The sequence below is a fragment of the Diplotaxodon limnothrissa genome, linkage group LG2, assembly GCF_057381915.1.
Source record: "Diplotaxodon limnothrissa isolate DT_005_m linkage group LG2, D_limnothrissa_male_GT1.1, whole genome shotgun sequence".
Classification (NCBI taxonomy): domain Eukaryota; kingdom Metazoa; phylum Chordata; class Actinopteri; order Cichliformes; family Cichlidae; genus Diplotaxodon; species Diplotaxodon limnothrissa.
In genome coordinates this window covers 3,052,412-3,171,519 of record NC_140597.1, presented here as the reverse complement: position 1 = coordinate 3,171,519, position 119,108 = coordinate 3,052,412, and the positions used below count along the sequence as shown (strand labels likewise).

Genomic DNA, 119,108 nt, shown 5'->3' with positions numbered 1-119,108 from the left:
CCGAAGGCATCTCTGCGGGGACATCCTCTGAGTCAATAACCCCGCAAGACACAAGTGCCTACATAAGGGGTAAATTCAAAATAATACATGATGTGCATACATCCTTTCTTCACAGTCACCTTTGCAGTGCTACTCATTCATTTGATAAACTCTTTACCATAATGGATTATTTTGTAGTGAAGTTATTTTCCTACTGATTTTGCCTTCCCTCAGTCTTGGTTGTCTTTGAGAGCATAATGACAATGAAGTGTAAGGTGCTTGGTATGTTTGTTAATTGCCATTTGGTCCCTTGTAAGTTATAAGTGACCTGTATAAACCTCATATTCTATCAGTTGATGGTGATGGTGTACTGCATCTGGTGCAGCCTCCTGTTGAGCCAGACCAACATGCAGTTGTGAGTAATACTCCACAGATTATATGAGTTTACAGTAGAACAGCAATGTTGTTTATTTCTTTACTGCAGGAAAATAATGAAGAAACATTGACAGCTGTTACAGAGGAGGAAGCAACAGAGACACTTTATGAGGTTTACATCTTTTAATACTTTGTGTACAGGAAATACAGGCGACCAATAAAGCCAGTTGAACAAAAAATCTATTTATTCCTCTTTCAACATGTTGAGGTGATGGGTCAAAAGAAATGATTGTGACATATGGTGTCTCTGACTGCGCTTCCATCTTGTATGTCCGTGGGAGGGTCAGGATGTTCATGGTTTGGATCACTGCTGATGTTTGGTTCAGAAGGACAGTGTTCTCCTCTAATTGTGGCAATGTTGTGAAGAATCACACGTGCCACAATAATGTCACATGCCCTTTCTGGGGTGACCCTGAGTCTTTGCAGGCACTGGAACCGGGCCTTAAGCATTCCGATAGTCATTTCAATTCTGGCTCTTGTCCTGCAATTAGCCAGATTATATCGCTGCTGTGGGCCCGGTTCAGGGTCAGGGTAAGGGGTAAGCAAATAGGGTAAACATGGATACCCCCTATCACCAAGCAAGTAGCCAGTGAACTCTCCTAAGACAGAAGGATACACTTCAGTTCAAATGTCCCTGAAGCAATTGGTCTTTATATATTTTACAGTATTCTCAACTCACCATGTCCAAATTTTGTGCTCAGTGTACATTCACGGAATATTTGTGAGTCATGGACAGAGCCTGGCCACTTGGCTTCCACATTTGTGATAATGTTGGCAGCATCACATATGATCTTCACAGTGCAGAGAACACAAATTAGCATCCATTACTATAATGAAATAATTTGTTAGTTTGACATGCTACAGGGAACTATGTACCTGTACATTAATGCTGTGGAAAGACTTCCTGTTCACATAGTCTCCTTCATTTACTGAAGGAGCAATGATTGGAATGTGAGTGCCATCTGTACAGCCAATCACGCCTGGGAACCGTGAAAATAAATGTAAAATTTATGTAGTAGTCCAAGCATCACCACATCATAAATTAAGTTTTGGTCATCCTGCTACCTGCAATTTTGTGGCATCCCTCTTTGATAAATCTTGTGGGTCTGTGACCGGGGAACACCACAGACGAGTACAGGAGACGTTTCAGTGCAACTGTAACATTCCTGACTGCCCGACAGACGGTAGCCTTGGAAACGTGCTCAGCGTCACCAATATTGTACAGAAAGCTCCCGTTTGCAAAGAAACGGAGTGCAATACAAATAATATGCAATGAACTGAGAGCATGTCCGCGATGTGTCACATGCGCAATATATGGCCTGAGGATGTTATCCAAATAAATTATAGATTGTGCTGAGAAACGGTAACGTTCACACAGAAAATCATCAGGTAATGATAAAATGTCCATACGCGCTCTGATCACTCTCTCCCGGCGGAGAGCTCTGCGGAGTATTTGGGCTTCAAGATCTACCGGCTCTTCAAGGAAGTGGCACGCCATGTCTGACACTTCCTACTGTCAGGTTTCCGACAAAGAGGCGGGGACAGTCAGGGTTAGTTGTAGTAAACCTGTTAGGGGGCAGGTTAGCTTCACGGAGTGTGTCGTCATAGTGACTCACTCAGGCTTCAGCTGAACTCGCTTTGTGAAACCGAAAAACCAGAGTTTTCGTTAACTCAGGGTATACTTAGTCAGACTTGGCACTAAACCGGCTTCCTGAAACAGGGCCCAGAGCACAGTTTGCTGATCCTCCATGGAGCCGCACATATGCTACCTTCAAGTGGTTTGGGTTCTGGGTATCACTCAAATCCAAAGCTGTTTAGAGAACTCAAAAAGAGGTCAAGTAAACCAAAACCCAACCACGGCTAACTTAACATAACTAACCTGTTTACTTGTTAACACACAAGGCTACCCTACCAGACACAAAAAGAGGATGCTTTCACAAACAACATATACATCTAGAAACTGTAAAAAACAAATGATTTTACAAAAGTTGAACTCTTCTGTTTTCTGCTTGTTTGTATAAAAGGTCCTCTCACTCAGTTAACTAGCTCTTTGGAGCTCGGGAGAAACACAGCAGGTAAGTATTATTAGCATAAGACAGAACTGTTAGCTAAGAGCGTGCACCAATATCATAATATATATATCAAATCATGATTGTGTATCATCTTATTTAAATGAAAACTAACTAGATAAAGTAATAAGTAAAAATACTAACACTCACACTCTGACCTACAAATGATCATTGATTAACATGTTATGTATCCTTATGCAGATAGGTTTATTTAAACCATGCTACAGTATGGTACAGTAGTGAAAATATTTGTTTTCTTTTGTTTCGTTGTTTTAGGTATTATTGTGGGGTCTTTGCTAAGAAATATCGAGCTCCTTGAGGCAACTGTTGTTGTGATTTGGCACAACTTGAATAGAGCACTGAGCTCTCTGTCTTTTGTGCTAGTCATCAAATTGGGTCTCAAAGCATTAACTAGAACAACAGAATAATTACATAAAATTATTACATCGTTTTTTCATTTGGCATTATTACTGGATCAGAAACAGAACCTGCGTTGGTAAGCACATGCTAGCTGAGTGTTTCCAGACTTTGGATCACATGGGGGGGGGGGGGGGGGGGGGGGTTGTTTTTTGTTTGGTGTTTTTGTTGCTTTTCTTAATTAAAGTGACGACTAGAAACTACTGCTCAGTTAGCATTTTATTCTCCTTTAACATTCAGAGTTGTTACCACATAATAAAAAGAGGATTTCAAAATGCGTATGGAGTTTATATCACTTGGTGTTATAATTGTCAGAGAATCTGACTTAATTATCCAAGCTGCAGCTTGTCAGATTGGAACATCTTGTCCTAATAATGAGAATAATGAGTAGTGGAAGTGTTTCTCACACTGTGATTGGATGTGACAGGAACAGGACAGCTGATGACAATGGAGGCAGTAAGTGGGCAGACACGAAATAGAAATTAGGAATGTTTTTTGTGAAGAGCACTTTTGGTTCTACATTTCAAAGTACTAATCAGTATTGAAAAAGCACGCATCTCAAAGCAGAATGCATGTTTTCAGAAGGAAATGTGAGGAAATATTACATTCAGAGGAACATTGTGAGTTTTATCACATACATAAAGTAAAACTGGTCGTTTTAACTTCCGTGTTCTTACCTGGACATGACTACAAGATTAACAGAATCTGCTCGTGCTCACAGAAGAAACTTCAACTTTGTAAATCACCACCAACAACGTTTAAAATTTCCAAAAAGACCTGGCAGAAAAAGACTATCTAGGTTTACATCTAGATTTTTAAAAAAACTATATTGGTTCCTATATACAGACAAACTAAACCAAAAGGGGCAGAATCACCTTTTTTGTTGAGAAAGCTAAGATCTCTTGACATCTGCAGTAAGTTGTTGAACATGTTCTGTTAGTCTGTGGTGGCAAGTGTGCTGTTCTGTGCTGCAGTCTGCTCGGGAGGCAGCATCAGAAACAAGGATGCAAGGAGACTGGACAAGCTAGTGAGGAATTCTGGCTTTGTAATTGGAGCCAGACTGCTGGTGAAGAGATGCACATTAAACCAAACCCTGGAACCAGATTCACTCTGTGCTAAATTTTATTGCTATGAAACAAAAGTGATGAAATGAAAGTCTTGAACATGAAAAATGGTCACTGTGATGTAAGTTTCGCAGCCCATAGATGATGTGTGGGTGCATCAGACAGACACAGATGGCTGCTGATATGTGCTGAATAAAATAAATAGAGCCTGTTCCACTTTGCAAGCAAAAACCTAAATGGACGGGTTCTTATATAGTGCTTTTCTACTCAAAGGAAAGTCATATATGCATTAACAGTCTAGAGGTCCAATTTAGAGAGACAGACTGTGTTGGTACCCACCACTGATGTCCCAAAAAGACTTCAAATTTTCCTCTTAGAAGAAGCCTCAAATAAGTGGTGACTTTGACAACCTAGAAAGGATCCCATCATTGCTGCAATGAGCACAAGCTGCTTTGGAGAGCTTCCATTATTCAGTGAGCTGCTCTTTCCTCGTTTAACTTCCAGTGAATGGTACCATTGTCATTAGTGAATGGTACCATTGTCATTAGCCCTTTGTCTTCTTTTTCCCATAGTTCCTACTCTTCTATATCTCCTCTCTGTTTAACTTTCCGTAGCTATCTGGTCCAAGTTAACAGCTTGCAAAGGCAGTCTTGTACAAAGACCAGTTTTGGTGTCTATCGATGATTTCCCTTAATAAAAGTTTTGAATGTTGCATAGCTGTGTGGCCCCTTTGATTGACAAATGTGCTGACATAGGGAGCTGAAGCTGGATCCCGTCTGCTATCTGCTACTCAACTGGACTTTTTAACTATGTTTGTGCTGTTGGTGCCTTTGGAGCATTTTAATGGGACTGTCTGACAAATATTACCTTGAGGTACAGACTATCCAAGAGCTTTGGAGTTTCACTTTTCATTTGTCATTTTATTTTATTTTTGCTTGATTTTATTGATCTGCCACTCAGCACTAATAGCAGACTATTGTCATGAAATCAATATCCTTAGTATCCTTATTTTCCTATTATATTGTTTTATGTACTTTTATAATAAAGGCTTGTAGAGCAAGGCCACTTTTAACTCCCAAACTAAGTGCTCAGCCAGACTGAAAAACAGGAAGTTTTAGTGCACAGCCATATTACAGTTTTTCTCGATTGCTTAAACACTATAACCAGGCCTCTAAACTAAAATTTCAAAACCGTAACGCTATTGTTCAAAAAGCTCACCCATTTCCCTGAACTATAAACACTATTCCCTGCTTTGACACATGACTCAAATTTGGTGAACTGTTACTGCAAAACTCTACACACAAATCCCTACATTTTACAGTGCTTACACCATGTAGTCATTTAGAAAGCACTAGCATGCAATAATGTTAACTTACAGTTTTTTCTGATTGCTTAAGCACATTTTTTGTAACTATTGGCTAATTTAGCAAAACTCTACACACAAATAAAACAACCTGTCACCCAATAATCAAAACATTGTAGTTCTCTTGCAAAAGCAAACACAGCTAGATTAACTCCTCACACCTTTGTAAAAATGGTGTTTCCATATCAAACAGTACACACAAGCCATCATCTACTAAGCACACAATGCGCCAACTGCACACTGATGGTATGAATTCAAAACACATCTGGCGTTTGCCTTCCCTGTGCACAAGGTAGGCTATGTCAGTTTGAGCTCATACTTCTGTCATAGATCCATAAGCATAGAGGGATCCAAACTTCAAGTACTGGTGTTTATTCAAACACATCAAAACAAACACAAGTGTTTATTTCCAAGTATAGGATTATTTGCAACCGCCATAATGACTATATGGGTTACGTGGTCTGCAGTGAACATGCTTCCTCTGCCCCCTCCTCGTCTTCCTCTTGCTCCTCCTTGTCCTTGTCGTCCTCTTCATCCTACTTCTTCACCTCCACGTCCTCTTCCTCGGCCTCCTCTACTTCTCACTCTTTCTGCTCCCTCCATTGTACTCCGCACACACAGCTTACCTGTATTATAGTGCTTAGGCTGATTGCAAAGTGAACTAATTATCTAAGAAAGTTTTCACATGTGAAAGTGTGCCAGACAGTTGGCAGATTAGTGTTAATGATAGCCATACATGTGTATACTTTTGCTAGGAGTGTGTTGGAAATTTGGTAATTGAGTGTTGTGCAGTGAATTGTGCCTACAGTTTTGCAAAGTGTGTGTTACAAAATTGCAAACTGAGTGCAAAGCAGTTTTTGTGCTTTTAGTTTTGCAAACTCAGTGAGTGGTTTTGCTATAAGTCTGAATAGTTTTAGAGATTGTGCTACAGGAATCACAGTTAGGGTTTAAGCATTCGGTAAAAACTGTAAGTCAGCATAGCTTGAGCTCAATTAGCACACAATTAACCAGGTGGAAACACTAGGAGTCAAAATTTAGCAAACACCAATCAGAACCTGCGATGGATAGATAAAAGGGCCAAAGTCAGCTCATTCAGGTTTGAAACAATGGATCCAAAGAGATGCAAAGGAAGAGGACGTGGTGGAGAAAGAGGACATGGTGAAAGAGGAGGACGTGGTGGAAGAGGAGGAGGAGGTGGTGAAGGAGGAGGACGTGGTGGAGGAAGAGGACATGGTGAAAGAGGAGGACGTGGTGAAAGAGGAGGACGTGGTGGAAGAGGAGGAGGAGGTGGTCTAGGACAACAGGGAGGAGGGAGAGGTGGAGGAGGACGTGGTGAAGGAGGTGGAGAACGACGGCGACAAGGAAGGGGAAGAGCAAGGGCAACAAGACAGTCAGTCTCGGATGAAATTCGAGCCACTTTAGTTGACCATGTCCTTGTCCATGGGATGACTATGAGGGAGGCTGGGCAACGAGTACAACCAAATTTGAGTCGCTTCACTGTTGCCTCCATCATCAGAACCTTCAGGGAGGAAAACAGGTAGGTGTACTTGCAGTAAGACTGCTTTGTACAGTAACGTTTAAGTTACTGAACTTATGTGTCTTGAGTTTCAGTATGTTTCCATTATTTGCCTGTGAAATGAATGTGTGACAGTTACAGTAATGAGTGCTTCTATTTTTGTAGGACACAGAGACGACCACCTGGTGGAGGCAGGTTAAGGCTTTTGTCGGAGGAGCAAGAGAGGGAACTTGTAAACATGGTAATTGCAAATAATGTAATCCGCCTGCAAGAGATTCAAAGGAGAGTGATTGAGGATGATCATCTTTTTCGAGGCATAAATGCCATCAGCCTCTCCACAATTGACCGCATCCTCCGAAAGAATCAATTCCGGATGAAACAGGCATACCGAGTCCCTTTCGAACGAAACTCTGACAGAGTGAAAAACCAACGTGTGGAATATGTTCAGGTATGAGTTTTGATACTGTATAAAGTATTGTGTACCATCACAGCATGGCAGTTTATGCTGCCATTTCAGCACTCTTGAACTGTGGTTCAGGGTACCGATTGACTCTACTGTGTTATGTGTTTTGCAGAGAATCTTTGAGATTGAAGGACGGCCTGTTCCCCATGAAATAATCTTTGTGGATGAGGCAGGTTTTAACCTGACCAAAAGAAGGAAAAGGGGGAGGAACATAATTGGCCATCGGGCTATTGTAAATGTCCCTGGTCAGCGTGGGGGGAATGTCACTATGTGCGCAGCCATCAGCCAACGAGGGGTACTCCACCGCCATGCCGTACTAGGACCCTATAACACTATGCTTCTCCTTGCTTTTCTTGATGGTTTAAGACAACATATGTTCCAGCTGGACTACAGGGAACCAGCACAGCCAGAGCAGCCTCACTACGTTGTTGTGTGGGATAACGTCAGCTTCCATCGCGCTGCTCTGGTTCGTGACTGGTTTACCAATAACCCAAGGTTTTCTAATATCTTTCTGCCTGCATACTCTCCCTTTCTAAACTCGATAGAGGAGTTATTTTCGGCATGGCGGTGGAAAGTGACCGAGAACCTTATGTCCATGTTCACCTCCTTCAGGCCATGGAAGAGGCCTGCCTAGACATATCAGTAGATGCATGCCAGGGGTGGATCAGGCATGCAAGAGGATTTTACCCCCGCTGCCTGGCTGGGGCCAATATAGCCTGTGATGTGGATGAGATTCTCTGGCCTGACCCAGACCAAAGACAAGATGCTGAGGTGGGATAATGTTTCTGGTGTGTGTTGTACTGTATAGTACATGAATGACAATGTGCCACTGTACATACATTGGTTGCGTCTTTTGTGTTTATCATGTGACAAGGGTTTTGAAGGGGAGAACCATAAGCAACCTATTTGTTTTGGAACTATTGTTTTGAATTAATTGTACCAGTGTGCAAAACTCTGTTGTAGTGTGTGTGTTTTTGAGGGCTTGTGTTTGATGTCTGAGGGCAAAGTTTGGTTTTTCAGCAAGAGTGAATAGTTTTGGGTGTAGAGCTTCATTTTGACCTGGAAATAGGATGTTTGGGAAATTGAGTGAGATGTTATGGATTTGTGTTTACTGTTGTGAGGATATGAGGCGTAGTTTCAGGAAATGTGTTTTAGCAATCGAGAAAAACTGTAATAGATAAGACACTGAAATGAGGAACTTGCCATATAAGCAATGTTTGAGAATGTGTGACGTGTAAAGTACCAAAATAAAACCTATATGAGGCACAGTTTATGATTCTAATGTTAGAGCTCTTGCAACTGGCGTTTGAGCTGTGCAGGAGTCTCTCTCTTCTGGAAGATGATTGAATAAAAGAAATATCAATATTTTAACACACTATGAGTCGGTTTTCTCTGTTCTGTCATGGGGACAAAAGAATCGGGATTTAATACTATGCAGCCGATGTGTCTGAAGTCCTTGATGTGTTTCTGGACAACTTAAAACTCTCCTTTACTGACAAAATGGTTTGTCATTACTAGAGACATCTCAGTGCAGAAAGGTTGAGATAAGATATTTCAATAACTGGTAATTCCATATCTCCACAGTTTGGTTCTGAACTCGGTTCTGCGAGATGACAACACATACCCCCATAGTGTGGGTTTATCAGAGACTACCTAAGAAATTTGGGAGAGGAGGTTAGAATGGCCTGCCTGCAGTCCTGACCAGCAGTTTGTGACCAAGCAGACCAGCACGAGTATGAGGTGCCAGGCTGTTATGGTTCAATTCAATTTGATCTTATTTATATAGCACCAAATCACAACAACAGTCACCTCAAGGCTCTTTATATTGTAAGGTAGACCCTACAATAATACATACAGAGAAAAACCTCAAAATCATATGACCCCCTATGAGCAAGCACTTTGGCGACAGTGGGAAGGAAAAACTCCCTTTTAACAGGAAGAAACCTCCAGCAGAACCAGGCTCAAGAAGGGGCGGGGCCATCTGCCGCTACTGGTTGAGGGTTGTGGTTGTGTATGCTACTGACGCCTGTCTGTTCAATGAATAACTTGCTGAGCTGCAAACATGCCTTTTTAATTCAGACTTCAGTCATCCAATCTAATGACAATAAAAGAGTCAACAGCAGAATAAGCTGTTTGTCATTATCAGAGGAGATTTGGCAAGTTTTTCATGGGCACAACCCACCTGCTGCTCAACTCTGCTGCTCAACCCCTTAATGCCTTTTCTTTAGAAATGTTGGACCATTTGAGGGCAAATAAACAACCATTCCAATGGTATAAAACCAAAACCTTACATTTTGTACTGTGTGTAGTATATAATGCTTAAATATAACAAAATAAAGAAATAACAAATAATATTCATGCAGAGTCCTGAAAAAAAACGCTAGACTTACAAGTGCATTTAAATACTTCTCACAGTGATCCTGCAACAATGTGCCCTTCATTAGCTGAAGGACTGTGAAGGGACTCTGGTGAAGAGAAGGTTTCCCTCTGTGTCCTTATAAATGTTGTCAAGTGGCCAGCTATGACCTGATTAGCTGGCCAAGGTGTGTGTGTGTGTGTGTGTGTGTGTGTGTGTGTGTGTGTGTGTGTGTGTGTGTGTGTGTGTGTGTGTGTGTGTGTGCGCGCGCATGTCCTCCCTGCAGTAAAGCGCATTTTATTGGAGTTAACACTAAGGTCAAATAAAGCAGATTTATTTCTATGGATTACTAGCACTCTGCTAGCCAGTCCATAAAACAGAAACCAATCACTGACACACACACACTCACTCACACGAAGGACTGTGCGGCAGAGATATCATTGCTACTGTGTGAAAGAGCCACTATGAGAATAAAGTGTTATGTTTAGCCATTTTAGCCCTGAAGACCCACAAAGACCTTAAAGTGATTCCAGCTTTTTAAAGTAGGACAGCCTCTCTCATCACCTCACAACCTTTTCATTTTTACTCTTCTGCTGGTACACACTGTCAGTGTTTTGTGCAGAAATCCATTTGCAAGTCCTTTTCATGGCTTTTTTATGTGTTACTTCAATACAGTGCAACACTGTGGACACTGGAGTTGGATGTTTGCTGAAATATGATGATTAGGGTAGAATCATATTTTTAATATCCACTTATTGCTAAAGACTTTCAGATTTTCTGAGTTTCTGAAGGATATGAAAAAAACAAGTGAATAAGATTATTATTATTATTATTATTAGGTTGAATCAAACACAGAGGTAGGTTGCAACAAACCAAGTGACACAAAATGAATATGGCACATGTCCATTTTCAGGTCAGGAGCTAAGTAGGATTGTTGTATAGCAGCTGTGCAGCTGTGATGAATGATTAATTGATTTTCAATTAAGAGCCGCAAAAATGGTGCTTCTAAACTTTGAGTTGCATCAGCTTCTAGATTTTTCTTTCTTTGTCAAGAGCACGATAGCTCATAAAAATTGATCTGCTGGTCATCTATGCATGTGCATGTGTGGTCAGCAGTTTGAATGTCTTTGTTATACCAAGCACAACTACAAAAAGCCTCATACCCAGAGACTAGAAATATTATTGAGACGAGGAATAAAAGCCTTAGAGACAACCTTTTTTAGTGATCTTGTAAAAGAAAAGCTGTCTCGGACATCGTGGACATCTGGCATGCTATTTAGGGAACTGATGGACTATTCGGACCACGACTGGGATCTTATTAATCTGATTTAGTAAGCACGCTTTCTGACAATATGGAGACTCCATGGTTAAGAGAATGTGAAGGCGTAGTATCGATACTTTTAAAACGTCTTGATCATTGAGCCAGAGTTACTTATGCCATGTTCATGCTATATGAAATATGTGATAGAAATCCAAGAGAAGCTCAATAGGTTTTATTTTCAGTCATCCTACCACCTTCCACAGTATTTATTTCAAAGGCAGACAGTGTCTTTGGCTAAACTAACTGCTTGAGAACACACAGAGAGAGAGAGAGAGAGAGAGATCACTGAGCTGTGACTTCCACCAATAAAAACTCATCTGGCTCCACAGCTTCACTCCAGCCGTGGGGTTTCCACAGGGATCACTAAAATGACCTTCAGTCAGGTGGGGAAGCAAAGGTGAAGTCTCCCTTCTGTCAATCTGAATCTGCCCGTCAGTCCATTCATCCATACTTTGAAACAATTTAATTTAAAACAAAAGTTTCCAAAATTCAGAAATGACAACATGACAAACCTACAGAATAATGAGCAATATAATACGAATAAGAGTCGCTGACTTCAGTCTTTGTTACGCTTGTTCAGCATGAATATGTCACAAATAATGCTGAATTTCACAACTGAGGCAGTTTGAAAAAATAACATCCACTGTGTTATTTTCCATCCGTCATGACTTTTTTAGATTTTTGATAGAATAAGCCAGCCAGAGGAGTCAGAGTTTACACTGTGAGCACAGCAAACATCCAAACCTGCCCATAAGGCCTCCGGACGAAAATAAAGATCACTAGAAGAGTGCTTTTACTGTGAAGGGACAAATACAATTAAACCTCTAACAGTTGATTCCTGCAGGTTTATAGATAGTTTTATACCATCAGGGATAAGAAGATTCCCCAAGAGTTTCACTGCAAACATGCATGATTATAGGCAAATATATGTTTGTTTGCTTGGATTTCTTTGTTCTGTTTTGTTTTTTGATTGTCTGTTTATTTAAAAGCTAAACGTATCTTTCTTTCTGCTAAAAACTCCCAGTTTGAAGTCTCAGACCAAAGCCAAGACAACCAGGTAGATATGATCACGGTTGTTTTCTCGGTTTCCTTACAGTTTTTTCTGATTGCTTAAGCACATTTATTGTAACTATTGGCTAATTTTGCAAAACTCTTCACACAAATAAGAAAACCTGTCACCCAATCATCAAAACATTGTAGTTCTCTTGCAAAAGCAAACACAGCTAGATTAACTCTTCACACCTTTGTAAAAATGGTGTTTCCGTATCAAACAGTACACACAAGCCATCATCTACTAAGCACACAATGCGCCAACTGCACACTGATGGTATGAATACAAAACACATCTGGCGTTTGCCTTCCCTGTGCACAAGGTAGGCTATGTCAGTTTGAGCTCATACTTCTGTCATAGATCCATAAGCATAGAGGGATCCAAACTTCAAGTACTGGTGTTTATTCAAACACATCAAAACAAACACAAGTGTTTATTTCCAAGTATAGGATTATTTGCAATCGCCATAATGACTCTATGGGTTACTTGGTCTGCAGTGAACATGCTTCCTCTGCCCCCAGCATCTGGTCATCTAGCAATTCTGTAAAGTAACAATTTCAGTATTTTTACATCAATGGTATTGGTGTGTTTCTCATTGGCATACGGCAGTGCTACAAATCTTTGTGCGGAGTGACTGTACTAACCGATTCTCATTTCAAGATGTCCTTATGATGTTTGCTACAGTGTAGCGGCTCGAGTTAGGCTGGACCCGTTGGCCAGCTTCCCTCAGGGTCATTCCACGGTTGATTACATGGTCCACTATTGTAGCTCTGATGTCATCAGCAATTCTATTTCTTCAAATTCAAATTTTTTATTTGTCACGTACACAGTCATACACAGTACGATATGTAGTGAAATGCTTGGACAACTGCTCGTGACCTAAAGAAAACAAAAAAGGAAAAGGCTATGAATAAGATAGGAAATAAATATGAAAAATTAAAAAGGGTAAATTTAACTAGGAAGGAATAAAATATAAATTAAGGTTAAAAATGAAATAACTGTACAACACAAATTAGAATGAAGGGTAAATTTAACTGGGAAGAATAAGATAAAATATATAAATTAAAGTTGAAAATAAAATAACTGTACAACAAAATACACAATATAGAACTATATAAGAATGTATGAAGAAATCTAAATATAAATAAATATATACACAATAACAGCAGCTGTACAAGTATTAACCGGAAATGAAGAATATAGTGACCAGTGTTGTGCAAAACCAAAGTCCAGAAAGTCCAGTGTGTGTGTAAGAACCATATGTGTGGGTCAGTACTGTGTGGTGGTGTGATTGAGAGACCGTATCGCCTGCGGGAAGAAGCTCCTCCTCAGTCTCTCTGTGTTGGTCTTCAGGGAGCAGAATCGCTTTCCTGACCTCAGCAGAGAGAACAGTCTGTTGTTGGGATGGCTGAGGTCCTTCACCATCTTCCTGGCCTTGGTCCAGCACCGCCTGCTGTAGATTGAGTGCAGGTCAGGGAGCTCGGAGCGGATGGTGCGCTCAGCTGACCGCACAACCCTCTCTAGAACTCTTCTTACCCTTCCTCTCCCCCCTCCTCATCTTCCTCTCCCCCCTCCTCGTCTTCCTCTTGCTCCTCCTTGTCCTTGTCGTCCTCTTCATCCTACTTCTTCACCTCCACGTCCTCTTCCTCGGCCTCCTCTACTTCTCACTCTTTCTGCTCCCTCCATTGTACTCCGCACACACAGCTTACCTGTATTATAGTGCTTAGGCTGACTGCAAAGTCAACTAATTATCTAAAGAAGTTTTCACATGTGAAAGTGTGCCAGACAGTTGGCAGATTAGTGTTAATGATAGCCATACATGTGTATACTTTTGCTAGGAGTGTGTTGGAAATTTGGTAATTGAGTGTTGTGCAGTGAATTGTGCCTACAGTCTTGCAAAGTGTGTGTTACAAAATTGCAAACTGAGTGCAAAGCAGTTTTTGTGCTTTTAGTTTTGCAAACTCAGTGAGTGGTTTTGCCATAAGTCTGAATGGTTTTAGGAATTGTGCTACAGGAATCACAGTTAGGGTTTAAGCATTCAGAAAAAACTGTAATATACTAGGACTCTGTCATCACTCTTTTCACTCTCTTCTCTTTTTTCTACACACACACACACACATATATATATATATATATATACATATTTCGTGTTATAACTTTATTTTACCAATTACAATATTGCCTTTGTAGATTGTTGCTACACTGATTCAATCCTGTCATTAGAAAAGAGTGGTGGAATTGAAATAAATTAAATATAAATGGATAAAGGTGAGAAAATAGGGTAAGAGACAGGCAGAGAGACACAGAGGGAGACAGCGAGTTTAATGATTCCAGATGAGCTGAGTGGTCTGCCTGACAACTGAAATGAACAGGAATCAATAGTGAGAGCGTCTGTCGGCAGCAGATAAGACACACACTCACAATGTTGACTATTAAAGACGACAGCTTGAGATATTACACTATTAGTTATGCTATTTTTAATCAGCTATCATATTTAATTAATTCTTCAGGTCAGATTCTATCTGAGTGTCTAACTGCGAGGTGTGTATGGTGCGAGGGTTCTGCCTCTGTGTGTGAGTGGAGGATGGGGGGCTTTTACCCCTGTAATGGGGAAGAGGAGGAGGGCTAATCTAAAACACAGAACCTTGAAAAGACACAAAATAAAAAAAATGGGAGGAATAGAGGAAGCGAAGAGATGGATAGGAGAAGTATAGCAGCAGAAATAAAGAGAAGATGGGGAAAAAATTCACTGAAGCTATATCTATAACACTAATAAATAAAGCTGTACTGCTCAAGGTTTTGAAATCCAGTGGATTTGGACAGGTGTCCGGTTTGTTGATAGTAGCAGTCCTTATTCTTACATTGTTGAAACCTGTTTTAAAGTATTACTGTTTTCTGTCAGGCCCTTCAAACTTTGAGAGGCCTCATTTAGATAGTGATAATGTAAACTCACAAGTGTGACTACACGGCGTATAGCAGCTCTGATCACTGGCACTAATGTACACAATTATTCTGACTGATATTACGATCAGCAATAATCAAATTAGTGCAGCAAATCTCAGATCCAGTCTGGAGGCTCTACGCTGAAAGACCAGCTCCATGAACATTATGTTTATGCAGAGCCAAAGCCAGTGGACACAGTGGAAGGAGGGAGAGATGAAAGTTGTGGGTGTGATGAAAGCCTCCGTGTCACACCACACCTTGCTCTGACCAGCCACCGGCATGAGATCAGGCAGCTCAAGCTGCTAATTATAGTAATTATGATTCATTACCGGCTGAGATTAATTTAATAAAGAGGAGGCTGAGCAGAGCTCATTAACCTTCATTAGAATAATTATAGACACAAGACACACACATGCTCACATACACGTGCGTGCTGACTGTTAATCGGGAAGGGGAGTTCTCCCATAGCATCTGTTGGCCCACACTGTGGAAAGTGGGACTACCACTGCATGTGTGTGTGTTTTCTGTTCGTTCTGTCATAGTGAGAAGCAAATTAGCATCATAGCAATAATAAACAGAAAGGACACATATTTTGCAAATTGTGCAAATACTACTATACACAACTCCAGTTGATATGGTTATTCTTTTTTGCTGTTTCTCGGGCTTCTTCCTCTCTGAATATAATGGAGCTGCACTACAAATTGCATTAAAGAGATATTAGGGTCAAAGGCCAGAACGCTAGGCACACAGCTCATTACACTCACTGATGTGTGGAACCGGGGTTGGACTGCTCTTAAAACTCATTCTTTTAAGACTTTAGCGGTTAATATTCTTCTAATTTGACATATATGCACCTGAGGTCACATGCAGTGAGGCTGTTTGGCTGGATTTCAAATGCAGAATAAATAATAATAATAATAATAATAATAATAATAATACTGTTCCATATTCACTTGGCTGCATCGCTTCCTCTCTGTAGCACTGTGCAGTGCAGTGGTGCTGCTTTATGCAAATATTTTCCAAGGTAAATAAGCTGCAGTGATGTTTAATATAGTTAATATATTGACCATTTTAAAATAAAGCTATAAAGCCTCAGGGTGGAAGCAGGAAGTAGATCAAATGGGTTCAGCTCTCTGATTGGTTAATCATGTCCCATTGTTTCAGTCATTATTTTACTCAACTTTTAATTTCTTCCTCCCAAGGATCATTGAGCAAGGCAATTACATGGAGCTGACCTTGTGTATTAGGACCGGGGAGGAGGACAGGAAAGATGTCCCGTCACCTCGCTTTCTTCCTTCTTTTTTTTAAATATTTTCCACAACAATATTTTTTTTAAAGTGTGGCGTTAGAGCTTCCATCACCATTGCCCTCTCCTCTGTGGCTGAAAATGAGAGTCAACGGAATATTAAGTCCCTAGTATTAGAATAAACACGTCGTGTGTTAAATCAAAATCCAATTCTGTGGTCTATTATTTTCTGGCATAGTAATGACTGCCAAGGATTAGGAATCAATATTTCACTGCAGCGGGGACATTACCGGCTTTATTCAGGCCGTAATTGAGTTTTGAGAGAGGCCCTGCCCTGGAATCTGCATTAAAGATAAGCGCCCCCTTTCATGTGGATGCACGAGTAAAGTGCGAGCGAGGCGGCGTATTACACATTAGCTATAAATTAGAGCACACGGCTGTTAACCTCCGAACGCTAATGTAACTCGCTGGTTAAGGCTAATTCTAGAACTAATAACTGAGCACTGTGACTGTGTTCCAACTATCTGTACACCTGCTACACCTTTACGTCACCTGTTGGCGAACAAAGCAACATTTCACGAAGCGTCGACCTAAACAATTTAGCGTCGTGAGATCCGCGAGGCGACACCGCGCGCTGTGAAGTGGGGACAGCCAGCGCTCTTCCCGCTCTGTCTCTATTTCTCCGCGTGCTCTGATAGCGAATTGGCCCGGGCCACACAGCACCACCCGCGCGCTTGCAGCCTCGAGATAATAGCCTATTAGTGCAAGTGGGATTAATTTGTAGCCAATTACAACCCGTAGAGTTGAATAAGAATGCATAAATAAGGAGGGAGATGGCGACACACAGGCCTACACACACACACACACGGGGACAAATGTATGGTAGAGGCTCCTCGAGTGGCCTGCTAAAAGCCAAAAACGGAGACAAGAACTGAGAGAGAGAGGGGGGAGAGAGAGGGTTCTTCACTTAACTAATGGGGGAGAGAGAGCAAGCGAGGGGGGAGCAGGCTAGTTTTAACTATTAGAGAGATAGATCAGTCTGTCCCGCCTTCAACTCCTGTCAGGCTTCCAGAGCGCGCAAGGCTGGAGGTCGGAACATCGCGCGCTGTTTATGTGTGCGTGCCAGTACGGGATAACGGCACGGTACGAGACGGACAGACAAAAGATCGCCGGAGACGCTGAGTTGCAGCGGCCGATGTAGAGGATGAAGGCCGGAGAGAACAAGTTTAAAGTTTGACGGAAGCGAGAGTCCAGCTAAAGCTCGTATTCTGCCCAGACTGTCCGGATGCCAATGGAAAACTTTACCTGGGTGAACACACCGCTTGAGACAGAATGCTGACGGGACACATGAACCGGCCTGTGGTGTGAACTTGTTATTTGACATGAGTATCATCCAAGCTCTTTAAAACGACTTGGTGTTGATTTGTTTCTTTAAATTTTCATCTCTAACGGATTGTTATTATATGGGAAAGGGAGAGTAAAGTGATGAACCGGGACAGAGCGGATGGGGTCCAGACCGTGATAAGCCGGGAGAGAGCTGCGGCGGGGCCAGTGACGGACGCCGTGCCACCCGTCATGAGTCGGGACAGAGCGCTACCGGCGCCCAGCGGCGGGGACGGCGTCCAAACTGTGGTGAGCCCGGACAGCGGTGACTTGTTAGACGGAGCCGCCGCAGGGGAGAAGCGGCTCTTCTCCAGCGCGACCGCCGGCGGCAGAGATGCTCAGGCCACGGAGAACCACTCGGAAGCTCCACCGACGAATCCGGTGTTGGCCCCGCCACAGCAGGTAGGCTAATACGGGCACGAGCAAACTTTGTGAAGCGCTACCGGAGCGGTGCGTGACGGTAGCAGCAGACAGTAACGGCAGACTCTCAGGTAGCCTATATAGACCAGCGGACAGGACACAACCGGGACACTGCAGCATAAATAAAGAAGCATCGAGACAGACAGATATTACATTACAGGAAAGAAGGATGGCACGAAAAGTAGCTGGGCGAGCAGAAAAGTAAGAATTCTTAGCACAGGGAGCAGCCGAAGCACCGAAAACGGAAGACGGTTTTTAAAATAAAATTATTTGGTTACTTGGTCCTGTTGTGTAACTGCTATGATTCTTTGTTTTTAAAATGTGGCCCGTGTTGTCAGGTTATGGGTCATATTATGGAGATGAGGCCTTTAATAAAATGCAGCTGGAAAGTGTGATCGGAAAGAGACAAAATAAAAAGTTCTAAATTAAAAGCATTCAAATTCGCTCCCGTAAAGGACACCGACTTTTATTTTGTTATAATTATTATTGCTCTAATTAAAGCTATTAGATTTTTTTCGTTCGTTTCTGAACGAAATTAATTGAATTCAAAATAATTCAAAGTAGGCCTGTTTGTAAAGACGGGCGTTTCTCTATATTTTTTCCATAGACGCGAATTTGTTTATTCTTAAATAAAACGTGATTGTGTTTATTCGCAGCTCTGATTGTGGCATTTTTCGATTAGACTATTCTTATCACCAGTTGTTAATACGCCCCTGGGTCTTTCTCCAGAGGCTCCCTGGGATTATTTAAAGAGAGAATATTAATGTAGGATTATTCATGTCGACATGCTCAAGACTGGCCTCATTAATAAATGGATGATCCTAATCAGGATGTAATGCAGGGAGGGGTGGAAACAGAGTCACTGCACCACCTTTTATCTGTCTTTTACACTTGGCTACCTTTTTGGCTCCACATAAATTATGATATAAAAAGTCTGAACATTTCTACATCACACTGTAAACCTTATGCCCACATGCAGGTTCAAACAATCTGGTAAAGCAGTATTTTACCTTAAGTGTAAGCCTTCCCCTGAACTCACATATTTTCCAACCAATTACGTGTGGAAATGTAAAACTGAAGTTTTAGAAATCTATAGACTGCACTACTTAAAATGGGATTGATTCGTTTTTCTTCTGATAGCCTATTGACCGCTACACAGCCTGCGCAGGAAATGCAGCTGATCTGTGTTCATGTTTGCTTTATGAACACACTTTACCGTCTGTTTTATTGGATGTGATGTGTGCTACCAACACCTAACACTGGGATTTGTCTTTGACTTTAACACTGCTTACTACTAATAGTAATAATAGTAATAATAAAAATAATAATATTTAAAGTGATCATTATTAATATTACAATTAAATATATAGCAGTTAAAATGCGTGGCAAAACGTAATTGTGGGGGGACAAGAAAAAAAAGCAAGTTCAAATAAATTCAGCTATACGGGATAAAAGGCGATGATGTCTTGTTTTTTAACTAAATAAATCGTTCCCATTTGTTACTCTCCAGGGCCCCATCGGGCACCGGACAACTTCTTTCTCCGTGCTGGACATCCTGGACCCCAACAAGTTCACGAGCAACCGGCGACACCAGCTGCAACAACAGCACGTGAGCCACCGCGGCGAGCTCGAGCAGAGCGTGTACGGAGCGGAGAACCGGCGAGGAGGAGCCGGGGAGCGCGAGCCCAGCCTCGAGGCCAGCAAGGGCTACGGTGCAGACGAATACCAGAGCAGTAAGTCTCCGTGGACTTCAAACCAAGTCCATTATCGAATCATTTATTTTTAATTTCCTTTAATTTCCCGCCATTGCGTCAGTAACGTCTTTTCCTTCGGGCAGCTGAATTCAGTCGAACTGCTCCTGTTACGGTTCAAAGTCCCGTTTCCTTAGAAACCACTCTGAATGATTCTGCAACATCCTTTAACGTTTTCAGAAATTTGACCTGTTTTTTTATATGATTAAAATAGGTGTGCGCGCGAGCGTGTGTGCTCGCGCGTTTGTAGTTAGTAATTAGGTTGTTTATTTTCTGTGTCATTCAAATCATATTTATTCTTACCGGTGAATTAACTGATTTATTCATGTATAGTTAAACATACCAACATTAGCCTGAGTGAAACCTAACCAATGTAACCGTTTTACCCCAAATCGAATATAGAGCTTTTCCATTTCTACTTGAATATAGCCCGTTTACGCTATTTATCAATAATACATGTGTTGTGAACACCGCTAGGCTTTTCCGACGGAAGAAAAATGATCCGGAAGAAGGCCTTTCTAATTGTGATCATATTTTAAGGGCACTGCATTGTTGTGTGTGGTTTCACTGTGACCTAAGGATTCTGGTTTTAATTACCCACCAGTTGTTGTTGGGCTTTTGCTTCGTCCGTAAATATTTTCTCACTAAACCCTGATGTCACACAGAAATCTGTGTTCCAGGCCACTTATTCGGTGAAATCTTGTGATGATGTAAGAGATGAGAAAACTACCGAGTACGGACCATTAAAACATGGAAGAATGGGGAGAACGAGCTCTCTGGTTTTAAGTTTAAAACAGCATCTGTTTTTATCTAGAATTAAAAGGAGCAAAAAAGTTAATTGGCTGCAGTTCCTGTGTGTGATCGGTATTATTGGACAGGTGTGCACTAAGTTCATGGACCCCACGTAAACGCAGTAGCTCCAATCAGCTCCGTCTCCTCGATTTCATATTATTATAATATTGGACGTTTTCCTCCTTTTGTCCTCTTTTCTTTGTTTTTTCCGTCACATTTTTATTTTCCTTATTTATTTATTTATTTTTAAATCTCTCATTTGTTTTAATTAAATTTTCCGTACATTTTACAGATTTCAAATCAACAAAATTCTGACTTTATTTTTCAGAAGCAGACACAGGCATATACCCTACATCATAAATAATTATAACTTCGTGATATAGTCGAGCTGGGTTAAAAACAAAAGCTCAAAACAAAAGAAAAAGAAAGAAAACAGTAAAAACATCACAGGAACGCATGCACTGCTGTTGTAGTTTGTATACTATTATTCTGTTTTATTATACTGACTGCCAAAAAGTATCCCAGCACAGTGAAACTAGCGAAATACATATCACGTACAGACTATAATAAATATAGTGGTAACATAAGGCTTTATTTTTAACGACTGTAAAATCAGGCCTTTTTAAAAATAAAAATTTAAATTAGAATCAGTATATGATTAAATGGCTGGCGTGTTTTTGCAAAAACAAACCAAATTATTATTAATTTCTGTTTGTTATAAAATGGACAAGAAACCATCTCACCAAGCATCATGGTTCCTTTATTCTTAATTATTTTTATTAATATAATAATAATAATATTATTATTATTACATATGAGAAAAATGAAAAAGTGGACATTTTATGAGTAAATTACATGTAAAACATAATCTTATTGAGCTATCTTTTCTGCACACCTGTAAACCTGCTTGTTTTTTAAATTTCTCTCAGGTTCTTCTGTCTACATCATCACAGCTAAACTAACCCTTCTGTGTTAGCTTTCATACATATTTTGTCTCTGATTTAATCTGTAAAACTACACAGTCTTACTCCAGATGATCTAACACATGCTCAGTCATTTTTCAGTGGAAATCATGCAGGTGGATTTGTCACTGGTTAATAAATGCTTTTATTTTCTCACTTTTTTTGGGGGGGGGGCGGGCGGTTATAACAATATAATGTCTTACATTATACATTTTTAAAAATATATAATTTAGTATTATTCAAGGTGCAGTTTACTTTTTCTTGCCATTTAAAACTGTTGATGTTGTCGAGATTAAGGACAAAAGGAACAGCATAATTGGGACATAAATATTCAAACCAATAACGTGAAAAAAGCACACACAGTATCTCTCTAACATTAGCAATAAGAGCATTTGCAGGGATGTAAGCACATGTGTGCTGTACATGTTGAGGTGGACTGTGCTCGGTGTTTTCATGACATGTACGTGCACAATGCACAAACTGTATGAAAGCTTAGCGTGAACGTCCAGATCGTTTTTGTCCCTAACGTATAATTGCAGAAAGAGTTACAGTTTCATTAAAGACTAAAGCACCATGTGCTCCTCTGAAGGGCTGACGTAAAAGCAGTCGATTTGCAGCTAAAATATTTAATTGGACATTTAAGAGGTCCAACAATGTCTATTAATGTTTTTCTGCTGATCTGTGGTACCTTAAAATCCACCATATTCCAATGCTCCATTGTTATTTTAGCACACTATTAGTATTCAAACACAATTTCTTTTGCCTGATAATCATCTAGTATATTTTACAGTGCACAGTAATGTACAGTGATCAGTTTATGGTCATTTCATACCTTTTCGTTTCGTCTGAAGATACTGTTTTCAGAACCTTCTTGATCTAATTGCCTTCTTATTTCTGTTGATTTTATCGTTTTATTTCCAAATATTGCCCTCACTCATTTAGCCACAAATGAAGTAAGACACCACAGACTTATGATGCAGTAATCGTGTGATGAGTAAACTCCAGAAAGTGGAGCACATAGCAAAAAATGATGATGGATACCGGATGACACAGTGATTAATACTAATGGAGAGTTGGCAGCTCAGTATCAGCAGCTCATTCTTGCCCTCTGGCTCTTTAGCATTTTACTCAGGTTAGGCTCATGGCTGCTCTGTCTTTGGAAACTTGACGTGTTTATTCATTCAAGATATTTTTAAATTCAACTGCAAGTTTCTGAAGGAAGCGTACAGTGGCCATAATTGGGACCGCAGTTCAACACTCACTGATTATGCTGGGAAGAGACTGTTTTTCCATATAGCAGATAATTAAGATAATTACAATCCTCAGCTACATTTTTAGATTAATTGGCCTACCGTGGCAACGGTAATTATGAGGAGATAGGGGTAAATAGATGGGCCAGTAAACTTAGTACTTAGAAGACCACTGTTTGCTTTATGGCCAGCATTGTTTCTTCTAGCTCTAACCATTTCATAATCCATACCACCAATTTATTACTGCAACCAAGAAGCTGAACCTTAAAGTATTTATTTGAAGCCAAACCTTCTTTGCAGTGAAGAAATAAAAATGTTTCTGATTGTAACTGATGAAATAAGACTTCAGTTTGATATTACAGAAAAGATCAATTAAAAAGCTCTAGTCATTTTATGAAGTCTCCATATTGTGAGCTAACTTGTTCATATGCATATTTGTCAGATGCTAATAATTTGAATTACACAATATTTTGGTATCTTTGTTTCTGTAGCTGTGACATTTGGTACCAAATCTAGTTTAACTGGCTTAACTTGCTAGTGCAGGACCTTGGTTAAACCATGGGTTTTATTTAGCCTGCCTAAATATCTTAAGGTATTGGTAGTGATCCAGGTAGTGAACTACTTACGTAAGCCTAAACATGAGCTTGGTATGCCTTAATCTGAATAAACCACTTCATTAAGCTACTGTGGGCTGTAGAGACAAACCACCTGTACAACCATATAGGATGGAGAATCTGTTGGATGTTACATGTGGCTGAACTCTTTGTTGTGTGCGTTCTTCTAGAGGAGGGCTTTATATACAGAAGTCCGGATGAGGAAGACTTCCACAGATCTGGGACCCCGGACTCAGAGGCTGCAGACGGGCCCTACAGCAGTGAGGAGAGCAGCTCGGCTCTTCCCAGTAATGGAGACAGAGAACTAGGCCAGCACAGCCACCAGGATCCCAGCAGAGACACAAAGACCCCTAACGGAGGCCCCACAAGCCAGATCACCAGTCCCCAAACCAATGGGGGCCAAGGGGCCAAGCCCAAGAGGAAACGCTCTGGCTCAGACTCCAAGTCGGGGAAGCCCCGCAGAGCCCGGACTGCCTTCACCTACGAGCAACTGGTGGCGCTGGAGAACAAGTTCAAGTCCACACGCTACCTGTCAGTGTGTGAGCGCCTCAACCTGGCCCTGTCCCTCTCCCTCACTGAGACCCAAGTTAAGATCTGGTTCCAGAACCGGCGAACCAAATGGAAGAAGCAGAACCCTGGAGCCGACACCTCGGCCCCCACGGGAGGAGCAGGAGGCACGGGAGGCACAGGGGGAGGAGCGGGAGGAGGCTTGGGAAGCCTCAGCCCTCTGAGCCAATCCCCTCCAGTCAGTGGGCATCTGGCCATGCACACAGGCTATGCCGGCCACCATCACCCCCCTGCTGGGAGCCTTGTCCAGCTGCCTTTCCTCACCGCCAGCCACGTCCTGTCTCCCTTCATGCTGGGGACACAGAGTTATGCTGCACCTGCGTTCTACAGCACACACCTGTAGATACACACAAACACACACAGAAGCCCTGACTGAAATGTCCCAGTATGAACTGCAGCACAGCGTTCAGCTCCTCCCCCTTTTTTACTACCGTTTAAAGGCTTTAATTTTATTTTGATAGAATGTTAATATCTTGCAGAACTGTACATAAATCTATGTTCTAGCTCTGAATGCTGTTTTAAACACTGTAATAGACAAATAGTTGATCTCATTGTTTTCTTTTCTAAAGTCTGTAAAAATATTGAATGTTTATTTAAGACTTGAGAATGGCTTGATCTATTGTCAGTACCATGTAACTCCAGCTGTGATCGTTTTCATTTCTTTTATTTATTGAGGTGGTTAACAGTTTCCATAAAATCCTTGGATGTACTGAGTCCTCAGCTCAACATGGTATTGTCCTTTGATATTAAAATGATGACAATTAAACAGAAAAGTATCCCAGTAATGTTTTTTTTTAATAACAGTGAGCTGAAGCGTTGGGTGCTGCAGTGCCTCAGAGGTAAGTAACTTCCATGCAGGGTTTGGGTGTGAAGCTAATCCTGGGCCTGTTGGTTGGTTTGGATATCTGTGAGGTTTCCTGTTTGTCAAAAACAAACCAATAAAAAAATCCAAATGGGAACTGGAAAATATTTATGCGAGGAAGGGGTTTGCAAACAATACAAATCTCAAAAACGATAAAGATAATTACAGTGAAATGACTTTTCTGTCATAGAAATATGAGACGTGACGAATATAACGTCGATTACAATCTTTCGTTAATGTTTTGACAGACAGCACAATAGGCCAATGACAATAAGAATAGCACTGAGCCGAGCCAATCATGTGCCTGGAAAACAGACTGAGCCGCGTGATACGGATAAGTTGAAGTAGTGCGCACGGACCGCAGCGGGAGCCGCACAGCACGTGCAAAGTCCACTAAGAGTGCGCGAGATTTTCTTTTAATAAAAGGAAATTTGAAAATTGAACATTTTAACGAAAACTGGAGCGACAGCGTCACAATGTCACCATTTTTGTTTGTCTCAAAAGACCAGAAAACTGTTGAAAAGAAGCGAGAGTGCAGTGAGAGTTTGCAGTTTTTGCTTCTTTGTCGGACTTTAAATACTGTGCTTGAAGCATGTGCCCAAAGAGCCAGTAACAGGAGCATCTGGAGCAAATCCCTGCTGAACAGAGTGTCGAGCGGCCTTTCTTTAAACATTTCATTATTCCAGATGATTTAGTTTCAGTTCAGCTGAGTGTATGTCCGTTTGTTTATGTTCTCCTTTATTTACATTTGAGCGCCTTTAATTTATAACAATTTTTTTTTTTTTAAATTTTATCTTGTAATGATGTCTACAATATTTATCCGGAAGTGACAAAAATGTTGTATTTGTCTGTTTTTGTAATACTTGAAGCTTTTGATTGGTCAGGATTAAATAGAGCTGTATCATGTTCCACAGGACATTTATGGTCTGACACAAAATGAAAAACATTTAATCAAAATGAATCTTTTATCTTCAGTTAAAAAAATAACAATAAAAAAAATAAATCCAACTTATTTTAGCTCACGAGCCTCAGGAGTGAAAGTCTTCACAGGACTCTGCAGTGTTGGCAAATCGAAGAACATATTTAAGAGGAAACGGCATCAAATCTAGTTGGTTTATCAGTCATCGTTAAGTGTAAGCATCTCTCTGAGTGGGATTCTTTTGTTTCGTGTTATTATCAGAGAAAAGCGCCAGTGTTAGTCTCTGTTGCTTAAAAGGGGAAAGTGCTGTGACAACCAGCCTGCTTTCAAAGTGTTTGTGCTGCTGTTAAATATGAAGAACATGATTCACACACTGCGTATAAAACACGGATCTATAGCCACCCTTACTGTAGGCATGTGTACATTTTTTTCCTCAAATGGCTATTTGCAAAATAGTTTTAGGCATTTCTGCATTGGATGTATTTTTCAGCCCTCCGATCAAAATAGGAACAACAGATGAAGTAGAGTCTGCAGCATGATGTCAAGACATCGACAGGACGCTGACAGTCAACACAGAAGGAGGTCAAATGCTCCAGAAAGACACGCCTCCCGGATATTAATGATAGAAAGCTTCTTAAAAAAAAGCAGCGGCCACCCTTCAGTAGTAGCATTTTTTCATTTAACAAAAAGTGATATAGAGTAGTATTTTTTTAGTTTCACATGAACTTTGCATATTCATGCAGCGTCTGTCAGCTAGCATGCCTCCATCACTTTCTGCAGTCACTCCACTGCAAGAGGCCACACGTGTTTCAAAGGTGCGTTGATATAATCCCTGAATAATTTGTGCAGCGTGTCCGGGTGCAGTGCATATCACTTTGACTCCCACAACATCCCATCCTGAACTTAAATTGCTTCATATAGAATACCAAGTTAGAAGACGGTACTCTGTGCACTCATCCAGTAGCTTAACAATCTACAGCCAATCATATGAAACTGCTTAGAGCAACTGAAGTTCTAGTTTGGTTAATAGTTTAACTTGAAAAAGCTGTGTTGAGGTTTGGGTTCAGATCTCAGCACAGCTTAAACAAAAGTGTTGATACACATTTGGCAGCACAATTAATGCTTGAAGCTATATTATCACAGTTTTTCCCCACAAACTGGTATAAATGAAACAAGCCCAAAACAGATAAATTAGTGTGTGTGGGCGTCGTGTGGGAGTGACTGACTTTTAGAGCTACAGCTCCTTGTTTCAGCACACCTGTCAATCACGGCAGCCACACCCCTGATTTAAGCTTTCCAACTGTCACGAAGGAGGAACCCGCTGTTATGCAGCAGGCTGTAAACATGTTCCGTAGTTTTTGCTGTAAACTGGACGTTTTAACATGACGGTCATTGAGGACTCACAAATTTTTTTTAACCAGGATCAAGTGGCCACTAGAGGAGCTGCAGGTTTTAGCATTTCTTATTAATAATGGTAATAATAATAATAATAATAATAATAATAATAATAATAATAATAATAATAACCAGCAATAAAATGATAGCTGATGTTTGGACAGGTGTGGATCCCAGAATCATTAGATTTGTTATGTCATCATTGCAAAAGTACCGACTGAATAACACGTTCCACGTGCCTGTTAGACAGCACAAAGGAACAACCATGTTCTGCATAGACAAAATTGCCGCCTTTATGGATAATATAGAAGTCCAAGGGATTTAATGACGCTGAAACAGTCCGGAGTGAGGTGGTAGGACAGGCTAAGGAAGTCTGTGTGAGTGTTTCAGGAACGGCATGTCTGCTGGGGAGGAGTGCTGGTGGATCCTCGTGGCATCAGATCAAGGCAGCAGCAGCAAGCAGTGAAGCCTGGAGAGGCAGAGCAAATCATGGATGAGATGAGGCTTTAAGGTGTCCCATGGGAGGCCAGGACCAACCCTACAAAATCCACAATCAGAAGTCAGCGGAGTACAAGTTCCAACCATTCATCCATCCTCTCCTGCTTATCCAGTACAGGTTTAATGGGGGCTGCAGCCTATCCCAGCTGTCATAGGGCCAGAGGCAAACACAGAACACTCACACTCACACTTACAGCCTATTAAACTGACCCCATGTAAGTCTTTGGACTGTGGGAGGAAGCCAGAGAGAACCCATGCAGACATGGGGTTCTCCACACAGACACGCTGACGATGTGACCCCAGAACCTTCTGTGACACAACAGTGCCAACAACGCCACGTTGCCCCTACCAGGCATCATTAGTTGTGCTATGAGAAATGTAGGATCTTGTGTTACTGAAGCTAAATTATTTAGTTTCAACCATTTGTGAAAAAACATTCTCTGTAAGACGTGTAATTTGATGGAAATGCATAACTGAGCTGTGAGCTCTTCATTAAGTGCAGAGAATCACAGATCACAGAGAAAAGATGCAAATCATTTTTCTTAAGCTGCAGGATGTCTGCTGTTCTCGTGATGTCACTGCAATGTAAACCAAATATCACCTGTCTTTTCAATATAGTGTTGCAAATATATATTTATTTACTCCCCTTAGTTGCCACTTATTCCTAAAATAGCTTCACAGGAGAACTTTCCCACAGTCAGTGTTGTTGTGTTCAATGAATCTCGTTTGAAAGGACAGAAAAAAGGCAAAAATGTAACAAGATGCAGGTTTACAATTTTATTCTCACTAAAACACATTTGAAACCTGTCAGTCGCACAAAACACCGACGTAATAAGAAAGCGTAAAAGTCAGCTGATCACTAGCTTTAGCTTCAGCTGCCACAGAAGTGATATCATATGAAACAACTTTCATGTCCTGTATCGAGCATCAGCTTTGAGGTAGAACACACAGAATCCTTTATCATCATATTTCCCAGCAATTATTGAAACACTTCTTCTTTCATTACAAAGAAACAACAACTCTGGACCCTTAACATTTCACCTTTATTGTACAAAACTGTGGATCAGGTTTGGCGATTCAGTCTTCCAGCTTCCGCCTCCTTCACTGTTCCTACAGAGTCCGCCTCATAAGCTCAACTACAAATACAAAAAGTTCCAATTTGAAATGTGACAATGCATTCTTTAGCTCCTTGTTTCCCTGAATCTCTACAAGAGGTGGAGACATAAAAGAGACATATAAATAACAAACGATAAACGCAGGAGCGGTCGGGGGCTGAAAGGTTACTGAGAGCAACGCTCCACCCGTCTGACTTCAGTTAAAGGCACACGAGCTTAGTTGAGAGCATAGTTGAACTGGTTGGAGAACTTGTCGTGTTTCCTCTTGTCGGCCTTATTCATCACCTGAGCCACTCGTCTCAGGGAACTCCTGAAGGGAGGGAGAACAGAGCAGGGAGGAAATGAGAAGGATTGATGGGAAAAATCCAAAGAAACAACAACTTTAAGCCCAGGAGCTAAAACCCATTCTGCTCATCTCTAGCTCCATATTTCTACTCTTAGACTGTGATACTTGCCTCCACAGTTTAAAAAATAATGAATCATTGGTTATTTTATGGACTTGGTCTAGGCCTTGGACTAAGAGCACTTTGAGAATCAACTCGATGGTGCAAAAATAGAATTTCATTTCCATCACAGTGTCATCTGTGGATTTGTTTTGTAGATTTGGTGAAAGAAAACAAATGATGTGTTTCTTGTGATATGATGCTAGTAAGTGCCTAAAATACACTGATTAATTGGGTCTTAGCTAGCCTACCCATAGATGACACTTTAGCAGTGAGGTGCCTTTTTGAGGCCTGTGTTCAGTGGCTTAACTTTATTTAACTCGATGTACGCCACACTGTTTTGTCTATGACAAAGTTTCCATCTTTTAGTTAGTTGGTTGTTTCCAGTTTCACCAAGCACTTAGCTCCTACACTCAGAGAATCATCTAGAAGCTGAAGTTAGCATCCGTACTTGTTAAAGACTTTCTTCTCTAGTCTGCAGCGGGACGTGTTGCTGCTCTGCTTCAGGTCGCTGAGGTGGGGGTATTTCTTCTTCTTTCCTTTCCCTTTTTTACCGCCCAGCCGCTCAGAACCCAGGTCCTCTCCTGTTGCTGCCTCAATGTCTCGCATCAACTCTGCATCTCGCCAATCTGCAACAGAGAGACCAATGTTACTCTGCTCCTGGAGGACGTTTAGGATTCTCCCGCTCTTCATCGCACCTCATTCAGAGAGATGAAGAGGCGTGGCACTTTTGTCTATATAATCCAGCAGTGCGGTGCAAAGATCTGCCAGGTGGAACAGAGAGAGCTGCCGCAACAGTGGGACAAGATCAGAGGTCCTGAGAAAACTATGAAAACTTTTTTCATTTCAGCTGAGATTTGTTCTGTGCAGCAACACCTGTGGCTTTGACAGCAGTGGGCGTCCTGTAGCAGCACGGCCACGGGATTAAAAGAAATACCCGTTCACCATCGGACCACTTCACGTCAGCCTGGACTGACGTCCTGCCCCAGGATCCCTGCCAGGATTTACAAACAGGACTTTATGTTGTTTAATCCAATATGGCCATTAGGAAAATGTTCTCTGAGATCATAGACCAAGGCAGCTGAGGGGAATTTTCTCAGACTTCTACACACTATTAATGATTTAAAAGAATCCAGGTTTCACTTATTGTCCAGCTTTTCTATACAGCCTATGGACTAAGGTTAAGACTGGGACTGAAGCCTCAAACTGGACTAAAACAAACAAACATTTAAAAATGAGGATATTAAACTTCTCTCTGCACGCGTACTTTGTGTGTTTCAGCCACAAAGGCCTGGTGCGTGTGAGGTTACTCCCTGTATGAGCTGCTATGAAAGCCTAAAACTTGAACAAAAACCAATTTGACTGAGAAGTGTAATGAAGTAATTAGAAGTGATAATGTAAATGAGCTCACAGCGGCGGGCCTTACAGAGCACGGGTCGTAAACCGTGTGTCCTGCGGCTCATTCGGATGCAATTTTGGTGTTAATGAAAACTGTAACGTCATAATTCTGGCTGATAAAGTAAAAGCAGCAGTAATGCAGAGCAATGACGATCTAAACGAAGAGACGTTTCTAGTTAATGATGTACTGCGAAGGAATTCCAGATAAACCTGCGGTAATGCAAAGTAATTACACCGTGATTGTGATGGGCCTGAAGCCACACACTCCGTCAAAACACTGACCCCAGCTCAGAGCGAGCGTGTATGCAGGGTTATTAATCAGCTGCTCTGACCCGGGTCTGACTGGACCTTCAACTATCCCTCATCACACTCTCACACACGCTGGAGCAGTAATTGAAAAGCAGCTGGTGTATTTAGGGGACTCAATATTGCTATAAGAGGAGCAGCTGCATTTACATTCATGCGTGTTCAGAGTGTGTGTCACTTTGTTGTTGAAAGTTTCAGAGAAAATAAAAAGAGAAGAGATGAAAGAAGAATCGAAAGAAAAGCACGAGAGGAGAAAAAAGACAGGCAAGCGCGAATAACAGTGGGAATTTAATCAGTGTTGCAGCAGGGCTCTTTTCTCCGTCAACACCTCTTAGTCTGTCCAGCTGGGGTCTCTGTGTGTGTGTGTGTGTGTGTGTGTGTGTGTGTGTGTGTGTGTGTGTGTGTGTGTGTGTGTGTGTGTGTGTGTTAGGGCAGGGGGCAGAGGTGTGTGTGCGCCTGGGGTCTTTGGTTGGTTCAAATGTAACTCGGTTACGCATCACTTAACACAAGGAGCCTGCATATATGTGACAGAGTAGCACAGCATCCATTTCCCTCCTCCTGTCAATCACCTGAATGGACTTCTTATTTTTTGGTAAGAGTGTGTGTGTGTGTGTGTGTGTGTGTGTGTGTGTGTGTGTGGGTCTGAGTCAGACGCATAACGCAACATACAATTCTTATTATAAGACAAGAGCAGAGCTTTAAAAAAAAAAGAGTAACACAGTCATGAGAAAAAGGACATTTGCACAGACCTCTGTGTCTCTGTGCAGGTAAAAATCAAAGCACACCCCATTGGTCAGTAAATTGTAGAACCACCTTCAGCAGCATTACCTTGAAATGTCTGTCTTCTGTGTGACTTTACCTGCCTCTGTTCTGAGCTCTGCGCCAACAGAACTTGTGCCCCGCCCACAGTTCTCTATGTTATCCAGGTGATGTTGTAAGAGAGAAGCCTGCACCTTGAATGTGAGAAACTAAAAAACATTTGAGGTCAAGGAAGGAAGCTGGGAGAGGTGCAGCTTCCCACACCGTTTCCATGGCAACGATGACTGTTGTTTTGTTTGTCCCATGAATGCTGGAAGATCTGGATTTTGGCAGATGTATTCTACTTTTTCTTGTGTCCCTTTTTATTCATTCGTTTATTTTTAAAGGGTCACCACTCCTGAGTGCGCCTCTGCAGGCTCCCGCCTTACACCTCAGACATTATTTAACTTTCTAGTTGGGGTGGCTGTAGCTCAGGCGGTACAGCAGGCCATCTACTGATCGGAAGGTTAGTGGTTCGATTCCTGGCTCCTCCAGTTTATCCTTAGGCAATATACTAACCCCAAGTTGCGCTTCGATGGATGAATGTTCGTGAGGAAGCACTGAAAACGTAGAAGAAAAGTGACTGAGTGAATGTGTTGTATAGAGTGCTTTGAGTACTCTGGGAGAGAAGAAAAGCACAATATCTATAGTATATATATATATATATATATATATATATATAGTCAGACTTCCTCCTTATTTCTTGCCTAGAGGTGCAGGCTCCTCTAAAGACACATCGCCACCTCCGCTTCACCTGGAGAGAAACATGTTTCCTTAGATTGAAAAACGGGGGCAGGGCAGTATGCAGATCGTAGTAGAGATCGCACAAGGCTGTTGTTTCCGAACGAGTCCGACTTGCTAATAAGAACAAAATAGGCTGGCACGCACTTTTCATAAACGTTGCGTGGGAACCAACTTTCTGCGCAGAATAAGAATGATTCCATACAAACATTAGTGAATGAAGCTCGTCTTGTGCGGCTGTCTTCTGGTGACCCTTCCAAACCCTGGCTGTTAGTTCCTCTACTGTCATAAACTCGAACATCTGACATTCTGAGTCGTGCAGAGACTAAGATGTAACTGGCTTTTGTTGTTTTGTTTCTCTGAGCATGGGAGCAGCATATTCACCCATGGCAGGGCGAATATGCTGGGATGTGTCCTCCTGGAAAGATGGCGACTGTCTTGACTGTTTGCACTTGTGAATAATCTTAATAAACTTCATATCATCTGGTAATGACTTCGTAACCTCTCTAATACTGATGGGCAGCAACAGCTGCTGATGTCTTTCGCCCTGGATGCTCCACTAATTCTGCTTTTTTCCACATGCTGATGAACAGTTAATCAAGTGCACTTGATTAAGAGCATCGGGTTGCTACTAAACTCCTATGGAAGCAGTAAAGTAGTACTTACTTCAAAGGGCTGCACAGAGTCCTATGAAAACATTTGTGGCTAGATAGTAGCAGTAAATTTCACTAACAGTTGTAAATAGAACTGAGTCACCATAGCAACAGATGCCTGCAGTATTCACCAGAAGACTGAAAAATAATCTTCACTATGATTTACAGGCTGTAGCTTATAGGAATCTGTGTTCAGTTTAGCTTTTAATCCGGAAACTTGACAGCAAATGGATTCAATTAAAACACGAATATTTATAATCTTTGATTTCCTCCATTTCCTAATTGCCTTTTGTGTTGTGGGTGTGTCTGTCTATAGTTTTCAATTTCTAGTTCACACCCTAAATAATAATATGGATAATAAATTGCTTCTACTTTCTGATAAGTTAGACATCGTTTCTTTAGGCCGGCTGTGTGCTTCCTCACCACCTGCTGCTTCTCATCTGTCAGTCACCGGCTTCATCAAACTCCATTAAGAAATCCTTCGCTGCCCTACTGACTTCAGTATAAGGAAGCCGACCAGGAAGACTGACGCTAATCTCGACCGGGTTCACATCAGCCAGCTCACCCTGTTGTACTTTGTTGACTTGTGGTCATCTGGAAGCAATTAAGCAGGAAGGTTCAGCTATTGCTTTGTGGACACTGCAGGATTAATATAGCTGTAAAACAAAGGCACTGCTGCTACATGACTGACAGTAACTCAAAGAAGACTTCCATGATGACAGTGCTCTTGGACGGCAAATGACACTAACAGCTAAAGTACTTCTTATCCTCTAAAAGCATTCAGAGAGGATCCAGACTGCTGACAGATTGTACTGATGGAATTTTATGGTTACATCAAGTGAAGCTTTTGATTTTTATTCTCTGGCTGACAGAACTTTTTGGTAACACAACTGTACTGTTACAAATACACTTACAGTCAGAGTCTGATATTAGCTTCCTTGGAGCGGTCTACAGGGGTGGTTACTACGGGCAACCCTTGGCATGGATATAAGGCAATAATTCAGCAAAAACAATTATGTTTGAGCGTAGCTGCTACTGTAGGAAGTGTGTGTGTTACTGGCTGTTTAGGCTCACTGTATGTGCCTGTGGATGTTTGAAGAGGTAAAAGCAGCTGAGGCCAACAGTTCATCAAGTTATTCAGGCCAGCGCCCCCCTACTGTGAAGCTGATGTGTGTGTATGTGCGTCTAAGACTCTTGGATCGATACTGTAGTTGGTAACAAAAGATGCTATTTCACAACTCACTGGACTGCAAGCTACAGCTACACACACACACACACACACACACACACACACACACAGAGCAGCTGGTTAAGACACTGCAGGCAGCTGCTGGACATCCTGCAGACTGGAGACGCAGCCACATGACCTGAGCCGTCCCTCACATACACTCATTTCTAATTCTGTCACTCTTGGTTACTCTCAAAGAAAAGCTGAGCATTTTTAACTCTTCCACCTCCAACTCCAGGTCCTGTCTTTGTGGCAGTGCCACAGCCTGCATACATCATAGAGCTCTCACTGCCACCTCGGTCACACATCACCCTTGACACCTGCCTCCGTCTCATTCGTGCATGTTTCTCATTTCTACAGACTTTCCATCCTCTCTACTCCAGAACATGCCTCCCCCTCAAGGCTTGACTCCCTACACTCACTTCGAGCATCTCCATAGCCTCTGTCACCCTGTCCACAACCACAGGCTCAGAGGTCAGCCCTGATGTAATCCCAGATCCACCCAGAACCGCTCGCATATTTCTCTGCCACTCCTGACTTCCTCCTCCTTCCTCTAGAGTCACAAAGACTCTGTGTGCCCTTCCCTTACAAACCTTTGATGCTATTGTTAAAAGTTATCCCTCTGATGACATTTCTTCTGTGTGATTCAAATGTGTTTGTATTTTTCACTTCTCACCAGGCTGCTGCTCTCTCTTCCTCCTTTCTTCCTGCTCCTCCCTCTCTCGGTCCTCCTGCCGGCAGGGTCGACCCTCCTGGTCTCGTGGAACGATGGGGCCATGGAAAGGACACTGAGGAGACACAGGCCTCGCTCAGTTTGGTGAGCCAGAGGGAGACCAACAGCTTCTCACTTTATGACAGACTCCAAGTTTATCCTGTTACCTTGAAGCGGTCCTGCCGCTGACAGAGCTTGCCATCACCCAGTGGAGCTCTGCAGAAATGGCTGACAGGAACGAAGCTCCCAGGGAAGGAGATGTATCTGCTCCTGCTCTCTGCCAGCAGCTCTTCATTCTCCACCTCCTCCTCCACCTCTGCTGGAACCCAGAACTGGTGCTGAGAGGCTGACCTGCAGCGGAAAGAATGTGACACATGTTAAATGAATGTTAAAGAAGAGTAAACGCTCTGTAGCTTTAATATCACATTAAAATGATCCTTTTTACTTTATCATCTGTGACACAACACACAGATCAGTAAACTAGGGACGGTGCTTGTCTGGTGCATACTTAATGATCCTGCCAGCGCTGGGCTGCTCCTGACCCCAGTAGAACAGGTCCAAACCAAATGGAACCACTGGAGCGTTGACACTGGTCTGCTTTGAACTGGACTGAGATGAACTGGGCTCCGAGGAGCTGCTGCTAAATGGAACACGTTTGGAGAACCATTAAAAACCTTTCCAAGTTCCTCAGACTTCACACTGTTCTAGTCTCTCCTTTATATTTACAACAGTTGGCGTCACTGAGACATAACACGGCAGTGTTACTATATGACTATAATGTAGTGAGAAGAGGAGGGGGTGGGAGATGGTTGCTGGGGGTTTACAGAAAGCAGACCTGCAGAGGCAGCGGTCAGACTTCACCTGGATTCTATGGGCGGCGGCATCTTCTCTCTAAGGAGGTGCAGTGTGGCGACAACAGAGGTTGGATCCTGAACCTCTTCTGCAAGCTGCTTCAGCCGCCTCATTGAAGAATAAGAGGAGGAAGAAAGAGGAGGAGCTGCAGGTTTTTTAGTGGAAGGTTTCTTTTCTGCGACTGATCCTGTTGAGGTGGAAGGAGAGGGATCCAAACCTGCAGAGAGAGGCGGATATCAATGTGTAAGGACCGGTTCGTCTGACATCTGGGTTTATTTTCGCTCCAGCTCCCAAGAACTAATAGTGAAAACAGGCTGCTCACTCTTCCTTCCTCTGATTAAAATGGCCAACATCAGTGGTGATCGCTAACATCACCTGCTCATTAATGTCACCTGAGAACATGGCCACTGAAACTTTAGCATGCTTTCTGTGCTCTCTCCAAGCTGCTGAACTCTTGAGCCGCTCCCTCTTACATGTTTGGCTTCTTAGGAGCCAGACTTGAATTTTTGAAAGTGGTATTGAGCGATAGTTCTTGAAACCTTCACAGAACCTTCTGAACCCCGAGTTGTGTTCATTGGAGTGTGAGCATGTGCGCACATTAGACAGAAAGTAAGTGCAGAAAAATAGTGCTGAAAATGTGTGTGAATGGGTCAATGAGGCATGTTATGTAAAGAGTTTTGAGCACTTGAGTATATAAAGAAGTCCCCTTTTATTTTCTGCCCACATTGGTACATCTGGGATTACTGCCTGATCTGGAGTGCCGACAGGAATGAAGACAGACCTCCAGCAGTGTGGGGTTATATCTCCAGGATAAGTGAAGTCAGACGCTGGCTGTTGTGTGTGTGTGTGTGTGTGTGTGTGTGTGTGTGTGTGTGGTCAAGCACAATATCATCTGGAGTCTCCGGGGATTGAACAAGACTTAAACACACACACACAGCAGGTGAGATCAGAGGGATGCAGTAAGCCGAGAGCTGCCAACATGCTGATCCCAAACATTATTAGGACTGACCCGAGTGCTTCAGGGATTCAATCACTGGCACAAGAGACTAACACAAGTCATTCACACGGTGCACGGCCTGTTCAAACAATAAGACAGGTTCATATTTTCCGACTCTTTCTTCTTCTTTAATTAAACGGTACATGGACTGTTTCTTATAAAGAGCTTTTCTTTTCTGTCTGAGCACTCAAAGCACTTTGCAGCACACTCACTGAGTCATTCATACAAGCACTACTTCCTATGGGTAAGTGCTTTCTATCTAACATTCACACATATTCATACTCCAAAGCAGCGGTCCCCAACCCCCGGGCCTCGGACCGGTACCGGTCCGTGAGAGTTGAGGCCTCAGGTGTGAAATGTCTGGTTTTCAGGGTTTTTCTCGGTTTTCAGCGTTATTTTGTTATCGTTTTTATCGTTAACTCTGTTTCCCTGGGTCTTTTCACGTGTGTTATGAATAAATTTTCTTTTTTCGGTACTGGTACTAGTTTTATTTTGTTGTATTTATCCGCGACACCTTAAAGGCCGGTCCGTGAAAATATTGTCAGGCATAAACCGGTCCATGGCACAAAAAAGGTTGGAGACCGCTGCTCCAAAGGATGCACTGGAGAGGAACTTGATGTTGGTATCTTGCCCAAGGATGTGTGGCATGTAGACTGGAGCAGGCAGGAAACAAACCAGCAACCGCCTGATAAGAAAACCAGTCAACTTAATAATATAAAAGATGGCTAAAGCTACTGTGACATCGCCATTCGATTAGTAAAGTTCTGTCTTAAAGCCTCATTGTTACAGTCACCTTCTTACAATAATCAGAAAATGACAAGCAAGGGATGAATCTGAAGGACATTGTATGCTCAATGTAGCGCTGCCGTAAAGCATAACCAGCTTTATCATCCTTCTGGACATCATTTACTAAATGGACATGCTATTTTCAATAACACTCAAAGGTAGTAGCTGAGGCCATAAACCTGTCAGAAAAGCTGTGTTTCTGAGGCCACAGAGCAAAGAAGCTGAAGGTCATCTTCCCCCTGAGCTGCTGGCTCACAGAAGCATCTGGTCATCAGGAGGAATGCAGATAAAACACCTGGAAGACCTTAGAAGTCTATCGTTTACACACAGTCCACTGGAGAGCATGCATTAACTGAAATGACTCAGTGATGTTTTAATCACTCTGTATTCTTTGCACTGTTTAAGCTTCAACCAGCACTCTTCGTGTACTCTTCTCCTGCACTGGGTTCTTTTGGGCACGAACTGCAGAATCAGTTCATGCTAACAACAAACTGCTAATATAACAGCAGCAGATGGAAATGGGGAATAAAGTCAGGGACAGGGAAAAACAGCACAGTAACTGTGATCACGATTTCCGTAATTTACTGCGTTGCAAATGGAGTTAGTGAATCCGGAGAAGATACAGGCGGTCACCGGAAACGAGATTCGAGAAGCATCTAAAATGACAGAAAGCAATCGCATGGAGTTTACAAGCCATCCTGAAGACTAAGTGTGCAATAACCGAGACAGGCTCGTTGAAACAAAATACATCTACTTCCAGAGACTGCACAAACAAAACCCCAACAATTCAATCAACCTGACTTTCGGCTGTGCAGTGGCAGGCATAGATCGAGATCTAGGTAAGCATACATTTCCTATATCAGAAATATGACAACGAGACTTGAAACTCAAAGTGAAACTCAGCTGAAATCTATGGGATGATTCTGTAAGAGCACAGCTCATGACAGCTGTATCCGGTCGTTCAGTCTGACGTCACTAGCCGTGTCTGGGTCTAAACTCCGCTGCAGGTCCATATATCAAACGATCCCTATGGCATTACTGAGAGTTGAAAAACTGTCTAAAGTCTTTCATCTTTAATAAAATGATCAGCGTTCTGCTCTACCAGGTGTAACAACTGAGTTTAACATCCAGGCATCCATGAAAACGGAATTTATGACATTTAACGGAGTTAGAAGCTAGCGAGCTAACTCCCTGCTAGCTTCTATCTAAATACAATATAGCATGTCCTGACTGCGGGGTTTTGGAAACAAATTCAAACGTACAGCTCTGTTATCACTTCCAGCATAAATGAAGACAGAAAACTAAACAGCAGTGACGTTTGTAGGGTTACTGAAGTTGGGCTAGCTGGTATATAATGATGTGCTACGTGACCGCTAGCGACACAGCTATGTTAGCATAATATAAACAAGCTAACTTTTTTTCCACTCGATAAAAGTTAGCGTGAGTGTTCTCGGTGGTCAGGAACAAATGTAATCGCATGGCAGGATGCTGTAAAAGGACCAAACTTCAGCCAGGAGAACTACTGAGATAATCCATCCACAATACGAGGTTAGTCATTCATATACAGCTGCATGGGCTGGGCTGTAGCTACATCCTAAGGTTTTAAAAACTGAGCTTAAATAAATGATTAGCGGTAATAAAAGCCGAGGGAGGTCAACAGTGATCACTGACTGTTTTAGGAGCTTTTTGAGATTAAATAGAAGAAAATACAAAACATTAAACATGTTAACAACACAAAAGCCATATTAAACGCAGACTACTTTAGACCCGGAAGTAGGATTCGTCACGTCATCACTTAACGACCGGATAACCTCCAATAAACGACATTTGTTGCTGATAATTTTGTTTTTTGTTAAAATCAGATTTGACTGGTGAGTGTAGTTTTACATGACAGTGATTTTTTAAATAATTCATGGCGCTTTTCCCAGTTCATGGAGATTGGGAATTAAAATACCTCCCCAAACACACACAGACACACACACACCTGCTCATTTCAGAGCACCAAATGGAAGAGGTTAGTCTGCTTGTTGTGGATGTTAAGACACACAGATCAATGGGAGGAAATGTGTATAGTAGTGTGTGTGTGTGTGTGTGTGTGTGTGTGTGTTTGTGCGCGCGTGTGTGTGTGTGTGTGTGTGTGTGTGTGTGTGTGTGCCTGGGTTGTTAGAGAAAGACACAAATGCGGGGGGTTAACAGGGTGCAAGAAAAAAAGAGTGAAAGAGAAAGAGAGGAAAGGCAGGAAGAGGTATTGATTTTCCCAGGTTAAGCAGGGCCTGTAATTAAAATGTTAATTTGAGAAAGAGAGCGATAGTGTACTGACAGCAGGGAGAGGGATAAGAGGACTGATAATCAGGATGACAGAACAAGACAGAGAGGTGGAATGAGAAAGTGGAAAGAAGGGGACACGGGAAGACGAGAAACAGAAGGAGTGGACGAAGTCAGGAAGAATTGAAAAGAAAGAAGAGGAAATGCTAAAAAAATGATAAATGTGATCCACTGGCAGAGATGAAAAGAGTGAGAGGAACTGAAATGCTATTGTGATCAAGGAAATTAGGAGAGAGAGGAAAATGGATATGATAGGGGAGGAACAAAGACGAACTCTCACCCATCCATACATCGGATTCTACTTTTGATCTTGCAGGACCATTAATTCACCAGGTCAAACCCCTCACCTCTCGACCCAACAGGAACATTCATTCATTTAGTGAAGACAAAAATTAAAGCAGAAAAAGAAATGAAGCTGCCCGTCTGAGTAAATGCAACATTCGGTGTTAACATTTACATTTCAGCTGAGTACTCACTACAACCTGTTACCAAGGCTTCAACGATCCATCCTTACATTTATAATTATGCAAGAGCAATGTGTCCAATCACATTTGGGTTTCTGAAAAGTCCTGGACTTCATCTAAAAACCAGCAAAAACTCGTAAACATTTGGATTAAAGATGAAAGCCTGTACCTGATTGTTTGATTGAACACCCACTACAGTGATGTGTGCAGGCAAAGCAGAAACACTGAGTCAAAGTCCAAATACTTCTTATTTCTTTACAATTTAAAGAAGATGGCATTGGGACTCTCTGTGTGTGTGTGTACACGTGTGTGCGTGTGTGTGTGTCCATTTGACGATGGGTGGTCAAATCTGAGTGCAGGGCTAATAGGGGCTCATTAAAGAGGTTGCATTGTTAATTTGGTGTGGCCCCTCTAGATCATTACCTAGGCCACTAATCACCCTGACAAACACACACCCTAGAAACATTTTGCTGACGGGCAGAGCACTTAAAATATGGCTTCTATTCCCCCACATGGCTGCACGGGGGGCTGCTTTGCATTTTAACAGAGCTTTGGTTTATTCCCTGGGACACACACACACACACACACACACACACACACACACACACACACACAAGTGCACACACACACACGCACGCACAAGTGCACACACACACACACGCACGCACAAGTGCACACACACACACACGCACGCACAAGTGCACACACACACACGCACGCACAGCTGTTTTGGGCCCATCAGATATAATCTAATTACTCTAACGTCTAACTGATTAGTAATGGAGGGAGGCGGGAGTGGATGGGTTCACAGGTAAAACAGGCTCAGTGTGAATGTAATGACTCAGGAAGGTGGTGCCAAGCACTCGCTGGGGGTCAAAGGTCACAGTGCAGCCAAACTACATAGCTGAGCCAGCAATAAGTGCCTGGGCAACAACATCCTGTGTTATGATGTCATTAACACTAACACATAAATATGGTCGGCCTCTCTCTTACACGCACACACAGTACATAACTTCACATATGAAATCGTATGAGTGATGGAGGGGTGGAGGCAGCGCTGCTCGTGGCAGAACACACTAAAATCCTGAGAGAGGTTTTAGTATTTACTGTTGCCTGGAGCTTGTACGTATTAAAAACAGTCAAACTGCAACTTAGATTTGCAAAAAATGTTATCATGTAGCTGACATAGCAATAAAATGCACAGGCGGCTGGTTACTGACCTGAAAATTTGACCTTTAACCCAGTTTGCTGCCTGGAGGCTAGACATGATCCATACATGTCCAATGCAGCCGTGGTATACGAGGGACTCTCACAGCCATTCATATGTAAGCAGCAGAAAAAGGCTTGCAGAAACAAGAGTGTCTCTATTACAAACCTACGCTGCCTTCAGGAGAGATCAGCGCACATCATGCAATTTGTCTCATTTCAGCCACCAAACATCTTTGGCAAACTCCCCATAAGAAACTGGCTTTCTGTGTTTTTTATTTTGTGGGAAATCACAACACAACTTTTGTTTCTTTTATTTTTAAAGTGACTCCTATTTTTATTGTGCATGTCCAAGAGAATGCAGCTTCACTGTAACAGACGTCTGAGATGGATGCCAGCACACGCTAACGTTTGAATTTTTACCAAGACATGGACTAAGTATTAATTTATTAAAGTCGGATGAGTGTGTGATCAGTTAGGGAAGAGCACACAGAAATGCAAGAGCTTGCCGAATGCAGAGCAGGAACGGTTGTACCAAGCTTTACACATCCTGGGAGCCGTCACAGTCAGCTTTGTGATTCCCCACAGAATCACAGAAAGCATCACACCATTCTCTGATGAGGAGTTTATCAAAGAGTGTCTGAAAAAACAAAGAATGAGAATGTGGCCCTCGCCAGGCGAACGGTAACAAAACACACTGAGGACACTGCAGGACACCTGGAGCTTCAGATGAAAAACAAATGCGATCATTTTGGTTCTAGACAAGACCTCTGATGTCTACAACACAGCCCAGTTACTCATCTTTAAATATTGGATAATGACAGAGCTTTAGATTAGGACTGGATTAGGACTAGGCAGGACTGCTTTGTTCACCGAGGTGATGTCCAGATAAAAGTGATTGAAATCAACCCAGAACTGAAATTGGTATGTGCTAAAAATCAACCATATTGTTGATGTTTTAACTAAAATAGTTAACTTGACAAGACGTTTGCTGCACTTTCAGAGGAGACTGAAGATGGTGACATAGGCTACCAGTCAGCTGTCAGGTGTTTACTGGGCTTTTTGATGTTGCTGAGCTGGTAGTGCATTGATTTAAAAAAATATACTAGACTGTTGCTTTGGCCGTGTTCATCATCTCTGGGATTACTGTTGTCTTCGGCCTTCTTTAGCATTAAAATCTGTTTGGACGAGAGACAAGCTATAAAAACCAATTCAACACTTTGAGTCAAGTTCAGACATTATGTCTCCTTCATTTATAACGTCATGACAAGGGAAGGCCATTAATCTGACAACCTACTGTCCAGGAGACAGTCTACCGTCCAAGAGACAGCCTACTGTCCAAGAGACAGCCTATTGTCCAAGAGACATTACTGTCCAAGAGACAGCCTACTGTCCAAGAGACATTACTGTCCAAGAGACAGCCTACTGTCCAGGAGACATTACTGTCCAAGAGACATTACTGTCCAAGAGACAGCCTACTGTCCAAGAGACATTACTGTCCAGGAGACAGCCTACTGTCCAGGAGACATTACTGTCCAGGAGACAGCCTACTGTCCAGGAGACAGCCTACTGTCCAAGAGACATTACTGTCCAGGAGACAGCCTACTGTCCAGGAGACAGCCTACTGTCCAAGAGACAGCCTACTGTCCAGGAGAAATTACTGTCCAAGAGACATTACTGTCCAGGAGACAGCCTACTGTCCAGGAGACAGCCTACTGTCCAAGAGACATTACTGTCCAAGAGACAGCCTACTGTCCAAGAGACATTACTGTCCAAGAGACAGCCTACTGTCCAAGAGACAGCCTACTGTCCAAGAGACATTACTGTCCAAGAGACATTACTGTCCAGGAGACATTACTGTCCAGGAGACATTACTGTCCAGGAGACAGCCTACTGTCCAGGAGACATTACTGTCCAGGAGACATTACTGTCCAGGAGACAGCCTACTGTCCAAGAGACATTACTGTCCAGGAGACAGCCTACTGTCCAAGAGACAGCCTACTGTCCAAGAGACATTACTGTCCAGGAGACAGCCTACTGTCCAGGAGACATTACTGTCCAGGAGACAGCCTACTGTCTGAGAATCAGTAGAAAATAGTCAAGGCAAAAGTTTTATTAAACACACTTAAATGAAAACTGAAAGCAGACGTCCTCTGAAGCTTTTGAATATTTTTTTAAAGGAAGTCAAACAAAGTAAAAACAAAACGACCAGTTTTGGGACAATATTAATGATGAATTAAATTTCAGAATAAGGGCTTGTTATGGACAAACTATCATGAATGTTTCCTCATTAAAGATACAATCTGGACTAATGATATCGAAATACTTCATCATGTTGGCTGCTTTTCCTTTGTATTGTGCAGAAACGTTTGTGGGCACACGCACATAAATCCACTTAAGAAGCACATTACCTGCGTTTTACCAGCTGCTGAAGGCCAGTACTTTAAAGTGCGATCGTTTATTTGTAGAGTACGTGTGTGGATCTCAGGAGATCAGGACAGCAGCTTTGTAGCTTAACCTCACTGTTTGTGCACGTGTCTGTAGATTTGAAGTGCACATGCATGTGTGTTTGTGTACATAAACTCACCGTACTCGGCTCGCAGATGCTCTGGAATGTGTGGCTCATAACCTTCTTTCTCTGGAACTTCATCAAAATCATCATCGTCGTCATCCTCCTCTCCGTCTGAAGAGACCTTCATCTGAGGAAGGGGAGAATCGTTAGCTTTTTCATAGTTTTGAGTGTGAAATAACAGCTGCTTCATTTCATTAAAAGTATGTCCTTTTATGTTTAAGCATCCAGTTAAAGCAGCTGCAGGAAACTCCACACATCTAATCTAATGTTGTAGATGCAGTCATGTAAAAGAAGATGTCCTGTGGAAAAACATGAATCAAGAAGGCAAGTAGAAGCCAGACGCTGCTAATCCACAACAACAAATGCACGCAAACCTCAACAAACAGAAACAGCGCTGTAAAGAAGATTGAGCTAACATTGTCCTGGGAAAGACTAAATGTCATGCAGAAATTAATCATTTCAAGTTACTTAAGGTGGTTTGATGAACTATTGAACCATGGGGTGCAAGCTGCCTTCTATCAGCCTTAACTTGAATCTTTATTTTAATTGTTTAATGACAAAAATGGGCCATGAATTTTTTCACATACTGCATAACCACAATCAATCTAACAGCGCACACTACTCTGTCGCTGCACCCGAATACCGCTGTAATGGCTGCACCACTAGATGGCAGCATATACAATTCGTGCGACTCTCCTGCGGATCACTCTGGTTTTCTTATTAGCTAAGGGGAGAGGGATGGCAATGTGTGTGTGTCTGTGATGAGCTTCTATCAGTAGTAAGCAAAATTTATGGTTTTTAATTTCCTGGTGAGCTTGTTAGCCATTGGCTGGGCTACAATGCAGAACACAACACACACACAGGCTCATTTCCATAACACAAATCCGTGTGCGTGCATGCATTTGTGTGCGGTGGCCCTATGCTTTTAACAGCTGAGGAGCCACACACACAGAGTCGCACATCTGGCAGTATAATAATCACAATGATTAGTGTTATGAGGAGCAGTAAAAGCTAACGTTAAACTAACCTCTAATTCCCAAACGCCTCTTTTTCATTAGAGTGTAATACCCGATTGTGTGTGTGAGAGCGATAGAAGGCTGCTGCGTTACTGCTGATAAAGCCCATTAAAATGTTAGAATTGGTTTACCAATAATGAGTCCCTGAATAATTACCCACATGTCCCTCCCCCCAACATATATACACGCACACATTTACAGCTCAACCACAGGACAGACTCAGTTAACCGTGTCACAAAGCTGGATACACACCTCTGATCCACTACGCAGAGACCAATTAAAACACTTCATATTACAATACTCAACATTCAGTTAACAAGCAACTAAACAATTAAAGCCTAATTACCTCTCATTAATGCAGCTACAAAGGCTGACGTATTGTGGAAGAAGGTTTGAATCAGAGAGAAATTAGACCTCGTTTATGACATGTGAACAAATACGGTACAAGTGGATTAAAACCTCTAGAATAAATATGCATTAAATTACTTCAATTTCAATTCAATTTTATTCATACAGTCACCTCGAGGCGCTTTATATTGTAAGGTAGACTCTACAATTGGGTACTCAAAGGAGCTTGCAAAGAAAAGCGTCTGGACTTTTTTAAGTTGCTTGAAGACGTTTCACCTCTCACCCGAGAAGCTTCTTCAGGACACTCTTTAAGGTCACTCTTTAAGGACACTCTTTAAGGTCACTCTTTAAAGACACTCTTTAAGGTCACTCTTTCGAGGATGCCAATGTTCACATTTTGGACAGAGAGGACAGATGGTTTGAAAGAGGAGTGAAAGAAGCATCTATGTCCACTGTGAGCGACCATCTTTGAACAGAGGCGGGGTTTACGACACCAACTCTCTGCCATCTATAATCCAGTTTTGAGATCCCTTCCCAGATGCCTTAACGCCCACTCACATCCTGGGCCATCTGACCTCAGGAATTCACATGATAAGGTGGGGCCAGGTTTCACAATGAACTCACCCGAAACTCTGGCTGATTGGGACCCACACCCAGTTTCACACCTTGGCTCAGGCGATTAGAGGATCATCAGGGGTCCTTTTGTCCCTCTGTGGGGGGAAACTCCCACTAGGTTTATATCTGGGACTCTCCACCATTTGACCTTAGAACTGAAGAAGCTTCTCGGATGAGAGGTGAAACGTCTTCAAGCAACTTAAAGAAGTCCAGACGCTTTTCTTTGCAAGCTCCTTTGACTACGATGACCTGGATGGCTGAGAACCTTCACAGACATACAGTTGGGTGCATTTCAATAAGACTTAATAGAGAAAGGCTCGAGTTTTGCAGCAGTTAAATACTTTTAAAATTAGAAACACTGACATGAAGTCATCTGAGTGAAATGACTAACTCGCTAACCTTGAACCAAAATAACTAGCTGCTGTGTTTATTGTAGCCACAGTGCAAACCGTCGATTCATTCATTGTATTTTCTTTGTTTACTGACTGTTACTGATATTTACAGGATCCTGAGGCACTGTGACAGCAACCCTTACTGCTGGCGTTTTAACCACGCCGTGCTGCATCAGTATGTGTTGTTGGTGGATCACACAGATACCTGCTAATAAGTGCTAATTAACATATAAATACAAACTACAGTTCAGTCATTTAAGTTGCCAAAGTGAGGTCCGCACACCGTGTGTGTGTCAGCGTACCTGTCGATCAAAGCGTCATGCTCTGATTGACAGGCTCGTTGTAAAATAATTCATTCACTCACCTTTTGTTATTTATCATGTCATAAATCCAATTGCAGCAGGCTCTAAACATTTTCAGATAAAACCAGCCATGATAAGATGGGAGTCTGTGGGAACCAACTCACTCTTGGAGCCAGCTGATTAGAGGAACTGCAGGGTTTGGGGTTTTTTGTGGGGTTTTCTTCTATTAGTCAATTTTCACTTCATTTTTATTTATATATCACCAAATCACAACAACAAAGTGCCTTATATTGTAAGATAAAGACAATAATACGAGCCTTTTCTGGACAGGAAACGAGGAAGAAGCAAACCCAGGCCCAAACCCCGCAGACGCTGCAGTTCATGTACATTTCCCAGCTTAGGTGTTATTAATACAAATATTCGTTTCTTCAAAGGAAAGATTTTGCACAGAGTGAACATAAAGTCTGAGATCCTGATACTTGACTGAAGTTTTTATTATTTGAAAAAGCTGAAAGAATACTGCTAAACACAAGAGTACAAACCCCAAACTTTCTCTGTTATCCACTCTGCTGCTATCCTTATTCATCCTCGGAGGACGACGGCTCCGCACACAGCAAATGCACACACACATATACACACAGATATAGTCTCTATAGGTTTTTTGCTTGTCTACTTTAATCCCGGCTGGTTTATTCTGTTCTGATCAATGACCTAAGACTAAGAAGTGATCACCCAGCTGGACGAAAATCCTGCCCTAACATCATCCTTTTTCCCCCTCTTTCTGCCTCTTTGTCTCTAATTCACCTTAATTTAATCCTGATAGCATCGAGTCCTGTCGGCTGGCCTGGCAGAGCTGTAAGTCTCACAGTAGAATTAGCTTTCCCCTAGAAACATTTTGCTGACGGGCAGAGCACTTAAAATATGGCTTCTATTCCCCCACATGGCTGCACGGGGGGCTGCTTTGCATTTTAACAGAGCTTTGGTTTATTCCCTGGGACACACACACACACACACACACACACACACACACACACACACACACACACACACACACACACACACACACACACACACACACACACACACACACACACACACACACACACAGAGGGAGAAAACCACACGGTAACACTGAGTTCCCCACGGGAGATAAAAACTGCTTCTTTAACTGAAACTCTAGATCTAGCAGACAAATTAGAAGTGATAGTTTAAGTAAAGCGGAACCATGCGTCACTGTAATAGGAAAAGGACAAAACAAATATTGGTAACTTTCACATTAAAAACAGGCCCAGATAGAAATAAAAATAGCTCCGGAACAGAGCAGAATAAATAAAAAGTTGTTTAAGTAAAGCAGGGCTATGTGTTACTGTAATGGCAATGTTTACTGGCAAATAAAATAAAGCAGAGAAATGGGCGAGGATGAAAAATAAGCATTCCTTTAACAAGCAAATAAAAAGAGATCTGTTGAAATTGGCTGCTAAAGTTGAGACCATACATTATTTGGGCAATAAAACAACTGTGGGTTTGCAATGGCGACTACCTACTGAACTCATCCCCAAAAACTCTGTTCTTTCTACCAAACTGTCATTTTTTTCCTAAAAAAAATAAAATCTATAACACAATCTATCAAAACGCCACAAAATAATAGCACGTCAAAGTAAGAGAATTTAGGATTTTCTCTCTAACGTATTCGAGTAACAGCAGAGACAGATGCAATGCTGCGAGGCAGCACTGGACACTACTCTGACACCAGGATGAGGAGGACGTGTGGTGTCACTGGCATCACAGCTGATACGACACCATCAGCACCTCCAGTTAAAAGTCAAACTGACCAATGAGGTCAGCGTATGGAGCTCTATGAAGTTTTCTACCATTGGATCTATGCAATGTCATAAGGGACACCCCTGACACGGGCACTTCTAGCTGGGAGGGGCTGCACCAAGACGCTGTATAAAATAAACAACAAGTAATTTGAACTGCAAACCAGTGCAAACACAGAGATGGAGACAAAGTCCTGAGCTAAACTCCATCCGGGGTTCAAGTAACCGATAACTGGACAGTGACTGTGAGTCAGGTCACCTAACATCAGCTCTCTCATGTCTGGCAGGAAATCCCGACACACTTTAGAGTGAAGCTTGTTACAGCAAATGCATTTTGATGTTAAGATGTGCACACAGTACCTGCCTCAGACCCACAGCTGTGGGGGGAAAGGTGCAACTAGAAACTAAAGTATGTCCCTGCATCCACAGGTGTGCTGCTTATTCAGCTTCTACAGCGTCTCACCCTCTGCCCTCCCCCTCCTCTCTCTTAAGTAAGACTCTTATCCTTTATAAAAATGATGTGAGGGCGCCGCCTCGGACAACTGCTCCCCTGACTTCATTTGTCTCTTGGCAAGTTTGATGGCGCTGTGTTTAAAAACCCATTCAATCTTATAAACCAAAAATTAAATGTAGTCGAGTGTGATGGGCACTCAGTGCATCTGCTATTTATATGCTAATGTACACTCAGCCTGCCAAGGCCTGGCAAATTATTACTGCACAGCCATAAGTCAGGTGTATGGCAGAGAGGGGAGGGGCAGGTTAACCAGCACACAGACACACATGGAGGGCGAGAACAAGAGTGAGCAGGAGGAAGCGAAGGGGAGAAGGAAGGAGGAGAGGAGACGAGAAATGAGGAGGCGAGAAAGCCCTAAAACGCTGCCCGTGCAGACACGTTATATATAGCTCTCCGGCAGGCTATGCACACACTCGCTGACGAGATAATTTCATTGTACATTTGAGGCCGAAATGGAAAATGTCTGTCGGGAATACCGACTGGCTCTAATGCCGCCATTATCACAAGGCATTTGCTTTAAGAGAGGGCAAGTGAGAAACAGTTAGCTTAATGAACACATCATACACAAATGCTTTTCTAAACATACAGTCATCTTCTTCGCAATATCACGCATAAATTACGTGCGCACATCTGTGCAGATATTAGAAGCTGAGGCGTGCGCGTGGGGACGGCTGCTGCTCTGTAACTCGGCGCTTCTACTTTTCAGCCCAAAACTGACACAGAGCCATTTTATCACCTTTGCCTTCTGGAGTTTGTGGACTACATCATACGTTTCCCACCTGGCCTGGAGGCAGGGGTCGTCAGCCGCCATCTTTGCTATTTTAATCATCGATTACGTTTACTTATAAACCTGTAAGTAACCCATCTGTGAGACCCTGCTTCAATTATTACCACTGTTACAAGACATTCCTTTTTCCATCTTTGCTTTGTTGAGGAGACCCAAGGTCTGCTGCCTCTGATTGATTTCAACATATTTACAAACTAATTAGGCCTAAAGCTCGCAGTGGAGCCTGACCTATTCAGGGCTTGATTTGCCACAACATCCCACATCTCTATTACCATCTTGCACTTCTATTCATTACTACCTAGAAGGATCCCATGGGATCCACTCTAATGACAAAAAGCTTTGCACTCCCCTCTCTCTGTAGTCTCTTCTCTGCTGCTTTACCCCCATTACCCTCACACACACACACACACACACACACACACACACACACACACACACACACACACACACACACACACACACACACACACACACACACACACACACACACACACGCGCAGCCTTTGTCTCTGGAGAGCAGTCAGCTTATATGATGTATAAGGTGACATCTTTATTTCACTAACCTAGCCTGGCAGGTCTATTAGCCAGCCTGGAGCTTCTCAAACCTTCCCCTGTCAGCGAGCTTATTTTCAGCTGTCTAGTTCATTTCCCCCTCCCAGCCCGTCTCAATCTGTGATCAAAACAGTCATTATTATCCACTGTCACCTACTACCATAGTGAAATTACCCTGCTATTCTATTTTACTAGTAAAACTACTGAAAGCTTTGGCGAGACAATTAAAATGTCCAGAAAAACCTTTCAAAGAAGGACCGGGCTACGGAGCCTGGTTTGGTCCTTTGGTCAGTGGTGGACCGTGACTATCCCAGTGCATCCATCATTTCCAATTTGGAAACCCTTCCTCTTTCATACTATCAGAGATCCTTGATGAAACCAGACTGTGCCCACTGATTCACAGCATTATACTCCAGTAGCAGAACCATCCATTTCCATCCACTCATATTTAGAGAATTGTTCGCTTTGAGCTGGTATACCAACTTTCAATGGGCTTCTTAGGAGTTTGTGCAATGTACCCTATACACCTGCAACTGCAGTCATTTTGCATTAAATGATTCTAATAAGCACTGAAGTACCGCGTACTTCACCCCTTTGTCCGTTTGGCTCCACGTAAAAGAACGAGACTTCGCAAACTTGCTACGTCCATTTTTTAAATGCATGTTATGTGCACAAGATGATCCAATCAACCGAGCCGACAGTTTTCTGACTGGCCACAAATGAATGAACAACAATGAAGGCTGGATGCGAAGTTCTAAGGATTTATATGAAACCTTTTTGGCCAAATCGAGCAGGCAAATTCCCAAAGGTACTGAGACAAGTATATTTGGTGTCTATGTTATGTATAGAACTGAGAGAAGCCGGTCCATTCAGAGAATGGATGTACGCATGAGAAAGAGGGAGGGCTGGAAGAGAAATAGAGAGATAGTCTTTCTTTGTTTATCTCCAGTGAGAAACAGGCGGCCATATCCATTGTGCTGTGATAAGATGGGTTATCAGCAGTAAACAAGGCCCTGGCCTGTATGAATGGAGCCCGGAATGACTGAATATAGTCTTAAAAACAGATATGTTTAAATAAGTCCGCGTGTCTTATCCTTTCCTAAACATTAGCCCACGTTTTCAGTTTGCGGGGTTCGACAGATGCATATAGGATTCACATCTCATAGCTCTTACTGAAAATGCATTTCAAGCAGCCGCTGTTCTAAAAAGTATGCAGGGTCCTGTAGAAGACGCTGCAGGAGACAGCGCTAAAATGCTTAAAGTCCCTCCACACGAAACACAAAAAAGCTTTTACTAGCTGAACAGCACCAGCCTCATACCTGCAATGTAACAATATTAAACCAAAGAGTGTCGTCTGCTGTTGATCACAGCATCAAATAAATGGGATTTTCTTTGTTTTTTTCATGTCACAGCCTTCATCAGCAGACAGGAAGCACGTGCAACTGACACAACAAAGAAAAATTCCATCAATGGATAAAGGACAAATTTAAAAAAGGTCGAAATGATCATTCAAAAAGAAAGAATATAGCATATATTTAGAGATGCACGCGTTTCCATTTGACTCACTATCCTGATGTTATTTATTCAGCCTAAAGTGGCCATTCAAGGAACTGCAGTTTTCATTGTTCAGCCCCAGACACCAACAAATCCTGCAGCGCTGCATCACCAACGTAGTTACATTATATTATATAATAGTTACAGAGTCCGCCGTCACCGTGGAAATCTATAGAAAAAGGTTCAGATTGTCTGGACGCACAAATCTATTGTGATAACATTGCTCGCAGAGGTAGCAGCATTCTGAACAAAGCTAACAGGAAGCTCTTGGATGCTACAAACGAATTAAGTAATAGCAGGAGTCTCGGTGTAAGGTGCAACAGCAGAGCAACGTGGTGCAACGTGAGTGCGCCCAACTGCATCTGTGGGATTATTGGCATGAAAGCCTACAGCTTCACAGGGCCGTTTCCCCCCACACCCTTTACTTTTACTTCCCATCCACTCGACACTGTTTACACTAATTCGATTGGATGCGTGGTCATCACTTAAATCATTTTAAGCATATTTGCACTGCACAAGACACTTACACATGTGGATTGCACAACACTGGACATTATATTTCTTCATTTCCATTTAATACTTGTACAGCTGCTGTTATTGTATATATGTATATATATATATATATATATATATATATATATATATATATATATATATATATATATATATATATATATATATATATATATATATATATATATATTTCTTCATACATCTTATTAGGGCTGAACGATATATCGCATTTGCGATAATATCGCGACATGATCAAGTGCAATTTTCTAACCGCAAAGGCTGCGATTATACTCTGGACATGTCCAAATTCATGGGCTGCATCCTCCTGAGGCCGCATTTGTAGACCGATTACGTCACAGCGACGCGCCGAAGGCTGTCCAAATTACTACCATATCCCAGAATTCATAGCGCGGCCCAGCCAAACTCCAGTTTCCAACAATGGCGGCCGCTACTAAGTTTTAAAATTACTCATACTAATCTTTCTGGGTCACAAAATAAACTTTTAACATATTTTCAGGCGAGAAAGTAGTTGTGTAAACATCAAATATCTGCTCGGTTTATCAAGATATCCCATATTTGCAAAAGTGCTTCGACGTTTTCAGAGGCGTCTGCTACCCACCAGCTCGACAGCTAGCCGGGAGCTCGAGGGTTACTGATGCGGCCGAGAACGGCACAACTCCCGGCACATCATTTTCAGATCACCGCGGAGTTTCGCTGCTCGGGTTAAACGTAATATATAAGTCACTTAGACAACCTAAAAATGTTATTGTTGGGCTTTTTCAGTGTTTTGTTTGTTCGTGAGTAAATCGGTTTGGCTGAGATTAAAGTTATTAGATTAGATAAAATAAAACTTTATTAATCCCCCGGGTGGGTTCCTCCTTGGTTTTCACACAGCTGACTAAACGTCAAACAGAAAACTTATTAAACAGAAGTATGAGACAGTCGAGAATTTACACCAGTGTCTGGTTATATTTTAGATAGCAAGAAGCAGACGGCCGAGTTTATTAAACTCCACCGAGACAGCGGTGACGCTAATCAGAACTAGACCGTCCAATTTCACGCCTTTAAATTTTAAAGGCGTGTTTGTGTGTGTGTTTATACAATTGCTATTATGTTTGCACTTTATGTGTAATGTTACTGACTGCAGAGATCAGTAAGATGTGTGTATTTTTTATTTATTAGTTTTATTTATTTAATATTATTTTTTAATTGAATGACTGTCTAGTAGTTCACAGATGTCGAAAAACTGAGTGTGGTAAAGCCACTGATTTTGTTTATGTATATTTCTGCAATCTGCACATTGTACTGACTTTCATTTTAATGTTTACACCAGGGTTCCTTGTCAGCACTTTATGCTCAGATGTTTGTAAGCTAAAAATAAACTATTGTGTATGTTCAAATATACTGTTGTGATTGAAGAAGTTAAATAAAAATGTCAGTCATCAATTCATGCATCACCTCATGTCATCATAACAGAGGTCTGTCTTCCAGGAAAGAACAGTTTAAAATTAATGTAATATAGTATTGGCCATACTATATGATGTATTGCTTGTCTTTGTTTAATAATACAGAAGACAAATACCTTAAAAAATAATCGCATATCGCATCGCAATCGCAATATTGGGGCAAAAAATCGCAATTAGATTATTTTCCATAATCGTTCAGCCCTACATCTTATTCATAGTCTTTTTCTCTTTAGGTCACGAGCAGTTGTCTAAGCATATCGTACCGTGTATGACTGTGCATGTGACAAATAAAATTTGAATTTGAATTGACTCCACCCTCCTAGATTCTCTTTTCTCATTATTTAAACCAGCAGCTCTATCTGCCTCCATAAAGCTGCTCTTCCTTCTCTGCAGTTCACCCGTTATGGGAGACTATATTGAGAGGCCCGCTGTGAGAGAAACCAATCGCGTGGTGTGTCAGCCACCCGACAGAGAAGGACCCAGTAATGGAAGGCCTTTTAAGGTTAAAAAGGAAAAGCTAATTATGATAAAGGGGCTGTAAGTTGTGTGGTTATCACAGTGCTGGGCCTGCTGGTGCAGCAGACTGGTCCCTGACAGTGATAACCAGGCAGAGTAAGACGCCCGGCGCTCTGTCACTGTCACTGTGCCACTCTGTTCAGCTAAAGATGGATTCAGACTCTACAAATTTTATGCCTTTTTTCCCCAAACATGTAATGTACTTTGCATTTGTCGGTCCTTTGATAATGATTCTCTAGGATTTGCCTCTTTTTCCCCTTTTAGAAATTATCTGCACTTCAAGCATGTTGTAAGCATCTCTAAAACAGCAACTGTTCATCATTAAACCGCTTCAAATAATATGAAGCAGAGCTCTCGTGAAATGACATTTCCGCTGGTCGGAGGGGCCGCTTCTCCTGCCCCTCCTGCTCAAACAGCAGCAGAGTGGCGATCCCAAGTCAGATACAGAGGCAGCGAGATAGACCTATCAGCTATCAAGCCACGGGGCACATTAGCGGTGGTGAAGTGAATGAATGGGTACATCCTCCCCCTTGCTCCCCAATTTCTCCTCTCTCCTCTAATGCATTATGCATTATGGCTGTACCTCACTACTATCTCACCTCTCCCAAATGTCTCTACTATTAATATTTCCATCCTTGCTATCTCGATCTCTCATGAGACTTGGAAGCCCACGCAGGAAAAGACGTTCAAAGAAGAAAAAGGAGGAGGATATTTTATAGCCTTGCACATCAAAACAAAAAACAATGATGATGCGCTCGCTTGGTGACACGGACGCAGACACAACAAGGCTTGTCCTCATAGTACGCTGCGTGCTAGCAATGTTGCAGATGTGCAGCTGCGAGAAGTTAGTGGCAGCCCCACAGCATCAGCACTCTGCACTGACCACATTTATATGATTGGACCCAAAGGGACCCTTGCACAGTGCAAAAAGATTACAATAAATCCCTGAAGAGCATCTACATGACAGAAGGGCAGCGATGGGTCTCGTTCAAAGTGTGCGCACTAATCTGTGGTTAACTGTGCATATAAACTCCACACGTACACGATTAAAGTCACACTTTCACACAATGTGTGCGCGCACGTTTTCACTCTTACCTGCTCTGTACCTAGCTAACCTTTTAGAGATAGTTGCACGTTAGCTACAAGCCCTGGAGGTACAATGTGAGACTAGACTAGACTACGTAAGACACCACTTACTAACATTTTCCAAAATAGTCCTGACTGACTGAGTCAGAGAGTATCACGGCTCGTGGTGAAGCATGTGAAGCTGTGTTGATGGAAGCTAGAGCCCTTCTGGGACTAATGCACAGCTTTCATTGATATCAGCCATCAGCTGTTAAAAGTGAACAGAGTCAGGAATGTATGTCTCATGTTGTTGTACGTTCTACAAAAAGAAAACAGCATGTTGTTCAATTTGTCTTTTGTAAAATTGATGCATAAAATTCAATAAAAATGTCTGAGGGAAAGGAAGTGAACCGAGTCTGGGCTAGATCCGTTTTCTTCTCCAATCCAGGGTCATAATGGAGCTAGAGTCTGTCATAGGAACGGGGAAGGGCAGGGAGACCCTGCACAGGTCGCACAGTTTACAATCACTATTTAATCTAACCTTACTAACTGCATGTCTCTGGATTATGGGAGGAAGCCAGAGTACCCAGAAGGAACACATGAAGATGTGGGCGACCGTGGCTCAAGAGTTGGCAGTTCGTCCTGTGATCGGAAGGTTGCCGGTTCGAGCCCCGGCTCGGACAGTCTCGGTCGTTGTGTCCTTGGGCAAGACACTTCACCTACTGCCTACTGGTGATGGCCAGAGGGGCCGGTGGCGCAATATGGCAGCCTTGCTTCTGTCAGTGCGCCCCAGGGCAGCTGTGGCTACAACTGTAGCTGCCTCCACCAGTGTGTGAGAGTGAATGAATCGTAAAGCGCTTTGAGGGTCTCAAAAAGCGCTATACAAATGCAATCTATTATTATTAAGACACGAGAAGAACAAACTCCGATCAGATGGTGGATTTGCACCCAGCACAGATCTTCTTCCGACGTTGGCCAACTTTTGATCTGCTGTCTATGAAGATGGATCCCACGCGATCCAGGCTGTGGGGAGGCCAATCCATGACTGATAGTGAGCTTTTCTATCCCAGTATGCTTCTACTGCACCGGCAGTGTGTTTGGGATCATGAAGCCAACGCAAACGCTTCCCAGATGGCGTTGCATGGTGGATCCAAATCTGACAGTATGTTGTACTTTAAATAGTTTTGACAACATCAGAATCAGAATACTTTATTAATCCCGAAGGAAATTCTGCAGCACCACTGAAAGAAATGCAGACAGAAACCATGACAGAGCCTCCAGCATGTTTTACAGATGACTTCAGACACTCAGTCTTCTACCTTTCTCCTTATTTTGGGTCTGGATTCATCGCTCCATAAGCCTGTTGCTACTGGCTCTCCCAGGTCAGATCTTTGATGAACGTTTCTGTTAAAACATGCCTTTCACATACTGTTTTCAGGTTGCCACAGTCAGGACACTCTGCAGACTACGACAAGAACTCCAAGTTTTCTACCAATAGCACTTCAGGGATTACCTTGTTAAAGCCTCTTTAAAGTAAAGAAACACTGCTGTGTGTCTATCGAAATGTGTCATCTTCATAGATTCAACTAAAGAAACAAATTATGATGATGGATGAGAACCTCCTCCCCTCAGTCAGAACTGTGATAGATGGATGACCCAGAACATATTGCCAAGACAACAAAGAAGTGGCTAAAGTAAACATCACCTTCAAAGCCTTTACGTACAACATATTTCTCTGTCACGTACTGCTGACATAGCACAGAGTGAGGCTTCAGTCAGCTTTACTACATATACAGCTGTAGCCAGCTGTAGCAAAACCAAACAAACACAAGGACCCAATTTAGTCCAAATGCACCTTCCTGGATGTAAAAGGGAAACTTTTTAAAAGGGAGTTGATGACATATTGAGTGTCCTCGGAGAAGCAGAGATGACAGCGCTGACTCCAGAAAATTCTTCTATGGACTCCATTAAACTTCTCTCTCCAAATACAAAGAACCTTTAAAAAGCAATTTATTTTAATGGGAGTTCTGGTTGAGGAATCAATGTCCTTCTATAAACACACTCAGGTTGCTGCCGCAGGAGAACGCAACAGAATTTAGAGAAACATGAAGCTTTTCTCCGTCGGTCACTGCAGAGAGGCAGCCAGGTATCAGCTGCAGCTGCTCTATCAGAGTCCTCACTCCTGTACTGTCACCTATGTAATGGAAGGCTCCCCTATTTGATTTACAATAGAATGCTGCCATCTACTGGTTATCTTCTATACGAGCACCAAATAAATCTGCTCACACATGTTAAATGTAAGCAAACAACTTTTTTTATTATTTAACAATAAGAGAGCCCCGTGCCTAATCTTAACTACGAGCTGTATCGTTAGCTATAACTCACCACTTTGCGGACCCTGGCCTTGTAGTCGATGTGAAGCTCTTTGTGTTTCTGCAGCGTGGCTTCCAAAGACCTCTTCAGGTCAAGTGCTCGTCTCAACAGCTGCTCCTCAGCACCTGATTTGGTGAACACCTGCACACACAGGGAAACCAGAAGTATAGCTAAGATGGCATCCATCCATCCATCCATCCATCCATCCATCCACTCATCCATCCATCCATCCTCAGACAGCTGCTCAGGCTGCCCTCAGTAATGTGACCAATAGAAATCATGCTGTGAGCCAGCAGGAGCGGGTTTGAAATAATCTAAATAATCGTGGATTCCAAAACCATGGTTAAGCATTGATGTAGGAACATTGATGTATGATAGCAGAGCCACTGCAGGTATTTACACCAGTATTTGTTCTCTCTAAAACAGTAACACAGTTAACGCACAGAGACAGAGGCAGACTGTCTCCAAACTCTCAGAACGCTGACTACGTTCTCTCTGTCCGCAATCTTATATATGCTGCTTATATATTCTTACATACACGCAGAAGATACAAATATACGCACATCAAAAGAAGCAATGTTCTCAAAGTACTAAATGTCTAAAATAATATCTCACCCTCTGTTTACATGGAAACAAGTGCTCAGAAGCTTATTTTCATGTTTAATGCAGCGCTAGCAGAGAGGCACTCGAGAGTCTTAAAAGAATGTAACACCATAACAAACACACAAGGGGTGTGTGTGTGTGTGTGTGTGTGTGTGTGTGTGTGTTCTCTTACCTGAACCCAGCCCTGCACAGCTGGCAGATGTTTGGTTGTTATGAGTTTATGGAGGTCTATCACAGTGGAAACCACCGGCTCGTTATCCTCCGTCTCCTTCACATGAAGACCTGGAAGAAAAACTGCACTCACTCGTCTGACTGTGCGAACACATTAACAGGAAGGACTATCAGAGGCCTGTTTTGAGAAGGATTCTCATTAAACAGCATGATCCATTTACCTGGACACCGCTGCTCTACTCAGAAGAGCCCCGTGATATTATTTAGACATTTGTATATGAAATGCCACAAGTGCAACATCCTTCATGAGTTCTATTAGAGTCAAACTTATCTGTGGTGCAGTCACATGTTTACAGGCTTTAATAAAACAAGTGTGGAAAGTGAAACAGGCACTGTGTTATGTCTGAATGTTAACGACTGAACTGTAATCACACGTAACACATCGAGCGCTTTACACAGACAGGAAATCTCTGCTGCTCCCAAACCCTCGTCTTCATTTCACTGAACAGACCAAAGGCCTCAGTCTTCAATGAATTTTTATTACCTGCATTTACTTTTGCCCTGTTGAGATAAAAGCGTGAGCACTTTCAGCACTGCGTTCAGCTCTGAGTGAAGATAAAAAGTCAAATGTTCATCATCCAAAGCCAGACATGCTACCCACACATGCACATCCTGCTGACACACAGACATGATGTGGCATAGACTGTGACTGCTGCTCTTTGCCCGATAAAACGTCGAACACATTTCTGGATGTAGCAACTAACCCTTTTCATCACTTTGAGTGCAGTCTGACACACAGCCCTACAAATAAGTGGTTAGACTGGATAGTGTGTGAATGCTACACTCTAAATTGCCAGTTCATAAGGTACGCTGTATAAATGTATTAGCTTAATAATGTCCAGAGGCTGTTTCAGGAGTAACGTTTGTGGTGTGTTCGAAGGTTTTGCTGTGATTTATTGTTTTCTTCACTGGAGTTTCAACATCAAGCTTCCACATGTGTGTGTTCTACGCACCAGGACTGAGGTTCAGATCCAGACTGTAGGAGTGAGATATGAGGCCTGAGTTCCTGATAAAGTCTTCATCACCAGCCTCTTCTTCATTGTCTGTATTACTTTCCTCCTGCTCGCTCTCTTCTTCTTGCTCCACCTCCATGACTTCCCTCCTTTCAGCTTCCTTACTTTTGTCCATTTCCTGCTTCTCCCCATCCTTGCCTTCTGTACCTTCAGACCTTTTCTTTGTTTTTTCCCTCTCTCTTTTCTCCTTCCAGTTCTTTCTGTTTTCCTCTGTCATTCCCATGTTTCCTGTATTCTCATCTCTTTCTTGCACCTTTCCCACTCTGTCATCAGCCCTCAGGTCTTTGCTGCAGCAGGGCTGCTCATCATCTGAAGGACACTTAGTGGCTGGCTGGGAGTTGGAGGGGCTGCTGTTGGCTGTTTGGATGTCTATGGGGCTGAAATCTGGGAAAAGCAGCCTCATGCACGATTCCATCTCTGTCAGCGTTGCTTCTATTTCTTGCTGTAACTCTAACAAATGAATAAGAAACAATATAAAAGTCTTAATGCCCAAACATTAATAACACTATGTGTAAAGATCCAGTTACAAACAAAACCACTGAGACTTTGGGTGTTTAACAGTTTCTGATAATGGAAATAAAAACCTTGGTATTAAAACTAGAAGCAGGGATAACACGATGTCGTTTTACCCTCCATTTCTTTAGCTGCTGCTTCTACTTTCTCCTTGTAGATCCTCTCCATTCTCCTCCGTCTTTCCTCCTCCCTCGTCCTCTCTGCTACTGTTCTCGCCTCAATGTCCTGGAAGTCCACCTGAAAGCATGTACACATTGTTGATCACAAAAACTAGAGAGTATCTTCTCAAATAGTAAATCTACCCATGCACACAAAGATGAACAACTGCCTTTATGGTGGTTCCTCACTCACAAGGTCCAAACAATGTCACTGTTGCAGCTGGTAAACATATGGCTCTTTAACATGTCTTTACAGATCACCAGCATCATGCAGTTTCCAGAATCTGTAGTGCACTTCTATTTTTCATAAAGTCCAACTGCTAGAGGATTTTTAAGGCTGATACTGAGAGTTCTGAAATCTAAATCTGATAAGCAGAACACAGAACGCTTCCTAATAACACTCCTTTACCTCGTTGTTTGTATCATACTGCCTGTGGATCTTCTCACAGGTAATTCAGATGTTATTTCAGTGTGTTTCATGAGTGTGTTTTCCTCATGTACAGGGTCTTGCGGCGGATTCAAACCGAGGCCTCTGCATTAGCCTCATACCACATGGGTTGTTTCCAGTTAATAAAAGTCACTCTGTATCTCTGCATCGCTCACCTTTTTAACTTGTTTGAGGAAGTTGTAGCCCAGTGCCAGCTTCTTATAAGCAGAGCCATAAGACGTTTGCCATGACTGCACAGTCTGGACTGCCAGAGCTCTCAGCTTCCTGGCTACTTCTTTAGGAGGAGGGAGGGGCTGCTCTGAATCAGTCTCTACCGTCAGCTCCAAGAACTCCTGTGGGAAGAAGAGAGGCGGAGGAATAGATGAGGGGGACACAGAAAGAAAGACATCCTAATATTAAAGCTGAGTGTTTGTATCGTTCCTCTTTGAATGGGATTCACTGTACGTGGATTTATCCTACACAGATCACTTAGTGCGCAAACGTGAACCGATATCAGCCGAAAAGCTAAAAAGACTTTCAGTTTGCCTTCGCGCCGTTACTTTTTTATTTTGTTTTTAGTGTTAAATAACTGTAAGACTGGGACCCGCTCACAACAAACATTCGACTCAACAGTTAGCAGTGCTAGCATGCTAATGGCGCTAGACAACCAGGATGTTTAAACACAAAAAATATCCTGGAGGCTCTGTCACAGGGTAGCATTTCTGCGAGTAGAGTTGAGGATATTGTCAAAACTGATATGATGGCTTTTGTAGCAGTGTGGTGACTGCTATAAAAAGCCATCATTGGCCTTATTCTGCCAGTAGAAAGCAGGTCCTGTAATGTTTGGTGTGCACTGGATGATCTCAGATGATTACTAGTTACTAGCAGCTGATTTACCTGGAAGTTGTCCACTAGCAGCATCCTGAAGTGGTGTGACCTGGAGAAGAGCTCACCGGCGATCTGGAAGGCAGACAGCCGGATCTCAGCATGTTCTTGGTTGAGCTGGGACATCACTGAGTGGTACACATGGTCTATGCAGTCATTAGACACTCTGTGAGGAGTGGAGAACAGGTGGAGAGTAACTAAATTTTATGTTATGAATCACGAAAGAATTTGACATTTGTTGTACTCATAATGCTGACAAAGAATTACACGACTGTATTTAACACGTAACCATAATTTACCATAAATACTGTCAGTTTTCATAAAACCTTTCTTGTATAGACAAATACAAGTTCATACACACTTACATAAACTGCTTTGGATGATAAGGTCTTATTGTATTGAATGATCAGCTGTTTTCTTTCGTTCTTTGTGTAACCTTTATTTGACTGTCCAGTAACTTTTTATCTGTTTGTGGGAAACTGTGATTCTCATCCTGATCCTCTGTGGCAGGCACGTGCAGGGGTTGGGGCTAGCTCCTCCCCCTTTCCTGATGGTGCCCCAGGTGGCCTTTTCTTTAGACATTTTTTTTAACGGTGTGTGCGCATGTGGCGTTCCCTGTGCCTCTCAACAACATTTAATTATTAATCACAATTTCGCTAAATAAAATGATCTGGCTTGCATCGGTCACGTGACTACCATTGACCAATGCTCGCCCTTGATGGCAGAGCGCGCTGGTTGCGAGACGAAGACTGATGCAACAGAAACCAGTAAGCAGGGTGTACAGCATACACTGTAGGTAGAGCGTACAGCCCGATCCGGCAGGGAGGTGTGGGAAGCCAGATCAGGTGCCCCCCCTCCTGGCTCTCCTCTCGTCTCTTTTGTCTTACTTGTCTCTATCAACCTTTGAAAAAGTGAGGCTCCAAAATTTTAAAGCTTTAAAATTTTTTAAATTTTACTTCTCAGTTACAGTGAATTGATGTCCATCCATCCATCCATCCATTCGCTTCCGCTTATCCTTTTCAGGGTCGTGGGAGCCTATCCCAGCTGTCTTAGGGCAAGAGGCGGGGTGCACAGGTCACCGGTCTGTCGCAGCCGGGCTAACGCACATACAAAGACAACCATTCGTTTTAAACTCACTCGTGTATTCACACTATGGGCAAGTTAGTGTTTCCAATTAACCTATCCCCATTAACTGCATAACTGTGGGAGGAAGCCGGAGCACCCGGGGAGAACCCACACGAACATGCAAACATCAGACCCCAGCCTGATGGCGGCACTGAACTCGGGACCTGAGGCAACAGTGCTAACCGCTGTGCCACCGTGCTGCGGTGGATAAATGGTAGAAAACTAAACAGAAGAAAGTAGAAGAGAAATAACAATGTTAACATAAACTAGTGACACACTAGTTCAACCCTAGCAGAGCCTCCTTGGATGAGGGTGTCTGGTGATAATGGCCGAAAAACCCGATGAATCCAAGGTCCACTACTGACGATGTGTCCCAAGATTTAAATATTATAGTCTAGATCAGATCTCCAATTCCTAAACCAAACCAAGGAAGGTAAAAAATGGCAGATTAACTTGTGATAAAAGACGAAACACGCCGTGAAGTTGAGGCACACAACGATGCGTTCCGCTGTCCTCATAACAGCCACCAAGACTTTCTCCATTTGAAGCAGTGGATTATCAGGCACTGTAACATCTAGTCCTTCTATTGAATTATAACACACAGGAGTATTAAGTTATTATTACACGTTGGTAAATTGTCTTGTGGTAACTGATGAGACAAATGAGCGTGCTGTGTGTGCAACAGCACGACAAATATTACCTGTCCTTTTATTAACTGCACAACTGTGCTGGTCATTAGCTGCTAGCTAACTGAGTAAGAGTGTCATGGGTCTGTAGGTCTGTCCACGCTTTAGGGAACATATTTAGTTTTAAAGCAAGTTCCCTGCCTTTCTTGGGGGTTTATATTTCACTAAAAACTGATATGCATATCCACATAATTATGGATTAAAACACACTGTCTTTCTAAGAAAATACATTAAGAAACAGATTATATTAGATTTACATTGAAAATAAGACAAAATGCTGAATTTACAGCAGCAAAATGATTTTATCTCTACAGTTTAAACATTTAAAAGCTTTCTGCACAGAGCGGATAGTCAAGCAAATTGAATCATCATAAATACATTATTTAATATTTATTACTTTATTATTATAGCACCTGGAATAATTAATAAGAGAAGGATTCTGGAAAGTGGCCATAGTATGTACAGTGTAAAATGTCACTGTATGTGCATGTGTGTGTGTATTTTATGTGTATAGATTTTTTGGCTGAATTCTTATTTTATTGTAATCTCATTAGACTTGTTCTATCAGCTACCATCTCCTGTGGACTTTTTAATCTCTCACGTCTCAGATCATCACAGCCCTGCTCTCCAGCACTATCAGCAGCAACAGTAACCCCTCAACATCAACGCTGCACCCATCAGGTAACACATGGGCTATGTTTGCATTGCATTGTCCCCACTTGATGACAGTGATATAGTATGAAGTGATATTAAATTAGCTTGCTGATGAATGTGGGTTGTTGTTATTCTATGTGCCCCTTTTGACATTCTCTAGACAATCTGCGCGCTTGATAACAGATCTTGATAGATTCAGGGTTTCCTTACTGTGATGTCAGATACTTGCAATCCTGACCCCTTTCCAAAGGATTGCACATTTTGGAGTCTTTCATTTGTTTCATAATTCCACTTTACACCTGCAACTAAATAATCCCTGTGGAAATGCTGATGCCATACTTGCAGAGCTTTTTGACCTCCTTCATTTTGTCTTGGTTGAGCTGTGGCTGTCCTGATGTGGTTAGTTCCTCCACCAACACCGATAGACGCTCCCTCTGAGACAGCTCCATCACTGTTCATCTGCACACAAAAACAGACCTTTAACTATACAGAGTGACTCGAGTTACACAAAGGTAAACCTTTACTCTGAATTAAAATCTTTCATATTAAAACTGGACAGCTGGCAATGCTGAAGTTGAAAAACTTGTTATTAGCATTTTAGGTACACCACTGCCATTTTTAAGCAAATCATCTGTTATTTTTCACAGCCCAGTATGACCCACGTTAGTAACTGTGACCTTTATAACAGTCGCTGACACAAGCTGTTTGCTACTGGCAGTCAGTATTAATCAGATATTTGTGCAGCGTTTTTTATTTTATAGAATTTAACCAGATACAGAAAAATATACACAATTCAAATCAAAGAAACAAAGAAGTCTCCAGATTTCAGGTGGAGTCATTTAAGGCTAGCATCCACCTAGCTGGCACAATCCTAACAAAACACGAACAACAGCATCTGCCGGTTAGCTTCTTACCAGCTTGTTCAAACACACTGAACCTCAGGGAGGCTTCTGCCGGTTAACGAGTCCCCTCGGTGAGCCGCTTCATTCATGACAAAGATCAACAACTGAAACGCGGCTGTATTTCTCTGTTTACATACGGCAGCGTTTAGTTATGTCATGCACTTCCTGAAAGCGAACGTACTACCGGTTTGACTTTTCAGAATAAGAGCTTCAAACTGTGCCTGTCGATTGTGCTTTATTATCATTTTACTGACTGTAGCTCATGGCTGTCGCTCAGGGGTGAGTGGGCAACAACAAACAGCTGCTTTTCATAAACATAGTTCTTAAACATCGGCTGCAGTCTGGGTTTGAGAGAGGCGAGGATTTCCAGTGTTAAAAAAAACGTTTTAAAAGTGACCCCTTCAAAATAAATGTTTTCCTTTTCATACACATATGTAGTATGTATGGGGGCGTGTCCAAATCATGGACCTAAGTCAGATTTTATATGGGCCTCCGCTTCTACATTAAGATGTATTATTTACGGTCAGCGACCACAAACAGAATTACTAAAATGTCATTTCTCTTTCCACCTCATGGTGGCAGCACAATCTGATCTATGCGACAACACTGAGTGATCAAAGTGCCATTCACAGAATTACACAGGGAAGAGATCTATTTGCATTCTTTACCAGATTAATCTTGAAAATCTATCTTGTACCCATGCACGGTTGCAAATACATCTACAGTGTCTGCACACTTACTGAAATACAGCAGAGAGAATAATCTAAAAGAAAGTTTAGTGAACATTTTTGTCTGGAAACACTCATTTTTTATTGTGGAGCTATACGTTATTTTCTCGAACATACATCAACAGAACACCATCTTTTTCAAATAAATAAGCACATGAATATGTTGAAGTTATCAGTCCAGAGTGAAAATATTACTACAAAACAAATCTATCCAAATTCTACTGCAACTTGCAGCACATTCTTGTTAGTTGCAATAACTTGTATTACCAGACGCTTAAATTTCCTGTAACCTATAGAGTAGAACATTAGTCTTAGAAAATAACATTTCAAATACAATCCTGTTTTCTTATTTTAAAACAGATGAAAAACGTGTTTCCATTGGGTGTGAAGTCAGGTTGCCTAAGTTACATAAACAGTAATTGTGGTGGGGGTGTGGTCTGTGGCTCTGCTGCAGGGAAGGGGTGGTGCAGTGGGTTCAGGTCGGGACCTAGAGGAGCTGGAAGTGGACTGCTACACCTGGCACAGCAGACGATGTCCTTCTGTCTGTATGCCACCAACAACACTCGTTCATGTTACAGTATCATTCACACTGTCCACCACACAGAGCGGCATGACTTTAAAATTAAGTGTCAAACAGTTTTTACATCCCCATGTGGTCACAAAGTCTGGTTTTCATGAGGCATACAGAGGGGGATCTGGGGATAAGCACAGCAACTTAAGGGTTAACCTTGAACATGCAATCATACAGTGTTGTTTAATACTGTATGTACAGCACTCTATTCCACATTCAGATACTTCAGCCGTGGTTGCTGCGTTGCTTGACGGTCTTCATAAAATCCGTCGCTCTGCTGCCAGTAAACATCCACGTTTGTGATCAGTCAGACGTTGCCGACGCTGCCTTCTGCATGAAACTGACTTAACACCCATAACACGCGCACTTACCCAACCTGATGTCTAATGTTAGAGGAAGTGAAGCCAGTTACATCCTGGCAAAGTGACGTTGCTGCAAAGCACATGACCCAGCTCTTGCTTCCTATCAAACGTGCAGCGGGACTACATGGCCATCACCATGCCACCATCACTGTGAACCAATTCCTTCTGTGACACATTCACTTGTGACGGCAACCAGAAGAGACTCCATACAGCAACAGGGATCACTGCTCTTTGGGATTAGCGGTGTGTGTGCAGTCAGTATGTGCACATCCTCTATAGCATCTGGAGCACATACCTGGACTACACCACCCTACCCACACACCACCCTACCCACTCACCACCCTACCCACTCACCACCCTACCCACTCACCACAGTGATTGGAAGAAAAGCAACGTTATTGATGGTAAAATCACCCTCGATGTGACCTCTCAGAGAGGCCATACGAACAGCTTCAGAAGTGTGGAGAACATTTTTAGGCAACACGTGAAGTATTTGTTGGTTGTGTTCATGCTGACTAATCGCAGATCTGTCTTCCAGCTCACTCGTTATGTCCTCAAAATTGTGTTCCTTGTCCACTGCTCTGCGATCGACTGACCCCAACAGAGTAAAAGTGCCAGCTCCTCGATGTACGCCATGTTCATATGAAACGTCAAAGTGCTGTCCTCTGATCATTTCATTTTCACTTGCAGTGCATCGATGAGTTCTACAATCTCCTCAAAGTAGGTGTTCTCTTCTGCTAGAATTATTTCTGACTGGATCATGTCCTGGTACTCTTGCTTCAGAGAGTGAAGAGAAGCCTGCAGAGAGCCGTCTGAGCGGTACTGATCCAAACACACTGGAGCCATTGCCAACAAAGCCCGGAGAGCCTGCAAAAAACAGCACCGACTCTCAGGGAAAGTTCTTTTTAACAGTTGTTATACTATTAATGCAAAATAGATGAAACCACCCACCTTCTCTCTGTAGTCATTCTCTGAAGACTCCAGGAGCTGTGGGACCAGAATGCACCAGCCCTTCTCCAACAGCTCCTCCTGCAAAGACACCTTAGAGTACTGACGCCGCCGCTCATCATGAGACGCGTCCAGTACTGGGTCCAGACCTCCCTGGAAGATCAGCTCCTGGAAGAGGAGAGAAGAGATCATGAGAACGATCCCACGAGCTGGGCACTGGAAAGTCCCAACCTACTGATACCAACTTTAATCATTCAGATCATTTAGACCTTGTATTTGAAGAGGAGCACTGCACTGGGCTTGGAATCGAGGAGCAGGAGCGTGCGTCTACTGTACCTTCTCAGTAATCATATCGTATAACATGGTGACGATGCGTGTACGCAGAATTCCACTGTTGTCAGTCCTGAACAGCTCTGACAGGACCTGCAGACCCCCACGTGTCAGGAAGTGACGCTGTGCATAGGGGAAGTGACGCAAGAGGGAAGCCACTGCAAACAGAACCTAGACAGAACGAACACACACACACACACACTCTTCAGCTGTGTGTGTGTGTGTGTGTGTGTCTGTGGCGGTTCTCATTCTTACAAGTCATGGTAGTCTTGAGAGTTTCCTGGATGAGAGGTGAAGCATCTTCACAAACCTAAACAAGTCGAGTTGCCTTCTTTTGTCAAGCTCTCTGTGCAACGTGTTGTCTCCAACTTTCTGAACATAAACTGAAAGCTGTGTGGGTGTGCTTACCTTTTTTTGGACTCTGAGTTGCTGAGCAGTGGCCAGCGTGGTTAACAGTGTCTGGAGAGCGCCATTCTCCACGGCTTCAACTTGAACTGCTGGATTACTGCAGGACACACAAAGTGTGACAACGCTGACAGTCGTGTTTGCTTTCAACTCAAGTGTTTTGCTCAGAAGAGATTTGAGACTTTCAAGACTCATATTCTCATATTCAACTATTTATTTGACTATTATTTGGAACTTTTCGACGCCTGGAAGTTGCTGCTTGGCTTTCAAAATTCAAATTTGGTTTTTTTCCAAAAAGGAACCCAAAACCATGATGTACCACATGTTGTGCAGCCAGTGTTCTGTGACATTATACGATCTCAGCTGATAAGCTGCAGCACTGTTGGAGTGCCATCGCAATCAGGGTTATTGCATTACAACTCAGTCACATAGTAAACAAGAACAAAACATAATGTTGTGCACAATTTGCAGAGAAAAGTCAAAAATGTATTTAAAAACCACCTGTTTTGATTTTAAACAGCTACAGAAGCTCGATGTGATCACAGACACCACTGTACAGCAAGAAGTGACATATCTGCATATCTGGAACATCAGACTAATCAAGCTTAATCAAGTCTAAATATCATACCTGGCTAATGCAGAGCCCAGGACGAAAGCAGAGCTTTCCTGTAATCTGAAGTCAGAGCTGTTCAGACCTTCTAAAAGGAACTGGAGGCCCCCCATGGAGCACAGAGTCTGAGCATTATCCACCTAGCACACATACAAGCATGCATGCAGGGTTAGAGACGGGACAATTCACCACAGTGTGAAACATCATCCTGTGTGTGTGTTACCTGATGCACCAGATATTCGAGCTCCGTCAGGATGCTCAGTCTTTGTTCGCTAGTTGAGTTGCTGCTGTTGAACTGCTCCAGCAGACGCCTCATTATCTACACATGCAAGAAACTTCATTTGACTGAAGCTCAAAACGTTTCACAGTAACAGCTCACTCAAGGTCACGTCACAATCATACGTGAGATCCAGGAACACTGATGTACCTGAACATCCGTCTCCAGCAGCAGGTCCAGCTGAGCCATGTCTTTCTTCAACTCCTCCATTGTGCGAAACTTAGAAGCCACAGAGTCCTAGAAGCGCCCAGCGAGCAGTGGAGACACACAGTAAAGGCTCATATGTGGGCACACTTAAAGCTTCTGCTGCCAGCATGTAATCAGAAGTTCAACAGTGGCATTTGAGCTGCTACCTTCTGCTCTGTGTCCTTGCTTCCAAGCTTCCAGTCCTCTTTTATCTTCTTCATGGCTCGTTTCAGCTCATCGGGATTAAAGGAAGACCGGAGCGCTTCTTCCTCCCTGCAAATGTACACTTTTACTGCAAAGCCATTTTATCTTTTCCTACTACTGCCCCCTACTGGGTGCACTTTGCTGGAAGAAGTATTAAAGGGAGCGAAATAAACTACTGTCTGCAGACTGAAGTTTTAGCCTGGACCCCCACCTGTGCTCCTCTGTCCAGTATTTCAGCTGCTCTTCTCCCAGTCTGACCTCCCTCTCACCTGTCTGCAGATTCAGCCTCACGTGAGAACCTTGTGGCACTGCCTGACCTGTGTGTGCACAGACAGAGTTGCTCAAAATAATTATACGACTGCTGAATATTATGAAACTCGTGAGCTCGCAGATTGATGCGACCCAGAAGCAGCAGAAAATGGATGGATGCAAATACAAACCGATGTTTGAGTCAGCTAATGGCTGTGTATATGTGATATAAGGTCCCGCATAAAGGCCTTTAGTATGTGCAGCAAATCATGTCTGTCAATAACAACAATTACACGCTGCCACACTCTAATGTGAATTTTTGTAATGAAGTACTCTGAAAATGTTTTGAACCACCCTTCCTGTTGCTACATTTAGATTTTCTGCTTTCTGAAAGTCTTTCAGAGCCTCTTTGTGCACTGGCTGCTTTTCACTTCTTTCCACTCTAGACTTTGTACCTTTTGGTTTGTTAAGCCACTTAACACCGAATCATTCAAGCAGAAAAAACACCAGCTAGGTTTAAGGGTGAACCAGACAACACTTTGTTACCAGCTTGTAAGAGACTAAACATCGTTTCGTTGGCCTTATTAACAGGACATCCATGGAGATTGCTACAGCTACTGGGACTCACTCCCTTCTGGAGCCACCAAAGGAACTGCAACATGGGTAAGTGTTGATTGTTGCGTCAATAATGGTTATTTAACAAATATTGGCTATCACAATAACTGTGTTGGCACGATTAAACTTCACAGATACATTTTCTCTATGCAAAATCATCATTTTAGTAACAACCTTTGTGAGGTTACATGAAAGGAGGATCAAATAAATCCCATATGGAGGCTTCATCTATATAAGGTCTATCCTCATCTGAAGCATTAGATCATACACAAAGTTGTGTTTATCTTAGGACTGATTGTCATTATTCAGAACCAGAGAAAAAGCCCTGTGAAGGAAAACACTGAGGGCATGACCTGGTTTAAGTGTCTGCCACTGCTCACTGGGCTGGACAACGTCTAAATCTCCTTCATCATCTTCTGCCACGTCTTCCTCTTCACCGTTTACAGAATCATGTTCTGGGTTTTCCACCACGATTAAATCGCCTCCAGACTGCACAAAGAGAAACATGGGAAGAAATTTAGACACCTCCCTGGTTTAATGACAAACACCTTTCTTTGGGTTTCATTCAAACTCAGATGCCATTTTTGATGGTGCTTGCTGTTTTTTATTTTTACTTCATAGCTCTTACATCAGCATACGAGCACTCCAGCTCTAACACTCCAAGTTCTCTCTAAAGAGGCTAATTAACTTCATGGAAATATACCAGCATTTATACAGCGCCTTTCTTTTCTTTAGTGTTACTAAGCATGCACAGCCCCTTTAGACTATGAGTCACATTCCTCCTGAGAAGCGACAGTGCACAGAACAAAGGCATCATCGCTTTTAGCATGTAAAACAAGGAGACCAGTTCTGATTTGCAGCCCTTCATTTTTATTCTTTGCATGAGTCCCGTTACAAGATACTGTCATTTATGGTGTACTGCCATAAAAACACTGATGTCTTCATTTGTTACCAGCAGAGATGGGCAGTAGCGTTACTGTAATCCGATTACTTTTTTAAAGTAAGGAGTAAAGTAAGGGATTACTATTGCAAAAACGGTAATTAGATTACTTTCCCATAGGAACGCTGCGTTACTAAAACCGTGATTTTTTGCGAGAATGTCTCATGACAGTGACGTAAGCCAGTGCAACGTTAGTGAAACAGTGGATCATATATCGATTGTGGGAGAGAGTATGAGCGTGCAGCGTTTAAAGCGTGGAAGTACTGACCTTACTTTGAGTTTGATTCCATAAAAAGTGACAAAAAACATTAGTGTCCGCTGTGCGTGGGAAGAAAACTTCTTTTTACAGCGAAAAAACCCCTAAACTTCCAACAAGCACTGAGTGCGCTATGACGGGAATGTGACGTTCACAGAGAAACTGCCGTATCCTTCCACTGACCGCGGCACACCTGCACCAGGGTAAACCTCCGCCTGCCCCACTCCTGCTTTACAGGTGAAAATAGAGCAACAGGACCGCTGAGTCTTTGACTTTATTTATTTTCTGCTGTGTTTTACTTGCATCTATTTGAAAGACTGAGTGTAAACACAAAAAATATTTTATTTTATGTGCTGGAATGTGCAGAAAATAGGTTTAAATGTTAAACTAATTTCTTCCAGTCAGAGAATGTTGCATATAATTAAATCTTTGCTTGATGCATAAAGTTAAAAGATTAAAACTGATAAAACAAGTTAAAAAAAGAGACTTTTCCATTTGATTACATTTTGTATGATGGATTATGCAGAAAAAGTAGAATTGGGCTGAAAGATCTATCACTTTATCACCTACTCAGGTTGTAAATAGTGTTTTAAAAAGTAACTAAGTAATTAATTACTTTTGAAAATAAGTAATCAGTAAAGCAACGGATTATTTTGGGGGAAGTAATCAGTAATTAGTTACTGATTACTTTTTTTCAAGTAACTTGACCAACACTGGTTACCAGTGAGAGTTACCTGGGTTAAAAGGTAACAGCTTTTATCACACCGCTAATTCCAGCCAAGTCCCAGCTGCAGCTGAAACACACGTGGATGTTCTCACGAGTCTTCAGTTTGCCCACAGCCAGGCTTTGATCAGCAGCTCTTTCCACCCATCACTGCTGCCAAATCCATCTTATCACAGGTGCAGCGAAACTAAATGACATGCTCGAGAACATCTGAGAGCTTTAAACACTTTATCAGAGCAAAAGGTTTAACCTACCTTGTGGCCAAGAATGCTGGCTATGTGACAGTAATGCAGCACCAAGAGGACGGCCAGGATGAAGGAGGTTCCCCCGACATGAAAGGGTATCAGCTTCATGGTGACTGGAATACACAGCACGGCATGTCAGAATCATAGCTACCTTCAGGTGCTGCATGAGCTTTACGAGGGGGGTTAACCACTACACCACTGGTCCTTATTACTGTTCTCCAGCCCGGGGCAAAACTCCACTCTCTAATCTCGTGTTTTAACCAAAAAATGGGACTAAACTACTTTTTGTTCCGTCTCTGGTGATAATCTGCTTTGAGAAATATGTCGATTTAAAAAGTCAAGATGTTGAATAGAGTCTGGCGTGACTCACCGGGCTGTGAGCGTCTTTACAGATTGGCTACCAAAAAAGTGACACAATGACAGCTCTACACATGTTTGCATATCTAGGCGACACAATGAGCACGTAAGTAACGCCGTAACAGCTGACAGCTAAGAGTTCCCAAATCCCGAGGAACCAGAAAGCTGCGACCAAGGACCGCTCCGTGACGGCGACAGCGTTCAGGTTAGCAAACACTCACCAGTCCGAGCGACAGTAGAGCAGCAGTGAAGCTGAAGCGATGCCTTCACCTGTTCTGACAGTTCCCGCAGACATCCGAAAGCTTCTACTTTTCCGTCGATTCTCATTGGTCCACGTACAGCTTCTCTTCTTTGAGCTGCGGTACAGTACACAAACCTCCCGCTGCTGCCCCCTGCTGGTGTAGCGTGTTATATATTCAAATAAATGGAATACAGCAGCTGGTGTAGGAGGTGGCATATTTTACACATATTTATTATACAGGTTATACAGTACATAAAATCAAAATTCACGTTTTATGTAACTGAAATGTTTAATTATGTGGGCTAGAGAAAATAAGAAAGTTATAGAGTATATTTATATGAAACATATGTATACTTACTGCACTTGATGTATTTTAAAGATATGTTGCATATCACAGAATGTAACAAGAAAGAATTGAAAAAATGAATATACAGCATGTTGGAAACATTTTAATAGATTTAAATGTGTGGGTACAATTGTAGAACAAATTAATAATTATAATATTTATAAGAACAGAAGTTGTTTTATTTTAAAGACTATTAGAAATGACAGCAGCATCATATACATGTCCACATGTGACGGTGTGTAGTCCAGGCGTGATGAGTCCTACTGCTGAGCGCACTGGTTCTCCATGCTGCTGTTAGAACTGACATGGATCATCTCCACTGCTTTCTGTTTCTTTCTCCTCTCCTCTCGCTTATTCTGCTGCTGGTTCTCCTCCATCACTTTCTCCTTACAGTCAGCTGAAGGAGAGCTGAGAACAACCAAAAACAATTCAGTTACTGCTCATTCGGCTCCTGATCTTACAGTTTTCATCTGTACTTAGTCAACAACACGATGTGCCAAAACAGGACTAAAGTTGCGCTGAGACTATTTATTTTTAAACAAGCTTATTAGTGTCATTAGAAGAAAAAGCATTTGACAAAGTAAACAGGACCTTTCTCTTCAGCACTCAGCTTCAAATATGGATTTGGCAAGTCACTGATTCAGAAGAACACTAAACACTTTAAAATATTTGCAATTTTCTTTGAGCAATATGACAAAACCATAAAATTAAAGGAACATAACAATTCACAGGGAAAAAAGGCCTGATGCTTTATTATTAGTTACTAGACCCACTATGTCAGAAATTAGAATAAACCAACCTCGCAGTAACTCTTTAAGGATGCCCGAGCTTCTACAGCTCACAATTCTTCCCTCCCAATATGAAACATTTATTTATATAGCACCAAATCACAACAGTTGCCTCACAGTGCTTTAGATTGTAAGGTAAAGACAACAGAGAAAACAGAGGAACCCCAACAATCATATGACCCCTTATGAGCAGCACTTTGGGACAGTGGAAAGGAAAAACTCCCTTTTAACAGGAAGAAACCTCCATCAGAACCGGGGGGGTGGGGCCATGTGCCATGAGCGGTCGGGGGTGAGGGGTGGAAGACAAAAGTCATGCTCTGCTATCAAAGGCCTTTTTTTTATTGGCCAAATTGCAACAGTGGAGACAAACATTCTCTCCTATACCAACTATCAGTGTTTCCAATAACACAGACTACAAAATCTACTGGAAAAACAAAACACAACCAAGAAACATTAAATTTTCCACTCAAAGATCACACTGTGGACTAGGGCTGCCACGATTTGTCGACTAGTCACGATTACGTCGACTATCAAAATCGTCGACGACTGATTTAATAGTCAACGCGTCGTTTGAAACTTTGTAAGATCACAAAAGACGCAGGAATAAGTAGCAGGATTTAAGAGTGTAATAACGGACTGAAACAGAAGATGGCAGCACTGCATGTACAAGGATGTCAGCTACCGTTAAACCCCGAAGAAGAAGAAGAAGAAGAAGCAGCTGTGTCCCAGAATTCATAGCGCGGCCCAGCGCAGTTTCCAACAATGGCGGCAGCTAGTTAGTTTTAATATTACTCTTATTATTCTTTCTGGGTCACAAAATAAACGTTTAACATATTATCAGGCGAGAATGTAGCTGTGTAAACCTCAAATATCTGCTCAGTTTATCAGGACACCACATATTTTCAAAAGCGCTCCGACGTTTTCGGAGACGTCTGTTACCCACTAGCTCGTTAGCTAGCCGGGGGCTAGGCTCACTAGCGCCGTGAGAACACCGGACTCCCCGCAAATCGTTGTCAAACCCACCGCCGTCTTTCACTCCTCAGGTTAAATATATATGAGTCACTTAGATAACTTAAAATGTTGTTGTTTGGCTTTTTTTTTTTTTTTAGTATTTTATTTGTTCCTGAGTAAATCAGTTTGTCTGAGATTAAAGTTATAGTTTTTACACAGCTGAATAAACGTCAAGCAGACAGCTGATTATCAGAAGTGTGAGATGCTGGAGAATATACTCCGGTGTCCTGTTATATTTTAGATAGCAAGGAGTTTATTAAACTTTACCGAAACAATCTGCAAACTTCATTAAAATTTAATAAACTATCATCTTGTCTTTATTTTTAGTTAGCACAGACCTGAAACACTTAAAGCTGTAAGCTAATGATAGTTATATAAGAGCAGATGCTGCTGGTGCAATAAGCTGTAGTTTTACGTCCAATGGATGATGATCTGATTAGTCGACTAATCGCAAAAAATAATCGGTGACTAGTCGACTATCAAAATAATCGTTTGTGGCAGCCCTACTGTGGACTAGAATCAAACTGCCAATCACAATCACCCCCATCATCTTCATCACGAGGAGCATAGATATTACAGAGAACAATGCCTCAACTTTTCAAAACCAAAGATTAAAACTCATGAAATCCTTCCAGTTTAACAAATACAGACAAAATGTTACTAATAATCCCCTAAACAGAAAAACCACCTGTATTTATGCCTTAGCTGCAACTTGTGGACAGAAATTTATGTACAGTCATGTAAACTACCTTGGCGTCTCTGCAAGGTCGGGGTTAAAGCCAACGCTAAACTCCCAAGAACTTAGTTGGTCGTACACATCCCTGCTGTTAGTACATACCTGGGGTTGGGAATTACACTAGCTTCGTTTTCACTGATCTTCACACACTTTGCAGGCCGTGGCTCAGCCTCTGAAACACCTGCTGAGGAGCTCAGTGGAGGACGCATGTCAGCCTCGGGGTCCGCTGTATCTGTCACCACAGCAACGGCCTCCTTGGTCCGGTCCAGCGGTGCCTCCTCCACGGAGGGTGTGATGTCAACAGGAAGTTTCTCTCTCTTTCTCTTCTGGATGAGATTCTTCTTTGCCTCTGCAGGTGACAGCACAGTTACAGAGCTGCAACAACCCTGGCGCATGTGTACATGTGTACAGAGCGGGCGCGCTATGCTACATACCTTTTGGCTCATATTTGTGTTGGAGCTCCTCTACTCGCAACTGTAACTTGATCTTGTCACTCTGAGCCTGCAGCAGGAAATGGAAATATCCAATCAAATAGCAAATATAAGATCACAGCAGATACAATAGTCCACATTCCTTACAAAAATCCCATCATGGGGCTCAAATTTACAGCTCAGTAGAAGAAACAAACCAAGTACATATACCAACTAGAGCTACACGATTACTGTAAAACCATGAAGTTATTTTAGTATTGTTATTTTTTTAGATGTCATTTTATAATTATTTAAGATTTCCACAGAAAACACTACCTAGAGGTAAAACACTACCTCTTGTGCTTCCATCTGCTTTGTAGTTTTAAACGGCACTTGTAAGAGATACTAACACAGGGAAGTGCTGCAGTGAGAGCAGCCTGTTACCTGTTTGAGCAGCCGCTCAGATGTGAAGAGTTTCCTCTCCAGCTCCAGAGCTCTCTGACTCTCTGACAAAGACTTCATCCTCTGAAGAGAAAGCTCATCTCTCAGACGCTCTGCATCCTTACTAAGACACACACACACACACACACACACACACACACACACACACACACACACTATTTGAAGCCGAAGTTAAATATGTAGATGAAATAACTGAAGTCTAACCTTCTTTGTTACAGTAACAGTTTATTTTTTATCCTGAAAATATCAAATCTTCCCAGTGCAGGCAAATATGTGTTTTACAATTAAGCACTGATTCATGAAACCAAGAAAACCAACCACCTGACCCAGACTTCCTGCATAAAGATCGAAAGACAGAAAAATCCGTTATAAATGGATAAAACCTCTTTTGTTCTTGTGATGGTTTCTTCAGCTGCACAGTGATTCTACTTCTATTCTAACGTCTGAGCCTAATTACTGTGGCCGTTTTCCCACTTTCATCCAAGTCCAACAACACTGTTACATTAAGCACCCAAGGACCGTCTATAAGGTGGCGGACTTCAAGTTGTCTCCCGATGAATGGGGCTCAAAGCACTGGCTTCTTCACATAAATTTACCTGTAATGTATTTTTCCCGTCGATCCAACCTGTTGTCTTTTTTGTTTCGTTTTTTAAAGCTACATTTCCAACATGTTTTTCACGCGTTCTCATTGTGTCAACCTGAATATCTCACATTAAAGATAAATTGTTTAACATTGTTTCACTGACCTTTCTTTAAAGCACTTTCAGTGTTCAAGCAGAGCAGAATAATCACTGTATCAGTCCATTTACCATGAAAGTGAACCAAGATTGTATGCTGCTCTAACGAGCCAATAATCAGACATTTATGGATACATCTGTCCCAAAATATGGATCCAGACTCATTTTGATGGCAAGAAAGGCCAACTGACAATTTCTTTCTTTTATTCAGATCATTATATTTCTAGGCAACCTGTAGATGGTCAAGCAAAAGGCCAGAAAACAGCCAAACTCACAGAGTGTTGCTGAGCTTCATTTTGAGCAGGTCGGTGTAGTATGTTTCATCCTGGCCATCTCCATCATCGGCTGGAGCCGGATTAGCTGGCTGAGACTTCAATAACATCTACACACGGAACAAACGACATGTGACTGTGTCCGAATCTAGGAGAGCAGGTGTAGCATTTTATCTCATAAGTAAAACAGCACAAGTTCATGTTATGTGAGAGGCTTAGCCGAGCTCCTGTTAAAGCAGAAAACATCCCATTTGCTAGAGACAAGGCTCTATCTGAGCCTGTAGTTTTCTGTAGATTTTGGACTTGTTAATATCCAGCTCTAATTTATAAATGCTATGCTAGCACCTCTTAGTCTGCTGGGAAAGTTTTTTTCAGTAAGTAGGACTAACGTGAAGTAAATCTGCTCTAAAAGCATTTTGTGTAATTGTCTGTGGAACAGGGCAGGTGTTACTCTCGCACGAGCGCACACACTTTCTCAACGTGAAGTCGTTCTACAAACTGCACTGACTGTTACGTTCTCACCTCCACCTTCTCCAGCCTCTGCAGTTTAGTCATCAGATTCTGGATCTCTCCATTTTTCTCCGACAGCATGGACTGCAGTCTCTCCAGCTGAGCAGGGTCAGCCCTGGAGCCCTGCAGCTGCATCAGAGTGGCTATCTGCACCTGCACCAAACACGCACATCCATACTGTCAGCCAACCACCAACCAGTTACAAACCGGCGACCGACCAGATGAGCTATCGCACGCTACCTTCAAGCGCTGCATCTGCTGTTTGCTAAAGGCGTGTATTTTCTGCAGCGACTGGTACTGGACCTTCACACTGATGAGCTGCCTCTCCATCTCAGCCCGCTTATCCTCCAGCTGCAACACAACATGGAGCCATTTACTGAGGTTCCAGGTTCGATTCAAGCACAACTCTGGACTTACAGAGAGACCTGCTGCCAAAGGAAAGTGTGACACACCTCAGCAAACAGCGAGTTCCCTTTGCTGTTTGGATCCTGGGCCTGCTGAAGAACCTGATCCAACTCGATCTGCAGATCCCTGTTGGCCTCACGAGATTTCTGTCATTACAGAGAGAGAAAGACAACAACTGAAGCGACAGTCTGTGGAAATGCTTACTGTGTGAAACTAAACACGCTTCTCTAAGAATTCAAAATTGGATTGTATTATCAACTTTGCCCTGATTAGACTATCACAGGACGTGACCGCAGCAGAGTCGGACACAACCAACCAAGCAGCAAGTACGAGCTTCATCAAATGCACAATATCATCTCCTACTTGCCTAATTTCAATCGTTCCATTAATACTTTTAGATTATTATATTGTTAATCTATTTTGAGATTAGTGAAAGTGCTTATTTAAGACCTTTCCAGGCATTTCCACCCTGGTGTGACTGCACAACACAGAGAACAGCAGACTGTAACATGTTCACCTCTAATGCATTGAACCAGGACACCGCTTCTTTCTGCCTTTCCTCCTTTTCTTCGGTGATTCGCTCCAGCTGCCGCTGCAGGCTGCTGTTGCTCAGTTCCAGCTGCTGCTCCTTGTACTGCGATTCCTGCAGTGCCTGCTCCAGCTCCACCTGGTAGATGAACAGATTACACCACATGCTGATTCAACACCTCTTCTTCTCATGCCATTAATGATTTTTATTCATCTAGGTACTTCTCGTGTTAGTTGACCTGGATGGTACATGCTTTGTGGTGCTCAAAGGACCAAAAACATCTGGAAAAACTAAGCAGCTTGTCAGATCCACAAGCCTTTCTCTGAACAGCTTAACATAGCAGCTCAGCTCTGGATGGTCTCTATTATCACACTGTCGCTGTGAGAATGAGCCGTCTGTAGAACCTTCCTTTGTAAGTCACTCACTTTAACGTTCTCCAGCTCTGTGATCTTCATCTGCACCTCTATCATTTCCGACGTCATGGAACTCTGTGTGTGTTCATTTAGAGCTCGGAGCTCCTCCGTCTTGTTATTCAGCGTCTCGGTCTGCATTTCCAGCTTATGTTTCAGCTGTTTTTCATTCAGCTGGGACTCTTCTAGAGAAGACTGCAACCTCAGGATCTGAGACAGCAAAAACCACAATCACAGGTTGGAAAACAACATGACAGCGTGTATCCATCCTGCCGTGTACCAGTCAGGCTGTGAGGGAGATTTTCTTGGTACACTCTGAGCCCATTAGCACTACCTGAGCATCGTTTGAATCCTGCAGCATATCTGAGTATTGTTGCTGACCGTGACCCTTTATGACCATAGTGTCTCTATGTCTGCTTCCAGCAGTGTAATGCACAGCATAATGCAAAGCTTAATTCATGTCAATCTGTTTTCTACAACAGGACAGTTACTGTACTCATACAGATGTGGTGGAATGGGAAATTTGCATCTGTATGTACAGCCAACAAATCTGCAGCAACTGTGTAACTCCATCATTTCAATACGGACCAGATTCTCTGAATCATGTTTCCAGCCCCAAAAAGAATGAAGGCAGTTCTGAAGGCAGTGACAGCGTGGTACACCTCAACAACTATCTCACTTTACTGCTCTAACAGCCACTCAAGAATTGGGGCTTTTACTGGTGTAAGATACCATAGTGCATTTAACCTCATAACTCACATAGATACACATAGTACACAGTGTGTGAATGTGTGTGTGAATGGGTGGATGACAGGTTGTGTAAAGCGCTTTGGGGTCCTTAGGGACTAGAAAAGCGCTATACAAATACAGGCCATTTACCATTTACATTTAGCATAGCTCCCTATCCCTAATTTCACTCATTAGTACAGGCCTCATACCAGATGAGACCACGTGCTGTTGTACCTTGTTGTGAAGCTCACTGAGTGCCATGCTATGAGCCCTCTCCAGATGTTCTTGTTGTTCTTGAAGGTGCCGTTTCTGCTGATTCTTCACACAGTCAAAGTCCGACTGCAGTGATTCCAGCATCCGAGTTTTCAGCTCCACTTCCTTCTGCAACGAGTACTTGTCTTGCTCGAGAGCCTGTGGCACACACATCAGACAAAGATAGGTGGAGAGGTCTGAAACAATGATGAAGTTAGTTTGGATGACCAACAGGGCGGGAAACTTAGGAAAACAAGGACTTTTGTATTGGGCTCATGGCAGTTTACTGGAGCTTTTTCTCTTTATTTGTGTAAGAGCGGACCTCAAGGGCGTTGGTCATCTCTACTCTTTGTTCATCCAGTCGGTTCTGCAGCTCCACCTGCTGGTTGAGGAGATCCAGGCCAGCTTGAGCAGCCTGATGAACCTGCTCCTCCTTCTCTCTGAGCTGGATCCTCAGTACCTTGATCTCCTCTTCTGCTGCCATCTGGAAAGTGAAGGACGCACAAATGTGTGTTAAAGTTTGTTGTGTGCGCCAGTCTTTACCGAAAAAGCCCGTAACCTTATATTATATATATATTATATATACAATTTGAGGGGGGAATTAAATTTAAAACATCCTCGTATCCGTACAACATTAAAAAGTTTTTGCATCTCTGTGTGTGGAGTGAAGCTGTGGAACAGACTAAGTAAAGATATGAAGCAATGTCCAAGCATGGCGCAGTTTAAAAAGCGGTTTAAGGATATGGTTTTTACAGGGTACAGGGAAAAGGTAGAGATTTGATAGGGTGTTCTTGTCTAATATTTTCATGTGTGTGCGCATGCACGGGTTTGTTGGTATGGGTATATATTTATATATATATATATATATATATATATATATATATATATATATATATATATATATATATATATATAAAATTGTAGGTTGTGTATCCTTCAGGTGTTAATGGGGTTATTGAAAATGTGTATATGTGCGTATGTGTGTATATACGTAGGTATGGATAGATAGAAACATATGTGTATATATTTAAAAAAAAAAAAAAAAAAAAAAAAAAAAAATTACACATAACATATAATGTAGTTACAAGGAGGTATTTCTGTAGTCTATTGATACTAGATAGTGGAAAAGGGGTGGGATTAAATAAGCTTATGCTTCTTCCTGCTCCTTTTTGAACATGGACGTTATTTGGAGTTGTGGTTGCTCGTTTTCCTTTTGTTTGCTTTGTTCATTTGTCTCTTTTAATTCTATTTTTTTTTTATACTTTTTCAACATGTTCAAAATAAAGATTCAATCAATCAATCAATATATATAATTTGATGTATCAGCCTTTTGAATCAGCAAATATTGGTGTCAGTCTTAACAATATCCAGTTCCTGAATTATTTGCTATCACCATGTGACTTTTATTTTATCTATCGTTTTCATTTTCTCTGTCACTTACAGTCTGATGCAGTCAGAGGCAGCTTTGAGATTTTTTATACTCCACTGTCCAACTCAGAAACAATGCATGTATTTAAAAAGTGACACACAAAAGTAATCAAAAAAGGCTTAAATAAATGCAACCGTTTATGCTAACGTCTATACCGTGCTCTCGTTTGTTTTGTAAGACAGTGCTATACAGCTTTAATTTCCTTATTTCCAATTAATCTGAAGCTAACGTCCCGCTGTTAATAAGATAAATAGTGACAGTAAATGTCCAGGAGGACAATAAGCAACCGCTACAGCAGATATAAAAGCAACAGTATCGGCCAAAAAATGTCAACAAGTCAGGTAAAGATGGCTAGCTCCTGCTCGTATTCAGCCACACAATCTAAGCCTGGGGGGGGTTAAGATTTCAATATGACAAACTCCGAACTAACGATATTTTCTTTTAATTAGCAGCAACAACTCTACTGTGGGCAGTTCTTCTACTGACGAAGTGCCTATAAGATAGATAAACAAAAACAAGGATTAAATATACCTTGTTAGCGATCAGTCAAAGCGCCACAATTTGAATCCGACTCCAAGCAGTTATCGCGACATCTTGACTCGGCGAGACTTTTTGGGGATTCGTCAACCTGGCGCTGTTGAGATATCGCCCTCTAGGTATGGAGGACCGAGACACTTGCGCACATCGAAATAAACAATTTCATTGATAAATAATTAATAGCGCAATTAAATATTCATTAGTACCTTCATTTACACATGATTTTTTTTATTATTAAAGGAATTAATGTTGTGATAAATTAATGGACAGTAAAAACAGTAGGTACAAATAAATATTTCTAAATGTATGAATCCATTCATAAATTCAATTAATTTTAATCAAATTTAAAAAATAGTCAAATATGTACTCAAATTCAACAGCTTTGGATGGTAGTGAAGAGATACCAGATGGCTGGGAATGTACAGCTGCAGTGCAGAGGGAAACTGCCAAGGCGGTGTTTGGTGTGTCTCTGGACAGAGATCTGGAAGTGGAATGTGGAAATACTGGAAAGTATACAAGGGGGCAAAAAGAGAGATAGTCATGAAGATAAAGAAAGTAAAGAGAACTGCTAGATGTACAGCAAAGACATAGGAAACGGCTTGTAATAGGGTTGCCAACCGTCCCTTAAAAAACGGAATCGTCCCGTATTTAGAAACAAAAGTACACGTCCCGTATTGAGCTAATAAGGGACGCACTTTGTCCCGTAATACAGTGAGAATCAAAAGTAGTCTATAACTTTTAATGGAATTAACACTTTGTTTGAAAACATAATTCCCAGCCCCTCTCCTGCTTTGTGACCAATGAGCTGACAGCACACTTATGACAATTCGAGTATGACAAGTTAGATTATCGCTTATCTCATTGGTCGAGGAAAGGTCGCTTACGGAGAAAATACCGGCCAACAGGGAAACAAACGCCGACACTGCGGTGCAAGTCTCGGACGGCACACTGTGCCTCCATAAAATGAAGGTTATAACAGAAAATCTGTCGCGCTCTCTCTGTCTGTCTTTCACTCACACAGACACACCACCACCATCAACTTTGCTAAATTGCTAATGAAAAACATGATCAGGCAGCTGTGATTGAGCAGCAGTGTAAATCCAACTATTTTCACGGTTGTTATGGTCCTGATAATTTTGTGAGGCCACATCGAAAAGGCTCGGATGAGCTTTCCAAAGTTCTACAAGTTGTGCCTCCATCGCTTGTGTCCAGATCACACGCTGCACAGCCGTGCTGCTCCGTCTTTTTCACCGACGTTTACGTGTTTGCGCGTGAGCAGCTGCGGTGACACCCTCACGAGCGATTGATGATCGGGAGCTGCTCGAGGTGTTAATCGCTTCTCGTTACCCCACGTATACTACACGATGCACGATGAAGGCCAAAATCGGGCCGATCACCAAATCGGTCGCACGACTCAAAAATCGGCTCAAAATGGGCCAAAAATCGCACAGTGTGAGCCCAGCGTTAGAGCAGCAATGTTTGTTCGCTCAGAGAAAGAAAAAAAAGGCTGCAAAAGTACAGGGAGGAATGGGAAAAGGAAAACACCTGGCTGGAAAAGTGCACTATAAAGCGCACTGCACTGTGTGCCGGCGCACTTTTTCCATAGGCATGCTTCTAATGGTGGGCACATGAAGAACATGAGGGGCGTGAAAGCTCGGGGAACCCTTAACCAATTTCTTGTCCACCAGGCATGGCAGAAGCAGATATGGTATGTAAACACTGGTTTGTTTTTTTAAACCCTCTGGTTGAAGGAAATTGCCGTCCCGGGTTTCCTCCGTGGCGTGAGCGATAAGCAGAGTTTTGTCCTTTCCTTCTAAGATTCCTAATTATTTAAAGTAACACTCAGGTATGCCGTTCAGCTGGGTTAGTTACAGCGCCGGGAGCAGCTTGGGAGAACAAGGAAACACAGACTGCTTCAGGTTGCCTTCCCAAATCAACTCAAAGGTTTATTTGATACACAGCAGTTTATATAGAGAAAAAAAAGGTTCGTGTGTCAGCTTTCCCAGTTCAAACCGGTACAGACTAAATAAGGAAACGTCTTCCTGCCTTCTGAGCAAAGTATCCCTTGTGTAGTTTATCAGTTCAGCTATAATTTATGATCATCCCAGCAAAATACACTCCTAGACATAAAATACAGAGTTCTTTCATTAGTGAATTCTGAAACGAACCACCTGGCCTTTAACGAGCCTTTTCCAGGAGATAAAGAAAAAGGGAGGATGGGAGTAAGGAAGTGGTCTCATCTCTGTGGTGTTTTCGACCTTCTGGTACCAGCTTGTGAGTCTTACACATTAATTCTTGGGTCACAGAGAAAGAGAAAAACAACTAGTAGATTGGCCTTATTGAGTAACAGTTTTCCTGTATAAAACAATCTTCTGTAAATGCTTACCGTGGTATCAAAATATCATAACACTGGTTAAGGTTAATATGGGCATGTGCGGTGAATATCAGCGCTATGTGGCCAGAAGTGTGATAATATAATTTATTTTGTGTAATAAACAACTGTAAGGATAGATGATTACAACAAATTGATGACTAATACATAAAAGTAATACATAGATGAATAATGATGATGAGTTATGATGCGTAATCATGGGAACAAGCGGGTTTACAAACAGGAGCAGCTGATTAGCATTAGAAAAGCTGAAATAATACCTCAGCTGAAGCCAATTGTACTAAATGCACTATATGTGCACTGTTACAAGAATATTTTTGTTCTATTGCTTTCTATTAATTTATATAATTTTAAGTTAAGCAGGACAGGCTTCTGTTTAAGAAAGAGACCTGTTTTACTGTGTTAATGTTGTCATTTTGAGCTAAAAATAAATGGCTAAATGATCATTTGTTTCACATATAGTCATATCACAAAGAATATGCATCTACTTAAATCAACTTCAAGTCAAATGGTTAAAAAATAATTTCACACACAAAAAAAGAGCTACCACACTGGGAAGGGTGAAGACAACTGGGTTGCCCGGCCCTGGCCACGAGGTGTCCCTTATTTATTTTTCAGGGAGTTGGCAACCCTAGCTTGTAATGAGCTGCATGTGAGACCGGATCTAACCAAGGTGAAAAGGACTTTGGCTAGGAAGAGAAATCAAGCTGGTAAGGTTGTGCAGCATGTTAGAGAGATTAAGGGTGCAAATGGATATGCGACTCTAGTGGAACGGATTTTAATTGTGGGTTAAAGGAGAATGATTAGTAGAGGATGCAGACTCAAACATCACGTCCTCTCCTCCACAAAGTTGTTACACACTGAAGGAAGACAAGGTTCATCCAGGTGCACATGAAGGTTTATTGCGCTGAAACACAGCAAAACAGTTCAGTGTTACTTCCATCGTAATAACTGGCCTGCGTTACTTTTGTGAGGGATTATTTTGGCAGTTATCCGTTTGGCTGAGCCGCCACCGCCACCTACTGGCGAAACTAAATATCGCCCTAACATCACATCAGGTGGAAGCAAATGAGCTTTTGGCTCTGTACCATGATGCAAACTGTTGTCACAACAAATAGCAAAAAAAGCTGATTGGGGGGGGAACTTGTTCTTAATACTCAAAATACTCAGGGTGCCACAAAGAGTCCGAGCTGTCATCCAGAAACGAACCTACACAATAACTGAAATCATAAAAATCTACCAATAAAACAGCAGTAATTTAATCACTTCTGTGGCGGCTGGGAAATCATTTTTACAGCATTTAATGTAGTCATTACAAGATTCAGAGAGAAATTGTCTTTGAAAAATATAAACAGAATCAATTTCAGTTTTGTATCATTGTGTTTTTTCTATGAAAAATCTGAAAAGTGGCAAATGGACCCGTTCTTTTACACTTTTTTATACTCAAGCACTGAAAGAGCTTTATATAAGTTTTGGGGGGGAAAGGCCTTTAGAGGTTTCTGTCCAACATTCACACGTTTGTACTCTGCTGAAAGTAACAATTCAGTATCTCACCCAAAAATGTTTTAGGGCAAACTGGTGGAGTAGGGCTTGAACCAATAAACCTTCCAACTGGTAGATGATCTGCTCTGTCCTCTGAACTTCAGCTTCAGCGTGCGTTCTGGATCTTTACCAAACATTTTATGAGGTGTACAGATTATAGCTGCAGGTTCTATTTAAGATATTCGGTTTCTAAGACACGCATTTCATAGCATTATTACATTTATCTCTTATATTTACCACATTCCACACATGAAATTAAAACACAACACCATATTTTTTTTTAACCTATTTAAGTTTCTCGAATTATATGAAAACCCCAGAGAACATCTCAGAATTGTTCCTGGAAGTCCAGGAATTCTGTAAATCCAGTGTAGACAGGGGAGTCTGATTAGAATCTGCTATCCCATTAAATAATCTCCAAATTTGCATAAGACGGCTTTAGTTTTTATTTTTTCAGCTGCAGCCCCGAGTGTGTACTGGTCTGAGATCAGCTAAAGAACAAAAACAAATCAAATATGGGCTGAGTCTACCTGCATTTGATCCAATTTATATATTAATGCCTATAATACTTAATTGTTCTTAACCCTTTAAAACCTGAACTATAAAATCACTCTTTAATGTTTTGATAATGGAGTGTTTGCTGAACCTTCAGACAATATATAAAAAAATATCAACTTTTAATCTGTATATGAGTTTTAATTTGTATCACATTTGCTACATAAACCATATTTTTGCAATGTAGTCATTAAAAATGTTTCATGCACCTTATATGATTTTAATTGTGAACAATTAAGTCACACTGATGATGTAGAAGTCTTAAAAACTCACAAAGACACACAATTGGATTTAAAGGGTTCAATTATTTCACGGCCAAAAGGTAAAAAAAAAAAAACAGCAGCAAGGAATAAAGTTGCATGTAAGAATCTGTACTTATTACTGATGCGCATTCGGGAAACACACAGGCGTCAGACAATTAATAAACTTGAGCTCCTGCTACTATTCGCACACAGAGATCTTCAAAGAATCGTACGGATGTTTTCTGGAAACTTGGTTTATCAGCAGACAGTGATTTTATACCTGTTGATATTTAGTCTGGAACATGTTCCCATCACAAGTTACCATGGCGATGTACAGCAGTAAGTATTAAACCAGCTTTGCAGCGCAGGGTTAGGCCTCAGATGTGATTTTCATCACCTTCCAGGATCAAGTAGGGAAATTTAGCTAGTTATGCAAATGTGTACATGACTACAGTGTGGAGTCACTTTAGCGTGGTTATAATCTGAGTGCTGACAGTACAGCTCATGTTTGGTGAGTTAACAACCTGCCATTTTTGAACCAGCCAACAAGCTTCAGTGAATTATTAAACTTAATGTGGAAAAAACTGCAATTCCTTTATTGGCCAATTAAAAGTATTTAAAAATTTTCCTGAATTATAAATATGTCTCTTCTAAACTAGTCTAAGAACTAAGAAGCAAAAATGAGCTGGTATCCGTGTCTCAGACTCAGTCTCGGGCCCTATTGTTAGCATTACCTGATCACTTTACTAGTGCTTAAAATCCATGAACCAAAAGAAAATGGGCAATAGCGACAGGCGTCTCTTTTCTATACCGTCTTTCAGTACCAACTAACCCTTTTCCCACTTCTGAACATTATGACCCTCAACTTCATCGATATAATGTAGCCATTTTTAAGTATGTACAATTGTCTCACACTTTCACGGTTGTACACACAGCAGGTTTAGATCACTTCAGTTTAATCAAATCTTCATCACATCCTATTCATATATTAAACTTTCCTCAAATGTCCATAAAGCTCACATCAGATTCACACACGATCTTAGCTGTTAAATGATCATTGGTGCTCGATGCTTGCTGGTGTTTGGTCAACAGATGATCTAAGCAAATAGTGTCAATCTCTGTGGTATCATACATCTAGAACAGCCTGCAGTACACAATGCTGCTTTTTATTTACAAGAAACACTTTCATTTTCTCCTCAAGCTGCAGCAATGGAGGCGTCATCCAACTGTCGACCCTGAGGCTGTGGAGAAAGACAGAAACGAGGCTTTAGCCCAACAAGGAAAACATCTCCACGGTTACCTTAGTGTTTATGGGTTTCTATGCGTGTTACCTTGACGAAGATTCGCTGGGGCAGGAAGCGTTTCAGAGCTTGAGTACCGAAGTTGGGGCAACGTGGCAGGCTGATGTTGAGCTGTGGTAGTGTTTGGTAACCAGCCATCAGTGGATAGTAGTTATACAGCATCTCCTGCTCTGAACTGGGGAGGATACGGAGACGCACCTACACACACACACACACACACACACACACACACACACAGTTTTATATTTACAGATAGATAGAAAACACACACAAGTGCTGCATGAAAACCAGATTTTCAGTACTGATGAAGCACGATGACATCACCAAAACTGTCCATCAATATGACCCGTCAGTCCTTACAGGCGGTGCAGCTGTACCTGTTTGAGACCAGAAAACATGAAGGCATCGGATGGTTCCACGGCCATCTCCACCTCCTGCACCAGAGCCGTTCTGTTTTCTATGTGGTAACGCACAGGAAGAGACTCCCTGACTCGCCCGAACGACGGTAAATCTATAGCCCAAAACATCAAAACAACAATGTGACACCACCAACAGCCAGAGGTTAACATCTTTCACAATAGCAAATGCAAATAATGAGAACATTTCTTGAATTCTACTTCGTGTATTGGAATATTTTCTGTAAAATCAGGAACACTGTGTGCATGCGATGCTTGCATACTGACCAGCGTGGATGTACAGAGGCACCATCTCCAGGACCACATGAGGCAGACTAACTATAGTCTGGATGAGAGGACTGTCTGGACTGGAGGAGTTTCTGTCAAACAGAGTTTTAGAAGTCTGTTCAAGCCCTCTGAAAACCCAGCAGCAGCACGTCACAGCCTCCATTAACGTGTACGTACCTCCTCCATGATATCAGGTACTGCCCTGTAGCCACCGTGTTATTGATGCTGGTCTGTGGCGGGCATCGGAGACAGAAACACTCACTGGCACACTCCCCTGTTTGTAGAACAACTGAACACAAGCGCACACTTTTTACTTTTCAGCGATAAATTTAAACAGGAAATTTTAGGTAACTATTTTAAGTAATCGGGTACCTTCCTGTAACTGTGACTGAAGCTGCGGTGTGTTACTGGTCACAGTAAGAAGCTGCAGAGAAGAGGAAGTCAGGAGGAGGGGCCACGGAGACGACGACACGATGTCAGTCATTAGGAGAAAGGGAATGTCCACTGATACCCGGTCCAACGGCTCAAACTGCAGCAGCACAGCAGAGACAATAATAATACTCTTTATTAGACTTACTATAAAAAGACTCATTATCCTACTTTAACAGGATGAAATTTATTTAATCGAATGCAACATACCAAAGCTCCGGCTTTTCTCTCTACTTTAACCTTTGTCTTACTTATTTTTTGTCCTTTACTTTGTACTTGGAGTGTCTGTTTCAGTTTCTACAAGCAGCTGTCATACAAACAGGTTGTTGAGGTAGGTGTATGCTAACTTACGCTAATGTAAATGTAATCAGACAAATCTGGATGTTTCTCATTTCCCGCTTTTGTATTTCATGATATTAAGCTTATGCCCTCTACCCTTGCCCCCTTAAAGATCCCCTCACACCTCCCTGACTATTAGTAAAGTCCACGCTAAAATAAAAACGGGGAATCCTAAATACAAACCTTGGTGGAAACAAACTTGACCGAAACCTCAAATGGAACAAGTGTCTCTATGGTTACCGTCTCATCCTGGAGAAGAAGAAAAAGAGAGAGGTGTAAAGCAGGAAAGTAAAACAAATGTTAACGTGTTTATCGCTGAGCCGTCTGTCAGCTGTACTGTGGGTCGGACGAGCTTTCTACCTTGTGACACTTGCACATAATCTGTCGTCCTTCTACTGTGGTGTCGATGCCGTAGGCCACGTGGAACAAGAAGACCCTGGGTCCGGTTGACACACACTTGACAAACACGCACTTCTCCAACTAGAGGCAAACACACAGCTCGCAAACTCAAATTTCTTCTTTTGCTGTGAACTGACAGTGTTGGCGTTTTGCGTGGTATGCTGAATCGACATTTCTTTGTGAGACTCACCTTTTCACCCGGTTTCAGCTCTCCCAGAGGCACATCGGGGAGCAAAGAAGGCGCGCTGTCATCGCAAAACTTTGATCCGTCAAGTGTGACGTGAGTGGTCTGGCCTAGATTGGCATCCTGACCTGAACAAGCAAACCAAGACAAACGCTAAATTAGCATTCATATGCTGCTGTATGTTATTGAAATGATTACAGTACCGATCTACCTGGTTTGAGGCCAGCAGTTAATTTAACATCTTTAGCCATGGCCTCCTCCTGTGATTGGACAGTAAGCTTGATGCAGTACATTTCATTGGTGAGTGCAGGAGGCTGGTGGCTCAGCTGAACAGAGATCTTTGGGACTCTGGAGATGATCCTAAACACAAGAACCATTTCTGCTGATTCGATCCCAGCACGGACACTGCTCAAACTGACGGGTTGGTAATGGCTTTTTCTGACTCACATGGTGCTGTGCTGCATGGTCAAGCTGTCCCAGTCCAGCTCCTGACGTGCTTCGATGTTACGGCCCCAACGCCGTGAACACCTGCTGGCCTGCAAGGCTTCATGTGCAGACGCGGCGTCTCCACCTGCTCCTCTCCAGCTCACAAACACACAGCGACCACTGTCGCCACCCAACATCACCTCGATACCCGTCATCTATGATAACACACATATTAATCAATGTTTCCATCCATGTCTCTCTCTCGCAATCACAAACAACAAAGTCTCCTTACCTCTATCTTCTTACCAACATCTTCAGTTTTTGCCACAAAGCTGAAGTTGTAGCATGTGGTTTTTCCTGGTAACAGACTCATGGCCTCCTGGCCTGACCACTCTGCCACACACCACTGGTTATACTCCTAATAAACAAAAACACCTTTATACATCACATACAATACCCCATCAGTGGTTTATGGCTGAGGGATAGGAAGCTAAGCTACTGCAGCATAACCATGAAGAACAGTGAACGTAAGGTTTATGTTATTTTCAGCTGTCTGCACTAAAACGAGGTGAACACGAACCAGTCTGGGTTTTATTACTGCAGTTTTTTAACTAACATGGTGAGCATGCAACATAATTACAGAAGTAAATAAACACGAGACTGAATGTGTTCAGTTTGTGTGGACTGAGAGCACACCAGCTCACCTGAAGCTGCTTTTGTGGGACGTTGGACAGACAAAGCGCTCCAAGCTGACATCATACCTGGAGGCGGCGATGCAAACAGCACGTACCTGGTTACTGAGGCTGACAGCTAGCTTGCTGAAAGACACGGGATGAGGGCAGTCAGCTCGGAGGAAGACCTGCAGTTGGACAGGCTGGTCCACGTGGAAACTGGGAGACTGGAATTTGGCTTTACACTGGACTGGAGTAAGAAAAAAAGGACAGCTATTATAACCCATTTATAAAGAGATATAGAAGAATGCTGCATCAACTTATTACTTAAGACGGATCCCATTTTATACTAAACTCTTTCTAAACCCAGTATCGTTCGTCAGCATGCACCTTTTCTTCCTGCCACGTACACGATAAAAGAGGAGAACTAAAACCCCTGTTTTGAGCGAATCGTGTGTTTACTAACTGAATGGGATGTAGTCTTGCACTTCTATAGTTAGTTCGTTCGATCCAGCCAAAGCCATGCGGTCATTCCACAAAGACCTGGCAGCAGTGACAGAAGACGGATCGCACTCCGGCTCAGCATCTGGGACCTCGTTCTGGAAATTAAAATATGTGGATGCATCAATTTTGATTTGACCTCTGCTTAGCTACTCTGAGCTTTACAACACAGCTACAAACTGCAGCTTTTAAGCATTTAATTCCTATGAAACACACTACAATTATATTAACGTTTGAAATCCACAACATGAGTATTAGATCGGTGGAACCCTTCAGCTCACCGTGAGGACTTTGATGAGATTCCTCTCAATCCTTGACTTTTGCTCCTCCTTGAGGGTGGAAGCTAAAAGACAAGATCAGCGTGAGTCTTCTGATCTGATATTATTCAGTTTTCCACTCAAACGTCATCTTTGATATTTTAAACATCCTTGGACAGTTGCAACAAATTTCTCAGATTTACCACACGCAAGTAAGAATGTTCTGAGTGTCAGCAGCAGTTTCTAATACCACCCCACAGATTAAAGGATTGTGTTTTACAGGATTATTTGGCATCTTTTGTTCTTTAACTATTCCTGATGTTTTGTCGTAGTTTTCAGTTCCGTCTTTTTCTCACCTCTGCCCAGCAGCTCCATACAGTAGATAACGTAGTCCTTAATACTAGCCATCAGATAAGCACAGCGTAGAGCTGTGGTCAATATGGCTGTCAGGAGACCCCACCATCGCTCTGTGCGATAGTCACACATCACATAGTCCAACAGCCTGATAAGAAAACACACACAATGGGTAAAGACGATTCTTCACACAGCCTGCTTTCTAAGAGTGAGAGGTAAAGAGTTCTGTTCCCTTTCCCCTCGTGTGAGGAGTTTGTAAGATTCTGGGTGTGACGTGTCCTGCTCTCAGCTTCTATATCAAAATAAAAGTGGGATGTAACTTGGAAAAGCTGTGTCTCACTTACTTCAGCGCCTTGGTGTAGTCTTTTGCATGGTAGTATTCCTCTCCCATCTGCACCACTACAGAAGATACACACAGTGAGACGAGGTGAAACGACACAACAGCTGCGAACTGCAACGTGCTCATATTAAAAAATCACCACAGTGTCGATGTTCTTTATATACTACAGGGATTAGAACACGTCCACCTGTAAGAAGGTAACCCAGCGACTATAAAACGCTAATCATACGCACTGAGGTGGCTCTTCATTCGAGGACACTTGTACTTCTTAAACTGGGCGACGGCGTTGCTGAGAAGTGCTATTATCAGCTCCTGCAGGGGCAGAGACACCAGAGGATTAATTCAACCTGACAGGAACTAGAAGTAAAACACAATTATGAGAATGACACAACAAAGCTTCAAAGCTGAATGTTCATGTCTCTGTGTAAAGCTTTTTCTGCTCTAGCTGGGAAAATGCGTCACATGCAGAGCAGCCTATCGTTTCCTCTGTACAAACAGGACCTCAGCATATGATGTGCCAACACATTTAGATTCCCGCAACACAAAAACACACAATTCCTACATTTTTCTTGCTGTATTTAAGAATTCTATACCTTTGAGTATCTTCAATAGTACCAAGAAAAGCTACTGTTGTAGAAAACAAACAAATCACAGATCTTTACAGGGATTGGCGTTCTGAAAAACTCAATAACCGAACCCAAAGTGCGCTTCCACTGATTTTAGACCAACTGTAGCTTTAGGTAACATTTTCTCATGGATCAGGCACTTTCTCCAATAATGTCTGAACCTTTTAAAAGGCTGCACACTGACTTCTGTGGGCATGTGAAGGATGCACGATGCAAGGATGTCAGCGTCCAACAAACTCTACATTTTAAGCTACTTCACAAACCAAGCTGGTCATTTTCAAATGATTTTATCAGCTACCATGTTAAAAATAGGCTAGTTTAACTTCATATGTAAGGCTGAGGGTGTGTGTCATCAATAACAATGATTTTTTTTAAATAAGCAGGACTAAAGCAGTAAAATATTGCTGTGTGCTCTTACAGAATGTGGTACATCTCTCTCTTTAATCTGCAGAGCTAGAATCCCCGTCTTCTCTTTTTCAGCATCTGGAGGATCAATACCTGGAAGTGAAGTGATGCAGACGTAATTACTGAACAAACTCTTGATATTAAGCTTCATTTTGGAAGGTTTCATTAGAAGTAGTGGTACACGCAGCATCAGACAGCAGAAGGATCCTCTCATAAGCTTTCTAAAAGCACGTTGGATGTGTTACACGTGTCCACAATAAAATATTTAGACAAGATCACTCAGGACCTAACAGCTAATTAAAGTGTTCTTTACTTCAGAGAAGCCAGCTGTCCTTTTAAAGCAACAATCTAACAGCAGTTAGTCTGTTTACTGTTGACCTTCACCATAGGGGTGTGCACACGTGTCCTCACAACAAGATAAAGGAAATGTAAACAAAATATGGCCAAATGTAGAAACTCAAAACAGTTTAATCACGCACGGTCACGTCTCAGCTACAGTACATAATATTGCACAAGCACTGTTGTGCAGATTTGTGAATGAAGCAGTAACATTAACAGTGTCTGAGGCCAGCAGTGTTGTTCCATGTCTGTATCTGTCAACATACTCTGTTGTCCCTGCCTCCAAGGTCTCTGGCCATAGAAATCCAGTCCTGCGCTTTGGGTGTCCAGAGGGTCGGGGGAGGGGTAACTTGCACCAGCCTGGAACAACCGACCAATGAAACTGTTAAGCTGTGTTTGATATGCAATATGATAATTAGAAACCTCCTAAAAGAAGCTACGATTCAGTTGCATGTTAAAGCGGCGAGTTCATGCTGTCTTTGGTGTTGCTGGTACACTGAGGCATAGTTACAGTAGCTGTACCGCCATCACCTGACAGAGCTGCTGTGCCAGCTGCTTCCTGTCCTGACTGTAGCAGGCAGCCTGCTGGTAGTAAAATCCAGGGTTCTGGGTCTGGATTGCCGTCAGTCCCAACTTTATAGCTTCATCAAACAGTTCCCCAAATGACTGGAACCTGAACGGGGCAAAGTCGAACAGTCAAGATGTGCAGACATGATGTATGGATGTGCATTATAAATAAACATGAGTCCTTATATAATGTACTGTGTTCATGTACACTCATTAGAGGACAAGTGTGGGGCCTTTTCACTGTGGAGTTTGCATGTTCACCATTGTGAATTAACATATTTTTATTATAAGGTTTAATCACTTCATCTTGTTCCATACAGAGGGTGATGGACTATCGGCCACATGTGTAATTTCTGTGTGTTCATATCCAATGAGCATATCTCACTGTTTAGACATCCACGCAGAGTGCTCAAAGGCTAGTTCAGCGCTGCCGATCTTCTTCTTACACAGGTCGATGTGCTTTCGGAACTGGGCTATAGCATCTAGAGGAGTGTTATGCTGGAAACACAGGCGGCAGATCTGCAGACACCGAGAACAGGAGAGAAACATAAAGGGAGAAGTGTCACAAAAAGTTTAGTTTATAGTACAGTTGGGAGCAATGTTCCCTCTAAGCTGCGCACTGCTGGCACGTCTCTGCGCACAAGAAAAAATCTAACCTGAATTGAAATTAAAATTAATACGTTAATAATTCTGTTTTGCAGTGTGAGTCAGTCAGTGACTGGCTGATTACAACGATGCCACCTTATCCCATAGTCCAGCCAATGATGCGATTCACATTCGTATATACGCAGCTGATCAGCGTCGGTGACAGGCTATGACAGCGTCCTTATGTGCAGACACCGGTGTTTTAGCAAAGCGGCTGATGTGGAGTGAAGCCACGTTAATGACAACGACTACAACCATTGGAGATGTGAGCAGGACAGACGGAACAACTGACGGACAAAGTGTGGACTTTATACCAGTTTTTAAATTGTGTTGATCGGCCACGTAAAACCAGAGTTATGATAAAATATCTGCAGTGTTTGGTTTTCTTCCTGAATACTGTCGTTGTTTATATTTACTGCAGGAAGAAACGGTAAAAACGGCGTTTTATAAGGAAAACGCTGGAAAGCCTGTGAACAAAAACCCCGCCCTTTCCTATTGGTGAAAAATGTACCATGTCGACCAATCAAAAAGTGATATGGCAACATGGCATCTAGTTGTTTAGGGAGGGGAAAGTTTTAGGAGTGACGGCGGTGTTTGAGATGTGAGTGATTTGCGACGTTTAGCACAAATCTTGTGCAGTTAGTGTGCAGTTGGTGTGCAGTTGGTGTGCAGTTGGTGTGCAGTTGGTGTGTAGTTGGTGTGCAGTTGGTGTGCAGTTGGTGTGTAGTTAGTGTGCAGTTAGTGTGCAGTTAGTGTGCAGTTAGTGTGCAGTTAGTGTGCAGTTGGTGTGCAGTTGGTGTGTAGTTAGTGTGCAGTTGGTGTGCAGTTGGTGTGCAGTTGGTGTGTAGTTGGTGTGCAGTTGGTGTGTAGTTGGTGTGTAGTTAGTGTGTAGTTAGTAGTTTTGTTGTGTGTGTCAGAACAATGAGGCGCCTGCTGAGTGTTACAGGTGTTACAGCAGTGACACATCTGCTGCTGTCAGGCCTGCAGGTATCAGGCTGTTGTTCTCCTTCATCTCATAGTGGACAGAAATTATTGTTTGGAGTGGCACAAATAATTTGTGTGGCATCAGATTTGATGCAGAACAGCTGATTGTTCTGTAAATAGTTTGAAATAGTTTGAAACGCCTTGGCTGCATTTTTAGGTAAACAGCTGCAAAACACTTTGTTGTTTGCAAAACTCAGTTACTTTTTTGAAGAAGTAACTATATAATTAATTGCCCAACATTGGTCATTATATCCTGTATTTTGCAGACAGAGAGTTACAGACTCTCTCCCAGACCACAGACTCATAATATAAGTCAGAGCTTTATTTAAAAAATAAATAAATAAATAAAGTTGTGTTTTCAAAATTGGAGTTCAAGTTATTTTTCCTTCCAATAGTGTTAACATGCTACACAGGTCATGAACAAGATTTTTTTTAAATTTTCATTGTAAGTGGGCTAATTAAAAGTAGTCTAACATAAATGCTGTAATTTGATTATTTTAATAAACATGTAACTTGGGTGGATTCGATGCTGGCGTGACCACAGTGCACACGTCTGCTGTCGCTCACAGTGGTCCAAGTGTCCGCTCAGGGAGTTTGTGTGTTCGCTCAGACACATGAAACATCAGAGGGAACATTGGTTGGGACTGTGTTTACCAGGACTGTTCGATGATTCATTACTTGTTGTTGGCTTTTTATGCTAAACATCTGGCCCCTGTTCTATTACTTGGCCCACAGGTTGTTTTTGTGGCTCTGACCTCCGTTTTGGATTTACACCAACTCTGCTAACTTGAACTGCAACCATGACAGTAGCTGACATTAACTGCTACCTGGAGGGCCCGACACGTCACCGCGTGGAGAACAAATTCACACAGCCGTGTGTTTGTAGTTGCTCAAGTTGTTTGTCACAACGTGTGCACAGACGTCCCTACTAATGTTGAGTAATTTAAAGACATGAATCTGACAAAAAGTCAGATCCACTGCTGTTTATCTGAAGAACAGTTACACAGAGGACAAGCACGACTGTACCTTGTAGTTGATGAATCCAGCCATAGTTTTGATCTCCAACATGTTGGTCTCATGTGATCGGAGCTCATGCACAAGACTGTAGGCAGTTCTGTAATACCTACAGACACAAACACACAAGATAAACTGATCAGCTATCATTTAGGACGCTGACTATTTTAGCACCTATTGTGAATCTCAGGACACACACTTACTTGAGAGCATTTTGGGTGTCCTGCTTCAGTTCACTGAAGAAAGCGATTTTAAACTGATGCCTGACAAACAGCAGCTGGGAACAGAGAGATTAGAAAGCTGTTCAAACACAATGACTTCTTACACTGTGTTTCCTTCCATCTCTAAGCAGCTTTCTAAACTGTTCTATTACTGGATTCATTTGAAAAAAATATTGAAATGACGTTAGATTAGGTTTAGAATAAGTTTCATTTCAGCAGATTATTTTTCATTCTACAATAATCTGTTAGAGGCCCGTAACCTCATGTGTGACACCTCTGTCTCAACGTCAATGGATCACCCAGTCAAAAAAAATAGGATGAGATAATAGATAATAAGACATGCATCTCTGTATTGTGAAATGTCACAGGTACGAAAATGTACGCTGAGCCCAAGTATTACTAGTTAAGCTGCACCACTCTGAGAACTATTAGCTGGACAAAGTTTGGGGTCTTATTTTGATAATCTTGAGCCAGGAAAGTTTTGTCACATGATAGTAGTAGTTCTCCTACAATCGAGACACCGGGGGGGAATCAAACTCAAAACAGCTTTCTTTGTGTTAACTGGCTCAACAAAACCTTAAACCCTGCTCACAATCAGATACCAACTTTCTTAGGCTTTGCATGCTCACACAGAGGAGTGTTTAATAAAGCTCTTCTTTAATCATTAGTTAATATGGATTAAACGAGTGCTGCCTACTTCATTCAGTAAAAACAAAAAAAGGCAAGAGTGCTGCTACAAATGAAGCAACAGAGCAATGCTGGTAAGAGTAAACTGAACACGTGATACTCAAGAAGTGGATTCAGTCTGATACCGTCACATAATATATGAGGGGGTCGAAATAACTTCAGTAACCGGCCAGATCATGAATGAATTTTCTAATCTGTGCCCTTTTCACTGTTGTTCCAACAGTGTAAGGCATACTGGCACTGTCAGGAAATACAAAAAAAGCTCGCTGAGTGCAGGCAGCACCACAGCACAGGCCATAGAAGACAACAGGAAAAGCCAGTATTCCACACTCAGCATGTTAACTGGTTTCTGAATGGTCTGTCTACAACCTCTGATTGTAGAGCTACAATTTTCAAATAGTGCTGGCCTGATGATCAAATGCAATGCTTGCTCAATTAGCCACATGACATGCTGCCAACCACAGAATATTTGGTGTGATCTTCTCCTTCCTAACTGAGACAATTTAATGTTAGCAGAAGAGGAACTAATGACAGAAAAATGGATGTGCATAGAAGAGGGCAGTAACAATATCGCAGAGTCATCACAGCTTGACTGATTATTTAAAAGATATAATTCCTGCATGCATCCTGTTTGTGCAATTTCTGCTGTGCACTGAGCATTTTGATAGATTCACATTGTTTGCATAGCACCTACAACTGCTGTGTAATAAACAAACGAAAGGACCAGAAACAGCACGAGACCTTTCATGTATCCGTTCACTGTTCACGGAGGAACATATTCATACCTGGTGGGTTGTCTTGTTGAGGAACTCTTTGTGAGATTTGACGCGCCGAATCTCAGTGTAATAATAGGTCTGAGCATGCTCGTAGAACGCGTTCTCCAACCTTTAGAATCACACCAAAAAGATACTCAGTGAAAACACAATCTTCACTTTAAATCAGGTCACCGGCTCAGTCAGTCGTAGGTACCTTATAATGTAGCCCACTAAGTGGTCAGTGTGAGGGAGAACAAAGAGGCTCTTGCCAGACAGATCACAGGCATGACAGAGAGCTTGTGCCCGCTCTGATGCCACCAGGTCCTCTCCTGTGAAACAAAGATGGTAGGTGTCAGCATGGTCTACAGGTTTGTTTGTTTTTTGCATGACTGTGAAATAAAAAAAAGCTGCCATGAGCACATATTGTTATTTTGTAGAAGGCTCTACCTGGAGGCAGAGGAGTTTTCTTCTGGATTAAAACCACAGCCACTTTGGTGTTTCTACCCTGAAGACTGGTCCTAAAGGTAGACAAATGCCACACAACGGAAAAAACTCACTACACATTTCTGAGAAAAAAAACCCCCAAAGGCATTTCACAAATTTCATTTCACCCACCTAACAATCTCCACTTTAGTTGCACATTCAGACTGTTTCTCTTTCCACTGCGGGTCATCCCAGTCCAATTCATAGAACAGGACAACAAGAGCAGGTACCAGGTTTAAATGTTTGTTCATCCAGCCGGTTTTCAGGATGCCTTTAGGGATGTACCACTCATATGATGTTCGCTAGGCACAGAGCAGAAAACAGTATTGTTGATAGCGGTTAGTGTTTTCCTACATTTTAGGAGTGATGCTGTTATTTGCAAGTGTGAAAACGATAAACCAGTAATAGTTTGAGTTTTACTGGGATATAATATAGTGTAAATTTCAACTTGTCAAAGATTTCTCAAGCTGCAGCTCACCTTAGTGCGACATTTTGGGTACTCGTGGTCTCCTGGTAGCACTTTGAAAGAGATAGGGACTCTGTCAGCACGACGATTGGCACAGAAGGCATCCCAAATGGCCCGGTGCACAGCATTGTATACCACATCCAGGCCAGTCAAAGCCACAAATGCCATGGGCCGGCAACATAGCTCCGGAGGAAGCTCCCACTGGGACCCTGCCATCCTGATGGTTCAACAATAGATACACCTACACAAAAAAGGGCAATATCACTGCAGCAGCATCAGATAGGCCCATACATCAAGCCTATAGTCCAATCAATAATGGTTAATTATTTCCAATCAATACTCTGCCGTGTTTCAACAGTTTGGCGATGGAAAAAAAATGAATGTATGTAAAATATATTTTGCGCAATCACAACGAAATTCAAGAGGAACCACTGAAGATGAACGCAGGCAGAGGTGGGACAAGCAGCTGAGTATAACAAGTATTTATACTACACGAAACAAAGCGCGACACTTTTGAAGGAAGAAAGTAAACAGACAGGCCTCCCATTTATACAAAAACAGGTTAAATGCGGACAGCACTGTATACGTTCTGACGGCCAGAAAAATACAATACAAATACAGACGCCTGAAGACAGAAGCGGAACTGAAACATGATTCGGCTAACGTTAGTGACACTGCATTTAGCGTCCGTAATAAAACACATACAGAATCACGAAACGACAACATACCTCAGTGCATCACTTCAAATGAATTTGTTAGGGGCTGAGCTCAGCAAGCTTGGTTAAGTTAGCTAACTGTACTTTATGTACTGTTAGCAGATCACTAGCGTTATCTTACAAGGTTAACGCTTAGCGTTAGCTAGCCAATGGGCGAGGTTGCAAATGTACCTAGTACACATACACCAGGTTTAGTTCCACACTGCGTGACTTCTTTCTAGCTAAATTCTACCTGCGGTCACAAGAACACGATGTGTCAACCTCGAAAAGCTAGAAAATGACAGCTACTCTAGAAGCGATTGCTGAAGGAACAACAAACTCCAGCTAGTTAGCGGTCTAGCAGAAGTTCAATATCACTTCCGGTGCGACTTTTCAAAATTAAAGTGCCGTTGAGTACCAGTTTTTCTGTCAGGTGACGTTTTTTTTTGTTTGTTTTACAAGAAGGAGAAATGAGAAAGAAAGAAAAATATAAGGATACCAATGATGGCTCTACACAAAACCTATACAAAGAAATCTGCTCAATGTCATATTAGAAAATTATGTTTTAGACATGATACACTGAAGAAAATAAACGACTTTGATTATTTGAATTATATTTTATATAATAACAGTATATTATTTGAATGCCTTCTTCCTTTAAAGGTTGCCACAGTGGATTATCTTCCTCCATCTCACTCTTTCTCTTGCATTCATCCATAAACATTCTCTGCAGCGTTCCTCTTTTACTCCTGTCTGGCAGCTCCAACCTTTTCCCAACATATCCACTATCTCTGCTCCACACATGTCCCAAACATCTCAGCCTTGCTTCCCTAACATTGCCTCCAAACCACCCAAACTTGAGCTGTCTGATTGATATAATAAATAAGTCTCACCATCTTCAAGCATCACCCCCACTGTTATATGATAAGTATGATATTTAGCATGTCATTGTTGCATTGCAGTCTACTGTAATATCTAAAGGATATATTGTGGTGTGAAAAGTGTTTGCTCCCGTCCTGATTTCCTTGGATGTCTGTCACAAACAAATGTTTCCAATCATCAAACAAATTACAATATAAGACAAAAATAACACAAGTACACACAAAATACAGTGTTTAAATGAAGGTGTTTATTATTAGGCAAAAAATCCAAACCTACATGCATGATTGTTTTTATTCAGCCACATTTTTGAGTCTGAACCGTGTTTTTAAGGTCACACCATCTCCCACACCAACCGGTCGCAGCAGATGGCCCCGCCCCTCCTGAGCCTGGTTCTGCTGGAGGTTTCTTCCTGTTAAAAGGGAGTTTTTCCTTCCCACTGTCGCCAAAGTGTTGCTCATAGGGGGTCATATGATTGTTGGGCTTTTCTCTGTATCTACTGTACAATATAAAGCGCCTTGAGGCGACTTTTGTTGTGATTTGGCGCTATATAAATAAATAAAATTGAATTGAATTGAATTGAATCTCATTCTGGTCGGGACTTTGACTAGGCTACTCCAAAGTCTTCATATAGTTTTTCTTAAGTCATTCAGAGGTGGACTTGCTGGTGTGTTCTGGATCATTGTCCTGCTTCAGAACCCAAGTGTGCTTCAGCTTGAGGTCACAAACAGTTGGCCGAACATTCTCCTTTAGGACATTATGGAAGACAGCAGAATTCATGGTTCCATTTACCACAGCAAGTCTTTCAGTCCTGAGGCAGCAAAATAGCCCAGACCATCACATTACCATATTTTACTGATAGTATGATGTTCCTTTTTAGAAATGCTCTGTTACTTTTAAGTGAGTTGTAATGGGACACACACCTTCCAAAAAAGTTCAGCTTTCGTCTCGTCAGGCCACAGAGTATTTTCCCAACAGTCTTGGTGACCATCAAGAGTTTTCTGGCGAAAGTTTTTCAGCAGTGGTTTTTGTCTTGGAAAAAAACGCAGGCCATTTCCCCCAGTCTCTTTCTTATGGTAGAGTCATGAACACTGACCTTAGACGAGGCAAATGAGACCTGCGGTTCTCTGGATGTTGCTCTGCGGTCTTTTGTGACCGAGTGATCGCTGTGATCTTGGGGTAATTTTGGTCAGCCACCAAAATTAAGGTTCACCACTGTTCCATGTCTTCTCTTGTGATGGCCACATGACACCAATGCTCCGATACAAGCTGCTAACTTGAAGTTGCATTTTCCTCGAACCGCCGCCTCAAAGCTTGCTCCAGTGCAGAAAATCACACGCGATGTTTTGACCACTTGGCTCACATAAGTGGTCAAAATCATCAATACTGCTACGTAACACGAGACGCTTTGTAACACCCCAGTGCCATGTGAACGTGTGTTTTTGAAAGTTGTCAGCAAGAAAATAAAGAAAAGCAGTGGAAAAAATATTTTTTGTCATTAAAAATCTAAAAATCCCAATCCCATGAACATAATCACACCCTCTGTTTGTATAGAAGCAACTGATCTGTCAATTCATCCAAAATTGTATTGATATCATTCACACAAACCTTCGTTACACTCAGCACACGATTACACTGTTTGCTGTTCCCTGTTTTGTCACTAGATGTCACTGAAACAAAGCTTTTAACACTGGGATTTCCAGGCTTCTACCGTTCTACCTTTAAAAGCCGGAGAGCAGTCAAATGCTGGAAGTGGAAGCTAAATTGGCTAGTCATTCATATGTATATTAGGTCGTTACCTAGGAATTCTGGAGGGAGGGGAGTGGGGGTGAGTGATTGAGGGGGTGGGGGAGTGGAGTGTTTCAGTTTGCCATCTTAGGGAGAAATCAACACATGTCCTTTGTATGTCCTTTGTTGCTGACATTTATTGATGAAAACAGTACAAAAACCAACCATTTGTACACATATTTACAAATAATAATAAAAAGCGAGTGAGTACATTTCAACATTTTCAGCAATCACTCACAATCCTGGCACTGCCACGGTATCTGTCGTCTGCATTTACCACATGTGTATCTGTAGCAGTGAACACATCGCACAGTGGCCTGATTTTTCTTGCATTTGTGTTTGACCTGACACGTGGCCCTTTTTCCAGGGCTCGGTGTGGAGGGTTGTGTCCGAAGCAACTGATCTTTTCTTGCCTTCTTCGCAGCTACATGAGAGCGAGCCAACTCTCTTGCAAGCTCCACCAGGAAGTCCACCCGTCTTTCCTTCGTCCCGGTGCATGCTTGATACAGCACATGTGCATTCAGTGCTGCCATGTCAATCATGTTATAAAACACGGCGACTGGCCAGCGCCGTGTTCCTCTGCGGACAGTGTACTCCCGAACCATCTGGTCCATCACATCCACGCCACACTTTGTTTTGTTGTAAAGGGTGACAGTGTTTGGCTTCCTTTTGGTGGTGTTATCAGTCTGAACCACGCTGTGCATGCTGCTAAGAATATAGACTGTCTTCTTCCGTTTGGCCGCATACGCTGTCAGCGTGGCAGCAGAGGTTGAAAACACCTAAGAAATAAGATAAATTGTTATTTTCATAGCCCTTTTACACACAATGAAACACATAAACATAGAACCACAAAAGACCTGCAACATACCTGAGTGGTGAATTCATTGCGATCTGTGTGTCTAGTGGATTGAGGAATTTCCCTGCGAATCTTGTTGACTGTGCCGAGGATGGTGGTTTTCCGTCCAAGAAGTTTTTGCGCAAGTGAAAGCGATGTGAAAAAATTGTCCGTGGTAACATTTCTGCCCTTGTCTAGGAATGGTTCCATCAGCCTCATTACTACATTTTCAGAAAGTCTCTCCCCACTGGGACGACTGGGGTCCTTGCCAAGATATGGGAAGACATTGCAAATGTACTTGGATTTTAGGTCGCAGGCCACCCAAAACTTGATCCCAAACTTGTCCGGTTTACTTGCAATATACTGCAGGAAACAGCACCGAGTCTTTGATGGGAAAAGCTGTTCATCAACGGTGATATGTAGACCAGGGTTGTAGCACGTGATGCAGTTGGTGACAAATGATCCCCACACACTGGAAATTGCAGCGAACTTATCAGTCTTTGCTCGATCACTGCGGGTGGACTTGTCATCAAAGCGTAGGTGTTGCATGATGTCTTGGAAGCGGTTTCGTGCCATAGTTCCAATTATCTGTGGGTTTCCCAGGTTTGCTGACCAGCAGTCATTTAGAGATGGAACCCTGTAAACCCCCCGCAAGATGACAATTGCAATAAATGCCATCATAGAGCACTGGGTGTGCCCCGCTAAGCGGGGTACTGTGACGGGGCACACCCAGTGCTCTATGATTGGTGCACAATCATCTCTATGATTGTGCACCAATCAGAGCACTGGGTGTTTTTTGTACTGGGTATATATATGACACAATCTCACTGCACTTAGCCTAACCCTTCATTGCCCTGAAGAATTCTGTGGTGTACGGACCTCCTCTCCAAGGAAAGAAAATGCAGAGAAGACTCACTACTCAGCAGGCGTTGGAAATGATCCTGACGGAAGTCGACCCTTGTGACTCGGATGGAGAAGACCTAGAAGTTCAGCCGGATTCGGACTCAGAGCTGTCTGATCAGTCTTCCGGTTAGTTTCATTTCATGTTATTTCCTTTTTCATTTCAAACAAGTAAGTGGATGTAGTTAGTAAGTTTGTTTGACCTTCCCATTGCTCACAATTTGAATTTGTTCACACTGCAGATGAGGAGACTGCTTCTCCACCGAAAAAGAGAGCTTGTTTGGGGACTGAGACAGCGAAAGATGGCACAGTGTGGCGTGAAGAACATGTGGGGACCTGTCTCCCTTTCACCCCAATAGAAGCGTACGCTGCAGATGGAGAGCCAACGGCTGAGGCCAGGAAAAGTATCTCGAGTCGCCTTCAGAGCTTCCTGTGTTTCATCACTCTTGACATGCTTCGTAGCATTCAAGAATGGACTATTCAACATGCACAGCAAACGGAGCATGTTCATTGGTTCATGGACCTCCCTGAACTAATGGCATTTATTGCAGTTGTCATCTTGCGGGGGGTTTACAGGGTTCCATCGGTAAATGACTGCTGGTCAGCAAACCTGGGAAACCCACAGATAATTGGAACTATGGCACGAAACCGCTTCCAAGACATCATGCAACACCTACGCTTTGATGACAAGTCCACCCGCAGTGATCGAGCAAAGACTGATAAGTTCGCTGCAATTTCCAGTGTGTGGGGATCATTTGTCACCAACTGCATCACGTGCTACAACCCTGGTCTACATATCACCGTTGATGAGCAGCTTTTCCCATCAAAGACTCGGTGCTGTTTCCTGCAGTATATTGCAAGTAAACCTGACAAGTTTGGGATCAAGTTTTGGGTGGCCTGCTACCTAAAATCCAAGTACATTTGCAATGTCTTCCCATATCTTGGCAAGGACCCCAGTCGTCCCACTGGGGAGAGACTTTCTGAAAATGTAGTAATGAGGCTGATGGAACCATTCCTAGACAAGGGCAGAAATGTTACCACGGACAATTTCTTCACATCGCTTTCACTTGCGCAAAAACTTCTTGGACGGAAAACCACCATCCTCGGCACAGTCAACAAGATTCGCAGGGAAATTCCTCAATCCACTAGACAGACAGATCGCAATGAATTCACCACTCAGGTATGTTGCAGGTCTTTTGTGGTTCTATGTTTATGTGTTTCATTGTGTGTAAAAGGGCTATGGAAATAACAATTTATCTTATTTCTTAGGTGTTTTCAACCTCTGCTGCCACGCTGACAGCGTATGCGGCCAAACGGAAGAAGACAGTCTATATTCTTAGCAGCATGCACAGCGTGGTTCAGACTGATAACACCACCAAAAGGAAGCCAAACACTGTCACCCTTTACAACAAAACAAAGTGTGGCGTGGATGTGATGGACCAGATGGTTCGGGAGTACACTGTCCGCAGAGGAACACAGCGCTGGCCAGTTGCCGTGTTTTATAACCTGATTGACATGGCAGCACTGAATGCACATGTGCTGTATCAAGCATGCACCGGGACGAAGGAAAGACGGGTGGACTTCCTGGTGGAGCTTGCAAGGGAGTTGGCTCGCTCTCATGTAGCTGCGAAGAAGGCAAGAAAAGATCAGTTGCTTCGGACACAACCCTCCACACCTGGCCCTGGAAAAAGGGCCACGTGTCAGGTCAAACACAGATGCAAAAAAAATCAGGCCACTGTGCGATGTGTTCACTGCTACAGGTACACATGTGGTAAATGCAGACGACAGATACCGTGGCAGTGCCAGGATTGTGAGTGATTGCTGAAAATGTTGAAATGTACTCACTCACTTTTTATCATTATTTGTAAATATGTGTACAAATGGTTGGTTTTTTGTACTGTTTTCATCAATAAATGTCAGCAACAAAGGACATACAAAGGACATGTGTTGATTTCTCCCTAAGATGGCAAACTGAAACACTCCACTCCCCCACCCCCTCAATCACTCACCCCCACTCCCCTCCCTCCAGAATTCCTAGGTAACGACCTAATATACATATGAATGACTAGCCAATTTAGCTTCCACTTCCAGCATTTGACTGACTGCTCTCCGGCTTTTAAAGGTAGAAACGCAAAATGATGACTCCGCGGGGGTCTAAGGTAGAAAACCAAAATGACTGCTCTCCGGGGGTCTAAGTGAATTCATCTGTTTTCTATACAACTCATGAAGTGGTTCAATACTGGTTCATTGCTTGATTTGCACATCACTAGTGTTGGCCATTTGTGGATAATGGCTCTCACTATCATTTGCTGGAGTCCCACAGCTTTAGAAAGGGCTTTATCATCTCGTCCAGACTCTGAGATCTCAATTGCCGTGCTTCTCATTTGTTCCTAAATTACCTTGGGTCATGATATCTGGCTTTTCAGGATCTTTTGGTCTACTCCACTTTGTCCTTCGTAAGCGATTTCCTGATTAATAACAGGCGTGGCAGTAATCAGACCTGGGTGTGGCTACAGAAATTTAGTGTTTACTTGTGTTATCGTTGTCTAATATAGAAATTAAATAGCAAATATGATCAAACATAGAAGATCAGAAAATGAATCTTCAAACTTTGTAGCTTTGGTTTAGATTTCTGTACAGAAAAAAGGAAGCAACCACTGTTGTGGAAGCTAATGGGGTTCCTTATAACAAATACCACTGTATATGACAACAAACAAAGCATATTAGGTCTATTTTAAAAAGCACTAATGAGAAGAATACCATACAATAGAAAACAAGAAGGCATGGTGAGCTGATCCAGCTGGACAATAAACAAAGATTGTAGATATAACTCCTCAGTCCTCACATCCCCAGAGATGCTGCTGTTATCTGTTCTGATCAATGGCTGGCCACTGGCCCAAAAAACATGTGCATTTTATTTTACTTAAAGCCTGCGACTTTTTTTAGTTTATTCTTTTAACAGTCACGTCTATAATAAACGTCTATCAGAAAAATGGCTTTGAAAAATCAAATATTCATGTCCCCACCTGACAACATCTTTAAACGAGCAGAAAGAGAAACATAAAGAGTCAGCCTGCAGCTTAGCTGACTGTGTGGAGACACAAAGGTTAAATTCAAAGTTGCAGCACTAGCTGCCTATGGAGCACACATGCCTCCGAGCTTCCTGTCATCCTGCTCTCCTCAGCTGACAGCAAACCTCATCGTCCCCTTCGGGCCAGAGGACACGGAGAGAAGGCTGCAGTATGGGACGTTATCAAAACCGGCAGGTACACTGAGTGTGAGAGGACCAGGCTGTGTCCCAGCCTGCCTGGCTGAAGGTGAGGATCCGAGCTAGGTGTGTCTGTGTTGTGGTACTGCCTCGTATTTAACCTTCAGGAGACGTTCTCACGCTGGGTGTGGGGGACCGCTGTCCTCTCAGGTATCGGAATGTGAGCACAGTGACGAGGATGCTGGTGGGCTTTTGCTGCTGTTGACCAGGTGAGCTGAATAATGGAGTGAATCAGCGCTATGGTAGATGATGGCATAGACCACAGACCCGAAACACGCAGTACTGTAGCCTTTCGAGGCTAAGAAAAATTACGCGCCAAACTCTATTACGAATCGCCAGGATTTAAAGTTTTGTGCCGTTTCAGACGGCACATTTATCGAATAAAATAGAGTGCTCGGCATTTTAGGAATATATGGGCAGCACTTGTGAATTCGGCTGACGTTGATTCACTAATTCGTCCAATCTTAGTGTTACATTTACTTTAGAAATCTTCACAAAACAGGGACGATTCTCAGGCTGCCAGTACATTTCGGAAACGGGAATATGGATCCCGTGTGACCCGATTGAGAAGGCAGTTGTCTTTGATTCAATGAAATATTTGCAGGGTTTAAAAAAAACGTATAAAAGTTTAACATTTCCCAATTATGTTTGGTGATTCTCTTGGATCACTCTACAATCAGAGAGCGATGTCGTAATCTATCATCGGTGCTAAAAGCAAGCCGGTGTGTTTGATGCTAAGAGGTAAGCTCCAGCGGGTCTTTAATGACCTTAAGATACGATTAATGATTTTCTGGCCCAGAATAATAATAAAAATCCCTCCTCCCTGGAATGGTTTTCCTCTCCTCGCAGCCCCCCCACAGGAAGCTGGTCAAATATTTATCAGATTGCACTCATGCTGATATGATTCAAGCTGTATATACAGAACTATATGAATGATTTCAGCTACTTAAAGAAATGACTGCCATGTGCTGTTCATAACTGGGTGTGAAATGAAAATATAAAAACAACAGAAGGTCCAAAGAATAAATAACCACATGAATGAATAAAAAAATCAGTTCAAACATCCCCAGTGACATAAACAAACACTCTCCAGGTTAGTTTTTTGTCTCATTCACTCCAGCAAGAAGCGTGATTTGTCACTTCAGAGGACGTGTTTCCACTGCTCTAGAGTCAGTGGCAGCGTGCTTTACACCACTGCATCCACACTTTGCATTGTGTTTGGTGATGTAAGGCTTGGGTTCAGCGGCTCTATGCAGTCTTAGTCCCTGACAGGGACCCAGTCTGCAGTCTGCATGCCTGAGTGCTTGATTTTATACACATGTGGCAATGGAAGGAATGAGCATTTGGATGAATGAGTGAATACTTTTGGCAATATAGTGTACCAAGATGGCAGCTGGTCATAAAATACTAACCAAATGCATTGGGCTGTGTCCAACCTTTACGTACAGTCTGTGGTTAAGATGAACATAAACACTTGAAATTGTGCTACTAGTTTACAGTGTTGTTACAGCTTATTATGATGGCAGTATGATGATACTTGAAGGAAACGGTTTCCAAGGCCTAATCCGTGGATCGACTTCCTCCGAGGCGTGGACGTCTATCAGCAGAGAATGTACCTTCACCTATCAGCAGAGAATGTCCCTTAGTCTGTAACACAGTCAAATATATTCTCAAGTAATATTCAAGCATGCCATTCAGCGTGTTAGTACGAGCTCGGGAGCAGCTTGGGAGAACAAGAAAACAGAGACTGCTTTAGATTGTCTTCCCAAAGTGACTCAACTTTATTCACAAGTACAACAGTTTATATAGAGGGTAAAATTCATGAGACAGCAGATTTATCAGTTTAAACCAGTACAGACCAAGATAAGGCAGCGTCTTCCTGCCCATGGGTGAAGAAGCATCCTTTGTGTAGTGTATCAGTTCAGCTACAATTGTGATTATCTCAGCGACATATTTTCAAGGCACAAAACGAAGAGTTCTTACATTAGTGAAATCTGAAACAAACCATTTGGCCTTCAACAGGCATCTAAAAGATTAAGAAACTAATGTAGCTGAGGGAGTGATCTCTGTGGTATTTCAACCTTGTACCAGCCTGTGATTCTCACACATCAATTCTTGGGTCAAAGAGAAAAATAACTAAAACAAAGGGGCCTTATTGAATGACAGAGTTTTCCTGCATAATGTCACTATAAAACAATATCCAGTAAATGCTCCCATGGTGCTAAAATACCTAACAATACTAAGTGCATGCTTCCAGCCAAAACTAATGGGCTTTGTTGTCTAACTATATACAGCTAAGTATTGCCTAATTAGTCCTAGCTAACTAACTAACTAGGAAATGCCTAGAGATGAGTGTGTTCATATTGTTGTCTTGGTTTAGAAAAACCAAACCAAACCGATGTGATGAAGGGGGGCAGGTATGACTGCTCATTGGCTATTGCAGTTTCTGTTGAGATTGCAGATGGGGGGCAACAGCATGGACCCACTGCCTAACCTGCCGAGTACTCGTTGCTCATCGTAATGATATGTGGAATAGTGTTTTGTTTGTCATGGTCTTAATGCTGCAACCACATTAAGTACTGCTGACCATGTTCGCTACTTTGTGGCGACAGTTTAACATCAGCTGCTATTTCATGCCACAAGGCAAAGTTATTATATTTTCACAAGCTCAAGAGGAAAATATGTGGACTTCAGGGCCCTCCCAACGTATTGTATCTGAATCCACTACAAAACCTTTGACGTAAGTTAAAAAAGAGCCTCGCCAGCATGAGTACAGCTGCTGACAAATCTGAAGAAATGGTGTGATGCATTCCTCCCACCACGGAGGCGAATTATGCACGGGCTCATGCAACACAGTGTTCCATCATCCCTTTATACTCGAAAGTGTGAAAATATTGGAAACAAAGACTGTATATAAAAGACTGAGATAACATCTATGGCTGAAAAGTGCAGCTAGTGCTGCAGTGACTTAAAGCCTGGTCCAGTTAGAAAGAAGTTCATCTAAATATGTACGGTGGGACCAGAGTTATCTCAGGTAATAACACTGTTAAATGCAGACAATAAAAGACATCATGGAGAAGCAAGAATGATGTAAACGTGTTCCCATCTGACCAGTTGTATTATCACTAGCAGTACTTTCATGTTAACCAGTTTAAACACGTTGGGAGTTTTACTGTGTAAAATGAGTCCTTGCCACTCAGTTTTCATATCCATGGACATTTTAAAAGCTAATTATAGAAATAGAATAAAGTTAATATTAAACTACCAACAGAGTGGTCTAGAACGTTCTCCTCCCTCTCTGATGTAGCACATGCAAATTGTTATAGATCTTGATGTCAGCGTTCTTTGACGTAAGGCAGCGTTGCAAGCATATCGTGAAACAAACAGGGAAGAGATACTATTGAGGTCATGAGGATGCTGAGTCATCTCTCTGCTTCTCTGCGCTCTTTGGTTCTTTAAGATGGGAGAGCGAGAGAGAGGAGACTGTTAGTGTGATAATGTGTCTCCGTCATTCTGAGAGTTTCACCTGATGGGTTTTTGTACAATAACGTAACATTATTGTGCAATTTCCATTCCACTTATCCATTAAAATGATCCTAGTTACAGGGCCTTACAACTGTGTTCTTTTGACTGAAGTTTTGATCCCTTGTAACGTCTACGTACAGGAGACGGGTATACAAGGTTTTCAAACAAATTTAAGCTCTGTTTAAATCTACGGGGAAACAAACGTTGCATCCACTGCAAGTGCCAGAAATGAAGGCCTGTTTTCCATGACTGACCTTGAGCATCATTCTTATGAGATGTATCACAGCAAAACTGCTTTTGTGATCCTGGATGGATTTGTGTCTGGTTTTGTCCGTGTGAATCCTGACAGGATCTGTTTTCGATCGTTTATTTGAGGAAAATTGAATAGTCTTTTTCTGTATATTTAAAGGGTCATATCACCATGTGGTATAGACGGCTGATCAAAACTATTACAGCATTTGTAATGTGTTTTATTGGGTTTTTAAAAATGTCCTTTGAGTGCTCGTTCTTGCTAAAGCCAAAAGAGAGATTGGCTTTATGATGTGTAAGTCTTCTACTTAAGAAGTTATGAGAGATTAAAAATGATGAAAGTATGTAGCTAGCTATGTACAAGGTTTCATACAAGAAAAGGGCAAATCATTTTCATGGCTGCATCAGATATGTTTAAGTTATCATTAAAAAAAATCAGCTGATTCAGTGGGAGTCGGGTAGGAGGCGCTCGCTGAATGTCTTTGGAATGACATTTGCTTTTGTATATGACAGAAAGTGTTTTTACTGTGAAGTTAGATGAAATGCTGGGTGTTGCATTTACAAGTTGGATATTCGAGTCCTTTGAGATGTCGATTATACTCCAAAATGAGCATAATGTGAAATCCTAAATTTACAAGCTAATTTCCTCTGTGCTCAGATGCTCCACTCTGATTATGAAAAATTCCTCACAAAACATTTCATAGAGAAAAAGTCGTCGAAACTTCAGAAAAAACAACCGAATAGGCGTCTGTCATCCACGAAGGCCATGTGACGAGTGAGTCAGCACTGAAGCCGTGGCAATCAAGGCTGCAACAATATAACTGGGAGCAGGTGAAGGTCTAGCTGTCTGCAGAAAACCAAGTGAGGCTAAATATGTCTCCCCCCAAGATTTCAGAGTGAGTGCACAAGTATTTCCAATCCGTTTCTAGTTTTGTGTGTAAATGCTTCATCGTAGACTGCTATAAAAATGCATCTCTAGTACACGTTCTTCTACATGAGAACAACAGCCAAATGAACGAACAGTTCAGTTAGAAAAGCAAACAAACTATGAGACATTACTCCTCTTGGGGTTCCCTTTAGCCCCTGGAGTATTCACTCTGAAAAACAGACGTTAAACAGAATTCCATAAAAAGGAAAGGAAGAGAGGCTGGGACTGGAAAGTAGGAGGAAGAGGGAAGAAAATCTCTGAGAATACAGCCTGTAGACAGAGAAGTGCAACACTGAGGAGTAAGTCTTTCAGTTAAATACAATATTAAATCAAATGTTAAATACAGCAAAGGCAAATCATCCCTGATGACAGTTCTGGTAGTATGCACTCGAAACGCTCACGCCAAGAATGTAACTTATAAAAATAAAAAGGTCAAAAGGTTACAAAATGAATACGGTGTTGTTTGTTTTGCATTTTTTGTTTATTAAATTCTTTATCTTTCAATTATCTGGGAATTAGAAAGAGCAAAGCTGCTTATCAGCTCGCTAAGTTAGCATGCGGTTTCCCCTCTGACCTTTTATAACTATGAATAAGTGTACTGATAGCACAGGAAGGGAAAATTATACATGATAAAATATGGAGAAGTTCATAACACAGTCTGAATGCAACATGGCTGCTGCAGACAAGACATTAGTGTGTGCAAGAAGAACAGTACTGCACAAAAGTCTAGTATTAAAAGCACTGCATGAGTATTCAAGGAAGGAAAGTCAGAGAAAAGTACTTAACAGATTTTGTCCAACTCTATCAGTAGGACAACATCCTGCAGGACTATAATTAAATATTTAAGACAGTTTTAGTTAATATTCTTTCAGCTGCAATCCTGGTGGCATTTAACAGTCAGAGCGCAGGTAATGAATTAAAAAGCAGAATCCAAAGGGAGGCCCAGTCTCTGCAACAAGTACAAATAAGTGTCCTTTTTTAAAATCATGATGCTTATCAATAAAAAAAGCAGATGGAAATGTCTCATATTGACCATTTTTAATAATAATCTAATGACTGTGCTGTGTAAGCTTCTGCCTCTGAAGTGTGTCTGCAGTTATAACTCTTTCTAACTTCCACATGAGGGAGTTCCTAACCACACTCAGCTCATTAAAGAACCAACAACATCTCATTTTTTTAGTTTGATCAGTGGTGATAAACACAATCCACACTCCTCAGTTTGTGGCCTTCCACGCACAGCTTCTAATGACTGCAAAGACTTTACTGGGAAGATCGATAGGATCAGGTCATTGTTCAGGTCGGTGCCCTTTCAACCCAGGTCTCTCATTCAGTTCTGTTGTCTGAGTCTGATTTTCCTGACGGATTTTGGCTCATTAGCTCCTTCAGCTAGTTGAGGTAAACAGTATGTTTGGTAAACTCCAATCTGGTTGCAGACAAAGCCACACCACGGAAACAGCTTCAGTAAAAATGACCTATTTGCTTGGATGAAGATGAACATTTATTTTAGTCCTGCTTGACTTATCTGCAGAGAGAGAGGGGGAGATGGATATAACCCTCAGGCTATTCACTTAACACTCTTACCTTTGCTATGTAGACGACACACAGCTTTACTTTTCTCAGCAGCTTCTCATACCTCAGCGAACCCCTCCCTCTGCTCCATCTCAGTGTCAGTAAAGCTGATGTTCTCGTGTTCGACGCTTTCTCTAACGAGGTCAGTCAGTACATTGCCCCCCTTTCCAGCGACATCAAAACATTTGCTAAGAACCTTGTTATCATGTTTCACCAATACTGAATTTTGAATCTGAGATTTCTAAGCTCACCCAGTCTGGCTTTCTCCACCTCAGAAACATTGCAAAGCAAATCTTTCCTGTCATTCGGGCATCTGAAACCTTTAGTAAACACCTTCACTTTCCTTTGCCATGATTATCATAGCTGGCTTTTCACATCTCTGAGTCCTGCATAGAATCAGCTTTACAATCCCCCTCTTTTACCATATGAAGCTCTTCATAAACAGGACCCTGCTTATATATCAGAACTCCTGAAACCTTATCACTGCAGTGACGTCTCTGATCAGGTCTTCTAATTGTTACTGGCGATCCCACCCAATGTTAAAGTGAATGTGTAACCCTGTCTGTTCACATGTCTCTGTGTTGGAACATGTGGCTTTTATTTAAACTGTCAAGCACTTTGTATATCTGTGTTTTTGAACTGAGCTACACAAATAAAGTTATATATTAATATTATTTTGTTTATTATATTAATATATCACAAGGTTCCAGGAGATTTCCACAAAAGTAGCTGGTAGAAATATCCTTCAAAGAGCTGCTTTTTACTTTGAGTACATTCAGAGACAGTACTTTCTCACTTTTACTTGAGTAAAAAAGTTGAATCAGTACTTTTTAAAAATTTTTTACCATAGTATTTTTTAACACAGGTATCTGTACTTCTACTCAAGTAAAGATGTGTATTTTTGCCTCCTCTGTGAACTTTACATTTTGAATAATTGCCACATAACTATTCAATTCACAAAGATTTTCTATTTTGAATATGATCCTAATGATATTTGTTATTGTAGCCCAGCTAGAAAAAAAGAGCAGTGGAAAGTAGTTTTTTTTTCATGTATAATGTAAAGAATTTAGTCATTTCTTTTTTCTTTTATGTTTAAAGGAAGATGTGGACCAATAAGATTATCTGTTGTCATTTAACTTGGCCAATCAGCAATGAGCTCCCAGTGACCCTTGCTGTTGACCTTGATCACATGATTTCCTGTGTTGCCATTTCGTTCCTGTTCATATAATGCCATGTGCCAGAGAAACTAATGTTCCCGAAGTCGAATCGCTAGGAGTTAAAAGCAAGTCTGCTGCAGTTGTTTTTGGTTGTTCAGAGTTTCACCCTGTCAACGGATGACTCGACAGACGGACCCAGTCTGAAGCAAGCCCCATCGAGGAGCAGTGATTCCACAGTTCCAGTTAACTGGATGGCGAGCCAACCCGAAATTGAAAAGGATTTGCCAAGGTTTTATTGAAGCCAAAGTTTCGTTCCCATTGAAGCTTCAGATACCTGCAGGACTACGAACTTTCTTCCTTCATCGGAGTGTGGTAGGACAAACATTAAACAAACTGAACGGGCCCCAACGATCCATCAGTTATCAGACATTATCCACTCATATAATTGACTCAGAGAAAGCTGTATGCGCGCACTTTTATTTAGTTTGTTATTTTGGGGGAAATATTTTGTATTTTATTTTATTGTTTTTTCATTACATTGTTGCAGCTGCTGTGTGTCAAATATAACAAATTTGTGAACAGTATATTGTGGTGTGGTCTCTTCTTATTGGTGTTTATACCTTGGGCTCCTGCCGATCCTAGATCTTCTGATACTGGCTAGTGGGAGTTCGGTCATTCTTAATAATAATTCACAAGTTGGGTTACATAAGTGGCGAGCCAGCCAGGAGCCTAAGAATTTTTAAACATCAGTAATGAGAAATTGTGTCTGACATGGATTTTGTCCAGCGCTCAGGTGTAAAAATTCCCAATGCAGTTATTGTGAGTGGGATCACGAAATCAGAGAAAGATGAAGAAGTTTTAGAGTTTTTGAAAAAGTATGGTGGTGTTAAAACCCTTTTGCCAGTGGATGATGCTACCTCAGAGTTTCATCAAAACCTGATTGTTGAGTACTCAAGTGGCTCAGCTGTAGAAGCTTTAGAGCCTCTTATGCCATACAAGTATGTTGCAGAGGGTGAACCAAATGTCTCTTACTGTGTGAGGGCCTTGGCAAGCGTTTACACTGCTAAGGTGGGTGAAGGTGTCACGAAGTCATACTTGGCTGAATTAAAGGGCTTGGCTAAGCTCAGTGGCAAAACCTATGAGGAAGTATTGAAAGAGATGATATCACAAATCTGTGAGACAACTGAGAATACAGATGAGGCACCTTCCGTCTTACATGATAGCATTGTTGATGAGACACCAATACCACAGCCCCAGTTGCTTTCAGGTCCCTCAAGGGTAAGCAGTGACCAAGGTGTCTCAACTCCAGTTCCACCCTTGCGTGTACAGAAGCCTTCAATAGTGATTAGTGATGTAAAGTCCCCTGAAGTTCAGAAGGTCGTTGTTGAGCATATTTTAAGGAAGGATGACATTGGATCACAGATCCATTCTTCAATGCGCATCCGTTCCTTCTCAGGGAAAACTCCCAGGCCTAACAATGAGACAGACTATGAGACTTGGCGCTCACACATTGAGCTGCTTTTAAGTGACCCCAGTATGACCCATCTGCAGGTGTCCAGGAAGATTTTAGAGAATTTGCTTCCACCTGCAGTTGATGTGGTGAAGTGCTTGAGTCCCAGCGCACCCCCAGTAGCCTATCTGCAGTTGCTCGATTCAGCCTTCGGCGCTGTAGAGGATGGTGAGGAGCTTTTTGCTCAGTTCATGAATACCCTTCAGGACCCAGGCGAGAAACCATCAGCTTTCCTCCATCATTTACAGCTAGCACTAAATTTAGCAGTAAAAAGGGGGGGTATTCCACCTGATGATGTAGACAAACATCTCCTCAAGCAGTTTTGTAGGGGGTGTTGGGATAGTGGATTGCTCTCCAGTCTGCAACTTGAACACAAGAAAAACTGTCCACCGTCATTTTCAGAGCTCTTGCTAATGTTGCGTACCGAAGAAGATAGACAAGCTGCAAAGGTTGATAGGATGAAAAAGCACATTGGTTCATCAAAACGAGTATCTGTCCATGCTCAGAGTTCCTGTGTTTGTGCAGGCGTAAGAGAAAGCCCACAGTGTGGTCCGAAAGCTATTGAGGAACTTCAAAAGCAGATAGCTAGCTTGCAGAGTCAGCTAGCCTCATTTGCATCACAGGAAAAGCTAAGTGAGCGTGCCAACAAGAAACCGGTTAAAAAGACAACCTGTAAATCGAAAATGGACAACACACATCAAGAAGTGCATCGATTAGCCGGAGTAAAACAGACAGGCAGGCCCAGGCCTTGGTATTGTTTTCACTGTGGGGAAGATGGGCATATTGCCACTTCTTGTACAAACCCTGCAAATTCTGCACTAGTTATTGAAAAGAAGAAGCAGTTGGAGAGGAGGCAGCACGCGTGGGAAAGTCAAAGTTGTCCCAGCGACTCCAGTTCACCTTTAAACTAGATCCAGTCTCTGTT

The 119,108-nt window shown here is 42.1% G+C and overlaps 5 protein-coding genes across 7 annotated transcripts; 1 reads left to right on the top strand and 4 right to left on the bottom strand.

The window, feature by feature from the left end:
• Positions 1 to 17,708: 17,708 nt before the first annotated feature.
• Positions 17,709 to 24,305, top strand: nkx1-2b (NK1 homeobox 2b). Its single transcript, XM_085365727.1, has 3 exons — positions 17,709 to 18,008; positions 19,537 to 19,759; positions 23,566 to 24,305. The coding sequence occupies exons 1-3, from the start codon at positions 17,709 to 17,711 to the stop codon at positions 24,303 to 24,305; spliced, it is 1,263 nt and encodes a 420-aa protein (XP_085221853.1).
• Positions 24,306 to 28,597: 4,292 nt separating this feature from the next.
• On the bottom strand, positions 28,598 to 65,390 carry uvssa (UV-stimulated scaffold protein A). Its single transcript, XM_085365714.1, has 15 exons — positions 65,275 to 65,390; positions 64,700 to 64,819; positions 61,908 to 62,061; positions 61,187 to 61,363; positions 60,542 to 60,662; positions 59,853 to 60,362; positions 58,841 to 58,950; positions 58,078 to 58,206; positions 44,248 to 44,359; positions 35,892 to 36,099; positions 35,539 to 35,667; positions 35,198 to 35,381; positions 34,995 to 35,106; positions 29,646 to 29,823; positions 28,598 to 29,061 (listed from the first exon to the last, which is right to left on the bottom strand). The coding sequence occupies exons 2-15, from the start codon at positions 64,807 to 64,809 to the stop codon at positions 28,968 to 28,970; spliced, it is 2,328 nt and encodes a 775-aa protein (XP_085221840.1). The 5' UTR covers positions 64,810 to 64,819; positions 65,275 to 65,390; the 3' UTR covers positions 28,598 to 28,967.
• A 1,903-nt stretch (positions 65,391 to 67,293) lies between these two features.
• Positions 67,294 to 73,596, bottom strand: sil1 (SIL1 nucleotide exchange factor). The gene is made up of 12 exons (XM_085365702.1): positions 73,491 to 73,596; positions 72,922 to 73,025; positions 71,101 to 71,236; positions 70,095 to 70,200; positions 69,847 to 69,952; positions 69,644 to 69,730; positions 69,440 to 69,535; positions 69,235 to 69,356; positions 68,610 to 68,706; positions 68,208 to 68,372; positions 67,875 to 68,039; positions 67,294 to 67,790 (listed from the first exon to the last, which is right to left on the bottom strand). The coding sequence occupies exons 1-12, from the start codon at positions 73,594 to 73,596 to the stop codon at positions 67,593 to 67,595; spliced, it is 1,488 nt and encodes a 495-aa protein (XP_085221828.1). The 3' UTR covers positions 67,294 to 67,592.
• A 520-nt stretch (positions 73,597 to 74,116) lies between these two features.
• spdl1 (spindle apparatus coiled-coil protein 1) lies at positions 74,117 to 81,591 on the bottom strand. Of its 2 annotated transcripts, none has more exons than XM_085365691.1 (12): positions 81,430 to 81,591; positions 81,090 to 81,266; positions 80,142 to 80,336; positions 79,705 to 79,854; positions 79,235 to 79,333; positions 79,023 to 79,133; positions 78,795 to 78,935; positions 78,276 to 78,382; positions 77,246 to 77,366; positions 76,826 to 76,892; positions 76,490 to 76,740; positions 74,117 to 74,224 (listed from the first exon to the last, which is right to left on the bottom strand). In XM_085365691.1, exons 1-12 carry the CDS (start codon positions 81,589 to 81,591, stop codon positions 74,117 to 74,119), a joined length of 1,689 nt encoding a protein of 562 aa, XP_085221817.1. The 2 variants fall into 2 exon arrangements, with proteins under 2 accessions (XP_085221817.1, XP_085221810.1); XM_085365684.1 differs by having other exon boundaries at positions 74,117 to 74,264; positions 76,494 to 76,740.
• A 6,286-nt stretch (positions 81,592 to 87,877) lies between these two features.
• On the bottom strand, positions 87,878 to 101,931 carry trappc11 (trafficking protein particle complex subunit 11). 2 transcript variants are annotated; one of them, XM_085359835.1, is made up of 30 exons: positions 101,609 to 101,931; positions 100,893 to 101,121; positions 100,547 to 100,716; positions 100,379 to 100,449; positions 100,146 to 100,260; positions 99,962 to 100,061; positions 98,472 to 98,545; positions 98,281 to 98,377; positions 96,011 to 96,144; positions 95,590 to 95,731; positions 95,325 to 95,418; positions 94,733 to 94,812; positions 93,922 to 94,000; positions 93,693 to 93,747; positions 93,351 to 93,496; positions 93,019 to 93,080; positions 92,703 to 92,835; positions 92,356 to 92,486; positions 91,858 to 91,983; positions 91,587 to 91,780; positions 91,351 to 91,499; positions 91,146 to 91,267; positions 90,917 to 91,036; positions 90,740 to 90,805; positions 90,161 to 90,317; positions 89,966 to 90,077; positions 89,789 to 89,880; positions 89,483 to 89,616; positions 89,136 to 89,303; positions 87,878 to 89,045 (listed from the first exon to the last, which is right to left on the bottom strand). In XM_085359835.1, exons 2-30 carry the CDS (start codon positions 101,094 to 101,096, stop codon positions 89,001 to 89,003), a joined length of 3,372 nt encoding a protein of 1,123 aa, XP_085215961.1. In that variant the 5' UTR covers positions 101,097 to 101,121; positions 101,609 to 101,931; the 3' UTR covers positions 87,878 to 89,000. The 2 variants fall into 2 exon arrangements, with proteins under 2 accessions (XP_085215961.1, XP_085215971.1); XM_085359845.1 differs by having other exon boundaries at positions 101,829 to 101,931.
• Between the last annotated feature and the right edge of the window lie 17,177 nt (positions 101,932 to 119,108).

Coding starts and splice junctions, on each gene's coding strand:
- sil1 (XM_085365702.1), bottom strand. CDS start 73,596: ATGAGAATCGACGGAAAAGTAGAAGCTTTCGGATGTCTGCGGGAACTG. Junction 68,373..68,609: donor AACTCAGAGTCCAAAAAAAG/GTAAGCACACCC, acceptor CGTTCTGTCTAG/GTTCTGTTTGCAGTGGCTTC. Junction 67,791..67,874: donor AGAATGACTACAGAGAGAAG/GTGGGTGGTTTC, acceptor TGTTTTTTGCAG/GCTCTCCGGGCTTTGTTGGC.
- uvssa (XM_085365714.1), bottom strand. CDS start 64,809: ATGGAGCTGTCTCAGAGGGAGCGTCTATCGGTGTTGGTGGAGGAACTA. Junction 35,107..35,197: donor AGCGGCAGGACCGCTTCAAG/GTAACAGGATAA, acceptor GTGTCTCCTCAG/TGTCCTTTCCATGGCCCCAT. Junction 29,824..34,994: donor GAAGAGAGAGCAGCAGCCTG/GTGAGAAGTGAA, acceptor TCTCTGTTGCAG/ATTGGCGAGATGCAGAGTTG.
- nkx1-2b (XM_085365727.1), top strand. CDS start 17,709: ATGAACCGGGACAGAGCGGATGGGGTCCAGACCGTGATAAGCCGGGAG. Junction 18,009..19,536: donor TGTTGGCCCCGCCACAGCAG/GTAGGCTAATAC, acceptor GTTACTCTCCAG/GGCCCCATCGGGCACCGGAC. Junction 19,760..23,565: donor TGCAGACGAATACCAGAGCA/GTAAGTCTCCGT, acceptor GCGTTCTTCTAG/AGGAGGGCTTTATATACAGA.
- spdl1 (XM_085365684.1), bottom strand. CDS start 81,591: ATGGCAGCAGAAGAGGAGATCAAGGTACTGAGGATCCAGCTCAGAGAG. Junction 81,267..81,429: donor AGATGACCAACGCCCTTGAG/GTCCGCTCTTAC, acceptor TGTGTGCCACAG/GCTCTCGAGCAAGACAAGTA. Junction 79,334..79,704: donor CCTGGTTCAATGCATTAGAG/GTGAACATGTTA, acceptor CTGTAATGACAG/AAATCTCGTGAGGCCAACAG.
- trappc11 (XM_085359835.1), bottom strand. CDS start 101,096: ATGGCAGGGTCCCAGTGGGAGCTTCCTCCGGAGCTATGTTGCCGGCCC. Junction 100,450..100,546: donor ACTAAAGTGGAGATTGTTAG/GTGGGTGAAATG, acceptor GTCTACCTTTAG/GACCAGTCTTCAGGGTAGAA. Junction 89,046..89,135: donor CCCAGCGAATCTTCGTCAAG/GTAACACGCATA, acceptor CTTTCTCCACAG/CCTCAGGGTCGACAGTTGGA.